The sequence below is a fragment of the Rhea pennata genome, chromosome 12 (genome assembly GCF_028389875.1).
Source record: "Rhea pennata isolate bPtePen1 chromosome 12, bPtePen1.pri, whole genome shotgun sequence".
Taxonomy (NCBI): domain Eukaryota; kingdom Metazoa; phylum Chordata; class Aves; order Rheiformes; family Rheidae; genus Rhea; species Rhea pennata.
Genome location: NC_084674.1, coordinates 3,849,636 through 3,993,814, shown reverse-complemented (window position 1 = coordinate 3,993,814; position 144,179 = coordinate 3,849,636). Strand labels below are relative to the sequence as shown.

At 42.4% G+C, this 144,179-nt stretch overlaps 1 protein-coding gene across 3 annotated transcripts; it reads left to right on the top strand.

The window, feature by feature from the left end:
- The first annotated feature begins 60,005 nt into the window (after nt 1-60,005).
- On the top strand, nt 60,006-119,586 carry CHL1 (cell adhesion molecule L1 like). Of its 3 annotated transcripts, XM_062585963.1 has the most exons (26): nt 60,006-60,096; nt 63,293-63,398; nt 65,289-65,479; nt 75,367-75,489; nt 76,521-76,691; nt 78,794-78,841; nt 80,843-80,963; nt 84,145-84,329; nt 89,865-89,996; nt 90,630-90,767; nt 91,572-91,683; nt 92,361-92,527; nt 94,193-94,358; nt 95,538-95,662; nt 97,870-97,971; nt 98,183-98,380; nt 99,358-99,428; nt 101,983-102,205; nt 105,074-105,189; nt 105,345-105,549; nt 105,923-106,045; nt 107,330-107,509; nt 115,024-115,185; nt 115,895-116,026; nt 116,692-116,764; nt 119,119-119,586. In XM_062585963.1, the coding sequence occupies exons 1-26, from the start codon at nt 60,006-60,008 to the stop codon at nt 119,333-119,335; spliced, it is 3,678 nt and encodes a 1,225-aa protein (XP_062441947.1). In that variant the 3' UTR covers nt 119,336-119,586. The 3 variants fall into 3 exon arrangements, with proteins under 3 accessions (XP_062441947.1, XP_062441948.1, XP_062441949.1); XM_062585964.1 differs by lacking the exon at nt 78,794-78,841; XM_062585965.1 differs by lacking the exon at nt 115,024-115,185.
- The last annotated feature ends 24,593 nt before the right edge of the window (nt 119,587-144,179 follow it).

The window sequence follows — 144,179 nt, the reverse complement described above, 5'->3', positions numbered from 1 at the left end:
GTTATTTAGTTGACCTGGGAAGGGGATCCTGCAGCTGGGAGGAAAAGGATGTGGAAGTGGAACAGTGCAACTCATGCACATCTGCAGGGGAGGGAGAGCAAGGCGGTAGCTGAGTGAAAGGGTAGCTCTGGATTGCTTATGGAAAACAAAACTAACCAAAGGATGGGTAAAGCCTGGACTTCACAAGGTGTGTGCTGTCAGCACTTGGATTTTCTTTCACTTCTCATTTACTTGTAGGAAAATTGAGATTTTTTTTCTTTTCCTGTAAGAAATGAGCCTTTTGGACAATACTGCCTTCCTCACTGCCAGCATGTCTAGGAGGGGAAGATAGAAGTCAGTTGAAGGATGGGATTCATTGTGGCTTCTCATTCATTAACTGTCTTTTTAGTTCTTGCCGCTGTTAAAGAAGTTAAGGTGCAGTATAAGCTGTGAATTTATAACACGGTTACTCCAGACTGCTTCTGTAGACAGGGATTGTCTCTTTGCGTTAGATGCTGTACGGGAAAGAGCCGAGCCAAGGGCCACAGCATGAGGGCAGCCCACCAAATGAAAGAGGTGTGTCTGTCTGGTGAACAAGGTGCAGTTGTCCCCAGATATGACAGTGGTGCAGGCGTATGTTATGTGTGCTGGCCTGACCAGGCATGCGGCCATTTGCTGTTGTGGAGCACCTGAAACATGAACATATGACAAGCCTTCTGGTCCTGCTATGGGTCTTTGATGGCATGGGGAGGTTTTTGAGGGCTGCTTTAGGGAGGTTTGTGTCCTGTCCTGGCACCACTGGTAGCATGATGCATGTTGTTTTCACATCAGTTGTTGTTTCAAAACGTTGACATCATATACTAAACAACACTTAAGTAGGTCTTTTTCCATTAAAAGATGAAATCCCACCACAACTGAAGTCAATGGGGCTTTTGTCATTGACTTCAATAGGCCTCAGACTCCACCTTGAGATTCCATAGGAAGAAGAATAAATTGCTGCTGAAAATGCAACTCGCTGACAATGCAGTGGGAAACATTAATTAGCAGTGAGTCATGGAGCTGCCATCCTGGTTGTCTGATGAATAATAGAACTGGGTTCTAAGTGATATGTCGCCTTCCAAGCAGGTAAGAAGATTTTGGCAGATTAACATTAGTGTAGGCTGCCAAGAAATACGGTTTGGAAAGCAAGTGTGAGATGAAATCTAGACAGGAGACGTCAATTTTTTTCAGTCTGCCTGGCCTCCAACATCTACTCTATAGTTTTACAAAACCACTAAAACAGGTGAGTGTTGGGGATCACAAACAAAGCCCTGGAACAGAAACCTTCGGTGGTGGTGTTGAATTGGGATTCATGCTCTTAGAAGAGCATGAGAGAGATTTAATTGAATACCATGTCTGCCTGTTTGTTTCTTACCAAAAATACCTTTGGAATAGGTTACTGCATGGCTTGGGCTCTGTTGTAAAGATGGTGTTGAAAATAAAAGGGTGATGGACCACATTTTATGAACTTGCTCAGTTTCTGTTCGTCGAGAGCGCGATCAGAGACAGCACTTGAGTTCCTACAGAGATGGGCCTGTTGGCTCCGTTGGCGGAGCTGGCCCATGAGTGAAGGGCAAAGGAAGGTGCTTCACCCATTGAGCTATATCTTTTGAATGAAATGAACAACAATTAAAGGAGAGGAAAGCAAGCCCAAACTAGTTTTAATCATTAGTTTGTTTGTAGTTGGTCTTAACATTGCGTGCCGTTTTGTTAGATTCTGAAAGAGCATAAAGACGGCACTGTAATAGCGTGGCTTTCAACCAGGCCCGTTGATGCGTTGTGATTGGCAAAGCTATTGACTTCATATTCTTTCATGTTCTTTATGTTCTCTTCTGTTTTGAAGTTATCATGCAGTCATCTTAGCTATGTATTAAACAAGAGACTACTTCAATATAAAATGATCAAAGCGGTAAAGGAACACAGGGTCATAAAGCATATACGGAGAGCATTGGGAGAGTGATAAGCTGAATTTAAAAGCTTTTCAGGCTGTTTAATTCATGCTTAGATTTCTGGTGCTGCCAATAGGCAACGATTCTTTTTTTTTTTTTTTTTTTTTTTTTTAAATCTTTTACCAAGCACTGACTGGTAGGTTCACTGTTCTAAGCAGAGTTTGGAGGGTAAGAGGCCACCCTGAAGGTCAAGCCCTAAGAGATTTCCTCTAAGAGCTCATTGATTCTACTCAATTTTGACTTGAAGAAAGACCAGTCTTTCCTAGATCGGCAGCTTGGATACAAGCGCCTTAGTATCTGCCAGCACAGAAGGCAGGAGCAAAAGTGTAAGTGCGGGAAAAAATAGAGAAAGATGCTGTGAAGCAGGCAGTGATTGCAGTCTCTCACTTGAATGTTTTAGAATGGTGACATTATTGACTACTGGTCCATGAAAAAAGAAAGTATTATTTTATCAGTTTCAGAAGTGGACTATATTAACAGTGAAATTGGGCAGAATAAAGATTTATGGTCATATCCTCAGCTTGAGTAAACAGGCAGAGGACCTTTGCTTTTAATGGAGATACAAGGGTTCACTGCAGCTGAAGATCTGAGCTGTAAATAGACCTGTTTTTTTCCCATATATAAATGAATGCATGATTGTTGTGCCTGCATGCATAGGCCAAGATTACAGGCTGTAACTATCATTATTCTGCACAAAAATTAAAGAGTGCATATTTTACCTCTCAAACCTTAGTATAAAATTGGCTCTGTAAGCTGTCAAATGCTATAGTACAGATTAGCAAAATGAATCTGAGAGCCTACCCAATAAACAAACTTGGTATTTGCACTATTCCCTACTCCTGTGATATTTCAAATTGATTCATTAGAAAAATTAGCATTTTTATAGACTAATTAAGGGGGAAAAATGTCAATTGTACCTTTTGTGAAACAGTGATTTTCACAGCTTAGTAAAACTTCAATTGAAGTGAAACATGAACTTTCCTAGAAAAAATAAAAAAAGCAAAAGAATTATTCAAATTAACTCAAAAGATTAGGAAGATAGAAAAGAAGTGGAATTAAGGTATGATTACTTCAGTATAACCTTGGCAGTTCATCCAGATTTGAATTCAAAATGCCAGACTTTGCTTTTAGTTATTTTGGTTCCTCAGACAGTAAATATATTTTAAAAGCTGTCACTAAGCCACTATATTCTTTTATGATAGTCATGAAATGAAAAATAATGATAATAGTAATGAATGCATTATTCAGTATGTATAAATACTGAGTAATTGATTTGTATCATAACTATATATTTCACTGTCAGTCCAAATATATTTTAATTTTTCTCTTCTCTTTAAAACCGGTTGAAGTCAGGTTTTATTAAACCATAGCTATTCATTCAAACATGTCTTACTTTTTATAATGTTATGCTAATGAACCACTTGCTTTTGAAGGTTAGTTCTAAATATGCACGTGCGTCCTTTCCCTCTCACCTTCTGCATTTGCCAGGAGGGTAAAAAAAATTAAAAAAAATAAAAAAAAGGTATCTGTGACTAAACATCTGAGGCCTTACTTTTGCAAGGGAAGTCATCTTCATGTTTTTCCCCCCCCCCTTAGATGATGGAATACCGTATTTTAATCAATGCAGGCGTCTCCTATTTTTATCGTTACATTTAGATAATGATCTTGATTTACAAAGACACAGAGCAGTGAACTCCCCAATCTGAGTTTCTGTAGAGAAGGCAAAGTCTCCATCTCACACAGAGGGTATGAGTTCAGTTAGGCATTTTGGTGTCATGGGAGGTTGATTGTGTTTTAATTGGCTCCAGCTGACTGGATGTTAGCTACTCTTCACCTGCAATTGGATGCTTCTCAAATATGTATGGAATTTTTTATTGCACTTGTAAATGTTGCACAAATGCAGAATAATTACTTTCAAATGATTCCTTACAAGTGAATGCCCCATGACAAATGCAAGTGAAAGAGAAACCATTTAAATTGTATTACAATTTATGTTGAAAAGGACCTTTGGAGGTCGGCTGGTCCACCCTCCTGCTGAAAGCGAGACCAACTTTGAAGTTAGATCAGGTTTCCCAGAACTTTGTCCACTTGAAAACAGTAATTAGCCTTCTTTTCTTAAGGCTGAACAAACAGTTTTCTCAGCCTCTCCTTATATGTTATGTGCTGCAGCCCCATAATCATCTTGATCCTCCCTGCTGACTTTTGCCAATATGTCAAGGTCTGTTTTGTAACAAGGAGACCAAAACTGGATGGTCTCACAATTCAGTCTCACGAGTGCCAAATAAAGGGGAATAATCACTTCCTTTGGCCTGCTGACTGTGCTCCTAGTTGGTTGGCTTTCATCCCTGCAGGGACACACTCCTGCCTCACGGTCAGTGTGTCCCCCAGCACCCAGGGTTCCTTTCTGCAGAGCCTCTTTCTATCAGGTGATGCTGTACTGCGGCGTGGGTACCAAGCGCAGGATTTTGCATTTGTTTTTGCTGAATGTCATGGGCGTTATGTCAGCTCACTTCTCCAGCCAGTGGCAATCCCTCTGCATGGTAGTCCTACCCTGCAGCATATCAGTGGCTCCCTCGTTTTCTGGTATTGTCTGGAAACTTGCTTCCCCCTCATTGTCCAAACTGTTAATGAAGACATTAAGTAGTTAAACAGATGGCCTCAGAATCAGCCTCTGAGGAACACCACTCGTAACTGCCTTTAAGTTGAACTCCAAACTGCTGGCCTTTAATCTTTGAGCCCAACAGTCCAGCCACTTTTCCACCCAACTTGTAGTTCACCCATTCAGTCCAAATCTTCCCAAGCTGTCTGCAAGGATATTGTGGGAGACTATATCCAAGCCTTCTGTAAAGTCAAGGTGAACAACAGCCACTGTTCTGCCTTATCTGTTTATCACAGAAGGTGATCAGGTTCAGCTGGCCCTTTTGCCTTTGAAAATCTGTGCTAGCTGTCCCCCTTCACAATGCAGTCCTTCATGTGCCTGGAAATTGCCTCCAGAAGGATTTGTTCTATAATCTTCCTTAGGACTGAGGTAAAGGTGACCAGGCTTTTGTTCCTTGTACGTTGTTCCTTGCTCTTCTTGAGGATTTGCCTTTTCCAATCATTAATAACATTCCCCAATTGCCACAGTCTTTCAAAGCTGGAAACAGCAGCCTCACAATGATGTCGGCCGGTTCCCTGCACCTTTGGACCATTCCGTGCAGATCCATAGACTTGTGTATGTCCAGTTTGATTAAGTGGTCACAAACTCAATCATCTTCTACTGTAGGTGATACTTTGCTGCACCAGATGGAGACATTACTAACATGAACCTGGGTGGACTGAAGTAAGGGCTTGCTAGTAAAGACCGAGGCCAAAAAGTCATTGAATACCTCATCCTTTTCTGTGTCCTTTGCCACTGATTCCCCTGCCCCATTCAGGAGTCATCCCACGTGTTCCTTGGTCTCGTTTTTGCTGCAGATGTACCTGTAAGTGAGCCTTTCTTGTCCATCACATCCCTTGCCAATTTCAATTCCACTTGGGCTTTCCTAATTCCACCCCTGCGAGCTTGGGCAGTGTTTCTACAATCCTCCTGCGTAGTCTATCCCCATTTCCACCTTCTTTTCGCTTTCTCTTTGTGTTTGAGCTCAGTCAGGAATGGCACGTTCAGCCAAATCAGCCTTCTGCCACGTCTCTGTGACTCCCCGCACATCGGGTGGATTGTTTTTGTGCTTTGAGGAGGTTGTCCTTGAAGATTAAGCAGCTCTCCTGTGTCCTTCTGCCCTCTAGGGCAGGCTTCCATGGCATCCTGCCTACTCCTTCCCTGAGCAAGCCAAAGTCAGCTCCCCTGTAGTCCAGGATCAATATTCTACTTTCCTGCTTCACTCTCTCCACAGTCTTGAACTCTACAGTCTTATGGTTGCTGTATGAAGGCTGCAGTCAGTGTTCACCTCCCCAGCTACTTGTTCTTTTTCTTGAGTATCAAGTGCTTCAGCAGAGCACCTCCTCTAGTTAGCCCATCAGCACCTGCATCAGAAAATTTCCTTGATGGACTCCTGAAATCTCCTAGATTGCCTGTGCACACCCCCCCCCCCCCCCCCCGTTGCCCTTTCAGCAGATACCAGGGTGCCCCAGGAAGATTAGGGCCTTTGACTGTGAAGGCTGTTTAAATAAGGTTTCATTCACTTCTTCACTACTACTTCTTGAGTGAGTAGTCTGTAGTAGACACCCACAGCAATGTCCTTCTTGCTGGCCTCTTCTCTCAATCTGATCCATGAGCACCAGCTCTCAAGCAACCTGTCGCCTGTTTCATGCAGAGCTCCATGGCTCCATGCATTACCAGCAGTGGAAAAAGTCTTAAAGTAAATCTAATTCATCAGTCTCTTCTGAGGAAAATTTTGTTTTCTGAGCATGAATTTTAACATCTTTTAAACCTATAGTTACTTTTCCAGTAGAAGCATAAAGTTATTTTCTGCCAGGAAAAATATTTAAACTGTATTGGACCCTAAATGTTTGTGGTACCATACTAACTTAAACATATGTTTAAATACTTTTCTGGATGGGAGGTTGTTGGTATAAGGTCTTTATGCATGTGGACAGAAGGAGTTAATGGCACGCTTCAATTCTTGAGTGCCCATGCAGAGCGCTGTTTGGACTGATCTCTTGGATTTTTTCCATTGTACTTTCTTCTTTGCACTTTCAGCAGTTCAAAAGTTACCATGCTGTGGTGGCCCATCTTGACCTCAGTCTTATGTTAATAAAATGCCCTATGCTATTACTTATTGGTTATGCCATTAGCCTGGGACTCGGAAGTGTTATTTCTGGCTCTGTAATTACCCTAGTGCTGCAATCTCCCTCTCTGCGTCCGGGCTGACAAGGCTTTCCTTCTTTGTAGAATGCTTTGAGACTTGTTGCTGAAAAGTGCTATATAAGGGTTCGAGGTTGTTATGTGAACAAATACCACTTTGTTTCCATGGCATAATGATCCTATAAGCAAGCAGAGAGCTGATGACCAAATCAAGATTATAGTTGGACAAATGAATTGTAATGAATAACTTAAATTATTGATTTTATTTTTCCTTCTATTTCTTTCGATTTATTTTTTCCTTCATTAATCTTCATAAGTCAGTCTCTAGAGAATAATTTTTCATTTGTAAATCAGTTGCCATTTGCATTTGGAAAGTTTGGTTATTTCATAGCTTTACTTACCATTTTAGAGGCAAAACAAACTATATGTAAACTTGTATCACCAATAGCAGCCTCAATGCAGAATCACATATTACAAGGTTAAGTTTCCAGTTACAACACTGCATCTGAAATGCATTTCCATGGAAAAAAAGTCTTGAAAATTACTGAAGAAGCTTTAAAATGAGGGGAAAGAAGCATTTCTTCATTAAAGCTCTACTCTAAACCTATTATGAACAGGTTACCAGCAAAATTGAATGTTATTAGAGAGTTTCAAAATCCTTTTCATATTGTTTGCAGGGAGATACACAGGTTAAGTGGAAGGGATGAAGATCTTTCTGTGCTAGTGTATCATTAAGGGCAGGTGTCTTATGATGGACTTCTGGAATCTAGAGTGAAAAAAAGCATCCTTGGTTAAATTCATGCCTAGCTTGCTTTAAAATTTTTAGTAACTACAAAGTACTAGGGAAATAATTCATCTACTGGTGTAAATAAAAATAGCTTCAATGGAACTGTGCTGTTTTATCCCAGGTGCTCTAGATTATCTGAGAATGTGTTTTTTGGGCACACAGGTGTGAATAATTGAAAGTTAGTTTGAATCCTGAAAATACTGAACTAAGACTTCTGCCTGTGTTCTCTTCTGCAACACGGGCACTGTCGCAGGGATGCCTAGACCATCTGAAAAATGGTGTGGTGTGGTGTTGTGTTTCAGTTTTGTTTTCCCTTGGCCGTCATGCAGATTCTTGTGGCGCTGCATCACCAAACCTCTTCTAATGACGGGAGGAGAACCTGAGAAGCTGTTCGGTTTGCGTGTACGCTGCACTTGGAGATGCAGGGCAAGGTTGTAACAGAGATGTGGTTACGAGTCAGAGCGTTATTAGAATCAAGTGCAAGCCTGCTCTGTACCTTGGGGGCTTTAAATGGAAAATCATTCTAACCAATAAACAGATACTAAGTGTGCCAGATTTTACCCCAAGGCGCGTGCAGGCTCCTGGGGTGGTGTCTGCTGAGCTCGCTGACTTTTATTGACTACCAGGACTTGCTGGACCAGGAGGTGAATATTGACAGAGGTGATTCAGACCAGTCACGATTTTCCTGAAGGGACAGTAACATCTGGTGTTTGCTGTAAATTTAAACTCGCCACATAGATCTATGCCGTTGGGTTTAACTGCTCAACACCTACCAACCTTGATCGTGTGATGGTGTTATAGATAGGTGCTGAATGCATTTGCACAGACCTTGACATTTTCTTTATGGAAAATATCTGTGATTTGCCCCTCTAGTGAGAAGTGTATGTGTATATGCATTAGCACTTGTATTTATGTTTGAACCAAGCTATTTTTTTTTCTGGTAACTGATATAACAGCTTTTAAAACTGTGCATGCATATTGCTAAGATCACTATAGAGCTGAATTATGTACTTGCAAATGACTATTTTATTTCTTATGCCTGAATAATCATGGACCAGAATCCGGCCCAGCGTGCTGGATTTAGAAAAACTTGTTCACGGCTGCTTTCTTTTATTGGTACAGTAAATCACAGAAATTGTTAGTGGAGATCATGTGATGCTCTCACACAGCTGTGATTAGTATTTCAAGGTTCGTTTTGTATTGCAGTAACCGTTCTTTGTAATAAACAAGCAGATATTTGAGGAAATTTGCAACATTGTGTTTGTAATAATTACTGTGAGCTACCGTGTTCTAGATGGGAAACTGACCTGAAACAAATACTTCATTCATTTTTTCCTGGTGGAAAATCTAAATATTGGCAAAATATGTTCAGTAAATTGGATACATTAATTCTATTCCTGTAAAGTTAATACTCTCCTCCTGTTGCTAAAAATAAAACAATCATCTTATTTAAGAAGTAGAGCAGCAGAGCGTTGTGCGGGCTGTTCTCAGGGGGGAGCTGCCGGGGCTCCAGTGCTGATGCCGGAGGTGCTCCCGGCCGCAGGGTTTGCTCCCAGCGCCTGATCCGCTCGCAGCAGCTGCGCTGCTCGAGCCTGCAGCAGGGCCCGGGCGGCCCCCAGCTAGGGCGGCGCGGGCGTCAGGGGTGTCCTGAAGGCATCTCCGTCCCGTTCCTTCTCCCCTTTCCCGCACCAAACGGAGCGCAGCTCAGAGTGTCACGTCCTGTGAGTGACCAGCTGAGGGAATGCCAACGTGCGCTGCGTTCCCTCGCTCGGAAATCTATCATCTCCCTCTAACCTCTTGGAAAATTGAAAGAACAGAGTGACTGTACTTACAAAATACAATAACAATAAAATGCTATGGCAAAACAGGGAGTAGAAGTAACACAGGCAATCCAGAGAAACATGCAGGCATTTTGCATGCATATACAGAGGGAAAAGGTTTTTATTTCGCATCTTTAAAAATCCCAACAGATTTACAAGACCAGTGCACGTAACCGCTTTTGATTCAGACCACGGTCTCTCAGACAATCATCGTAAATCCAGACTTAAAAGGCTGCATGTTTTCCCCCTGTCATACGCAAGGTTTGGAAAAACAAGCAGTAGGTGAAGTTCTAAACACAGAATATGAGAGAGTTGTTTCCATCAAGGTGTATGTTGTTTCAGTGATGCTTTCCTTTCCTTTTTAGCACTACATGCAATTCTTTGGACCTTTCTGCAGCTGCAAATTGCCTGCAGCGCAGGAATGGCCACACGTGCCCAGGGAGGTACAGGGGGAATAACTGTGCCCTGCTTTGGAAACCGTAAGCACGTAGCGCGGTGTCATGAAACATTTTCCATAGCCCTGTGTGAAATCGGCTTTCTGGCTAACTTTCAGACTGAAGTAGCTGTAGTCAGGCGGATCACCGTTCGTGTAAGCGAAGGAAATGAGCCGTCTGCACCCGTTGCACGGGCATCGCGCAGGGGAGGAGTGGCAGCGCGATCCTCCGGAGAGCGTCCTGCCAGACTGGAAGGGCCCCGATAGAGACCTCAGAGCCGTAATTCTTCCTTCACGTTGCCGAAGAGGCTTGAGCAAAATGATTGATTCCCTTCACCAGGCGATATATATTGCCAGGAACTTGGACCGCTTCCCCCAGGAAAGCGCAGTATCACTGCGTATCATGGAGCACTGGATTTGTGAGCAAGGTAGGCTCTGCAGATTTATGGTCAGCCCAGTCCCTTCAGTGGGTCAGTCCTGATGAAAGCCAAACCATGAACTCTGCTGAAGCTGCTCTGCTTTTAATGCTAAGCATTTTTTAGTATTTCTGGGAAGCTACGCGTTCTTACTGCAGGCTTGTACTATGCCTGGAACGATACGAACCACTCTCATTTAGGTGACTCTTATGAACATAATACAAAATATTCAGTGAGGCAGACCAGGTTCCATATACTGTATCTTAGTTTTTGCCAAGGTTTCCTATACTTTTCAGTGGAACCATTGGTGATATAAACCCTTTCCTTCATTCTGTGGGCTCTGTGCCTACAGTAGGGTGATAACTTCAGTGCTCCAGACTTTCTCCCCAGGGAATTCTATTAAGATTTTCTTGTAGTAAAAGTGAGTAGCCCTTCAAAACGCCTTTATCAGCTCTGCTCTCTCCTGCTGCAGTCTCTGTCCTTTTTTTTTTTTTTTTTTCATGGATAGCTGCAATTTAAAGCTTACGAGATCGATAAGTCCAAGTTACACAACATAAATGGGAGAAGAGGGCAAACAGCTGGTGAAGAGAGGTGGTTGATTAAAACGAATTCAGCTATAAAGCACTTGTGTCACTGTCCTTTCCTGTGATTTCTGAGTTAGAGTAAGGGGGGGGGGGGAAGGTTGTCGTAATTTCCTCCTCCTTCAGTATCCCTGCTTAAAATAATGGTGATTTTTTTCCTTTTCTGTGTGTCTAAATACAAAGAGTTTTTGTTTTTTTTTTGAGAGATGTTTAATCAATATGCTTTGGCTTAATGTAGAGATAGCTGGGGAGCATGTAACATCAGGAAGTCTGAACCTCATGTGATAGCAGCCACACTGGTCTCGAACTCTGCAGATGCAGTCACGTGAGAAACAGAAATCAGCCTTTGTTTTACTCTGTTTCTTGGCTGGCAGTTTGAGGGACATAGGGGTTTTCTGCTCTGCTTTTCCAAGGTACGAACTGGAGCCATGGTGATTGCCCGGGGGACTGGATTTGGGTTTGCCACAGCTTCTGGCTGAGGCAGGGCCCGCAGTCCTGGACGAGCTTTGCTGGATTACGCCCAGCTGGCCCGACCTGCGCGCCAGGCCGTTCACGTTTGGCGTTACAAGTTCCGGTTGCTTTGTGACGGTAAAGGCAGTGCAGCAGGCAGGGTCGGATTGCCAGCAGGAAAGCAAAGGATTCCAAGCTAAAGCTTCCACAGAAGCCAACAAGGATTACGGAGCACCTGAAAGTGGAATTCAGGTTCCTGAATATTGCAGAGCTGTAGAAAATGATTTTTGTGGACATCAGAAACCATACTTTATTGACAAAGCAGTTGAACTTTAAAATGTATGTCCTGGTGTATTGTGTCCCAGTGAAACTGGGCACTCCTTTTGAAAGGGAGGTTATGCAAATGTTCTGTATATTGCCCATAACCACAGAAACTAGATGAAAGACTGAAGAGATATATGTGACAATAAGCATAGATATGTTCATCCAAGTATGCTAATTTTGGCTACGTACACACCAGAATAGGTAAGACATACTAAAATATGAATTTGAAGTGTTGCACTGAGGAGGTGAATGCAAATGTGTGGGGGCTTTGGAAAAAGGGATTGGTTCTGTCTACGGGGAAATAAGTCCATCGGCAGCTGGTGAAATGAGACCAGATAAAGAGATTATCGAGTAGTGACAAGAAAGAAAATAGGTTAGCCGAATTTCTCTTTATCACTTCTTTTCCCTTAAGACATCTCACCAAATATCTTGTCATTCATGCGGGAGTCTTGAAAGTAAATCACTCTTAGAGGTGACCTGCACAGGAGGGAGGGAAGAAGAGAGGCTGCTTCTTTTGCTCATTTATCACATAGGAGTATGGCCTGGAATTTATACTGCGTATGTATATTCCCTTTTGGGTGAACAAGAGAAGGGGTCTTAAAAATCCAAAGTCTTCCTGTTCTTGCTTTGCTTGCTTGGGCGCGTCGCAGAGCGTCCTGTGAGCAGATTCAAACAGGGTGCGCGGGATGCCAGCCGGCGGGCAGAGCGAGGCGGCCTCCGCCGGCAGAGGTTTGCTACACCCACGCGTGCAAGAGGTGGATGGGACATGTAGCGACGTAGCTCTACGGCAAGGTGCTTGAAGTGGGGGGAACGTTACTGGAAAAAAAAAAAGTAAGGAATGTGTTTCTTTTTGAATGCACTTCTCTTTCACAGACTTTCTCAGTGTTTTAAGTGAGAGTTACTGTGAAAAATTTTGAAATCTTGCATGACGTTAGCAGACTATAGCAGTGCAAGACTGAGTGATGATCGATAAGGTGTATTATTTATGTTTGCCTGTTATCTAGTGATTCCAGTGAAAACTGAGTCTTATCTATTCAGTTCTACACAAACAGTTAATAGGCTTTAGAAGACTTGTTAAGTAGACAAGAAAGACAAAGAAAGGGGAAACAGAGGAGGAGAGAAGTAAAGTGACTCATTCCAAGGTCACAGACCAGGTCAGTGTCAGATTTAGAATTAGAGTCAGGTCTTCCCACTTCAGCTCATTTTTCTGATCTGTGGAGTACGTTGCTTCTGTTGTTCAACTACAGAAAAAGCCCTCCTTTTGCAGTTAAATGGAGGACACAGAGCATGAGATCAGAGCTAAACTCGGTGATATGGAGAGAAAAATGAAAACAAAGGAATTTTATTGATAAAAATGCTGTTTTTAAATCAATGCAACATCTGACATGCCCTTATTCAAATCACAAATTTGTGTTTCCCTCTAGATGCAGTGAAATGGGGAGAATGATTCAGATGTAAAACCACAGATTGACTATGAATTGATGAAGAAGCAGCTGTATGTACTGGTAGAAATGCTTTTTTAAATAAGTAGTTGTGTTTTGGATGTATATTTTATCAGTCTTTATTTCTGAATCATAATAGTTAGTCACTGTAATTATTTTAGACTTATTTCATACTTTTTTATGTCTGTTACGCATTCTATAAAAGCATAAACATATTTACATGTATGTGTGTATATACATGTAAATATTTGTATGTGTGGATGATGTTCCTGAATATACGATTTAAATCACTTGAAGTATTCAGTCGTATTTTCAAAGTCTGAAAGCTTGCTAATTTCACATACAACTTCTGTCTTTTCTTTCTTTTTCTTTTTCTTTTTTTTTTTTTTTTTAAGTTAAGCAGTCATTCATTATTTTACATGTAGCTGAGATTAAGCTAGGTTTTATCCTGTTGTAGTATCTAATTGGTGAAGAGCTTTTGGTTTTACATTAAAAAAAAATCAAATCTGTTTGGTTCTTCAGCCTGCTAAGGAAATGTGGTGTAATTATTCTCTTCTGCTTATTTCAATGGGAGTCTTCCATTCTACCTTCCTGTAGCTGGTAGTGGTTGCCACCTAGGCAAGTGAATGACATTTCCATTATTCCAAACATCTGAGGAGACAGATCTAAAGTGGTGGATCTTGCCTTTCTTTAAAGCACCCCTGGGGCATGTTGAAAAGAAGCAGAGAAAAGGCACGGCCTTAGCGGAGGCATTGCTAACGACTGTTGTTCAGTGAAAGGAGGTCTTGAAGCCATGGAGTTATTTATGTCTTGGGCTTTCCTAGGATCCATTGTCACTAGGGAATTTAAGTGCCTGTGGACCCGTCCTATAGCTACAGGTGCCCCTGTGCGAGCAGGGGACCTTTATTTTTAAATTATGTTCACTTTAAATTTGTAGTTTTGTGTTCTGTTTCTTGTTTGTGGCTGATGAAAAGGGGGCCTGTGCTGCCAACAGATGGATTATAGACATGCATTTCATATTATTTTTTGCTAATAGTAGCTCCAATGCTAAAAGCTGTGTAGATAATGGCGATTATTTACACCTTAACTTTCTTTTGAGATATCATTTATTGGGATTTTCTATATTCTGCTTACTGCTCTTTACTAATACAGAGAAACAGTGCTGAGAACATTGTTCTTATGTATGTGCCTTTGAATTTTGCATGTAATAGTGGTCTGTAAAATTCACAATGATAAGGTTGCTGATAAACTGTACTTTGTCTGAATCTTGCTTTATCTTTTCTTAGTAAAACATTTTTACTCTTTTACTATACCCACTAATAATTTTTTTCCTCACAGCTAGTGATTGTTTGATGTAGAAAGTAAAACACTGATTTTTGATAAATCTCTGTTAAGCAAACAGTGCAATTCAGATGCTATCTGAATCTAGATCTTCATAAAATCTGGTTGTATTTTGATCCCTCTCTCTTTAGGAGCAGGTCTGCACTGAGAAGCTCACTTTCCTTGTCAGGGTGTAAGTTGGCTTATAAACTTTCTCTCTTTCAAGTCTAGCCATCTGGAAAGGTCACCGCGTGCAGACTGGCTGTTTTTAGGTATGCATGAGCAAAGATAATAAAGATTGACTCTGCTTTTTGTGGGACAGTCTGTCTTCTTTCTTCTTACATACCTGAAAAAATGTTTAAATATGTGTTGTTCTGAAAACGTTCTCCAGTATTCTCCATGATGCTGCCCCACAGGCTGGTGGGCTATTCCATTTAGAGGCAACAATATATAATTTGGAGTGTGAACTTGAGTAGATTCTTATATTTGATTTTGTGTCATAGCAAAAAAGTGCCAAATCAATGGTGTCTCTGTAACCAGCTGTGCACTTGGCTCAGTGTGTGACAGAGATGTGTATGTTTGGAAAATACTCTATTTTCTTTCCTTTTGTTTCACAACTTTTCTAACATCTACCTTTCTATTTTATATGCAGTTTTCTCTACCACTGAGCTAGTTTTTCACTGCACAGATTAGCCTTGTGCCCTTTCTGCCCTGCATGACCGCAGGATGAACCAAAGTCATTCAGACAGAGGTTCAAGCTTAACTTAATATATGCTCCACTATCTGCCCCACAAATAAGTGAGGAAAACTTATATTTACATTTATTTCTCCCATTTACCAGATGGGGGAATTGTAATTACGATTTTAATGCATTATATCTCAGATAAAGTTTGATTATAAGCATTTCTATATTTAGAGTTTGAGAGTCAATTGCCTTTTAAAAGGTATTTGAATGGTAATTTAAAAGTTAGTACTCATTTGTTTTCATCTAAAATTCGGAGCATGATTAATGAAGCTGTTTTTATAAATAGGATACACTATCATGTCATGTGCTACTTGCTTAAGAAGCCACCCAAGGTTAAAAAAAAAAAAAAAAAAAAAAAAAAAAAACATTAAAAACATTAGCTGATATAGAACAAATTGAGCTTCAGTGCCCTGCATAAAGATTATAATAACTGTAATAATAAATGAATTAATAATGCATTAAATGAAAATTCCTCTAGATTGTCACACACTTATCTGAAAATTGACTTCAGTGAAATATGTCACATGAACTAATGACCTTAACTGATGGATTTGGGATTTTTCCACATTACAAAATGCTCTTAAATCCATATTTCTGCGCTTTTAACAGTTGGTCTTCTAGACAGAAATGCAGTAGGTAGAAATGTTTGATGTTGCCAGCCAGGAGGTCATTCTTTGCTGAAACACAGTGATCTTTCGGTTTAACCCCAGGTCATCAGAGCTGGTTAAAAACCCTGACTACTTGCAAGGGAAAATGAGATCAGTAATCCGTTGCCATCGTCTGCACAGCAGCACAGCGGGGACATACATCTTGGGCTGAGCAGAGGTCAGAAGCTTATGCAGCCTCTACCATAGAAAGAGCTTCCATGAAGTAAAGCTTTGGGAAAACTCACATGTACATATATATATAGTGGCCAAACCTCGGTATGAGATACAGTGAAGGCATTCCTGGTCGTGTGGGCAGGAACACAACCCGAAATGCAATCTGCTCAGGATCGCTCCTTAGCGGCATAGTTGGACTCTCTACCTGGAATGTGAGAGTAGACATCTGTCAGCTTCCCATTTCCTTTTAGGAGGGCTGAACTAGATGACGTGAACGTCATTAGCGAGCATCACATTTTATCTGAAAATCTTGGCAAATTACATTTTATAAAAATCTCGAGATTATCAGGATCTAGGAATAAGTGATCAAGTTCGCTACTGAAATACAGTTATCAAGAGGGCTGTAGTGGTGCAAGTGTAGATGCCTACACTATCTCTCTAGACATAGCAATGGAGACTTCTGGGGATTTCCACTTGTACCCTGGATAAGGGCTTAGTTTATAAAAGTGGTGAGGCACCTGGAGCTAAAATCTGGGCTATGCTGTGAAAAATTGCACTGAGGCAGTTTATTATACCGACTGGACATAAACCGATGTTGGTTGTCAGCTGCATCTTCAGGCACCCAGATGCCTTTAAAAGGAATCCATCAGTCACTTCTGAAAAGCAAAATGGCTTTCCCTAAACATAGGTACTGCTAAGGATGGATTTTACATGAGTCATGAGGTTGCTGATTTTTAGACTCTTAAAATAATTTCAGTTGCGAGGGGCCATTGGAGGTTATCTGGTTGCCAGATGTCAAAAAAGAAGTGCCATTCCTAAGTGTGTATTTAGGAGGAATCTCTGGTTCCAAATACAGATTATGGAGAAAAGTGTCTTTTTTATGTATGTCACAGTAAACAACACTTTTGCATCTCCCTATTTATACCGGTAAACAGATATTTGCAGGCATCTGGACAGCTGGTTTGTGTGTGCAGACACTGAGCAATGTCCATGGATAATAAGAATATAAAATTCATTTTGGGATGCTTTCCTGGAGAATTACTGAAAATTTGTTCTTTTTTTTCTTTTTAAGCGAAAAGCCTTATTCAGCATAAAAAGGCAAAGAAAAGAACAACTTCAGTGGCATTCTTATCAACGCTTTGCATCATGTAATACTATAGGACACAGTAAATTATGTGGGTGTTATATTGGAACAAAGGAAAATTATTGCAGGGCCTTTATTTTAGAAGACTTGGGGTTGTTTGTAAAGTCACACAGAATGTGATTTGATTTATTTGCTGGCTAATGTGATGGAGGTTATCTGAATAGTTGCTCCAGTTTACTCTAGGGTTCTTCTCTTTCCCAATGCTTTGCCTTAATTTAGTACATTAATTTATTTGATATGTGCCAGAATAATGGTATTTGATACATAAATTTATTTGATACATTTTAGATACCAAATAAAGGTAATGCATTAATCTACCAAATTGTGAAGACTTAGACAGACATCCACAATGTTGTGCATGCGTCGTGCGGAGGGGTCATGCAAGGAGCTGAAAGCCTGAGTCAGGGGTGTTTTTCCCCCCTCCAAGCAATAAAGGACACAGCAGCTCTGAGGCTGTTGTATTTTGCAACAGGACAAACAGCTACTTGCTAGTAAGCTACTAAAATACTGGTAGCCTGGGGCTGGCAGTGTGTAATAGAACTCTGCCTGCCAAATTGCTTCTGCTCCCCCATATGAATGCTGTACGGACTGCTGTCAGAGGCAGGAGGCAGGGCTAAAGGCTATTGTCAGTCTTAAATTTTTAGTAACGAGAATAAGTTATTAAGACTCTCATCAAATGGCTTTCAGTTACCATCAGTCTGACTTGTATTTGAATTGATGACCTTGAGATGAAAGGCTTTTTATTCTATTACCAATCTCCTGAGCCATCAAGTCCTTAATATGCCGTATAAAATCAGTTTTCAGAGGATATTTCTTTTATATAATATTGTCATTTATTATTAACAATGGTTTTGTGTGCTACTAGCTGTAATTGTACATAATGCTACTTTTGTTATTCCTATTATTTCAAATATATCTGCTATATTACTGTATGCATGTAGACAGAAAATAGATTGGTAATACGCTGTGACTCAGATTTATAGAAACGAGTTTATAAAATCATACAATATTTCAAAGGTAAAATAAATTCAACATCAGCAAAGCTTAGTGTATTACTTCAGTAATTTGAAATCTAAAATTTTGTTTTGATTCTGAAATAAGCCTGCTTAAAAAAAGTACCATATGGGATGACCAAATGCATAGTAAATTAAGAGAAATGAGTAAGAATATGCAAAACAAATCGTTAAAATGAAGGAAGCCCTTTTCCTGCTGAGGCTTTTCCCTAAAGACTGTACAGGGTAGACCACATCAGGAAACCAAAAGTATGTTACAAAAATAAATAAATAAATAAATAAAAGCCCCCTATGTATTTCTAGGGAGAAAATAGGTTATTGGATTAGCGTATTGGGGTTGTAGAGCTACAGAACTGTTTCTTGGAAGAGACTTCTGGAGGTCATTGAGTCCAGCTTCCCACTTGAAAGCAGGACTGCCGTCAAAAGTAGCCCTGGTCAGTCATGGCTTCGTTTCGCTGAGTCTTGGAAGTCTGCAGGGATGGAGATCTCGGGCCTCTCGAGGCGGCCCCTGCCAGTGCTGCGCCCCGTCCGGGGAACAGCCCCTGGCTGATGAGCCTCTGTGGCGCCTTCTGCTCATCGCATCATCTGGCTCTAGCAAGAAGAGTTTGACTCCATCATCTTTTTCCCTTCCCTTCAGGTAGTTGTCGGCTGCTGTTCGACCACCTTTCAGCCTCCTCTTTGCCAAAGTAAAGAAGCTCAAACTCCCTCAATCCCTCCTCGGCAGTGACGTGCTCCAGGCCCCTCCGTCTCGTAGTTGTCCTCGGCTGGGCCCTCTGCCCCTTCTCTGGCCTCGTGCTGGGGCCCGACGCTGGACGTGGTATCCCGGGTGCAGCCTCACCGTGACAGCCCCCTGCCCCAGCTCGCCACGGGAGCCCAGGGTGCAGTTTGCCTTAGGCACAACGCTTAAACTAAATCGGCGTCCAAGAGCTCGAAAAGCTTAGAGCACTGAAATGCTCACAGAAATGCAGCATGTCACAGCGTGGGAAGGGAAGGTGTTGAAATACTAAACGCTGCAGCATAAATACAGTATAGGAAGAGCAAACGCCAGATCGCTGCAGCCAAATCCAAGCGCCTGGTCAAAGCCCGCGGTTCCCTTACTGCTGCGTAGCTCTCGAGGCTCAAGCAAGGCTCCAGACTGAGCGGTGCAGCGCATCTCCCCATCCCACGGGTTTTGCGTACAGGGGCGCTAGACAGAAACGCTGCAAGGCAGGGTTTTTTTTCTCTTTTGGTTTTAAACATTTGAATGTGATTCTTGGGCAGATGTAAAACTAGCAGCCCGGGGAGGAGGAAGTCTCTTTGTGGACAGATTCTGTGCCTGCTCTCAAGCATGAGTAGCTAAAAACATGTATTTGATCTGACCTGCAAGCGTGCAGTATAAATTTTAAAAAGGTTATTTGAAGCTGGTGCTGTGCTGAGCAGTAGTAGTCAGTCGCGCCAAAGGAAATGATTCTTTTGCCCTGTATTTTGTTCCAGCGAGGTGGTGTTTCTGTAAGACGTCTCCGTCTTGGACACCATACGTGGTAAAATGCAAGCCGGCCAGGGCCGGGGTGTCCCGCTGTTCAACGCAGCACATTGCACCGTGTGGCCTGTCCCCGAGAGGGCCCTTTGGCTCGAGCTCTCTCTAGAGGCTTGATTTCCAACAGCCTCCTGAGAGATAATGTATTTAGGCGATTAACTATCTATAGAGTTCAGAAAGCTTTTCGTAATATCTATCCATAGTTTTCCTTTCTGTGAATGGAGCCTGTCACTTCTGATGCTCATGAAGTACGACTGATTGCGGTTTTCTTAATTAAAACCAGTTACATGTTGGAAGGTTGATGGTATTTCTCAAAGAATGAACAAATATCCTTCTTCCTAGGTCATGCTTTCCAAATCTCAAATGAATAGTTACCTCCCGTGTCCTGTGTATAACATCTGTTAATATGTCCCAGAACAGCACTTCTTTCTCTGGCAGCAGACGCATTGCTGACTCAAGTTTAGGTTTTACTCTTTCTAACTTCTATGTTCCCTGCTGTATTGTTGCCTGGCCGGTTAGGCGTGTCTCATATTTGGCATTTAATTGTTTCCAATAGAGATAGGACTTTGTATATCTTTTTATTAATCTATATTAATGATTTCAGATGGTTTTTCTACATGTCAAGATCATTTGAAACATTAATCCTGTCCTCCAGAGTGCTTGCAACCCCTCCAGACCTGTCATTCATGAAAATACTGGACCAAGTGCAGACACCTGTGGAGATGTATTAGTGTGCTCCCTTGGTTCAGAAGGGGACAACTGAAAACTATTCTTTGACCGTGTTTATTGCTAGTTAAAAGTTTTTTTAAAAAAAAAAAAAGAAAAAAAAAGAGAGAGAAGAAAAGAAAGAAAAAAAGAGAAAGTAAGTTGATGGATATACGTCACTGTGGTGGTGGGATACGTTGTTTTATTCAAAATGCATCACATCTAATCCCTTCCCATGACAGGGTAATTATCCTGATTAAGAAAAAAAATAGATTGAGTTGACATGATTAGTTCTTCACAAATACATTTTGATAGTTTCTTCTTGCTTTATAATCCTCGGGGGGCTTATAACTTAGTTGTTTAATGCTTGTTCCTGGGTCTTTCAGGCTACCAAATCTGGACTGCATAATCTTCCATTTTCCTCTTGTAAGAAATAGGTACTATGTTTGACTGCCGTACACCCCCTGGGGTCTCAGCCCTTCTATTTGAGTACTTTCATGTAATTTCTAATGATTTATAGAGATCTAGCTTGTACCTAAATTTTAAAATAAATTTAATCCTTAATGACTTAGCTGCTTTTTGCCCAAACAGTCCTTAACTCTCTGTTCAGGTTATGTTCCAAGCTCCTAGTTAAAATTAATTATATTAAGAGTGTGGTCATTGTAAAACATGATTTTGTGAAGATACAAGTCAAAAAGACATTGCATATTTCAGCCTTTTCTGTGTGGACCTTGATTTGCTATTCTTTCCCTATTAGGTATTGGACCAATATTTTCCTTTATCATTTAAATCTCATTGGCTGGAGCACCTGCCCTCTGAGGAGCGGCTGCGAGAGCTGGGCCTCTTCAGCCGGGGGAAGAGACGTCTGAGGGGGGATCTTATCAATGTGTACAAGTATCTGAAGGGAGGGTGTCAAGGGACGGGGACAAACTCGTTTCAGTTGTCCCATGCGACAGGACAAGAGCAATGGGCAGGAATTGAAGCACAGGAAGTTCTGCCTGAGCGTGAGGGGGAATTTCTTCCCTGTGAGAGTGACGGAGCACTGGACCAGGTTGCCCAGAGAGGTTGTGGAGTCTCCTTCTCTGGAGATCTTCAAGGCCCGCCTGGATGCAACCCTGTCTAACATGCTGTAGGTGACCCTGCTGAGCAGGGAGGTTGGGCTGGATGATCTCTAGAGGTCTCTTCCAACCTTACTGATTCTGTGATTCTATGATTAGTTGCAACTGTTTCTATGATTTAGCTATTTTGATTTCTGTCCTTGTTTGTGTATCACTGTATCTGCTTGAATGCAGATTTCACGAGGAAGAAGCGTATGTTCTGTGTCCTGCAGATCTTCTGATCGCATTTATTTTAAAGCGACGAAAACATAGCTTCTCACTAGGTGCCTCAGAGCAGCCAATTATAAGAATCTTTATGGAAATGAGTTGTTAGAAGATATTCGTGGTGGCTCTGAAAGGAGAATTTCAGTGGCTGCCCATAAGTCACCTCATCCTCCTGTTAGATAAAATACTCTGTATTCATTCAGGATGGGGAAGGCAGCAACTGTTTTTCCTACTTTCTGTAGACCATGCTCTAAGAAGTACAGGGCTTTGATATGAGAATTTTTTTTGTCTAATTAGTTGCAAATTGGAATTTGTGCTGTCTGCAGCTCTCTGCAGGTACAAACTCAGATGGCAGCGCATGAGGTTGTGTCATAGAGTACTGAAGTCCTCCATGACTAAAGGAAATACCTGAAATTTTGTCTTACTGTTTATGCTGGACTCTCTTAACGCCTCTTAATCTCTTGTAGAAATTTTGCTTTGACTGATCCAGTCTAAAGGCAGTTCAACACTGGTAGTAGGATGGAGTGCAGAACAGATCAGGGGTTTATGAGCAGAAGTCGTGAACTGTTTTATGCAAGAGTAATGGGTCTAAACCTATTTTTAGTAAGAAACCCGTACTAACTGTCCGTTACCTTTTAGATCCTGATACTTTTCTTCTTTTCTTCACGTGGAGATCCTTGATCGCCTCAGAAAAGGATGGGGGTAAAGCAGTTGTAGTCATTTAATTTGTGTGCAAGGCAGGAAGAGGGGATCTTACCATGAAAAGAAAGAGTTTAGTGTATGGCCATCTTTATTTTTTTTTAGATTAATTACAGTTAATCAACTAACCTAACAAGGTTAGAAAAGCTCATTAGGAGTTACATGAAGTATTTTTTTTATCACTTAATTAGTCCTCATTAGTTGAACCGGAAGATTTGTAGATTTGCATTTTCGTATTACTTATCAGATCAATTGCAGCATTAATTAAATTTTTACAAGTGCACCACAGTTGCAGTAGAACTAAGTTTTGAACTTTACTGCACTTCTGTCCCAGCTGTGTCTTCATCAGATTCCTGCCTTCCTGGTGTCTGATGCTTCTGCTGCGGCCAGTAGCACTGGCCAGGGCTGTCAGCTGGGGCCACCGTGCTGGGAGCTGCTGGTCGCACGGGAGGCCACGTCCAGAAGCTACTCGCAGGAGGGCTCTGAGGGCTGGCAGAAGCTGCTCTTTGGCCTGATGGAGCCTGGGTCTCTGACCCGCAGAGTTTTTTATTTATTTATTTATTTATTTTTAAGCTATGCAGCCTCTCCTCCGTTGGTGTGCACTAGATGGTCTTAGGAGGCTTATAGCTCGGTAACACTTGGGTGGTTTTTCATGAGAAATGGGAAAGGGCATGGCCTTGAGGCAGGTGGCATCCCATGCTGAATTTGGAAGTGAAGGGAGATGAGCATTTCAAGGAAAAGGGCCTAAGAATTTGTAATATGAGCAAAACAGTGTATTTTTCCTAATCTTCATGCTGGGAAGAGCCCTCTTGGTTGAAGTGAGCCCAAAGAAGGTGCCTTGGCAAACAAGGCTTTGAGAGACAGTTCGCTCTGAAAACAAGAAAATGGAGAATGTGATGGGGAGGAACAAGTCCTCAAATGCGTAAAAGGCTGAATTTGGACAGGCAAATTTCCAGTGTGGACTGGAAGGAAGTAGTAAGCCAAAACTGGCAAGAATGATTGAGGGTGGGCACCGGAGAGCACCTTCCTCGTGCCCAGGCTGCACGAGGGGGCTGCAACGCTGGCTGCTCGTGGCTATCGGCAGCAGCCACACCGCTGCCACCGGGTTTGCCAGCAGCCTACCTGACCTGCTCGTTTGATGAAACAAAATTAGATTTGGACTAACCTTTGAAATGGAAATTTGTTACCAAAATGATTTTTCCTACTATGCAGTTTGCTTTGTGAATTTGTTTTTTCCAGGTCTGGAGAAATCTGTGCAATTTTAAGACTTTACTGCAAAACTATATATAAATTTGGATACATTAATGCATTGGGTTGTAATATTAGTTATACATTTGGACTGAGTGTAGCATAATGCAGGCCTTTGAGGCTCTTTTCCACTATAATACAAGTATATAATAGTACAGACTATTTAAATAATAAATATATGATAAATATATTTAATATATTAATTATATCAAAAACTCTGACAAATGGTGCATTGTAAGAGAGTCTCTTGAAAAAGTACCACCTGTTTTTTTATTAAATCCTAATAATTTATTCTGTTTTTAAGCCCTGCTTGACTTGTTACTTGAATATAAACATTTTCCATTCTGCTAAGCAGAATACTCACCTTTTTTGTAAAGCAACTTTCCAGTTAGCTATTTCTGGGGTAGATTTGATTACAGGCCTACTACGGGTCTGTCTTTTGAAACTAAGGAAATTATTTGTGGAAAAGTAGTGCCCTCCATAAAATGAAAAGATAAATTAAATTTCTTGAAGTGGTTGAGCTAGTAAAATCCTTTTGTAAAGTCATTCTTTGACAGAATAATGTAAGTAAATGATAGAAAATAGAAAGCGATTGAAAATGTAAGAATTAATAGCAAAAAGTAGATAAGGAAATGTTTGGAAAAGTGATTCATTTATTTGTACAGATTTGCATCCTGTGGCATAAAAGGGATTAAAGAATTAGTTTGTCATTGGCGTTTAGTTTGGAAAAGTCCTAAGGCCAGTTCATGTGAATAACACTCTTATATGCTAAGACTCTAATGAAGTCAGTGGGGCAAAACCAGAAGAATTATTTTAAAGAAAAAAGAAACTGATGTCCAGTTTTTTCTCATTTTGTCCCCATTCCTAACTTTCTAGGTAAAATGCTAAGTTAATATAAGATATGAAGATGATCAGACTAGAAAACGGATTTACATAATTTTTTGTAAATGTTGTTTGTGATAAACAGAAATAAGATTTAGAAAGAAAGGTGATTTTATAAGCATAAACGATTTGTAGAACAAATTACTATTAATACTGCCAATATTTTGCCCCGAGGCAGCAGCAGCTCTTCCAGTCTTTAAATGATGAGAAATCGCTGTGTTTTCCGAGGCCCTGGCAGCCGATCCGTTCTTCGTTGGGCCTGCTGAGGTGACACCTCTCCAGAAGCGAAGCAGCCGAGCCCGCAGCGCCGAGCTGGCGATGAGTCGATGCGGGCAGCGTTCGCGAGTTCCCTCCCAGCCAGCTTGCGTCCTGGCTGCGTGCCGGTTCGGGTTAGCATCGGCCCTCCGTTTTTCCTCCTAAATCACGTGCTTTGCAGAGTGCTCCCATCTCCCACCTGTGGCGAACGCTCGGAGTAGCGAGGTTCAACGTTGGCAGAAATTACTTGGCTTAACGTCCATGTAACTGGACTGTTGCTATCTCTCTCCTCCGTCCCTTTGCCAGGCATTACTTTCACCTGGATTACTTTTTTTCGTGCTTTCTCTACAACGTATGCTTTCCCTGTAATATAAAAGTGTTACTATTAAAATACTGGGCAGGTTGCTGGGCAGCAAATAGAGCACATCTTTAAATAGCTCTGACCAATACACCTTAATGAAAAGTACCTAGAATCTAATATTATGTCTACACCAATTATAGATAATTATAGGCTACCTCTGTGAATCAATATTGGTGCAGTTCAACAGTAATACAGCTTTTAACCAGTGGCAAAACACACACATATACACGCACAGCTGAAGCTAAGCTAGTGCCCGTTTCCTTACTGAAAACGCCTAAGTTCTAATAAAAAGCCTTTAAAAGATATGATTCTTCCTAGCAATTTTGTTATGGAAAGAGCTGTCTTTATTGGTGAACAAACTACACTCATTTCATAATTGCCTTTACCACACGGAGTTCGTGTGGATGTCTCCTGCTGAAATCCACAGGGGTTTATTCCCGGGGGATTTACCTGCTTTAAGCCGCGCCGTGCCTTTGATAGTCGCGCGGGCTGGTAGGGACGAGCGGCGCCTCCGGGAGCAGGCGGGGGCTCCGCGGAGAGGGCTCCTGCTCCCCGACCAGGGCAGACTCTGCTGAAAATGTTGCTTTCTTACTCTTTGCTCTAAAAGAAATCCGTAGAAGAGGAGATACTGTATTTCCCTGGAAGTAACTTTACTTATATCAAAGTGGCTGTGTAATGTCTGCATAGAGGATACTATAAAACTATTTGTTGCGCTATTATAGTATCATGTTAAGTATTATGTGTATATTTTATATAACTGTCATAATAATCTTATAAAATGGATAAAGGGCTGCATTATGGTCTTGCCCTGTGGCTGCTCTCCCCTGCGTTTAGCCATGGCTGTTAGTCACCTAACCTATTCCGATATTTCCATGAATACCTATTCCAGTATTCCCGTGAATAGGAGTAGACTGGCAAAATTGTACCTTAGCTGAGCAAATCAACCATGTGTTAGAAACTTAAGCCTTGAAAGTGAGTGTAACTTCAATTCCTGGATGCTGATGTCTTGTATTAAAAGGATTTGCATGCCTAAATATGACTTGACATAAACATGACAAATTACTTAGGGATTTTCTTTAAATGCTGTTGTGCTTTTTCAGATATTTCCTTAAATCCTGTCCTGTCTTGCTAGAGCAAAAATTGTTGCAGTAAAAGCTATTCCTATGTATCTCTGAGATAGATAGTTGTTCATTTGTACTGACAACTGGTGTTCAGTAATCTAATTATTTTGCTGTACTATCATTCTTGGCTGTGTAGAAGTAGAATTACCAAATAGGCACAAGGAAAAAAAAAAAAAAAAAAAAAACTGCAGAGATACCTCAGCTTGCATATTTCTGCAGTACTACCTTAGAAAGAAGTTGTCTGTGAACGCTTTCCTGCCAAGCTAACGATACATATATCCTGCCAGAAAACTGTTAGTTGAGTCTGAATATGGCTAAAGAGAAAAAAAGGCTTAGTGCAAGCGGTCTAACACACCTTTTCCCCTTGTGTGTAGTTGCTGTTTTGTCCCCGTGTACAGCACTAAGAATAAAAAAATATTCTAGCTATTCAGTGGCTGAAATACTTTGGGTGGAATTTGTTATCGTTAGTGCACAGAAAGGGCAAACCCAACTGCCACGTGAATTCATTGCAGAGGAATTGCTTCCCGACGTACCGTGAGTTAGAGTCGGCCCTAAGTGATGTTAGCGCATTAAGTTGCAGAACCTGGGTACCGCTGTAGCTGCTCCGGGAACAGCGGGCGTGCTTTCTCGAGGGGGTTGCTTTTCTGCACTCCGCTGCGTCGCGGGCAGGCACCTGCCCGATGCTCAGTGTGTTTCTGCATCTGATGAGGGTTGTAGCGTTGATAAATATAGAAGGTCTGTTGGAAGGGCGTGAGCTGCGAGGGTGCATGAGTACTGCGATTTTTTTACGCACCAAGAGCTTAGAAAAGGCTGTTGTTAGCTGGTTAACGGACGGCTTGCGTCGGCTGGGGTCACCGCAGGTTTTCTGTCGTCACGCCCGAAATGCCGCGGCGAGAAGCACGCCCGCGGATCAGGGGCTCGGCGTTGTCCCCGTGGGCCGCGCGGGAACACAAAGGCGCACTGTCCCGCTCGGAGTGGTCATCCGCAAACGGCCGGCTCCAGGCCGGGTCACTCTGAAACCCCTCGTGTTAGGCAGGAATTACTTTCGCGCTGACTGCTTTGTGGTTCATGGTTTAGTTGCAAACTTGAGTAAGTCTTTGTTGCTGTGTAGTGGGTTTGGGCAAACAAGTTTGGGGGAGGGAAGGACCTTTTGAAGGATGTTTTATGTCTACAGTAGAAAAATGCTTATTCTTTTTCTGCTTAATTCTTTCAAAGGCTGTATCGTGAAATCATACAAATTAATCATACAAAAGGTCATTTTGATCGTCTGTTAAGCCACTCTGTCCCTACAAGGCTGTTCTTTCGGGAACCGACTTTGGTTTACATTTCTAAAGTCAAAGTTGGTAATACCTATATAGCACAAAATAACAGGGAAAATCTTCTCCAGAGCATTAAAAACTGAGCCTTTCTGACAGAACAAGATGTTCAGGACCTAGAAGCCTGGTTTGCTTTCCCAGGAGTTGCATTCCCAATGGCTTTGTGCTGGGCACTGCTCATGGACCTCATCTCTCCAAAGGGCAGATTACTGCGGGCTGGCCACAGTCTATGGGCCTTTTCCTCCATTTGGGCACTACTTTGAATTTCTGCCTTGCATTTTTTTCAGATATTGGTATTATTTCAAATAATGGTATTTGTGGCAGGTGAATGCTACTTGAAACTTCTTCCTTGTTCTCTAGCGTAATTGAGGTGTTTGGATAGACGGAGGAGATGGCACGAGTGCAGCAACCCTGTTTCCTCAGCAAGCTGGCTTAAACCCAGCATTTTTCCTTTGTCAAGAAAATAGAAAGTTCTAATCAAACCAGTCTTATTTCAATATTAAATCCTTGGTCCTCTCAAATAAAGGTAAGCAGAGTTCAGTCCTGCAGTCGCCCTTCAAGGAAAATTCAGTCTGGCAACTCTTCTGTTGGTGCTTAATACTGCATTTTATTAAGGAATCTCTTGTTTTTCCATGAGTCATAGCAGTAATCAATCAAATAGGTACTGGGTAAGATGAGCATGTAACGTGGATGCATTTGGATGTTGTTTTGTGGTAAAGCCTTAAGAGCCTGGCTTGTCTTCCTCTAAATAAATGGTAATTTTGTCTTGACTTTCTCAAGATGAAAATTAAGGCCTTTTTGCTTTTTAAAGCAGCATTTTGGGAAACAATGACTTTATTAAAGCTTTTATTACATTATTATTGTCAAGGCACTAGGAAAAGCACTGAAATAGTGATACCAAGAAAGCGCTTCCAAAACTTTTTGTTGCCTGCTATGCAACTAAGAAAAACTGAGGCCAGCTCTTGATGCCATTCATCATTAAGCGCTTTCTTTAGCAAATGGGCTTGAATACAAACATAGTCATTTGTCTCCCTCTAAACTGCTAATGCTTTTGACATATTTTTTGAAGTTTCCAACTAGAGCTGTGGACTTTGGACTCCCTGGAGTTTGCTGGCAGTGTCCAGACCTGAAACTATTTTTCCTTATTGTAGTAAGTATTAAAAATCAGCAAGAAAAGGTTGATTGGTATTAGGATTAACATAAGCTTCAGTTTCTCTTCACCCCATTTTCTGTTCCTGGTCATTCTCACACTTTTAGAACAAGTGAACTGTCATTTCAGAGCTCCCTGTTTGACAGAGAGAGGCAGCACTGAATCCCCCAGGAGTTGAGAGCCATAGTGCGGTTGCTGTTGGCTGCAGGATGGTCATGCCATGAGGGAGCAAATGAGTGTTACGCCATCACTTGGTGAGAAATATACCTAAAAAGGAACATGTCTCTGTGAAAAGAATAAGAATAATGTTTTAGATGAAATGTTAAAGGAACTGGATTTATTTGGTCTTGTTTTCTATGTGTATACAATCATAGACCTGCAAAGAGCAGTCATAAAATATTTAATTGATGCCAATGATACAGCTTCTTGATAGGGGTTAAAAGAATATCCTTTACATGTCATATATATATATATATATACATACATATATATGTTCGTGTGTGCACACACAAATATATATAAAATAATATGTGTATATATATATATATAAAAGAATAAATCGTATACCTAAGCTGTATTCTGTATTACTGCATAGCAAGCTCTGATGAGCACAGGCAGCTGCAGCAAACTGGGGACAGTGAGGATGAGGAAGAAAAGGTGATAACAGTGAGATTCCCTGTGAGAAGGGACATGCTGACATTTCCAGGCTGATTGAAAGTTGATCAAAATCGTGTTAAATCCCCATGGATGTCAACAGAATGTTTTACCAGTGGGATCACCAGAAGGGAGCATGTGTGAAATACGTTGTCTTGTCCGAACGTGCAGCTTACGGTGTGTGTGAGACGGGGCCTGGGAGCTGCACTGATAGAGCCCACTTCTGTGAAAGGAGTGCGACCGTAGACTGTAGTTAGTGTGTTGGATCAAGGCCCCTCTCTCCATCCATCTCCATTCAACCTCTTTGCCATTTTGGGTGGCACAGCTTTGTATACTGCACACCTTGGTCACGAGATCAGGATTTTTTTGATCAGATTACTGTTTCGGGATTTCTATGCTAGCCCAGCTGGGGATGGTTTTCCCTCTCTCAGTAACACCTGCTGTGCGTTGGCTCTAATGGGCCCCTCGCTGGTGAGCCGCAGCCTCCTCGTGCCGGGCTTTGCTTGGTAGCACGATGCGCAGCTGAGGCAGAATGGATGGGACAAGTGTTGGAGTAACTCAAAGCTGGGAGACCCATGTTTATTTTTATCTGTGCAACTAGTGCTTTTAGATTGTTAAAATATGCATAAAATCACCTGCATCACTGCATTATAGCCTCTTGCAGTTCCTTACGGAGGAAGGATCCAGCTCTGCTGAAGTCGAAGTTAATCTTTCTGCTAACTTTCATACTACCTTAGTGGTCGTTCTGCCTTTGAATCTGTTTTTCTATGTTGGATCAATAGATTAAATGGTGGGAAAGGATACACACTGGCTGTCTTTAGAAGGAATAGAAATATCGGTGGTGGTGAATTTTCTTAGTGCGGGGTTCATCGGAGTTGGCTGGCTAGCAGGTTGGAGACATGGGAGGCTGTTAAAGAAGGAAGGTTTAATTTTTATGTAGGGTCAGAGGTTTGACTGAGCTCTTAAGTTACACACCTGATTTTTTTTTTATTATTATTTTGACAGCTGCAATTTTTGTTGTTATATGATGTGAATGAACTTGGGTCTTCCTCCTTCATGAAAACAGTGTTAACGTGCTGTACTGAGGAGCCACTGGTCACGCGAGCTAAGGAGTGCATGTGCCTGCAACATGCTCAACAGCTGCCTTCATTTTCTGTCTACGACAACTATCACCTTTTTTTTCTGAATTTTCACTTTGGTGTACGGCATCTTTATGCAAAGTCATTCTTACTGGGTATTTAGCGTAATGTGGCTTTCTAGCCGACATAGGCACCGGGGTGATATTCTCAGCAGTATCGATCTGAAGTAGCTGTGCATCAACAGCAGAGCATGTGACCAGCGTGTAATTAGTTTGCATTTCTTTATGGTTCCTCTTTTAGGCAAGGGAATTGCATAACTTAATGTGAGTTACACGAATTATTTTGGATCTGTGATTGCACATCTGATGATGAATAATGCAGAGACTGCTGTGATGCTAAATGCAGTTGTAGGGGTTACTTTGCCTTTTGCCCTCATCACCCATCTTGAATTATTGTGACATTGGATGACATAGATAAACTTGAATTCTGTAATTAAGCCTAATTTTAATGATCCTGGAAAATACTCAATTTTGCATGTTCTTGTAGTATAAAAGTACTCTAATGAGACTTACAGCTTTCATATCCACTTAATACATTGCTGACATTTCTGTGTTCAAATAACAAGATGCGGTAGGATAGAACTGTCTTTAAAATGCTCTGCTCTAGCCTGTATAGATTTTCATATTAACAGACTGATTTTTGTGCCATTAGATCAGTGGATTCTTGCATTTATATGCAAAAGGCAAGGGTCAGGCCTATTGCTAAGCAAAGTGCCCAAAAGAGAAGGGAGGAATACTGTGACTATGAATTTGATTTTTCTAAATGAATTTTCTGTGAGCATTGGTGTGATCAGGATTTTTTGCACTGCTGCTTGCAGAAAGCTAATTTTCAGCCTCCTTGTATAGATTTTTTCGCTTGCAAAAAGTGTCTGTCTTGAGAACAGTGACTGATACAGCAGGCTTCTCGCCTCCTCACCATAAACTGTGCACAGAGTCAATTAAATATGTAGTTATACAGAAAAAGCTACACTGAGGTGGAGTCCTCTCAATTCTTTACACATTATGCAAGCACAGTTGCTGGCTGCCTTCCTGAAAAAAAAAGGCAGTTATACATATTGTATAAGGACATAAGGAATTTCTGGCATAAGGCTGACTTTCTGGGCTGGCACTTAAGTTACGACAGTTCTGTCTGTGACTAATGCAGACCAAATGTGGGGTGCCCCACATTTGCTTGTGTCACTAAGGAAAGCTTAGACTAGTTTTTAGAGTTGCTTGCTGTAAACCAGAGATACACTGATACAACTATCCCCCAGAAAAGAAGGGTTTGAAGGATGTGCCTGGACTCCAGACAGAGGGTTTTATTTAATCTTAGATTTCTAAATGAGTCTAAATATCAGGGTCCTTGGGAGTATGAATGATCTGTTTCCAGCCATGTTTTTCTTTCCTAGTTGTAGTTTTGAAAGGCTCTGAAAAGGACTAGGAAAAAATCTGGATGATGCTTGCTGTAGGAGAGTCCTTAGAGATCTACCAGCTTAATTTACAAAGTCAAGAGCCACTGAAGGGTACTCTAGATTGCAGTGCTGGCCAAGCTGCTATTTCCAGAGAATAAGTGAATGCAAGACATGTTTCCTCTATGTCTTGAATTCAGAGGTCCTTGAATGAAAAAAAAAGAAGTTTCTTCAGAAAACATGACTTCTAATATCAAGTGCCTCAATTTTCCCAGTAGGAACATTTATAAATGGAAGAGATTGTTTTAAAAAAAATGACTAATTTCTAGCCTAAGGCCAAATAGACCCAATCACATATAGGCATGTCAGATGTATTCTATGTATAGAATGGTAGAAAAATCTGTTATGAAGCATGAATTAACACTATCGCATGATGAGTTTTAGGTTTATAATTACAATCATGGTGCATTTAGTAAGTATGACTACTTACATTCCAGTGATTTGTTTTCAAATTGGACATGGGGCTTAATTTAGATTAAATTCAGGAACTTTGTGTTTGAAAATTGCTCTATGCTTCATGTCCTCAAGGAAAGAAAAACATGAGGAGACAGAGAGGAAGTAAACACCCCAACTGTGAAGCCAATGATACATTTATTTTTCTTCTCTAATTTACAGTGAAGATCCATATATAGTAGTAGAAACAGATCAGCTTGACATAAATCCTTTCCAAACCAGAGATGTGCTACATATATCAAAAAGAAAGATTAAGCATCCAAACTGGAGTCCTGTGGAACTTTTTTTGAAATTGAGTATTGTTAGCCTGAGCCTAAGGAATAAGCATAAGATATTTATTAGGCTACTGGTATATTTACTATTTGAAAGCAAAAAATAAAGATTTCTAGCATTAAGAAATTAAATTTAACCAGATTTAGAAGAAACATTTGTTAATATCTTGTGTAGTAGGCTAAAGGAAATATTGCCTCAATAGCAAGTTAATGCAAATAAATTATTAGGGATTAGTGACCAGTTTATGCAGTACAGAATCCAATGTAGAAAGCTTTAACTATTCTGCTAGTCTTCCTGGCTTCTTTTATCTTCAGCTCTAACAGCAGTTATGCCTATCTTCTGTGCTGAAGCACTGATATTCTCAAGGGACATCTTCGGCCAAATTAGTCCATAATCTTTTGTAATGTGCTCTCCAGAGGGTCTTATTACTAAATGCTCTTGATAAGTAATAGTATATGCAAAATAGATCTGCCCTCCTAGATTGTATCACACAATAAATGACTGTGAAGCATAGCAGACCAGAAGCAGACTGCAGTAAAACCTCTATTAACTGAACCCAAATTACAAGAATTTGGGCAGTCTGAAATTCGTATATGTCCTCCAAGGCTTGCTTATCCCCACAGTCCTGGTTATTTGGTGAGTAAGGTCATTCTGCATGGGCATATTGTTTCTGTAGCCTGGCTCCTGATGGATGAGAAGAGCATTAAGGACCAAGGTCTAAGAATCGGTGCAGATCTTCGCCTCCTTTGACAGGCAGCACTTGGTGAAGGCAGTGAGGAGGTGGATGGAAGTAATGAGGAGTTCTGCTTTCCAGGTCTCAAAATGGCTTTTCACAGGGCCAAGTGAGTAGAATTTAATAGGATGTGGCACTAAAATATTGGCAGTACAAATGCAGTTTTATCTGTCTGTCAGGAAGAACGAGCAGGGAGGTGGGAGGAAGGAATCACTGGAATCACTTCTCAGTTTTTCGTCCTTGTCAGCACTGATTCCTCCAGAAAGGAAAATCCAGGAGTTTTAATCTTGGTTGTTTCTGACTGCGTGTGGTTTGTAACTCCTGCCGACAACCATGGCAGTGCAGAACCAGCCCTGAGCTCTGGCTCTGCAAACTGCAGAGGTGGCCAGAGCTCCTTTGTACCCAGCGAGGCTTTCCGGTTTCCTGGCGTTTATAGCAGTAGTAAGTATCTGTAACCCAAATGGCAGTCACATATATCCAGGTTTCCTAATGTCATTTGATGTGCCCTTAAAAGCACTACATGTGGAAAGCTGCTGGCCCATAGAGCTATGCAAAAGCAGGTTTTTCAGTTCTTACAAAGGGTTGAATTCTAATAAATTCACCTTGCAAATTACTCTTAGTTCTGAATTGCTTCGGTACTGTGCACTGTAATTCGTCCTTTTTATAGATCACCAAAAGGAGCACAAGCATCGACAATTTTTTCTTTGAACTTCCTTGTAACATTTACTGTTACAGGGCTGATATATGCTCCCTGGATGTTCCAGCTACCATCCTTTCATCTGAAATTAAAGGCCCAGCTCTCCTGGCAAATTGGGAACAAAAGGCACCTCCAAATAAGGCCTAAACAGGACTTTCAGGGCCATTATTTTGATGTTATTAGAGTAGATCTCTGTGTCCCATTAGAATTCAGGGTAGCATGCTAGCACACACAGGCTGCATCCTAAGGAAATCATGATATGAATAGAGAAGGCCGTCAAAAAATGGGGAAAAAAAGGTGCATCATGCCTGCAAGAGCGACATCGGCTCCTTGGTTAAAAGCACTATGATGATTTGCAGTGACAAAGTTGCATTCAAAATTTGTAGTTTACATGATAATTTTCGGAGCTAGTGTTCTGCACTTGTAGGTGTTTAATCCAGAGTGCAGAAGAAATCAGGCACCTTAATTGTACGTGCAGCTCGTACAGCCATAACTGGATAATGACCCTCGAACGGCGCTCACAGCCGACCATGGCTGGCCACTTTTCCCTGCAGTTACCAAGAAGAACACTTGTTTCGAACAATTTTGCTAGCTTACCATGTATGTGATTAGGAATTACTACCCTAATTTCTTGTTTCATTATGGATGACAAAATAAAACATTAATAGGATTTTTAATATATATTGGAAGTTAAATATTCATTATTTCTTATGGCTTCAATGTCAGTAAGCTTTAAGTATGCTGTAATGTCTTCTCCATGCTCTCTACTTGTTCCATTTTAATTTACAAGCACAAGTGTTGTATGAGCGTTGCTTCTGGTCCGTTTAATTCCTGAACAGATCTCAGCTGTTCTGCATGTCACCCTGTAGCCCTGTGGCTCGATGCTCATGTGCAGCATGAACGCAGTCTGACCGCTGCGATGCACTTGCTTGGGACTGAAACTGGGCCGGTCCTTGAGAACTTCTGCTCAGCGTATTTCCAGGGGTTTATCCAACGTGTTGTGTAGAAGAGGGGTAATGTCAGCCAGGGGAAGGCAGTCGTATGATGGAAGGAGATCCAGCATTAAACTATAAATGCGCACGTGGTCTGTGTACCAGAGGGGGGTGAGAGGTGCTCCTCGGCGTTGTGATGAATGGGGAACATCAGCGTTCATCATACGACGATGATGGCCGAGGTGTGAGGGCCCAGCAGGCCCATGCTGCGGATCGAAGGCCGTGAGATGCTGCCGTCAGCTGATCTGGCCCAAGGGAAGCGCAGCCTGACTGTGAGGCCACAAGTGCATACGGTGAGTGTAAAGCAGGTTCGATAGGAAGGAGAAGGATAGAAAAGGAGTGAGCCAAGTCAGACTATATTCTTGGAGCAAGAGCACCATGTACTCTGTCCTCTCTTGCTTTCCTTGCTTCTTTAATGCTTTCTCTCTGAGGACGCAGTGGCTTCCTCTCAAGAAGGTGCTGCTTCTTTGCCCGAACCACATGTGTGATAGTATGATGTAGGAAAGACTTCCAGTCTTAGATAAATTAGGGTATTTTTCCCTGTGTTCATTTTGCAATTTCTTTCTTTGTTAAGCTGCTTGTGTTCTCTCTTTCATGTTTTGATGTTCACAGCTTGTCTGTGTGTGTGGATGATTTTCTTATTCCTTCATCCTTCAAAGCCAACTTTCGTGAAAGTTTCCATCCTACATTCTCCCCTTCAGATTGGATTCTGTTTTAATGTGATGTGTTCATAGTTGTTTCTAAGTGAGTGTGCAGAAAATAATTGACAGTCCATTGTACTTGCACAGCAAATCTTTTACATAAGAAGTTTGTTTGAATGCCATGTGCATTTTTGTGTCCTGTTTCCACAAAACAGGAACAGAATCCACAAATACGCATGTGAAGTTCTCATCTTAGCCTTACTGAGAACTCAGCCATAACCAAGCCCAGCTAATTCAGACTAAAATACCATGTTCATTATTTCTGCAAGTCATTGCATGTCCCTACAGATAGGATTTTAGTTCTGCTGATGCAGATAAGTGGCAATATGAAAATCTGTATAGAAAACAAAATCTTAAGATGGGTAAAAGATATAAAAGTTGATAATTTTTTTCTTATCAATAACAAGTAGTTATCAAAAGCAAAAAGGGGATTGAAAACTGGGCCTGTAGTTCAAGCCTCTTGTTGAACAAATTACTGTTCGGTGGATTTGGGGACTGAAGTTTCAGCTGCTAGAACATGAGGGCACCTTTGTTGTCCTCCTAAGAGTAAAACTGCCAGTGAGAGCTCAGAGCACGTTCTGCAGGCGGGTCCTGCTCTGCCTCCGGCACCAGCATAGCCCCAGGTGCTGAGCGAGCAGGGTACTGCCCTGGCGTTACTGTCCTCACCACCACGCCATTCCTCATCGCTCTTTTCGGTCCATCTCCTTTGCATTGCTGAGTGCAGTAACCAGAAGATTCTGGTAAAATGACCGTTTCATTTTAATAATCCAAATACAGTTCATTGCACTGAAGCTATAATGACAGAAATACTATGGTATTTTTCTTTAATGCTGTACTATATCTAGGTGTATTTAAATGTTAAGATCCTTGTGTCCAGGTTAAAGAGAATTCTCTATTAGATATATGATCTCTACAAAAAAACTGCACATCCTGTATGATTAAGTACTTTGCCACCAAAAAAGCAAACTAACTGTTACGATAGATTTGCAGCATGGCAGACAACTAGTGAGATTATTGCTTTTCTCTGATGGCCTGGATTTTGTCTCTGTACAGTAGTATACTGAGCAGTAAAATTAAGTTGTCACTATTGATATATCCTTAGAATGAAAGATATTTTCTTTTCCTACAAATAAACTTCCTCAGAAGTCTGTGTTTCTGATACAGACAAGACAGAAATGTTAATTTCTCACTACTAGATGAGAAATGTGTTTACTGCTGTGAGCCGGGCCGTTGATAACCGCAGCTTGGTAGAAAGAAGCTGGAATAGCTGTAGTCCAAGGTAGAAGCTCTAGCACTTGATGAAAAAATAATACAATCAATTAATAGATAATCAAGTATTAATAATTCAAATGGACTTGGGGATGAGTGTTTAATATTTAAACATTATTCTCATATATTAAAATTAATCACAGTATTACCTTTCTATCTGGAGGCGTACTAGTAGTAAATTGGAGTCTACCTCCAAATTTCATGGGTCTCTGTAGCCCACTTCAAGATCAGTCTGATTTTTTTGAGTCAAAAGATATGGAAAATATTCCCTATGTGGCATCTAAATTTTTAAGATCTTTTGGGAGGAAGAACTTCAATATCAGCAGTGAAGTATATCCAAAAGGAATGGATTTATTTTATTTTACTCTATTTTTTGAGAATTGAAGGCGATGGGTGTTGCTTTCTTTTGGAACCCCCTACCTGGCTGCTTATGCTGCTGCCCGTGACAGCCTCGCAGAGCATCGCGGCACTGCTAATGCCGGCAGATGATATCGGGGTCCCTGGCCAGCATCGGAGCCAGCTCTGCCAGTGCATTTTCAAGTGCCTCTAATGCAATTCTGACCTCCGGCACTGGCTGGGGGATTTTTGCAGCTGATACGCTGTTTGTGTCAGAGCTGCCCTGCTGGCTGTGATGTTTGAAGTCTTAAATGAAATAAAGATAAGTCTTCATGAAGGTGCTTCCTCATGTGTGTGAACTGAATACTTTCAGAAGAGGACCCCTGCCTAATGCATAAGGTGATGCATCTTGATTATTCCAGCATTGTTTCTCTAACGTTTCTTTGATGCACCTCCATCTTCAAACATTTTTTCATGTAATATTTCAGTCCTATAAATTTTACTTACTAGCATTGCAAAAAGCTGTAAGAGTACATTTTTTAATGAATTTTATTTCTGAATCTTGAGTGTGGTAACAGGATATTTGAATTCCTTACTTAATTATATTGTCTGTTAAGGACAATATGTGTTACAATACAGAAGCAGATTCATCCATTTGATCTTCCTTGAGCTTTCCTGTTTCAGTCCCATATCCTTTTTATATCATAGCTACAGCTGCAGGGTCTTTTTTTCAGGTACAGGTGAATCATCACAAATTATCTGTGGCATTAAAAGTCATAAGGGCTATTATCAGTTGGAGATGGCATTAGTGGGAGACTAGGAAACTCCAGCAAATAGCTAAATTAAAGGTACGCCTAAGCTGTGCATATTTCTTTGGAAAAATATACATAAGTGTGAAGTGAATGACAGTATTGTATCTGAACCTGTGCTGCTCTCCATTTACATGTCAGCTGTTTTACTGCCCATCAGCTCTTACCCAGCCTGAAACCTGCTCTGTGTTTGCATCTACAAAAAGTGACTTTAGAGGAAGGTAGGACAGTGACCGTTTGTATCTTCTTGAGCAGTCCTTGTTCGGTATCAGTGGGGGGGTTGTGTGGTGCCTGGAGGTGACTGCCCTGGCCCTTCTCCTCCAGCAGGGCCACCCCAGAGCTTGTCCCCTCTGAGACTGTCCCTCTGATATTCAGGCTGTCTTAACTGAGTCCCACCTGGGTACCTTGCCTGATCACTGCTCTTCTGCAGCCTCAGGCATTTATGCTTTTGGTCTTGCTGACCTGAGTGTAATGTTAACCAAAGTGGACTGCTGCCTAGGTAGAAAACACCCCTGAAGTAACCCTGGGTTGGCTAAATGCAATAATATATGAACATCTTTGGTGGATTTTGTAGGTGCTGAGTCACCAAGGAAGCAGGGCTCAAACTAGCCAAGATAATCTTGGGTTAATGAATAAATGAGAAGGAAGCATCTTCATCCTATAGTCTGGGCTTCTATACTTGTTCTAATTATACAGGTAATTTTAACCTCATAGATTTGTAGCAATTAATATATTTCTGTTTACAAAACATGGCAGTCTCCAAGCCTTTAGAAAGACTTCTGTCTGTTGTCCTCTAGCTCTCCTGTCCCATAGAGCCATTCAGCTCTGCATTTTACCTGAGACATTTTAGATTACAGTAGTTAGTCTTCTATTCAGTGATTTCTGAAAACAGAAGGGGTAAAAATTTGGACTCGTGAGAAGATCCAGAGACTCTCATAGTTTTTCCTGGATTCAAATTTTACTGCTTTTTGGTAACAGATTTTCAGGTTTTATATCCTCTGTTTTCACTGTAGTTTACTCCAGTAACTGGTATGCTGTTTGCTGCAGCGCACATCACAGTTGTATGGTGTTTGCAAAACACATTGTTTCCTTCAGTGGTCTGACATCTAAAGCTCTCATCTAGAATTGAGGTGTGGATCATTTCCAGGCAGGACACAGGGAAACGGAGGGAGGGAGGAATGGACTGAAGTTGCTCAGTGAGATCATGCTCGCCTGCACTCTCACTTGCTCTTTCTCTTTCTTGCTCTCTCTGTTTTATTTTTTTTAATTTTAATGAAGATCCTAGTTTAGTGTTAGAGGAAAGTTATTTTGAGGGGGAGGGAGGAAACCCTATGCATAACACGTTGCTTTAAAATGGAGAAATGAAACAACTTAGAAAGCCTACTTACAGTATGTGGGTGCGGTGATGCATTAGTTGAAGTGACTATCACTCAAGCTGATTTATTCTAAAATTGCAACACTTGTACATACATAAACATAAGACAAAGATAAGTGGTTTTTCATATCTTTAGTTTGTAATGGGCTTACATGCTAGAAATATTAGAATAGTATAGAATAAACTATCAAGACTTGCCTATGTAATACAGAGAATTAATTTTAAATAGTAATTAGATTAATACACTTTTTTAATTCTAATATCATTTACTTAATCTTGTACATTAGATTTTGAGGCATCTTAAAACAAGGAAGCTATTCTGGCAGACCATATTGAGATAATAATAAAAACACAAGACAGGTTTTTTCACAGTCAACATTACAAAAAGGAGAGAAACAAAGAATGTTTCCGTTGAGGTCGACATTCTGATCACTCCTGCTTCTAAGACACTTGGTTGGAGAGCAGTTTCAGGGCCCTAAAGGCAATTTTTGTGCATGCTGCAATATTTAAATGAAAAAATCTTTTTATCAGTAGAGTTTTGAAAATGAGTCAGTGAGATCTGTATTCTAATGCTCACTAGATTGAGCTGAGAGACACAGAGGGAGCCACAATTAGCCAGTGGCACTAGCAGAACATGGATGGAAAAAGCACTTTAATGTTTTTCCATCTTCAGAGCCCTCCATTACATATGGAGGATTTCTGTATTTCAAATCAACATGGAATTACTGTGAAGAAGATTCCCTGTTCATTTGCGTGTGTGTCGTTCGCTTTGTTTAAATAGCTTGTGATTTTTACTGAAAAGCATCTAATTCTTTCCAGATTTACCGTAATCCTGATATCCCACAGATCTGTTTAGATAAGAGGGGACCAGTTAAATATTACCTCATCAGGATAAAGTAGTCTGAAGTGTCTGTGTTCATGCTGCAGCGTGCATTGCTAATCACGTAAAGAACGAGAAGATATAGAAGACAAGCTCGGACAAACTGGAAACTCAGAAACCCTTCTGTGCATGTTACATGTGTAGAAGATCTTTCTTTAGAGAAGGATGCTGAAAGAAAAGGTGCTTTTTCTGTGAGAGCGGTGTTCTGATTTGAGCATGCTATGGCTTGTGAATCAGGAGGAGCTTAGGACAGCTCTCTCTGAGCCTTCGTATGTGGACTTTTATTGATTTAGATGTTGTCATCTTACTTTAGAAAAGTTGCTTATTACAAAAAAGTGCATACTAGGCAGTACAGCTGAAATCAGATATTTATCGTAATGAGAAGTGAAAGCAGAGGAGCTCATTGCTACCTGCCTCAGTGTCTTCTTCATGTTCATGCCTGCCTATATATATGTGCACATGGACATGGCTGGAGAACCTTAGTAGCTTGCAGATACGCCATCACATATGTAGAATGACTTCACGAATTATGCCTACCTAAAATCCTGGTACTCTAACAAGCTGTGTATTGGTGCGCAAGAACAGCTGTGCTGTCTCAGCTTCCCGTTTACCTAATAGGGGAAACAGCACTTCTGTCTCTCTTTTGGGCTTGCTTTTGAAGCCAATTACATGAGAGGTGTTCAGTAGTTTGGAGATAAGGAACATGGCCAAGTAGGGAATGCATATGAATTTCTAGAGTAAATATTTTATTAATTTGCTTCTAATTAAGGGCTTATGTTCTTAATTTTCTTTCCTGAAAACTTTTTAATTTTGTTTTTAGGAGGCAATTTGGAAGTAAAGGCAAGCATTTCATAGAGGATAAATTGCATAGTGACACTGTTTGACACAAGATAACTCAGAGATGGGAAGAAGATGGCTTAGCAAGTTTAATAAATGTCTTAATAAGTAGATCTACTTCCTCAGTGCATGGACAGAGTACATAAACAAAAAAACAAAAAAAAAAAAAAAAAAAAAAAAGTAAGATTTTCAATTTATCCCTAGAGATTGAGTACACAGATTGCTTATAATATTAAGATGAACAGAATATCCAAATCCCTTGAAATACTGGTATCCGTCATGCTAAATGCCTAGAGGACTAGGTATCCTGGGGAGAATTGTTCAGGGTGTGCTTCTGCTCCTACTGAAGCACACACAGAGTGGCTCTGGGGTTTTATGACAGCGATTTTAGGCTCTGGAGTCCTTTTTGCATAAACTGTGCTGAATAAAGGCCTTAAAACTGAGAGTTAAAATGAATTAAGGAATGTTTCATGGACTCTGCAGAAGAAAAAGCTGTATTAATGAAATGGTTTCAGCACACTGTGGACATAGGTTTATTCTAGAAGTCACCTTAGATGTTCAGTCTGTGTATTCTACTGTACTTCATCTGTCAATGTCCAGCCATTCTGTCTGCTGGACATCAGTGTCCTTCCTGGTCATATTTATGTTATTTGTCATGTTTGTATTATCAGCAATATAATATGAAACAGTGGGGGAGGTAGGTGCACACTGTTTCTCACAGATCATTCTTTCCTTTGAGGTAAAAATTTATTTTATGTTTTACTCTTTCATTTTTCGTCTTTTCAAGAACAGGTTCCTATTTGTTTTCTTTTTTATTTTCCTTGTTGTTGTTGTAATGGGCTGTTCTACAGCCATCAGAAGTCTTTGCTTGATGAGGCTGCTATGAAACATTTAAAGGTTTAAATTAGAAGCTCAGAGTGAAGAAATCAGTGATGCGTGATTAGTTGAAAGTTTTGGCTATGATACTCATAGTTTTCATATTCATTTACAGGAATGCTTCATGTCAACTGTAATATGACTTAATACATATTAATGGACTCTGTTATGACATAGGCTGTTCATACACCTTCTGGCAGATGTCTCTGGTATCAGAGTCTGCACACACTGCTGAAATTTTCTCTGCAGATAAATTTGTCATTTACTGAAAGAAAACCACAGATGAGTGATAAGGTCAGATTCTGTTGTGAGATGTAGTTCCAGTGCATTGTTCCTGTAACCAAAAGCATTAGAGTCAGGATCAAATTTGCCAAAAGGGGAAAAAAAAAAAAAAAAAAAAAAAAAAAAAAGGCAAGTAAAAGCCTATGTTAGGTCCTCTCTGTTGTTACATCTTGTCCACATCCCAGGCTGTGTCTTCATCTTGGGCTGGTCTTTTCTGAAGCCAGATGATGTAAAGCCAAGCCTGCGGCATAGTTCACACCTGGAGTTTGTTGTAAGAGGGTGAGGAACCTCTACCAGAGCCTCACAGCTCCCAGGTTGGGGAGTTCCTGCTGCCCTGCTTGGCCACCTGCGAGGCAGGCAATGGTCTTGGTTAGTGTTCCTGTTCAGTATGAATGAGACTGATCGCTGAACATTGTATCTTTTTTTTGTGCTGTCCACAAAACAGAGTTAACTAATGATTAATGTGTGAGTTCTTTAAGTGTGTTACACTTTTCTTGTGCTGGTTTGATGAATGATTCAGGTTTGGTAGGAAATTGCTTTAGCAAGCACTAAAGGGCAGTCACCTCTGAGTGCAAATGCAGCAGCTGCTTTTGCCGTTCGTTGCAGGGCTCGAATACCCAGTCAGAGAGATTGCGATCAGTCTGACTGGTAACCTCGGCATCAGCAACACGGTCCTTAAAGTGATAAAAAACCTGCATTTTCGTTATATGAAGTCTTTGGAAACATTCTAGTCCCTTGAGTTTTCAGCAGTTTAGGCAGTAGCTGCTGGATTACACTCTGTCAAAAAGATCGTCAGGGCGCGTAACGAGCTTTGCGCCAGGCCGATCGCTTCAGTAACACACGGCTCGGGAGGAGCCCTCGTCCCGCGGCTGGCCGGGCGGCATCGCCCTGCTTCGCTTGCAAATGCAACCTCCAGACGTCTCACGACTCCCATTTTGAGTTAGGGCTTATAGTCGCCATTGGGTTGAGCTAGTCCTTTTAAGCAATTGCTTGGTAGTGAAGAAGAAGGGGAAGTGATTTCTCATGCGGATCATAAGATATGAAAAAACTGCCTCTTTTTATTAGTTAGGATTGTGTTTGCTTTTAAGCAGAAACTCGTTTTCCCACTTGAAGAAGCTCTGAAGTTGGAACTCTGCAAACTGCCCAGTTTAAGAGAAAGCGTAAGAAAATTACTATTTAATTCTGTGAAAAGAAACATTAAGAGATAACATGATAACTCATATTAGTGCGTGATAACTGCTTGACAGATCTGCACCGTGCACTGGCAGGCGATGTTGTTACTGCAGGAGTTTGAGATGGATTCCTTCCTGGAGATGTAGCAATTACAGATCGAGTCATGCATAATCTACTGAGTTACTTTTTAATCTATGATGTTATGAAATCTCATGGGCTTGTGATTACAAATGTTCACTTGGCTTCACCACATAGCTCAGCGTTACACCGTGTAGAGGTTTGTATCTCATAAAATTGCGGCCTAGCTATAAAATGCAACTCTCAAGGAGCAAGCTGGTGGTGTTGACGGAGTGTGGATGAGACCAGTGGGGTTCCAGAAACGCCTTCTAAGGCTCTGAGCTGCACACACTCATGCTCGCTGCTGCCGACCGTCTTCCTTGCGGCAGCTGTTGCTTCCCCGCCTGCGGTTCGCTTTCCCGCGCGAGACGGCCACGCTGCACGCGCCGCGTCCCCGGGCTGCGCAGCGTCCTCCCCGCGAGGACCAGAGCGCCGCAGGCAGCGGGAGGCAGCCCGACCGACAGCTGTCTTTTGCCTTTTGCAGTTCAGGATTAGTAAAACCTTTCCTGGGAAACCTCTCCAAATGGATCACGTGCAGGCTGGTGGCCGTACGCCACGCCGTGACCCCCTCTGCTCGGTCACCGTGGCCGGTTTGTGTTGGAGCACGTTTGGCACTGCCGTTCCTAGGGTTTAGCCAGTCCGGCGGGGCTCAGGAACGATCAGCTGCGCTGCGTGCCAGGCTGGATACTTGCTGAAGATCTGGGTTGTCCCTCTGGAGAAGGAGAAGCCTTGCTGTAAAAAACAGCCAGCTCCTGACACGCTTCTTCCTGGCCTGGGCTCGGCGGGAGCAGCCACCAAGCAGGTTTTGCAGCCAGGGAGATCCACTCCCAAACACTTGGGATGCCCAAACTTGCCCCGGATTAGGGAGGATTAAAGCATTTGTTGAAAACACTGATTTTCCTGAATGTGTCACCGCTGTGAAAGCGGTATTCCTCGTACCTGACAGATTCACGTGAGCCTGCTTTAAGCATTAGACAAGCTGTGAATGAAAACAAGATTTACTCTAATAAAGAAAAATGTTGCAAAATTGGAAACACTGTTACAAAATAAGGAAAGAGAAACTTAAAATTTACTTGGGACAACTTTGCTAAGTTGTTTGCTGGGCATTAGCTGTGAGCGAGGCAGCTCAGCTGTGTTTATTCCAGTGCTTCCAGCTTGATGGTGTGCAGATTTGGGCAAAGGCAGCTAGAGATGGGAATCTATTCATAGATTTCTGTCTCTTCCTTATTTTTTTTCATTTTCTGGCTGCTACTGTATGTAAAAGGTGTTTCATGGCCCTCAAGCCCTCCCTGATTTCTGTACTGCTTTGGAGGACCTGTTGATTTGCCACTTAGCGTGTTTCCTTGGCATCTAAGAGCCTGCTAATGGGATACTTTTAGCTTTATTTGAGAGTCTCGTACGTTTATTTGAGATTGAATGTGCTTGAGGAAAGTAGAGGGATTCTGGATTCTACCCTGTCTTAGTGCTCTCTGGAAACACGGTGAAAACCACGTAAGTCATGCTAATAAATGAAACAAGAAGCTTTTTTTTAGAGGTGCGTAGTGGAGGGGGACTTCACCTCAAAGGAGACAGCTGGGGGTAGGTTAGAGCGAGTGAGGGAGGGCCGTGTCCTCTCGTGCGGGTGTGCTGTCGTAGCTGAGTAACGCAGCATGGTGCTGTCTGTCTCAGTGTTTCCCATTTTCTCTCTCTCTCACCCCGTGCTGGTGCGTGCAGCTCGCAGCGCTCCCCCGGCCCAGCTCCTGCTCTCCCGTTTCTGCAGGAATCGGCACCACAAGTGTCTGTGCCGGCCATCGAAACAACCATCTGAGATCAAAAAAGTGTTTTTTGTTTTTTGTTTTTTTCTTTTTTTTCCATCTACTTCTTTTGCCTCTGCTCAAACTGGGTCTCACGCCCTGCTCGTGCCCGTGTTTGAGTGGCAGCGACGTGCAGCTGACCCTGGCAGCGCCGAGAAGCACGCGGAGCCTCCCGGGGCTTTTCTGTGCTTGGCCCTACCAAGAAGCTGGCTTCTTGCTGCCTAAGAAAGAGCCAAGTGGGTCAGTTCAGGTTGGACAGAACCTACTTGAAATCTGTATTTCTCGAGAATTCATCTGCTCTTGTTCATTCATGTTGCGATATTCATCTCCATTTCTGCCCCGTATGCAAACCTAGCTAGTTTCTGTTGTGACTTAATGTTATTTCCCTTGTCTACTTCACGTTTTCTAGTTTTGGAGAAAGAGAGAAGAGGAGGAAAAAGCCTATGTTTTACTTTGTGAAGTGCTCTGTCAATTTACAAAGCCCTGAAAGAAATGCACAGTACTTATTACTCAAGTCTAATTATTTAAATGACATCATTTAATAATGATTATATCCCAGCAAGTTTTGTTTCTTTTCCTTATTTTTGGCAGATCTTTTTGCTAGCGCAATGTGTATCGTTATTAATTTCTGTGGAGACATTGCATCATTTTGGAGGCCTGGAATGCAAGAGCCCTTTAAGGCAAGGACAGAGAGTGCTTAACAGGCCTGTTATTTTTACAAGAACAAATTTTGTCCACAAGGATAGTAGGAAAGGAGAGAGAACTCACACAGCAGCAAATATTTAATTAAAAGAGCTTCTTGTTGTGGCAGCAGCTGCTTAAACACAGATCCGTCTTTTAAATAACTTCAGATAAATAAAAGGAGAAAAGCGGGAGTGGAGGGAAAAGCTCAAAGGGCATGTGCTGTAATTGTGAGATAGATTTCCATTTTTACATTGCAAGGTCTTTAGTGCAGCAATTAGCTCCTTCTTGGCCTGCTTGGGGCACCAGAGTTCTCTGGGGGTTTTATGCTGCTGCCAAAACGGAGAGACTAGCGTGTCAAGGAAGTCGATACGTCACCTGCCAGCTCCTGCTACCCTTGTTTTAGATGTACCAGGTCTAACGATGAAGGTTCCCATTGGCTTTTATGCAAAATGAAGTAAAATAGAATTTGATAAGGGCAAGATTTGTTCCTTTCCAGTATTCATTGACTGAACTGCAGACAATCCTCCTCCCCAGTGCAGAAGCTCTGCTTGGGGCCTAGAGCTGTTTTGGCTTCTTGTCCTCATGACAAGGACCTGTGGGCGGTTTTCCCTCATTTAATGCCAGTTGGTGCTCTCCCAGTTCTGTTTAGTTTCTTGACCTGATGCACTGTGACATGGAATTCTGAAGGAATCTTTTAATGTGCTATATTATTTATAATAATAGATATAATTTATAATTATTTATAATAATGGACACCCCTGTTGAACTGGACAGGTAAGAAGAGCCTGGGGTTTAGGTGCATTTGTGAGTGCTGGGGAAAGTTGTTTGGCATGCTCAGGTTTGTAAGATGTGAAGTTGTCCAGCTTAGCATTTCCTATGGTCTAGGCACCTTTGTTAGCTTAGAGCCTAGCTACAAGGAAGCATGAAAAAGGAGAAGTCAGAGATACTTGGGAGTAAAATGTATGAGAGGTCTTGCGCAGTTCTTATCTTTTTTAATAGCAGTGTCTCCTCTCTGTGGTATTTTTAGCCATTTACTGGTTAGTGTTTCAAAGATGCAGAATCAGAGATGTGAGTTACAGGTAAGGATCAGAGGGCAATTGGGTGCAAGTTGCTCTCTGTGATGCAATACAAATCAGATTAAAAGCAGTATGACCAATAGGATGTAGGATTTCTCCAGTTTTAAAGACAGGCAAATGTAGAACAGCATTCTTAAAGCTATAAAAGCTCTGTACAAAGTAAATAATACAATTTTCATGTCTGTGATATTTAGAAAGCTTTTCCTGATGTGTATGTAATCGATCAGTACAATATGTCTGAAGACAAGCTGGCAAGGAAAAGTCACATGTGCTCTGAAGAATGCCGTGTTATGGGCTATTCTGATTTACCCTTAGAGTTCTCCGTATAGTTTTTTTTGCAACTTTAACAGATTTTAATCATTCAATGGTACTTTTCCATTCCTAATGTCTGTTTGTTGATGTACTTTAAAATTAATTTAATTTCTAGCAAAATAGTTCAGTTGTTTCCAAAAACATGATATTGGGAAAATATGGTGTGTGTGTTTGGCATTTGTACCGCCATCTCATGGGGAAACAGTAGTAACTCCATGTTTTGGAACAAGGACTTGACATTTGGCACTGTAGTTGACAGATGCATGTGCTTCACTGTTCCCATGGAAAGCAAACCACCAAAAGTAAAGAAAAGGGAAAAGTAATGAAGAATCAATAGCTTTAAAGCATATCTGAAGGTTTTATATTCACTGAACGTGCTTCAGCTGAGGCAGTAGTAGCTGAGCAAACTCGCTTTCCGTTCCATAACTGCTGGGGGCGGGAATGGAAAGCCGAAGACTGTTGAATTTGTTGCCTGAGTGCTGCATATCTCAGGTAGCAATGCATCGTCCAGGCACCCCAGCATTGGCTTTGCCATGCACATGGAGAAAGATGCACAGTGTGTGCAAGGTAAGTGCTTCCCAGAAGCATTACATGCATTCTGCGTACGCTACGAGCGATTGGTCCAGGCACAGGATGCAACCATGAATTCCAAATATTGGGCAAATAACCAGGCTCTGTCCTTCTGGTCAGGCAAAATGTTGAGGTAGAACAAGAGACGGAGTCATGGGAAAGTCGGGGATGGACCTTCCTGGTGTCTCTGCACTCTGGATGGCATCTTCACGAGACAAGTAAAAGGTGTTGCAAGGAGGCAGGAGTGAAATGCTCACTGTTTTAGCTGAGGGAAGGATAAGGAGTGTTCGGCTTAAATAAAGGGAGATTTAAATAAAGCAGCTGAAAGCTGCTTTGTAACGTTAAGGATAGTGGAGTGCTGTAATAGTGTGCTTAGAAAAGTGGAATCTGCTTCAGGAGGAGCTTCAAGAGCAGTTTAGACAAATGTCTGTCCAGAATTGAGTGGGAGCGACGCAGATGTACTCTTGGCTGGCTCGACCTCCAGGTTGTTTCTGAGCTGTTCTTCTCTCCATGGTCTCAGGAGCAACTTCACTACATACCCACCAGCCAGCTGAGGGAATAGATCGAAGTCTTGCCCAATTTCCCTCAGTGCTCTTTTCTTCAGCTACTTTGTTAGTAAATAGATGTATTTCCAGGCTCCTAGATAGTCCAAATAGTATGTGCATGGTGTGTTTGCTTCCTCGTTATTCTCTGCTCAGGCACCTATTTGGAGTCAAATTGTATCCCTAAGGATCAGCCATGCCTTAGTGTGTAGTGTGTGTATGTGATTATCTCCAGTGAAATATTTTATGGGTGATCACCTGGAAATAATGCAGATTTTTTTCCATCTTTCCAGTAGTGAAAGGAATTATGAACATGGATTCAGTGCCAAGAGAAGCAAAATTACAGTCTTCCCCCCCCCCTTTTTTTTTTTTTTTTTTTTTTTTGGAACTGCTGTATGTATGTTCAATATATTTTCAGCTAACTGTCTTCAGTTTAATTGACTGATGTTTTGAATCAGTGCTCTGAAAAAGAAGACATTAAAGAGCAAAACAGCAGCAGCAGATGAAAGGCAGTTGCATCTAGAACACTGTAAATAGTAGCTTTTTCTTACAGTGGTAAAACTAGGTGAACAAACCTAGAAAAAGACTCTCCAAGTCACTAATGCATGTGCTCAGAGATATTTTTCACCTTATCAACAGCTCAGTTCCCTCAAAAGCTTTGATACAAAATGTTTCTGTTAACAGGAGCTGTTGAAACACAATGATGACCAGATACTTCGTAGTATTGTGCTGCTTAATAGAACATCTCAGACACTTCCATTAAGAGATTATGTACACTTTCCTCGTCCAAGTTGTTAGCCAAAAAGTTATTCTATCAATTTCTCATATCCCTCTGCTGGAATCATAATAGCTTCCAAAGAATATAAATGAAATAAATGGCTCGCATATGAAGGCTGAGTTTATGTGTGTGTGGGGGGGGTTCTTTAAGCTTATCATTCATTTTTTTAGCTGCCAAGTTGTTCGTGGAATAAGGAAACTAATGTAAATTCCAGGACTGTAGACTCCAGCACCTAAATCAGACACAAAAAAAGTAGAAAATGCAGAGCTAGGATGAATAATCCACTCCTCTCTCGTGCCACAGTATTTCCAATAGTGATCAGACTTACTAAGGAGTAAAGTGGCCAAATCCTGCATTTGTTACTCTAAGTAGATTTCTTTGGTACTTCTTGGGTCTTGGTAGATTGCAAATCCCATGGCAAAAACAGGCGATCCTCCTGTGTAGAGGAACCAAGCCATCCAGGGGACACGGGGCTCTGAGGAGAGGGTCTCCTTGTCCCCGCGGAGCTCCTGGGATTAGCCTAAGCGAGAAGCATATAAGGGGGTTAGGATTTATCTCACTGTGATGCGGCTGGTGTTTAACATGCATCCTTAAATGTTTTCACAATGTTTTGGTGTTTAAATCATTATATTCACTCAATTTTTTTAAAGTAATTCCTCATATCTCTGATAACATGAAAAATGTTGGAAGCATAGTAGACCTGATTTATGGGGCAATGCAAGCATTCTGAGACCCTCCATGGAGCTCGTCTCTTTTATTACACACAAGGAGGAAAAATCAGAGAAAGGCAGAAAGTCTGTGGGCTTGGTTGTGATGAACCTCGCCGTGGCGTGGCCGTGAGTCGGTGTCCGCAACTGCAGTGAGAAGCGCCCGGTGTCCCGAGGGCTCCCGCTCGCCTGCGGCCCTGTTGTACCGAGGCAGGAGAGTGACGTCGGGATGAAAGGGGATTTGCTTCAGTCTGGGCGTGAGGTTTTGCTTTACGATCTCACGTGCAGGTTTGCTCCCGTCCCGGCTCCCGTCTCGCAGCGCCTGCGGGTTCGGACCCTGTTGAGCGGCGATGTGCGCTGGGGCTGAGCTTTCCTTTCTGGGGTGCGGCAGAAACAGTCGATCCCTAATGGATCGAGTGGGAGCAAGAGCTGTTCTCTGGTGTTTGAGGGGTCATTCATTTGCAATTAAATACCTTTCCTCCCGTTTTCTCATTGTCATCGTGCCACTAACACAGGGACCTCTCGAGTAAACACACAACCCACGCTGTGAAAATCAGCGTGCAAAACGGAAACCTCATTGCTCTGCGGTGGTTTCTATCGTCCTCAAATGATTTTGCGGTGCCGGAATCGCCCCCATACCGCGAGGAGCCGTGCTCTTCAGTGGAGCGCGTCTGGCACGGGCTGCTGTAAATCCCCCCCCTCCTTCGCTACCTGCTAAAGCGCAGCCTTCCCCGGGCGGCAGAGCTGCCGCGCGCCCGGGGGCCGACGTGCCGGGTAGCGGAGCTTTCCGCCGCCCCCATTCCCAGTCGCTCAGCCCGGCTGCTGCTGTACTTGGTTTTATGCTTCGTGCTTGACCTATGAGCTGAAATGCTAACTGCTGGTGAAAATTTCAATTAATATAAAAAGTACTTTCTGCCAGAAATGTTTTAAGCTCATTTAGGAGATGCAGTATGTCAAGTAAAAAGGAAAAAAAAAAAGGAAAGAAAAAGGAAAAAAGAAAAAGCCTTACACAGTAGTTTAATTCTTACACACTGCTGTGCTTTCAGATATATCCATAAAGCTCAAATCTGTGCTGTTTTGTTACCAGCGGGGGGGTGGGGTTACTGTCACTGCATGCGTGTAGGTTTGTGATAAAGCCATTTGCACAAGAGTTCTCCTTTCCAATGCTGTCTGCTGGTGGCGGCATAATTTCTGTGATTTGTTTGCTAATGAAAAACAGATGTTTGACTCTACCTTTAAGAAAATGTGATACACAAGTACACACAGGGAAATTAGACTATTGCTATATCTGTAGATGTGCGTGTATATTTACACAAGCAATTCATGCTACAGGATGTAGTATATATTGCTAAATCACACTGGTTTATATCCAGATTTTCCCTGAAGGAGAGATTGCTGCCACAGTATGGCTGCAGGAAGGACAGAAGTTTGATTTGAAGGTACGGACTAGTTCCCGCACAAGGAAAGACCACGTCTGTGCCCGCAGACCCCAGCTCCTCTGCTGCGGGGAACCGGGCTCAGGCTGCGCAGATGGGCTGCATCCGCCCCGCGTGGACCTTCACCCGCTCTCCTCGCAGCCCCACGCGGCCTCCCCGTGGCCCTGAACTCACAGCTGTTAATTTTCTGTGTTTTCTCAGTTCTAAGTGCCTAAAATAACGAGGGCTGTTTTGTAGCTCACAAGAGGAGCATTTTTACAGCGTGCCGTAAAAGTACGTGTTGCGTGTCCTGCAGCGGTGGCTCCAAGGTACGCGAGGCCTGGCGCGCTCGGGGCTGCCTCCAGCGGCCCCGGGCCGGCCCGCAGCGCGCGGGCTGCCTGCGAGCCCCGAGCCCGGCCGCCCTGGCCTGGCGGCCAAGGAGCTTCCTCGCAGGAAGGGCGGCCGGAGGCGCGGGACCTGAGACCGAGCCGGGCGCTGCCTTGCCGGACCGTAGGCGCGTGCTGGCTTTGACGCGCTTCGGTTTGGTGAGGGGACTGCAAAGGGCGATGCGGAGAACTCTGCAATCGTATGGAGAGCGGTAAGAGCAGGCGAAGAGCCAAAGAGCCTACTGGGCAGCAAGACTAAGACAAACCTTCTTTATCTCGGGTGATGGAGGCCAAAATACATGTCATCAATTAAAAAAAATTTTTTTGCTTAAATTTATGGAAGATAGGTCTGTTGATAACTGCTATGGACAAAAGTTTAGATGCAACACGTCTCAGAAAGCTATTTGGAGCGGGGAGGGTGGAAAGCAGGAGCAGGCTCGTTGTGTGCTCTGCGTCTCGCCGCGCGGTCGCCTGCCGCCGCGGCCGGGCGGGCTGCGCCGGTGCAGCGCTCGCGGGGCCTGCTCTAGCCTTTGCGGTAAAGCACCCTTGTTTGGAGGCTTACAGTTATTCACATATCTGAAAACATAACTGTAGAATTTGGCTGCGGAGTGTTGTACGTTTATATGGTCTTAATAATTGAAATAACCGCCTCAACCGTGATGCTGGTTTACTTCAGCCGAGCTTAATGGCGTGTTTGCAGTAAAGACTGTGTTGTTCACATTTATTTCCTTGGGTGTGACAAAGCTAAACCAGGTAGTGATTTCCACGTATTTGTTATTTGTTTGAAAGGCACAGGTTATTGTTAATAGTGTTAAATGAGTATGTTTTCATGAATGGATTTTTTTTTAATATTGCAAGTGCTGCTTAGAGGGGGTTTTGTGCTTTACAGCTAAGCCCTGCTGATGGGAGTTGGCAAATTGGTGATGTTTCTGATCCATGTGTTTGTGGGTGCTGTTTTTTGAGTAGATTTCCATTATAAATACTGACAGTTGTAAATGTGAACAGTAGGTGTGTAATTTGTATTAAGTTGGTTGTGTTATCAAATGTTCCAGCTCTTAAGCTTGCTCACACACGTTGTCACAGAAAGCAAATACGGAAATTGGGATTTCCACTTACGTGTTTGACTTGACGTTTACAAATGATCCTCTGCAGGGTTAAGTCAAGTCCAGTCAGTGATAGACGGGTCGAGCAGATAGAGGAAATGAGCACTGACAGATTATTTATTAAGTTTTAATAGCATAGGTTGCCAGAGCCATTGCTCAGTACCGCAGGTTTTTTTTTAAAAAAACCAAACTCTTACTTTCTCAGAAGGAGCTAAACTTGGAGCAGGTTGGAAGGCATAAGGAAATAGAGAGGGGAAAAAAGAAAGTCTCAGATAACCTAGGATGTTTGAAGGGTATTGGTGAAGCTACCATAGGGGGTCCCATTTTATGAGGAAAACACGATGAGCCCTGGTGCTTTCCCAGCAAGTACCTCTGGCCACTGCAAAGGAGGCTCTGCGTTGTCAAATATCTCTAGGCTCCTACCGGCGAGGAGATTGTTTGTGCTGGTTAGAAGCCACGTTGCTTCAGTTTTCAATCTCCATGTGGGTAACAGGCGTGTAGGGCTGTAAGAAATACAGTCCTCATATTGTGTGATTTAGTCGTAAGTGTTAGTGTTTTGTAAGACATACAAAACAAATCAAATCTGTCGTGTGCTGTGCCGTTTTACAGGCAGAATGATGACCAAGAGAAATTATTAAGCATTTCTAGCTAGCTTTTGGATAGTTTGAGACCATAGTTTGCAATACACTGAGATTGCAGCAGGATTGGATTTTAGGATTTTGTTGGATGAAGAGATTAAAATACGCAGTGACATGTCAGCAATGTGCCTAAACATGGTCTACAGTTAAAATGCATTCTCGTTTTCCTTTCAGCCATGTGAGACATGGTGGAGCTTGGAAAGTTTCACGTACAGTCTGCTCAGTGCTGGTTCTCCTCAGGTGAGGAGTGAAATAAGGAACCAGCCAACAGATCTCTGAAGGTTACACTGGCTATACCAAACTATCTATGAATACTGGACTGACTTTTAATCCTGTCTTTAGTCCACTAATAACTGAGAAAAGCATTTGCACGAAGGGATAGCGCCCGCTGGACACGTTCTCCCCTGGTCACGCACTCTGAGGAGCAGGTTCTCAGAGTGCAATACCCTCTCCAGCTTCCACTGAACTCGTGGAGGACATAGCTGACTTTCCACGTGATCACCGCGAACGCTCAAGCTGAGACATCGGTCACAGCTGGGCAACAGCAGATCCCAGTCTTGGGGACAGGCTCAGGCCATCACCATTTTTCTCTGCCCCCCTGGTGAGCTCGCGTCTGGTGGAGGACGCCCTGCCCGGCCCGTGTCTGACTTTTCCTCTTCAGTGGTTGAAACCAGACCCTGATCAAGCAGGGATTTGGGAGCCCAACCTTTCCTTAAAACCTTGTCCAAGGGCAAATAATTGTATTACTTACCCTGGTTATTGCGTCAGATGTTTTACTGCTGTGTATGCTATAGTAAAACATTTCACAGCCTTACCTATCTCCTTATTCTTTATCTTCATTTAGTTAAATTTTAGAATTTTTTGTGTCTGAGAGAGTTAAAGACTGGTAGATTACAAAATTGGGAAGGCATAATAGTTGGAATGAAATCATATGGAATGGATAGATTTTGTAAAATAATGTTCAAAAGTTGTTTGTGTAACTGCTGAAAACCTTACCTTATGTGTGCTGTTCAATGATGTTTTTAAGGTGTTTGGTAATAAGTCATACACAGATTCCTCTCATTAAACCTCCCAAGAGTGAAGTTGCATTTAAAATAAAATCTTCCTATTTATATGCTACATTCTAGTAACTGCTTTGGAAATACTTCACCATGGAAGGAAGAACATCTTTCTGATTATAGATGATTATTTTAATCACCTCCAGCATTTACATCACGGACTGCTTTTCTGAGAAATAACAATATCCAAAAATAGGCAATTGGGATAGAGTCAAATGAAGGTTATCTTTTCCCTGATACTGACACTGGAATGTCAGAAAGCTTTTAGAGGAAAAGCTATATCTGCCATTGACACCTGGAATAAAATGATGAGTCCTTGCGACTATTCCCTCTTCTCTTTTCCAAACATAGGAATGACTACGCACATGCACTTGGAGGGGGGAGGAGGATATAGCTGCATAAGTACTGTAGCTGTAGCATTACATTTAAGACTTCGCTAGCCTAAATATCAATCTTTCTTAGCTGATTAGTGAAGTAGGGAGCTGGTCCTACTCCCGGCATGGAAAAGCACAGAGCCAATTACTGTAGCACGCGCTCCGAGACTGTTGTCGAAGGTCCCAGAAGACTGAAGCCTCTGCTATGGAAAGTGCGGTGGGATGTTTCATCCCACGTGGCACGTTGAACACTTTGCCTTGCCTCATACATTTTAGTTTTTGTTGCTTTGCTAGAAGGGTCTGCAGCAGAGGGGAGAAACAGGCCTGTTGGCTGCTTGCAGGAGAGATTCGCTTTCTGCAGGAAAGTCCCTGTCATCGTAGCTGCCATCTACATGTGTCCCCTGAGCCGGGGCACCAGCTCTAAGCAGCGAGCCTGGAAATAAGGAAAGCAAAGCTTGCCCATTGCCTTCAGCTGGGTCCCGGTTCTCCTCCGGCCACGGGCCCTGCCCAGGACGGAGGCGGCCGTGCTCGGAGGGTAACCGGTGTGTTTTGATGCGCAGCACAGGTCAGTGAGACAGCAGATCAAATGTCAGTGCGGAGTTCAGGGAGGCAAATTGCCGCGTGTGGATGGATGATGTGGAGCCCAGGGCCGCCTTAACAAAAAGAGCATTGGCTGCCGCGGGGAGCAGGGGGCAGGCGGGGAGGGGGCTTGGAAGGTGTGTTTGTGGAGAAGGAGAATGCAGAGGGATCGTTTAAGCTCTTACCAGGTATAATTCAAGCGCTGTATCTGCCAGGGCTGGCGGGGCTTCAGTGGTGCTTTGGATGATGGAGGGTGCTGCATCCAAAGCGATGGGGGATCACAGAGAAAATTCCTTGCAACGTACAGGATAATTAAATAACCAAATTTTCATTTCTCATACCAGGAAGCATTTTTCTTTCCAGAGTTTTGTTCTGTTATTCCAGAACTAGGGCCATCCCAAAGGCTGCAGTTTCTAATTACCACTAGCTTTTATTTAACAGTCTTGTAGCGTATACGTCACTGATGAACTAAATCTGAATGTAGCTAATGAAAAGGTCAACTCTGACCTTACCAATCCTAACCTCTGGCAGTGCAGTACTTTCATCCATATTTGGGCTGTAGAGACCTCAGGGCCTGAACCTCGCATATTTTAAGAGGAAACAGAAAAGCTGAGATGGATGCTGTATTCCATAGCTCAGTATAGTTCTGGGATTTGGGGCTGTCATCCTGCTACTATTTATGAGCAATTTTAATACAATAATTACATATAGTGAAAATTGCTCACCAGATTTATAAGATAAATGGAAATTTAATATTTTCTCTGGTTTTGTTGTCCAATTTCGATTACGTGCTTCTGGAAGCAGTAGTTTACAGCAGAAGAATCTGGAACTATTTTGCTTCCTAGTGATACTGAGATTTTGAAGGATTTGCTCACTGTAAGTAAGAGGCAGCTCATTAAACAAATGAGTTGTCCTTAGAGAGATCAGTATTGACTATTAACTGAACGGCACAGTAAGTAATGAATTGCAGGTAAGGAACTGCAGATAAGTATTTGCAGTAACTTCAAATTACCTGACGTAAGCCTGAAGCTCGGGAGAGGGAACATATGGATAGAATGGGGCGAGGATCTGGCGGCAGCGCGACCGCAACCTGCCCGCAGCCGCCAAGTTCTTGTGCAGCTGCATCATTCATTTTTCTAAATTATTTAGATAGTTAAAATGCCCTTTTACTAGGAGCTGGGAGTGAGAACCTCTGTTTGGAGAGAAATCGTTGGAAGAGAGAGACGCGTGAAGTTTGGCTGTGCGGCTGCGGCTCGGGGCGGGCTGGTGGGGTGCCTGCAGGACGTCTGTACGGCTCCTCGGGGAAGGGGCTGGGGCTCGCTCGGGTGCTTGACATGGGAAGGCTGCCGCCGATTGAGTCGGGGTGCTCGGGGCCGCCGCTGCGCCTGCAGCGGTGGGGACCCCTTGACCACGTCAGCGCTGTAGAAATCGCAGCCGGAGCATGCAGGGGGGAAGCTTATCTGGCCAGGTGGTTGTCACTGTGCAAGTACCGCCGCAAAGACACCGTTGCCTAGGTCGCTGCACCCTGCGGTTGTACCTCCCGAGAGCAGTGACAGGGGTCGCGAGCAGCGGCTGTAAGATTTTGAGTTTGCCTTCGGAAGTATCCGGCAGCTGTGCGGAAGTGCAGCGCCAGCAGTGCCGAAGCGCTCGCCGTGCCCGTGCTGCTGCCGCTGCTGCTGCTGCTGCTGCTGCTGCTGCTGCCGCTGCTGCCACTGCCGCTGCTGCTGAGCCCCACGTTAGTTTTGGTAACGGGGGAAAGCGCGAGAGCGCTCGGCGGGCCAGCTCAGGACAGCGGTCTGCGGAGACGAGCCGTGCCGTACCACGCGGTAAAGGATATCCTTTATCCAGTACGTCTCTTTTCTCCTTTACGCCCCTTTATTTTAAAAAAATATGAGCGTGTTAGTGAATTTCATAAAGGAATCAACCTCTTTTATTATTTTTCTTGAATTTAACCTGAAACTATATCATGTTTTGAAACGTTCACATAAAAAGAAGCTTCTTTGCCTGCCTGTTCAGGCAGCCATCTGCAAGCAGCAACACTGACTTTTATGAGCCTAAGTTGCAATCGTGGTTTGCTTTCAGAGCATCTGTGTTACCATAAATGGCACAGATAGGTCTGGAACTTACCTTCTGCAAGTACGAGGCTGGGAGATCAGGAGTAGCCAGTGGTGCGTTCCCAGCAGGCGGGCACCACCGGGTGCCTGCTGCCTGGGCGGGTACCTGTGCGGCTGTCGATCCTGTGTACGCTGCAAGCGGTGACACAGTGAGGAATTACGGATTTTACCGGACCGAGTTTTGGAAAGGTGTCTTACTCAGAAGTTAGGGCTGGGAGAAATTAAACAGTGAAAAGACCTACTGCCTCCAGGGCAGAAGTTATTAACGTGGCTGAGTACTGCCTCGTTCGTACGCCGTCTTTGCCTCGGTGAGTGCGAGCGAGCTGGCAGTGCCCGGCCGTCCTGAGCCCTGGCTGGCGTGTGGCACTGGCTTCCCTGGGCTGCCTAAGGGCGTAAGCAGATTAGACGACGTCTTCCACCGAAGAGCGCTCGGTGCCTAAGAGACTTACAAGACATCTGGTTTTTAGCCTCATTTCTAAATAAATGAGGCTTATGTGATTATACTGTCTATTGTCCCCTTGCTGGCCGGTTTCAATCTCGACCCAGGGATTTTGGTCTCAAAGATGTTAACCTCCAGTAAATTTTCATGAACTGGTGACCAGGTACCCAAAAGATACCCCAGTAAGGCCTTCAGGAGAAAGGGCCGCTGCTCCTGGTCTCACAGTGTTAACACAACGGGAACACGATGCATAAAAGGGAAATCTCTGCCTGGAACTTGCACTTTGCTGAGGTCCAGCAAATCCAGCTGTCAGGAGCAAAACCCTCACGGACTGGGCTGTGCCACTTGCATTACTCACGGCGTAAGTTGCTTCTGCAACAAGTTCCAACTGGCTGTGCTTAGCAAGGACGCACGTTTCCCACCGCGCCGCCCGCGTCCTGCGAGGCTTTGAGGCAGAACTGCCCCTCCTGCCTGCTCCCAGCAAACCAACCGCGCTCCCTTATCCAGGGATTGATTTTTCTGAGCTGTGGATTAACCGAGCGGTGTGTGCAAAGAGACAAGGTCTGCGCAGGCTGGGCTTAGCCTGGAAGTGTGTCACCAGGTTCGCGTAGCTCTGCCTTTGCACTTGGTGGCTTGAATCCGAGCTAGTCGGAGGAGATGCTGCCCTGTGGCAGCCAGCTGCAGAGCCCTGCAGCTCGTCTGCCGCGGAGCAGGGGACCTGCCCAGGGGCTTTGGACATACTTAACCTGAAATATTTGGCAACTAACTGCTGTTATTTCCACTGCTGGTGATGTTGGGTCTTTACCTGCAGCATGAGTAGCCTATCTTGAAAATTGCTCTTGCAAAATAATCTTGACAACTAAATTCTACTGAGAATACTGTCCTATAAATACTTCATGTTAGTAGATACTCAGGTACAAAAACGTATCCTATGCTAGTTAATATGTCAGAGAGATACTGCAAATGATGATGAGAACTCAAATCCTCTGTGTGCCCACATCTGTAGAATTCTCTCTCCTTTACTCCTCCGTGAGTTGCAGTTAAATGCTCATTAGAGCTGAGATTTTTCTCCTTTTGGCAGACTACTGACATTTTTGCCTTGTAATGGAGAACCTAAGGATGTATAATGGGTTGTGTAAAACCTGCATGCAGTAGTCCTGTGATTACAGAAGAAAAGCAAAGGTTTCATGTTCTTGTCCTTATTAATGAACTAAATTGGATTAAATGTCCTTTTTTAAACAGAAATGAAAGATAAAAGACATATGAGATTTATGATAGGGTCATTAGTGTACCAAATTTCTCTCATTAGATCTGTTGCGTCGCTTTCCAACTTGCATAGCTCTCATTAGGAAAATTTATGAACTGGAATGATTACAAACATACCATATTTTGAATCACCCCTGGGTTTAAATGCAAAGCAAAAAGTAATTATATTTCTGTGGTATAACTGATTTGTACTTTGTACCTATGTGTGCATGTATTTCTTTTGTTGCAGATTTAATACAGGACCTTCCAAAAGCCAGAGGGTGGGGGGAGAGAAGAGGAAATTGTACCACTTAGTGCAATTTGCAATTCAGCTGCAAATCCTGACGTGTGCCTTTAATTTATTTTAATCTTACCAGAGCCAAATTAATAATGCACACTAATATGGCTGTATCTTCTCCTTACTAGGCTTGCAAGTTCACATCCTTGCAACTGATTTGAACTGACAGTGAGAGGAGGAAGCATACGGTATCATTCATTCTGCTTGGGCTCCTTGTTTACGGAAGAGTGATGGAGATGCTATTAAGCACCAAAAGGATCACCATATGCCTGTTATTCTTTGTATTGAGTCTGGCAGCAGCTATTGAAATACCATTATCAGGTGAGTTGTAGCTGTTTACTGAACAATTTGCTCTGTTTTTTTTTCTGTTTGGTTGGAGGTTCTTTAACCTTTCCCTGAAGAAGAAAATATTAAATCCTAGTTTCAGTTGTTCCAGTTTGAATTTAATTCTGCCAGAACATGGCCTTTGGGAAATTCGAGTGTGATGAAAATGTAAGTTGCTTTCTTTGGACCCGTTTAAATGCAGCAGTAAACTTGTCTAATGGCATATATCTGATGTCTGAGATCTAACATGTTGCTTAGCTCAGAGGCTTCAGTTTGGTCCTTCCCATAAATACCTTTTTTTGTCTTTGAATCTCCCTGAAGCTTATTTGACATACACACACCCTTACTCACTTGCCTTCCAACCTGTGTTTCAGTTTGAAACAGGAGCAGGTGTGTGTCTTAGGGAGTACATTAGTCCCAAGAGAAGTATTTCCTGTGACTTATATACCACCCTGGGGAGCATCTACTTCATCCACTTCTGGCTATGATGCATTCAAACTGCCTATTTTACATGGTTGGTGTGTCTTCAGTACATGTGTAAATTATGGGATGAGCCTCCTACGGGACAATGCAATGAAAGTCAGTGGACCCCGTTGCCTGGAGTACAGCCCATGCCTCCCAAGCCTTGCATTTTTCAAACATAAATAGACCAGAAGGATTACAGTCCAGAGTTTGCCTTGGGGGGAAAAAGCAAAAACAAGCAAACAAATTAAAAACACTCAATAATATAGTTTTTTCAATGAATTATGCAGGCAAAAAAAAAAGGGGGGGGGGGGAAGGAAAGAAGAAATCTAGACTCTGCAGGAGTTTGGGTGCTGTAGCCACAAGCTGTGGCAGTCCTGTATGCAGGCCGGTTCTAATCTGAGTAGGTCAGTGGCCAGTTTCAGAGCATCGTGTGCATCTTGTCACGAACAGTTAGAGCTCTGGTGTCTGTCAGGCTTCCCGGCTGCGAAGGAGAAGAGTACCAGGTAGGCTTGTAGCATGTTCTTTTAAAGCTATCCAAATCTGTTTGCCAGCATTTGGAAGTGGAAGTTCTTCGGAGGTAGGTGCTGCAGTGGCTTCTTGTGCTTAAATAGAGCAAAAGTGGATCTCTAAACTGTGACGTGCAGGACAAACTGGGCAGATACTGTTTTTAAGCACCTACTCAGAGGAACCGTCTAGCCATTTATATCCTTTAATGAAGCATTTTATATTTTAATAAAAAGGAATTATGTCTGATCAGTGAAGCTGGTGGGCTTGGAAGTGTTTAACAGAGGTACAAGGGGTTTGAGACTGTATGGTATGGTGAGATACCACATTTTGCTCGAGCTTTGAGCTTCCTGGACTTAAAAGAGAAAGCAAAGAACATGTTAATTTTCTTCGTGGCTGTTTCTAACAATGCGATGATCCTATTATCTATCCCCACTTACACCGCAGGGTGCGTTCCCGATCGTGCCTCTCTATTGCATGGACTTTCTCAACACTTTAATTCCCTTAGAAAGAAAGTTAGAGAAACATCATTGCATAACTCTATGATTGGTAATGTTTTTTCTCATGCTGTACCCTGGAGTGTGTATTAAGTCATCTATGTAATCCACGGATTTACTGGTAATTTTTTTCTAGTATGGGAATAGCAGTTTGCTGCTGGGGGGGGGGGTGCTTGTGAACATGTCTGTTAAAAAGCCAGTTGTTACTAACTGCCTAATTTCAGCAGCCCACACAAACATGAGGCAGGTCAGTCCTGTGACAACTAAGATGTTCGTGCCTGTGTTGGATTATTTAAGTGGGATATTTTTGTGTGGAGCCCTACCTCATCATTTCTGGCTGCGATAAAAAGTTTTTGTAGTATTAAAGCCCCAGGCATTTGAGTTGCTGTGTTTATAAATAAATACCTGGCATGCTCCAGGAACTGCATCGCCAGGCATATAGCTGTTCATTGATATCCACATTTTGCATGTACTTAAGTCATCTGAAGAAGTTCCCCCTGCTTGTCTTATTTATAGAGAGGATAAAAGTGGTTATTTAGTATTTCAGTATTTAGACTAAAAGGTTAAAACAAATACAGTATCACAGTTGTCAAATTGCAGAACTGTTTTGTAGTTGAAATGCAGACTCCCATCTGCAGGGCTTTGTGGATGACTGTGGTGTCTTCTGAGGCTCTGTCAGCTGGGGAGAAGGATGTGGCAGGCCGCAGGAACACTAAGTTTGGGGCAACCTGTAAGATACTTCCTGCTGTCATGCTGCAGGAACATGCTACAGCGTCTTCCCGTGTGCCTGCATAGAGCAGAACAGATCTGAGGTGGCTCCGGCTCCCCAGGCTTGTGGGGGGGGACAGGTCTGTGCTCCAGGCCAAGCACAGTGTCCACATTGCTTGCAGGCAGAAGCTGAGCTGTGGGTGGGGGCTGAACTCAGGAGCGAACATGAACGTATGATGCTGCAGCATGGGGCCAAATGCTTCTCAGACCAGGACAGATGGGGCTTGGTGAGCAGTTAATGAAGCTTGGGTCACCTCTAGGTTAAAATAATCTGGGCTAGCACCTAGCAGATGAAAAGTGTGTTGAGCAGCAAAAGTTGCTGTGGGTTAGAGTATCTGCAGGCCTGCTCGTCAGCTTGCTGAGTGGACGAGACCCAAGTGCCTTTGCTGTGGGTTGGATCAAGTTTGGGTGAGCAGCAGTGAAAGGGAGGACGATGAGGAGGAATTTCTTCACCGTGAGAGTGACGGAGCACTGGACCAGGTTGCCCAGAGAGGTTCTGGAGTCTCCTTCTCTGGAGATCTTCAAGGCCCGCCTGGATGCAACCCTGTCTAACACGCTGTAGGTGACCTTGCTGAGCAGGCAGGTTGGACTAGATGATCTCCAGAGGTCCCTGCCAACCTTACTGATTCTATGATTCTATGAGGGGGGCGACTGGGTAACTGCATCCTGCCGAAGCCTTTCCTCTCTCTGCTGAAGTGATGCAGACTGGGCTATCAAGCCTTCCTCTTGGTGCTCAGGCAATGATAGTGTTCAATTTGGAGAGCAGTAAGTGTTGTCAATGCCACAAAGATGATGAGCAGCATCTTTTTTTTTCTTTTCTTTTTTCTTTTCTTTTTTAAGGCAAGCCTCTGTTTGCAGGAGTAAAGCAATCCTCACCTTGTCCATTCTGAAGGAAGACCCTGAGCCAAGCGCTGCTTTGTTTGAGCAGCACGTTAATCCAGTCTCCTCTTTCCCCTCAGTTGCCCAGCTTCCAACAATCATGGAGCAGTCTCACACCCAGATTGCCTACCCTTTCGACGAGGACTTCACAATTAAATGTGAAGCTAGAGGAAATCCACGGCCCACGTGAGTACTGCTTTCACCCGGAGAAGCAAGCAGAACGTTGTTATTCTTTGAGGAGGAAAGCGATAGCTGATGCCCAGTAACCTGCTCATAATCTTAAGGCTAGATTAAGCTGTGTGTTTCCAGTTAGACCATTCAGCTTTTCTTGTTTGATCTTTTCCTCTCACTCCATAAACAGATATCAACATGACTTTTTCTTGTTGGGAGATGTTTCATTTTTTTTTAGCATGTGCTAAGCTCATCCAATGATTTATACGAGCGTGTCTAGGCCATGCTGCAAAAGATATGAGGTGTGTAATGGTAATCAGAGTCCCAGCTGTTCTGCCTTTTTCCACAGCAACCCTAAAAATACCAAACACATTAAACCTGGTATTCAGAGATCACATTTGCATTTTATCAGCTACCTTGTCTATACCTAATATCATCATGGCAGTGGTGGTGTTACAAATAAAAACATAAGCAGTTATTCAAATAAATATAAGGCGTTCCAAAGATAAGCATAATGTATTTTACACCAGTACAAAAGGGGAAAAGATTTTTAATGAAAATGTGATTAACAAAAATGTTATAATAGAAGGTCTCCCTATGACTTGGTGACTGTGGGTATTGTATGGGCTAAATGAATAGCTAGTTTGCTTGCCATTTTTGCTGCTTAAAACTTCTTTTTTCTCTGCAATAGAAATTAAACTTGCTTTAAAATGCAAATGTTGTTTCAATATCAAGATGATTTGACCATTTTTAAGCTGGCTCTGAGTGCAGATTTGTAGCATGTTAGCAGATTTGCTTTGTTTCACTGTTTGTCAATGGATAAATGAGAAGTTTTCCAGCTGTAGGCAGTAGAATTTTTTTCTGCCAAGAGCTTTAATTTTAATCCCAAGTGAAAAGTGAGTAAAATAAAATGAAGCATTTTTTTTAAAAAAAAGAAAATGCAGAATAGCATTTTGTTATCAGAAAGCTTTGTTTCCATGTTGAAAATTAAAGACTGAAATATCAATTTAGAGTGCATAATAAAGGTTTTAAACCCTCCCACCACCACATCTATTTCATCAGAATAAAACTAGAGGCAAAGCTAAATATTAGCCTTGCCCATGGTGTGAGATATGTGGGTGTTTCTGTGCTGTGCGCTAGCATCCGTGCTGCGTGTCAGGGCTTGGCAGAGGCAGGGCTCTCCCTGCCGTGCTCCTCGCCGGGCCGCGGCAAGGCAGGTTCCCAGCGCTGGCGAAGCCTGCGTTCATGCCAGCCCGCTCTCCTAAAACATTGGAAAGTGTTGGTTTGTGTTCCACTACATGCATGTTTTTTTCAACCATCTCTGGTTTTGAATCATTTTAGCCCAATTTCAAGTCATCTGAGATTTTCATACAGGCAAATGCCAATACTTAGATAATTGTCAAAATCACACCCCGGTGGCATCACAACTGCAAGACCAGGAGAAATGCAGTAGGGTCATCTGAATTTCTCCTCAGTTCAGCTCTGGTATTTCCCATAGTTGGTGAAAATCGATCCTGTCCATCCCTGCCAGGCAGAAGTACTCGGAAGCAGCCGACGCGTCTGGCTGTGTCTCAGACCTCTCCGTTCCCTGGCTGTGCGGCTCCTGCTTTCAGACGGACGGCATCCTTCCTTCGCTGTCCTTGCCTTGAGCTTCGTGTTCTCGTTTCATGTCACAGTCAGTTAGCCAAAAGGAGAAGGTGCAGTAGGAGAGATGTGCCCAACAGCTAGCCCGGGTTATGGTAACACATTGCTCATTTTACCAGCCAACTCTGAACTTATGCTTTAATACGACTTTATGCTGATTTTATGCTTTTTTTTAGTTTTGCCTTTTGCTTTAATATTGGACCCGTATTTACCACTGTTTTCATACACGCTGTATTCTGCGTGTATTGTATTATTTTTCAGGTTCAACTGGACTAAGGATGGAAAACCGTTTGATTTATTGTCTGACCCTAGGATACTTACGTTTAACAATTCAGGAACATTTGTGATTCAAAACCATGGAATCATCACTAATTTCCAAGGGAAATACCGTTGCTATGCATCCAACACACTGGGAACAGCCATGTCAGAAGAAATTGAACTTATTGTTCCAAGTAAGGGCTTTTTATTTGTTCCTTTTTTTTTGGTTTATCTTTTTAAGATGGAAAAATATGTTTCCTCAGGTTGAATGGGAAAAGACTAGTTGCTAACATGGTATATAGCAAAATGTGTGGTGTTTGATATTCAGTGAATATTGGAAAGAAAAATTCCAAGGGCTCCCTGGAATGGTTTGATTTTCGTTTTCAAAACGGTATATGTTTTTCCCTAGTGTCCTCCATATTTGTGTGAACATCTCTAAAGAAATACTCAAAAGTTTTAAATTCAATATCCTTCATTTTATAAGCTTTTCAGACAAAGAGGGTTTGAGAAATCTTTTTTAGAGATAACTCTGCTGTTCTTCTGATTTGCTTTAGTGGGATTTTGCAATGCAAGCATTTTGAGGTTTCAATGTTGTATTGCCACAGCTGTCTAAGCCTGTCATGAACAACAGTATAGTAAAGCATCCTCACCTTGATGTAATGTCCTGATTTGATGAATTTTCCTAGATTTTAGTGGCTGTAGAATTGTGAGGGCCTCGCCCCGTAGAACTGTCATCTGGGAATTCAGACGTATAATTGGCAGTTTAGCTGCTTCTAAATTAATCTGCCAAGTAGTGCAAGGGTTGCTGTCTCCTTCCCAGCCTCACTGAGGATATCCCTAGACCACTGTGGTGGTGGGGATTAGACTTTGCTAGATGAAGGGTGGCAGTGTGGCCATAGCCTGGCCTCACTGCTTTCTCGCCTGGAGTTCCCAAGCTATTGCAGCAGTCCCAAGCTATTTCCATAAAAATTCCTCATTCCTACTTCTGAGGAGGAAAATCTTGGGGTTTTCTAGCAATGCTACTGATGTTCCCTGCCTACTTTAATTAATACAAAAGCAACGGGGTAAATTATGTATGTATTTCCCAGCTATATTAATTTTGAAAACATTTATTGTTTTCTTCTACTTGCTGTGTATCTTCTACCATGCTTTGCCTCTAGAGGGTAGGCCAGTGGGTAAATTAGTGTAAACTTTTTAATAGCCATCTCAGGAGAAGTGAATGTTCAATGACAGTGAAAATTATTTACTTTGACTTGACTGTTTAAATGTCTTTCTAAAGCGCTTGCTTTGCCTGTTTCATAAAACCCGTAAGAATTGTTTTCTGATTTGCATTTGCTTAAAGCATCTGTTTGCTTTCTTGATGCTACCATTTGTAATATTTGGCTCATTCGGTAAAGAAGAAAGTGTAAATATTGATGAGAGTTGCAGTCATGTAAGTTCTGCACTTGACCTAGCCAGGGAAAATTTGTTTGTGAGCTGATGTCAAGACACCAACAAAAGAAATTATGCTATTTGGAGAGGTGAAACACATATTTCAGGGATAACAGAAAAAATGGCATAGTCATTCTAACTGCAGTACATTTACTCCTTTCAATATTAACTGTTCAAGAAAGTTAGAAATAACGGCATAGATCGTGAAATGGTGTTGCACATTAAAAATGCAGCAGGCAATAAAAGAATAAGAAAAATTTGTCAGGAAAAGAAAAATTTATTTGAGTTAAATCACTTTGGAGAAGTGTTGTGAAAAGACATTTTGGGTAAATGTGTTAAATTTGAAGTGATCTCTAATACTATAGAAATGTGTTTGAAAAGGAATTAGGGATCATTTGATACTTGGACTTTCTAAATGTGCATTAGAAAAAAAAAATGCTGTTAAGAGTTGTAAGACTGTAGTGTTTCAGCTCGGCAACTGGGAATGGGTGTCCAGATATTGGGAGGCCAGTGTGGTCTGCACATCAGAGCAAGGAAAGCACTGCAACGTGAAACGCGCAGCTGGGGGAAGGAAGAGAGGAGGAGCAGCCTGTTACTCCACAACAGCAAACGATGCAAATGCCTGAAAGGCCAAGGAGAAGTGATCTGATAAACTACAGGATCATTGATCTGGTGTCACGAGCATTCGGTGTTTGGCATAAAAAGGGAAAATATTAAAGACATGGAAACGCATGGTAAATAACTTCAGAAATGTGGTAAGGAAGATTTCTGGTCATGTAAGTATGGCCTTCCATTATTAGCACAGGGGAAAGTAGAGGGGAATTGGGTGATTTTGAGGACCAGGGTTATAGAAGTGGGATGAAATTTACTGATAAAAAGCTCAAGGTCATGTAGCTAGGCATCTGTTAGAACAACATTGCTACAACCAGCTTTGTACCAATAAATAGAAGTACTTGTGGTCTGGATGTAACAGAGGAAGATAAGGCAAGAGCATATATCAGACAAGCAGCAGATGCATATGTGGGTGACCTAAAATATGAGCTGGAGAAACTTCACCTGGAACGCTGGTCACCGTGTCAGAAAAGTTATTTCAAATTGGGACAGAGGCAGACAGCTAGTATGATCTGACCATGGGAATGGATTGTAAATAAAGAAGAAACTAAGAGAATTTCAAAAACTAAACTTCACCAGTTACAGAAAGCTACTTTTAGCAACTCAGCGCAGAAGAAACAGGTTGGGAGAAGCATGCATAGCCATTTTTGCCATATGTTTGTCATAGGAAGTAAACCTGAGAAAAGTACTCCAGGCATAGCCATGGGTGGAAGGGTCTGTGGCACCATGGTCACCTTGGGCCTAAGGCACGTCACAGCTGGCAGTGTTCCTGGGAGAAGGCCGCAGGAAGATGCCATGTGAATATTTTTGTGAGCATTCCTCATGGAAGACAGGATTTATTTTTCTTCTGACCAGTTTTAGGGAATTTTTATTGGGAACTTTATTTCACATTGACTTGTGTCGCATAGTATTCTCTAAATGAAACATTTTGATATTGGATGAGGAATTACCAAGATTACATATATTGCTGTGTAGCTTAGTCTCCACCAACTTGCAGTTGCTTTAAGGGAATAGCATTCCTTAACAGAGGAGAACTGCACAAAACATTTGCTCCACAGGTAGGACACTGCAGCCACTACCCCACAGGGACTGGGGTTTGAAGCAGGATCAGAAGAGCAATGCAGTTACCCAGAGCTTTGGACAGGATGTGATTACTCACTTTGCAATCTGGCCAGGGCAGGCAGGGTTAATACGTCTCTTAAAAATAAAATAAAATAAAATAAAATCTCAGACTCATTAATTTTTGGAAGAGTTCAAGACCTCAGTGTTATGTTTCAGGGAAAGTGTGTCACCTCCAGCAGCAGAATGTTCTGATACCACAATGCTGCATTGTTACTGAACCAGGAAAGATGCTTAAAATTGGAAAGGAAGAACGAGCCAACGTCTGTATCTTGGATTATCAATTCTGAGCTCAAGGTAGATGATTTTGGCTTTCAGTGAAAGCCTGTCTATACACTGATAAGAGCTGGACAAAATTTCCTTCGCTACTGCTGGTCCCAGCTCCTGTAGGGAGTGCAGCCTGCTTTAGCTGTGGTACTGAACCAGATTGATCATAGACAACTGTATGGAGGTTTTTGAGCTCTGGGTCAGTTATTGGGGTGCTTCTGCTTTAGAGGTGTGAACATGTGGCGGATTTCAAACAGAACAACTTCCTTTAAGATGAGACTTAACTGCAGGCTGGCTTTCTTTTTAGCCAATGGAATTTAGCAGAGTAGTTTTTCATTTCTCCATTGATTAATTTCACATACCAGCGAATATATATGTTGAAATATGAATGAAAAATGTTGAGAATAAATTTCAGTCATTCCTTTTTGGCTATTATTTGCAACTTTTCCAGTTTCAACCTGTTGCATCCATCTTTACCATTGTTTCTTAGTCTGAGGTTAGCTGAAGATGGTACCTACCCTGAGTAGGTTAGTTAAACAGTACGGAGGGTAGTGCCCAATGAATTAATTGAGAGGTTAGAAAGAAGATGGCTCTAGAATGTGAGAGGAATTTCAGTACTAATAAATGTAAAATCCTAAATCAAGAAAATAAATAAATGGTGCAGATAGTTTATGAGAGGGATTTACCCAATTCCCACTGTTTTTAAGGCACATTTACTTTTTTTTTCATACTCTTCTACTACTTTATTTAACTGTGCACTGTATATGCTGCAAATTAAATCAGGATTCAGAGAGTAAGAAAAGAACACCTTTGATATTCTAAGGTGATGGATACTCTGCAACTCTCCTCAAGTGAAAGAGAGCTGCTGGTGCACAGAACCTCCGTAAATTAAGCAATCACTGACATAGAAAAGTTTGGGATAAATTGACTCTATTCACCAGTAACCCTGAAGCAGAGGCTGGTGCATGTGAGATCACTACATGCATTCATGATAATGATGCAGAGATTGCAGAGCTTTGCCAGTGGTATTCAAGTACAATGCAAGCTACTTGGCAAGTCACTATGCCAGTGAAGTAAAACAAAATGTTAAAAAAAAAAATCAAGTCAGACTAGGTTAGTTTTCTTCATAAATTACATTTGCACTGCAGAAGTAGAATACAGGGTTTGTAAGGAAAGTGAGGTTGCTGCTGACAAGGAGAACAAAAGGCTGTTTATGCTCAGTAGATAGTCCAGGAAAGCAATAGAAATGTCAGCAGAAATGATCACTAAATGTCACCTACATAATGAAAATACCACACCTCCCCCATATACGGTGACGTTAAGGAGAATGGAGAATGATGGGGTCTCAGGATCCATGTACGTTTTGTATCATTGACAAAGTTCAGATTGTTACAAGATACGCGCGGAATGAAAATGAATTACAGTGGAGAGAAAATAGACACCAGCTACCCTCCTCCTGCGGTTAGGGGAATCTATTACTTGAATTACAGAGTACCCCCAATGCCAGAAGGAGGAGAAAAAGCACAATTTAAACATCATTAATTAACTTAATGTGAAAGACTCTTCACAGCAGACTACCTTAAAGTTTATGCTGAGTATTTCTAAATCTTTGCTCTAGAAGACTGAAGATCAGAGGGTGGAAACATAGCCTAAACATAAGATTGTCCAGCAGCAACCAGTGCTGTGTCAATAGTGCCAGTTCTACACCGCCCAAAGAAAGCAAAATCTGTATTCAATGTTCAAAAACATTGGTGAATATTGTGAAGTAACTAAAATATATTGAGTAGCTATTAAAATAGATCTCAGTAGCATGCTTTGTGAAGGCACGCTTATTTGGCAGAAGAGAAGACAGAAGAGAATAACATGCTGAGAGTTTTCACACTGTAGGAATAAAACTTAAACCTCCTCCCTCCTAAACCAGTGTCCTATGTTTTGACAACTTTCCAGGCCAGCTAAATCATCGGGATCATTCTGACAGTTCCTAGTGCCCATAATTCTAGAAAGGGTGATAAAGGGAGATTTATACCCAGCGAGCGACCATCACTGGTTCCCTCACAAAAGCTTCTTTGAAAGAAGTGGACTGACTGCTGTGGTCTTGTTGACAGCCAGGCTTTCCTGGCTTTTTTGGTTGAACGCAGCAATTAAGAAATCTGTAAGTAAGCAGAATCATATCTCATAAGCAGTTCAAAGGCTGCGATGAAAATCACACATTTAACAACTGCATATGCTGCATGGACCTGAAGATAAACTGATGCACTGAGGTGAGGATGAGGAAGTGCGCAAGCTGTGTTCAGCCCAACTCGGGCTCGGTGACTGTAAGTCAGTTTTATGATGCTTCGATGTGTTGGGCTGTTCACTGGCAAGTTACAGGTTGTCCGGGCGGCTGGTGTGTGGAACAGCGGGGTCAGGTATTAATGAGGATGTCTAAGGAGCTGGGAGTTCCCAGCCTATAGAAGTCTCTTGACAGTGTCCACTTTTCCCTCATCCTTATATCCTTTAAGGATTTCTCTATGTAGAAGAAACTGAAGACTGTCCATTACAGGTCAGACTAAATATCCATTTAGTCCAGATCTAACAGAGTCCGAAAGCCCAGGGAAGTTTGTAAGAACAGATCTAGTGTATGGTGATATTTCCATGCAGTACTTTCCCAAGTATTTGTTAATTGCCAATTTACTGTAATGAGCTCACTCTCCATTTACACCAGATTCTGGTAGGAATCAGACACAGTGGTCCCAAGAATTTATAGAGTTTCCTGGAAAAATCGTTTTTCGTCTCTATTTCAACTTTTAACACTTTACATGTAAAATACCAAATCCAATGTACTTCCTTCTCATGTAAATTGGTGTAAATTCACATAGTCAGGGCAGCTATAGCTGTGTAAAATCACTAATTGTTAGCAGGAGGACAAAAACACAGCAGTGGGACAAAGTGTACTGATCATTACATGAATAAATCAAAATAATCCTGTTGAGGACCAAAGTATCATGACTCAGGCTGATACACTGTAGAATCTGTACTGCTAAACTCAAATTTAGATTTTATTTTGCGCTGTATTGGGCTCCCTCATGTTTGTTTTTCATTGAGAAATGACATTTCTGAACAGAAAAAAAGTAGGAGGGAGCGAGTCAGCCTCCTTTTTGGAATTTCTCTCAGTCAACTTAATTTCTCAGTGGTATTTCGGCCTAATCTCAAGCACAATTTGGTCATTAAACTTTGAGTCACACAAGGTATTAAACTGAGCCTGGTTCATTATACAAATGACTGGACACTGATAATCTTTCATTTTCTTGGTTTCCCCGCTGCCAGAGCAGTGTGGCTCTGTTCTTCGAGTGCCGTGCAGTCTTCAAGATGCAGCTTTGGCAGGAAGCGGTTTTGGGGCAGGGAGGCTTTTCCCAAGCTGATTCTGAGAGCTTCATGCGCCACAGGGAGCATTTGGAAGAAGCTTTTGCACACCAGAAGTCCCGTGTGCAGTTTTTCATCTCCCCTATGGCTGTGGTATACGTCACTTGATTGCTTGCGTGGCGAGAGCATCCTCCTGCTGGCATTAGAGCAAGCCTTTCGCAGAACCGTTAAATAACCTTGTTCTCCCCCATTTCGTGGGCATGTGAGATGCAGCACTTGGAGCTCTGCGCAGGTCTCTGGCCCTTCTCATTATAGCTGTGTGTGGGGAATTGCATGAAAGATTGACATGACAGTTTTAATGGTATCACTGCGGAGAGATCAATTGGTTGTAAATTTTACAGTGTCCATGTGCTGCGTTGATAACTCCATAAAGTATTAAACGCTTTCATCGTACAATTAATCTTGCATAATACTTTCTAGCTTAATTCAGCTGCAACTGTTTCTGTGATGATTCACAAATCAGTAGCGAATGATTCCAAAGTATCTACTAATTACTACGGAGGAGTACTGCAAAAGCATTGCCTACGTACATGTACTAAAGGCTAACATGCGAGAGCTGAAGTCTCTTCTCACTTCTGAGTCTCAATATATCTCCTCCTGCAGAATTCAGAAGCTGTTCTCTTTCTAGTCATTGAGACAGATTGAGTCTCAGCAAGTGAATCAGTGGGACACTGGCCTAAATTTCAGCTTAATATGATTGTCAGAAGAATTTGGCTCAGAAAATTATCACAAAAGCTGAATTTTCCTCTCTTGCAAAACTTCAAGTGTTCAAATCACTCCAAGTCCTGCCCTGAGGGAAAATCAAGGTTTTTCAATGGTTTTCATGAAGAATGAAGCAGAACAAAACAGCATGGAAGAACCCTGAAGAACCCAGAAAACCTGACCACCTTGTGGTGCAAGTATCTGGTAAAGGTGTTAAATGGTCAGGTTCAAGTTCCTGCTTTCCCGAGTTGGGATCAGAGGTGGAAGTCTGGGCCGTGTACTTTAAATGAACATCCATACTGTATTGTCTCCAGGACTGTAATTTTTCACTCTCTTGTGTTGGGAATTAGTATCCTTTTGCATAATTCTGTAATTATAGACTAAAGAAACTGACTGAAGAGACCAGTGCTTGTGGTACCCAGCAAGGATCTTGGAGATCCAGATTTAGTCGTTGTACCATTATCAGGCAGAAGAGGGGTTTGAACAAGTGTTCCCAATTTCATAGGTGAGCAATTTGGGTGTTAGTCTTTGCTGGTCTCCTTGTTTTGTTGTCTCCAATCAGAAATCCTCTACCTTTCACCTGATCCTGCTTTCTTAAAGTTTTGTTGAAAATGATGTACTATTGGGAAAAGTGAGTAAGTTTTAGATCAACAAATCTGTTTTTTTTTCCTGCTGGAATATGTTCCAGCTCTCTAGCAGTTAGCAGATGCACTTGAAGGGTACTGCTTATTGAAGGCATTGGATTTGATTGTGTTGTTCCCTCTGTTTTCTGGAATTTCACCTCTAGAGTGATGTTCATTAGTCTGTCCAAAGAATGCATAATGTATTAATAATCTAGTTCCTTTCTTGAGATGAAATTTATGCACAATCAGCATCCAAGCAATCAATGTTGTCATGATTGCTTGCTATTATTATATTATTTACTAATGTCGAGGAAAGCATAACGATGCGTAAGGTCTGCTTGGAGCCGCGGTGCTGTGTTTGTGCCCCTCCGTGCTGCTCTGGTGTGTGCTCGGTGCTCGTCCTCCGCGCCAGCCCCGATAGCATTAATATTTAGGGGGCAGAGAGGGAGATGCTGAATAGTTAGGCCTTCAAAACGATAGAACCCCTACATCTCCTGTTTCGGTTTCTTATTTATAGTTTTCTTACCAAAAGTAATTTACCGCTGTTCAGATGCGTTCCTGTAAGACAGGACACTGTCGCTGTCCTGTAGGGCTGCTGTCCTGCTAAAGTTTTATGTTTCTTATTCTTTACCAGGTTTCCCTTTCAAGTTTTGAACCCCAAGATGGCAGTTCTTGCCATGCTGATTTGGTTCAACGCAGCCAAGAGGTTTTTGTTCTTCTGCTGTTTAGTTAGTGTTAATTTTGCTGTTTAATGCAGTTGCCTGAACTGAAACTTTCACTCGTTTGAACTTGCCTAGGATGAAAGCAAAGACAGCATCCACCCTGAAACTCTCTCAGCTAAATTTGTTGAAGGAGTGGTTGCAGTTTGCAGGTTAATCTGTTCGCAGTAATCTCCGAAGGGCAGCTTTCTGGTGCGGAGCTTGGCGTGGGCTCGAGCGAGCTCTGCTCGCCTTCTGCACCGCCTGGGGCTGTGCGGGGTGGCTGGGTCGCCCGGTTTGGCTGCTCGGCTCCAGCCTTGCCTCACACCTCGCCTTAAGTGGAAGATGGTCGCTTCTTCTTAATACTTAGACACGGCCTGCTGACATCAGCGTTGACTCTCTTGGCTCTAAGTGTTTAATCGAGTCCTTGATCCGTTAATTACTTTAATCTGTATTTAAGCCTAAATAATGCAGCCTTGTGTAAGCATGAGTGTTCTTCCGTGTAAAGCCGGGCTCTGCAGCTTGCAGGACGAGCTTGCTGAGGAAGCCTGCAGGTCTGCACAGCAACGATATTACACATGAGAGGATGAGGAGGCAGTATTCCCTTTTGTATCACACTCTATCAATTCTGGCGAGAGATTAGAGAAGGGACAACTCAAGGCACCAGCCAGAATAGTTGCCTGCTGACTGTCCTCACGTGCATTGACTTGCCGTGGTGCCTTGGGAACCATTTTTACTCAAGGTTTTGCCTAACGCGCTATACTGCCAGCCTGTTTTCTGCTGTCCAGCGAGCAGCCAGGGGTCCGGCAGTATACCCTCATCTGTGCACCCCTTAGACTCAGGCTTGGGTTCTATAAGGCTTTGAATTTTCCCTTCCAAATAGTACAGGTAGATGGACTAGAGAAAACATTTGGAAATAAATACTTAAACATGAAGTCTAGCCAGAGCTCATGGATGTTACAGACAAAGGCTAAACACCACCGTTCAGTTGCCAGGCTTTCGATGCTACAACCTGTGCATTTTATGAATGAGGAATACTAGCAGAGTTCGCTTACTATTAATAAACTGTATTGTTACAGTAGGTCGTTAGATAAATAGTAGCAGCAACTGAAGGCAGAGGATGCAAACATAAGGAAAATATTTTATTAAGATGTATATTAAGAGGGGTGCAAAGGCAAAATTTTAAAGGGTAACAATAAAAGAGGAACTTTTTTTTCTTCCATATAGGTGTGCCAAAATTCCCAAAAGAAAAAATTGAGCCCCTTGATGTGGAGCATGGTGATTCTGTGATTTTGCATTGTAACCCCCCCAAAGGCATCCCACCACTGCATATCTATTGGATGAATATTGGTAAGTAATCAATTTGCACACAGCTCACATGCAGAAAGTCAAAACATTTGTCTTCTGGAGCAGTTTCATTCAATATGCATAAGTGATGGGAATAATAATTGTGTAAGTGCTTAGGAAGAAGATCTGGAAATAGAAAAAAAATTAAAAATGGTGGGTGGAGATATGTTTCTACATAACACACAGTTAAATTGTAGAATGCTTTTACATAACATGCTATTATATTTATGAGTTCATGTGGATTAAAAATCAGTTGAAGAATCTACCAGTAATGAGGACCACTACATTTCCAGTAGCAAGGGCTTAATATATCAAAATACATATTTCTTTCATTATTATTTTCCTCTTTGCATAAACTAGTGGTTAATTTATGACAAGAAGAAAAAAATCTGTCAGGTATGCATAATTAGTTCTTTGAGGATTTCTCCTGCATTCTTCTTTAGCATTTGTATTCTGTAGGAATCTCTCACTTGTGAGAAGCAGAAGTAACTCAGATTGCCTTCACGACACTTGGGGTTTGTTTCTAATGCTGACCAAGTAATTTCAGCGACAAGATGCCAGATTAAGCCTCTGATCTTATAAGCCAGACTCTCTACTCCTGACATACATCTTTCAAACAGACCTGCATTTGGCTAGGTCACCAACGAGATGATACAATAACCTTAGTGTGTGCTTCCTTGCTGTAATCTGTAATGCAGATTATCTATAATTTGGAATCTATAATGCAGAAGAACAAGTGTTTGGAACTAGCTATAGGAGAACTCTATAAATTGTGACCTCCATATCATCATTAAAGCCCTTTGTATCATCAAAAGGTGCTGGAATTTTCCTTTGACCTGGCCAGGAGCTTGGTACTCAGTATTGTTTGTTGAATATGGGTAAATAACTAATTGATTATGCTGGGCCTTCTGCCTTTCTTGCATCAAAGTTATATTCTCTATCTGGAAGCCAACATATGACAGGAAAGCATTAGTAGTCATATTGGTGAAAGAGCTCAGTATCATTACCATATCATAATTATTTTTTCTTGCTAGATTTGCAGCACATTCCACAAGATGAAAGGGTCTCCATGAGCCTTAAGGGAGATCTCTACTTTGCAAATGTGGAAGAAAATGACAGTCGAAGTGATTATTGTTGCTTTGCAGCATTTCCAAGACTGAGGACGATTGTACAGAAAATGCCAATGACACTGAAGGTTTCCCGTTGTAAGTGTGTAGATGAGTTGTTTCTTGCTTTCTGTTGTTTTTCTTTTTTAACTCCCCAGGCATCCCCAGCAAAGGCATGTGTGCTGTGTGTCTCTGATACGATTCTCTCTGAAGATAATACACGTTACTATGCTTATTCCTGCATTATTAACCTTACTCTCAGGGCTAAGTGCAACTGATAAAAGCTTTTTGCAGCTATTGGGCCCCAAAATGCCCCTGTCTTCCTCCTGTTCTCCCCAAAAGGTAATGATGATGAATCTGGGAAATTTGTATCTAGTGTAGTTCAGTGGGTCACCAGTTGGATCTTGAAGCATCTTATGTGATCTCTTTCTCCTTGAGCTTTAGTCTGTGCTTAGCAATGAGACTGGAGACCAGCTCAGGTGTCCTATCAGGGGGAGTTTGTCACTCACTGATGTGATGTTAGAGGGCTTGAAAGGAGCTTTCTTGAGTCTGTAGTTCAGTGTTTGTCCCTGACCATCTACTCTGTGACAGAGTGCTCTTTGCCTTCCCTTTTACTCCTATGTCAAGGAAAGGTAAATATCACCAGGAGGCGCAAATGTCCTTGCCCTCACTGTCCTTGCCTTTTCTGGAGCTCCCTTGACAGTGGCTTCTGTGATGTTCGAAGCTAGTCCTTTCCTGCTCAGAAGCAAAAAAAAAAAAAAAAAAATCTCATTTGCAGGCTGCCTCTGTTAAAAATTACAAAATGAAAAGTACTGAGGGACTGAATAGCAATAGTGACACATGAGGCATTTCTGTTTCCTTAATGAAATATAGGGTATGGAATATTAAACTGTTTTCCAGTTCTTGGGTTTTTTAATGTCTCTACGTTTCTGTAGGCTACAAGGATCCTGGTCAGTTTGAATGTAGGCAGATTGCAGACTTACCTAAAAGATGATTTCAGGGACTGTCCCTGCACCTGCGATGCCCTGGGAGCATCGTGGGGTTTGCAATCCTGTCTGCATACACATGTGCCTTGTGCATGTGTGTATGGGTATGCTGCTGTACCAAGCTGCTAATTCAAGCTGGGCAAGGAGCAAACCAGCTGAATACATGGAATGGCCTTAGAAACTAAGGATGAGAATACAAATATTCAGAAGGAAAAAAGTGTTTTAGGCCACAATCTCAGCTGTATTAAATCAGCAAAGCCTACAGAAGCCAGTGGATCTAAGGCAGCTTATGCTGGCTGCAGATCCATCCCTTTTTGCTTGGATTTCTGTCAGTTGTAGTAGTTCCTAGTATTGTTTTTATCACTAGTTTAGGCTTCCTATGCCCTTAATATCAACCCTCTGCTTCACTAATACTTCTGACCTTTGGGCTTATGTAGCCCAGAAAGCCAAGGATATTTTTCTTCCCAAATGAAAGCCTTAATATTTAATATATGATTTTGAGAGTATTCTTGTTGGGATAAAAAGATGAAGAATTAATACTGGGTTTGTAAATCTTAATACTTGCTTAAACCATATCTTAGGATAATAATTGTGAGAAAAATATCAAAATGAAATACTGTTCTCTGTAGCTTTTATAATGCATCCAGTTTCCACACACATGGACACACAGATTAGAGAAAATTGAGACAGGTTTTGATTCTGGGGCCTCTGATAACTCTGGCACTAGTCCAGGAAAACACTTAATTGCATCATCTTGCCACTGAAGCAGGTGTAGCAGACTAGGTGCAGGTGTAAAAGTGAGGCATATTCTTGGAGGGTTTTGTAAACTCAGCATGAAACTGCCCGTTCCTCTCTGTGCCAAGTCACTGTTGAAGGGACTATGTATAAAAAGGTAAACAATAAGAGAAAAGGGACTGGGCAGATTTTTTAAAATTTCTTTTTAGAAAGAAGCTACTAGGTAGGTTGGGTAAAATGATGATTAAATCACCCATGAAGTATATTTCAGAATATTGCATATCATTAACATATTTTCTTTAATTTTCAGAAATTCACTGTTCATTCATTGATTTATATTAAATTCTTTTTGTTTATTTATTTTACAGCAGAATTTTTGGGGAGGGCATTGCTTGTTTTGTTTTGGTTGATTTATTGTTTCCTTTAATCCTATATCAACTATGCATGTTTGTATTTGGTTGTCACTTTTATTTATTTCAGTTAAACATGCTAATGACTCAGGCTCACCTAATGCTGCGGTTACTAAGGGTGAGTTAAATGCATCTGTTATTTAGCCTTTAAATTGGGATCTACCAGCAAAGATGAAATATGAGCTGCTGCTCAGGGGGAAGAAAAATCACAAAAGCCTTCTTATTATAATAAACTGGATTTAAGTGGCCCATGGAGTGCAATTTGCTCATCTTTTACTTTTTGACAGAAATCAGAAGAGTTTTAACAAGAAGGTAGTTTTACTTATGAAAAGATATTCACATTTCCTAATGTAATGTTAAGTCAGGAGGCTGATGCCCTTGGTTTCTTCTGTTACAAATGGAGGGAGCATTCAGAGCAGGAGCCAAGGCCAGATGCTCTGAATCTTCCTTTGGTGGTTAGGAAGACACTGTGCTAGGTTCCCACAGACAAACTCACGTCAGAAGGAAGATATTATACCTGTCTACATTACTCCAGGGTAAGCTTAAGGTATGGATTTACAGAGCTTTAATTGCTCTGTAGAAAACATTCACATCTCCAGCTATCCGTCATTGTAAATGTGGGAGAGTTCCCTCTGGCCGTAGATTACGCTGTTTGATGTTCATCGCAGGTAAGTGCTGCAACGGAGCAGTTCTCATCCTGTAGATTCACATCTTCCCTTACTTTGTGCAGCAATATCCTCAAAATACACTACTGACCTTTATCCAGACAGCACAGGTCAAATTACAGCTAGCGGTGTTCTCGTAATTCTCCACTCAGTTAATTTTGTTTTAAATATTTAAAAATGAGGGTCGTGGTTTTCAAATGTAGCTCTTGATTCTGATATATTTGGCTAAATTGGTTCAGAGAGCCTCTGGTTTTGACATGCCAGATTTGAAATGCCTGAAAGACTTTGTTTTGCTGATGAAGCTCAGAAGTTTTTGGAAAGTGAGTTCTCTTGGAGTGTTTCAGGATGGATAACTCAGCACTGGTCAGTCCTCAAAGACCTGGCCCATGGAGGTGACCCGTTGGGCATGGAACAAGCAGAGCTTGGGCAGAGTGACAGACATTCAGTAAACGATTTACCCTTGGAAAAATGTCTGGACTCTGTTGTTGCGGCTTGGGAAGTGGATTGCCTGCCTTTGGCAACATGAGGTGGAGGGCAGATGGAAAATGTGCGAGGAGAGGAAGCGTGTCCAGGGCCTGGAAGAAGAATACCTCTGGCACCGTGTGCCCTGCTGCAGCTCTGAACGCTTGTGACACACACGTTTGAGGAGATGCAAAGCAAGGGGAGGTGGGGAGGAAGAAAAATGGTTCAGAAAAACAGTTCAGAAAAATACATACAGTCTTTTAACAAATCATCTGTAAATGACTATTTCTGAAGAACTAGTATCATTTGGGGACTTACTCATTACTGTGCTAATTGTTATTATAGTGATAACTGAATAGCCGTTTAACTCTAGGCATATTTCATCATGAAACTATTGTTTGGCAGGCTAGAATAAATGATCCGTTGAAAGGAAGTGCGGGTCAATCTTGTTTTATTGTTTACAGATTCTTCCTTACCAATTGTATCTCTATTACTGTAGATTTAACTGTAGCAAGAAGGACAATTTGGTTGGGGTATTCACAACAAAAAAGATGAGTTTTCATCTGAGATTTAAAAGATGATGCAGAGGAAAGGTATTAAGAAAGATGGTGCAGGTAGGAAAAGGAGTAATTGAAAAGACTAGTGGGCCAAAATTGGCTAAGGTGTATGATAGAAGTGGGCTGGTACTTGGAAAGGACACGAAAGGACATGAAACCACAGAACACCAGGCTTCACAAGTACTGCTACCTGTTTGTATTACTGTAGCAATTTTCTGTCTGTAGGTAGGAGAGTAAGAATCTTGAATTGGACTTAAACAATATAAACCTAACAAAAAATTTATAGGTGTGTGTCACAAATCTTCTGACAGGAGTAGTGTATTTGTAGCGTTATTGAAGGATAGCAAAGACTCCAAGATTTCACATGTAAGTTCTTTCCCTGTTCTTTATGTGCCTTTTCTTTTTTTTTTTTTTTTTTTTTTTTTTTTTTTAAAGCAAATTTTATCAAGGAGAGAAAACCCAAACTGCTGATCCCCCCTGAATCTTCCAGCAGTAGCTCATCAGTCACCGTCATCAAGGGAGGTGTCCTACTACTTGAATGTATTGCTGAAGGGCTGTGAGTAATGCACACACTTAATCATCTTTTGAAATAGAATTGATTAAAGAAGAAGCAATATTAAAAGTTGTCCAACTATATATATATATATATATATATACACATATATATATATACACATACATGCATATACAGTTTAAAACTGAACCTCTATGCAGTTTCTCTGAAGTATGTATACTTCTTGTAAAGCAGCACAGAGCTAACACCCAACCTTCTCTTACTTGTTATTGGTGTAGTTTTCAAGTAATTGAAATCATACCATGGTAAGTGTTGATTTTTTTCTCTTGTGCTAGAACAACTACTATGGTAACCTCTCGCAGTGATATTACTTCTGAGATGTTGAGAAATCGAGTAACATCAAAATTTAGCTTCTGTCATTTGGCTCAACTGGTAATGTTTCTCATTTGACCAATTAAGTTTTGTTTCAATACGTGGAAATTATTGAGCATTTTTCCTATGATCTCAGGTTCTCAAAAGGACAGTTCTTGGGTCACCTGATACAAGAAGTCTATTAAGAACATCAGAAATGCCCTGCTGAGTGAGACCACTGGTCCCTCTAGCCCAGTCTTCTCCTCCGACTGCAGGAGAAGATGGTATTCAGGGAGTGCATGAGTTCCTGGGCACTTTCTGTGGTTTATTCCCCAGCGCTCAGAATTTCTGTGTGAAGAATGTCTCTTCCAAGGTCTTCTTACAGAATACAGTATATCAGTCCATGACTGTGTAAGAATATAGGGAACTAGAATCAGGCCTGTTGGTTTGACTCTGTTAATAGTAATGGGTTCTCTGCAAACTAAGTACCATTTCTATGTTTTCTGTTTGGGCCCATTCCTACACGTGCCTTGGGAAAGATTGTTTCTGTGCCTTGTTTTGGCATCTCAAGCTTGTTACCACTAATAACATTTATATTACAACACTACTCAAAAGACTTTAGTCATGGATCTGGCTGTACTAAGCATGGCAGAGTATTCCAGTGGGAGGATGGTCACTGTAATAGTATAGTAAAGGGTTGAACAAGATGGTATGTGATGAGAAAGAGCAGATAGACCAGGACAATTTTGTTCTTTTTTATAAATAACACAGGATAGAATAAGGCAAGTAAGGAAAGGAAATGGCTGAATAAATGTTGATTTAAGTGCGGTCCTCATGATGAAGCTGTGAATACTTCTCTCAGATCTTGTTCTTGCTGGAGTGACTCAGAAATAAGCTGCACTATGCCCTCAGTCCAGTTTTCTGTTTTTATTGTGCACCTGTAGATGTAATAGTCTGCCTCAAAAGGATTGCCTTTGGAGAAATAGGTAAAGTTAAAATCTCTGCAACCACTACATGCACAATGAAAGCACAGTTGCTTCTGGTTTATTTGTGATAGGCCTTTTTTGAAAGGAGACTTAAATCATCATGTTCTCATCCTGCATTTTTGGGCTGTGGGTCTGTAATGCAGACTGTGCTTAGCAGATAGATAATTCATACTAAAGGGTGTGCAGTTATCCCCTCTATAAAATTCTAAAATCAGGATATTTATCTGCCTGGACAAACATATTTAGAGCATCTTGTTTCTCCATGGGGACTTTAAAGGGCATCACTCACTCATGGCGCCAGCGAGATTAAACCTCTGCGGTTGATTGCCATTTTGTGAGAGAAGGCAGATGACTTGTCTCTCCTGGATTCGCTCCAAGCGTCTGCAGTGGGTTATAGTTCCCTTTGCATGCTTGCATGTGTCACTCACTGCCACCCCGGCCCCTGAACCTCCACCTGTCCGTGGACATGAGCTTATACCTTTGTCAGGGTTCTTAAAACACAAATCACTTTGGAGATGCAGAGATAGGAATTTTCATGTAGAACTGATATCATGTGTTACAAGCAGAGAAAGCTAGAAAAATTATGCTCTTTTCTTGGAAAAGAAGTCAAAAGAAAGGAGCACTGTTGTTACCTTCAAAAATTTCCAGGAATCTTTTTGGTCTTTTATTTTTTTTAATTTCTTTTTCTTTTTAGGTAGTCGCCCTTGGAAGAAAACAAAATACTTTCTATTTTTTATTTCTCTCCTATCAGGAAGAGCTTTTGAGTGAGGAGGGATTATGAGATTATAGTATTTCTCATATCACCAAACAAATATTTTTCACAGAAACCCTTCAAAAATGCAATGTTTAGACCCCCAAGAAAGATACTTTTATTTGTTCAAAATTCTCATTTTCAGCAGAAGAATGATCAATTTTACCTATATCTCTGCCAGTCCACTCCAATGAAAGTCCACAAACCACAGAAGTGGATAGACTGAGCCAAATTGCAAGTAGCTAAGATCAGGGACAGCCAACTGCAAAATAAGGAAATAAGAACATTTCCAATTTGTCATTTCTGCATCATGACAGGTTGGAGAGGGCAGTGCCTGAATACAACACCAGGGCAGCACAGTGCCTCGCTTTGGTACACTGTCAAGAAAAGAACTCTTGCAGGAAATATGACATTTGTACTGTTATGCTTACTGCTCATAGAAAGCCATAATTTCTTGGTACCTGGGGCTTTTCAGTAGCTCGTGCCCGGGCATTTTGCCACAGTACCAGATGGACACAAGAGTAAGCAGATCTGACACTGTGTATATGCATCGTGCGTGGTGGCAGGGTCAGGGAGCCCAGCTGGGAATGTTCAGACAGCAGCCTGCCCCGAATTTCTGTGTCGCTGCCATTAGCTTTCTAAAAATGTAGCATTTTCAGCCATCTCCAACAGTTGGAAACCTTTCCAGGCAGGATACTGGGTGAAGTCACTCTAATGAAGTCTTTACCTCCTTGTCTGTCCTCAAGTGCCCTTATGTAGTAGGACAAAGTGAGCTCCATTCCCTCTGATACAGCTCACGCCAATATGTTTAAAAGGAAGACCTTGTGTCATGGCCTGTTGTTGGCTGTGAAGTACGTATTCATAGAGGTCCTTCAAATCAAGGAGCAGTATGGCCAGTGAATAGTCTGCAGCATAGCCTATGGTGTAGCCACAGTATAGCCTCTGTGTTTTAAAAAGGGAGGTCACTGAAAAGAATCTGAAAGTTTCACTTAGTAAACCATCCACATGAACTCCAGAAGTTCTGCAACCACAACACGTGACAGCATCATGATATTTAAACCAAAAGCTGTTTCTTTTTTTTTTCTTTTTCTTTTTCTTTCCTTTTTTTTTTTTTTTTTTTTTTTTTTCCTGCTAGCCCAACTCCTCATCTGAACTGGGTCAAGGTTACTGGAAGCTTGCCCAAGGACAAACCAGTAACAGAAAATTATGGGAAGATACTGAAGATAGAACAAGTGTCTGCAGCCGATGAAGGAACCTACCAGTGCACAGCAAGCAATTCTGTGGGCAGAGCGAAACACGAGTTCCACGTCCATGTGGAAGGTGCCGAGTATATTTTACTAAGCTTTTGATTTGGAGCAAAGAGAGGTGCTCAATGAATAAGAACTTCTGCTATTATCAGTTAATATAATGCATAAACCAAACTATATCAATTTATACTAGCCATAGACCTTCCTTACAGTTTGGGGAAGCTTGCAGAAAGGCACAATAATGTTTAAAGAGAAATAATGCGTTTTTTTCCTGAACCATGAGGACTTTGTAAAGTGGTGAGCAAAAGTACGAATATATGAGTAGACCATAGATACAACCCATTAAGATGTGAGTTAGTGAAACAGAAGTTTTGAATCTTATATTAATGTGAAAGGCAGTCCAGAACATCCAAATCTTTTGCTTGCTTTCAAAGAATGTGAAAATGGCTGATCTGGGTGAGATCAGAGGTAGTTTAGCTCAATTTCTAATCATATTTGCCACCGCGAGTGCCGCTGCTTGTGCCGGTCTAGCAGCGGGGAGAACCTGCTGCGTTCGGGCCTCCGTCCGGCCACCCGCTGCTCACGGTGCTGCCGGGACGAGGGAGCCCGCCACGACCGCGTCCGCACAGCCTGCCGGAGGGGCAGGGAGCGGCCGGCCGCTGCCCCCGCCCTCGCCCGCCGCCGCGGGCGCCCCGTGCGAGGCCGGGGCCGCTGCTTCCGCTCTTGCCTTTCCTCTGGCAGAAGCGAACCGGGGCTGAAATGAGGCTTAACAGAGCCAAGCGAACGCCGAGCAAGCGCCACTGCTGCTGCAGCTCCCTCGGCGGTGTCACCCGTAACAGCTACGAAATGAGAGTCCCGAAGCACAGCTGAAAAGCTTGCTGGAAATATTTTCCCCTTACTGATGAAAAATGTTCCAGCCTCTGCCCTGCAGAGGGAAAAAAAAAAACCACACACACGTGGTATTAAACTGTCGGTGTCTGACAACCGCTTCATTTTAATCTGTGCTTCCCTCACCCCTTGGTCACAGGGAATCCTGATAGGGAGAAACCAGCTGTCGGTTACCTGCTCTGAATTCGCTCGGTAGCGGAGGAAGAGCCTGTTCTCCCCTTACGTGAGGAATCGTTCCCCTTGACTGGAAACAACCTCGTTCCTTATAAAATTCTTCCTTTCCCTTCCTGCTAGTAAGGAAGAGGGGGATGGCAGGTTTTCAGCTGCGACGGAGGGGAAGTGCTGACTCCTCGAAATCACTCCAGATGGTTTGGAACATCTCTGCTCTAGCTGAATATTTTAACAATCTGGCCATGATTTTCTCAGCTGTAAAAACTGAATCCTTCAAAGGAATTGCAGGAGCTGCAAAAAGTAAAATACCAGGGAAATAACATTAATTAAGCGGTTCAGAATATTGACCCCCTCCTCTCTCCCAGTCTCTAGAGGGACTAAAGCTTTCTGCAAATTGTTATTCCTGCTCATTAGCAAACAAGTGTTTAAAAAAAAAGAAGGAAAGAACCCACTATAGCTCTTGCAATGTAAAGAATGCTTTTCCAATAGCTGTTAAATCCATTTCCCATGTGTATAACTAATGCTGGCTGCTGTCTCTAACAGGAACCCCTCCTGTTAGGGGTCACCTCGTATGCAGCCTGTTGAGGTAAAATGGAGCCCAAATGCCGTCTTTCTCTAGAATTTCGAACCAGGAAATGTCACTAGCATTAATCAGAGATGGACATGTTCATCATTCTTACAGCAATGCTTGTGTGCGCACTCGAGGGCAGGACTCGGGTTGATGGAAGTGAGCATTAATTTCGATTGGTTTCCAGGAGGTTGTGCTGACGTAGAGCATCCAAGTGTCTGATGGACTCTTCTCAAACAGTGCATATGGGATGAGAAAATTAAACGTGGAAGAAAAATTATCTCTGTTATTAACTGCTGGTCTTGCGTGTTCTCATGCTGGTGCATAAATCAGAACCTTACTATCATTTCTAAACTATGTCACACTTGCTATTCTTCTTCCTGATATCTGAGCGTCTCTAACCAAAACCCAGCCTTCTTTAGAGCATTCTTAAAGGATGATATTTGCATGCAGTCCACTTACTAATCCTACAGTACTTTGAGGGCAAAGATTCAGGCAATTATTACCAAGCATATGAAAATGTTCAGCCAGCAAATTGCTTGACTGCTTTAACATTTTAATCTCTCTCCACAAGAAGGGATGTAGCCTGGAACATTGGAAGAGGCACAAAAAAGCCCATTGTTGTTATTAAAGCAGAGGGAGTGTTTTATATACATACATACATACATACATACATATATATATATAAAATGCCCCCAAATTGTCTTGACTTCAAGTGTATATATAACCTCAAAGTACGATCTAATGGTACCTTTATCTTGATTTAGGCTGCCTAAGTAGTGTTTAATATAAATAATTATTACAATATAATGATTAATTATAGTATTTCTATAATAGCTAAGGGCTTTGGTGCTATGTCTTGTAATATTTTCATTATTAAGCTAGATAAAAAAAAATAGATTAAACTAATGTGAGGTAGGTGCATGTCTGACCATTTTTTACCAGACGAAATCGGTAGTTCTCTGCATTTCGCTGGAAGGCTGTTTGAACTGGGATGTAGACCCAAAGGTGATAACTGCATCTGAAGCTGCAGCTGATACCCCGAAGTGGGATGGATTGCCAGCCCTTGGGAAAGCAAGGAGAATTTGAAATGAACTTGACCAATTGGGAAAATGGTCTGGAATAAAAAGGATGGGCTTCAGTAAGCACAAGGGCAAAGTAATTCTCATCAGACAGAACTAATTGGCTTCCAAAGTGCAGGATGGAAAATACCTGGTCAGACTGATCTGGAGGTTATACTGGATCCCAAGCAGAGCATGACTCAGAAATGTCATACGTACAAAAAAAGCAAAAATTATCCTGGAAAGGATAAAGAAAAGCGTCACATGTAAGAGAGACTCTACTGAGAACTGAATAAGGCCTCACATAGCATAATGTATCCAGTTTAATATCCCGCATTTCAGCAAGGTTTGATTTAATTCAAGAGAGTTCAGAAGAAAGTTGCAAGAGCAGTCACAGATCTGAAAAACATGAATTTTAAGAAAAAAATGATAGATAAGTTTAATTTAAGGAAGAAAGAATCTGAGGGACCCATAACAGTTTTCAAATGCACCAAAATTTCTTCTCAGTAAATAGTAACAAGCTCCATCTCTGTTCACTAGGAATAAGGCAAGATACAATAAATTCGAACTGCAGCAAGGCAGTAGTTGGTTAGACATCAGAAATTTGTTTTAGTTGTGTAGAGAAGCATGTTACTGCAGTAAAAAGAGTGGGAGGCTGGGGGATCTGTGTAGATGTTTGGATCCATCGGAAATGTCCTGAATTTCGGTGGTCCTGTTTTGTTGCAGAGGAATAGACTAGATGACCATTTTAGATCCCTTCTATTTTTGGCCCTCTTACTATATTCCCATAAAGACCTAAGTCTCTGCATTGAATATATTTGCCTTACCATTTTGCTCATGCAGAGGTCCAAGCACTGGTCTTTGCAAATGCGTGTATATATTTTGTTGATCTTATACTTGATATACTAATAAGTAGTACAGTGTATCTGCCACGCAGAAAAGGGGTTCTTGGGCCTTTCTATGAAATTTTATTTCCTACTTGAGAAGATCCATTGACTGTGGCTGCACAGTCACCTCACTTTTCTAGAAGCAGCAACAGCAATTCCTGTGCTGGGAAAAGGAAAGAAGTGATATGATATATCTACAGCTCACTTCCAAAGTATGTTTATAGATGAGAAGAGGAGAGGGTCTGTACTGTGGATTGTATCCAGTCTGTAGTTGGTATTTCACCTTCTCTGAAACAATGAAATATTCTAAAATGCAGTCTTTGTGGCAGACTTAATGGAAGAAAAATTCCTCACAGACCTTTTTGCCTCCATGCCTTTGACCTGTCTTTGCTAATGAAAGTGTAACATAAATGAGAGAAGACAAAATCTGCAAACCCAAAACATCGTACTGCATGCACACCCTTTTTTGGAGCCAAATGCAAGGAGGCAAAAACATGTACGATCTCATCGCACAGCGCGCTCCTGGAAGCCGATTCTGCACTGCAGCTAGGAAGGCAGTGTAAAAAATCTATACAACGTGAATGAAATGTGAAAACGTTACAATTTTAGATGAGCTTCAGTGTTGTGAGTTTTACTTCAGTGTTCAGCTGATTCTTAACTGCTTCTGTTCATAGGTGCTCTGTAGAAACAGTGAAATTGTGTAAGAGCTCTTGTATATCACATATCCCTGTTGGTTATTTTTAATATATCTGTGTGAATATGAGCCATGACTCTTTGTTTTAGCGTATCACACTGATAACATCTGGAGATGTATTACCAGGCAACAGCTCTGTTAATCTTCAAAGCGTTTTATGAGCATTAACTAATGAATACTCATATTTTCTCTACATTAGCTCATCGTTCTCATATAAGGAAAGAAGGGTAGAGAGATTGAGTGACCTGCCCAGGGCTGAAAGAAGAAGTAGTGTCAGGTCTGGAATTAAAATTTTCAGGGAAAGGTAGTGACAAATTTGAGGCTGTGTTTCAGATGGAGGTTGCCTGCTAGAGCAGCAGTCTCAGGGACCCGCATTCAGTCCTAGAGAACAGAAGGCTTTCATCAGATTAAGTGCTTTTTTTCCCCTTTGTTCCCTTTCTTTTCTTATGGGTATGTTTTTCTAAGGTGGTTTTGGTACATAGGTCATAGGGGGGGGCTCTTCAAAAGGCCCAGTTTCCCTAGAGCTACCCTGCCAGTTCAACTGGGCAGTTCTGGTGAAAGAGCAGGGAGAAGGCAAATACAGTAACCCAGTGCTGCACGTCTACCACCACCCTGTGGGCAGTTTTCATCGACACTCCGGAGGACGATGCTGCTTCTATCCCCAATGGTCAGACAATGTCTCACCACTCCTGAACGTGTTATGGACCAGCAGACTATGTGATATCCAGGATATCCAAAAGTGCAATACATTTTCCCAGCACGTATAGATAAGCAAATGGAGGTGCTGCATCCTCTTCCTGAGCTGCTGCATTGCTCTGGTATCATTGCACTCTGCCCCGGTAGCTCTGTCTGCAGCTCCTGCTGAAGGCAGTGGAAGCTGCTTACTCATATCTAGTGAGGAGGGATTGAACTGAATGGATATTTGCATTTTGCCTGACTTGCTGGAATAGTTACACTTCATTTCAGAGATAACGATCTTATGTTTGAGGGTCCTTGTGAAAATACCAACCTGTTCAGATTTATCTTCTTCCCCAGCCTCTGATCTCCAATCAGCCAGCTTTGCGTTCGTTTTCCATGTGGGTAAACACTATCCATTTGCTGCAGCCTCTCCTTGACACTTAAATTTCACAAAGTCTGAAGGATAGAAATTGTGCTAACGCTAATTTTACCTCTTGATAAAACTGATTCACAGCAAACGTAATATAGCCGAACAATAGCCTTGTTGAACCGGCTGTGCAATTGTTAGCAGCGTTTGCCATCTCCTGGTAGACGTTAGCATTAGCAGTGTTAGAGTTGTCTGGTTGTGACATTTACTCTCTGCAATGTTCCCTCTTTACAGAGCCTCCGCAGTGGATAAAGGAGCCAGAAGGTGGTGTTTACAGCGTCGGAACTAATCTTGTGTTGTTGTGTGAAGCTTTTGGCAACCCAGAGCCAACTATAGAGTGGAAACTTAACGGGATGCCAATCGATAGTAAGTACAACATCCTAGTTTAGGCAGTGGCTGGGTGGGATGTGCCTATTCTGCCCCCAGTGAGTGGGAACACGTGGATCTTAATGCGTTGGGAGATGTCTCGTTTGACATCTATTTAGACATAAAGTCATATTTATTTATTAAGTAAAGGTAGTATTTAAATGTGTTTTGGAAGAGAGTAGGGGTGAAAGCGGCACTAGTGTGGAATAGCGGTACCCACTGGTTATTGCCCGTAGCTTGCCCAGTGTTACTCTCATCCTTGAGGATATGAGTTAACCTTGGTGGCAACACTCCTGCTCCTTGAGGACTCCTGGCCGTCCTTTACGATAAGCAGAGATGGCATTGAGACTGAGGAGCAAAGGCCCTGCTCCCTAGTACAGCCACACTGCTGCTGCCATTTGGAAATTTTTGTGCAGAGATTTTACTGGAAACGTGCTCCAAAGCACGATTTTTGGCTGGGTGACTGTGGGGGCATACGGTGCTTTGCACTGTGCTCTCCAGCAGGTGAGCAAGTTCCTGGCCTAATGCTGAGGATGTGCTCTGCTCTTGTCATTTTAACTGTGTGGAGAGACTGTGAGCTCCTAGCAGTCTTCAGTCTTCCCGCATGTGCTGACATGGTCTGATTCTTTTCAGGTAGGACCTTTAGAGGGAGAATCTCTGACGGGGAGATCAGCCTTACCAACCTGCAACTTCAGGACAGCGCTGTGTACCAGTGTGAGGCTAGCAACAAGCACGGCACCATCCTGGCTAGTGCTAATGTGAATGTTTTAAGTAAGTAACCTCCCTGTATTTCTTGATTTATGACAAAAGATCTTGCTAGAGTGTCCCATTTTGCTAACTCTTAAGTCTTCAGAATAGCTTTGGGATTGTAACCATGTCATTGCTCTTCTGTACTGGCCCTGTATTTTGAGAAATATGTTGTCCAAACTAAGGCAACAAGCCTTATCATGGGCAACTTTATATGCTTAGCACAAGTGTTCATGAGCTTTGAAACAGTCTTTATTTTAACAATATGTTCTCAAAATGTTTTGACTTCAAATGTAGTGGAATCACAGGGGGCTGGATTGTGACCCCAACTGTGTTTCTGAATTACTAAATGCATTATTAATATTTAATTTCAGCTGTGATGCTCACCTTTTCCTTGAAGAAAGAGAGCGAGGGAAATTTGCTCAATAGAAGAGATCTCTAGAGGTAGCAGAACAGGGTCCATTTTCTCTTCTAGAGTGTGTTGTGGTTTCATGGTCTGACATGCCCAGCAGCCAACCACTGTTACCTTTGTAATTGAGGCATAGGAGAGCTCCATTCCTTGGTGCAGAGCACTTTCCAAAAGCCAGTGAAATCTCATTAAGTGGCCAGGCCTTTGACCTGTCTATGCCTGCAAAAGGGGATGAGGTAGTGTGAAACCTGGAACTATGCAGCTGTATAACATGTTCTGGTGTGTATAGGTGGCAGCCAGCCACTGTGATATTAATCTATGTACCAACCTGAATGCAAATGGAAACAGAATCTTGGGGACAGTTTTTTAATTTTTAGTTCTGAACTATAGTGCAGCTCATTTTGCATTCTCTTTTGCAGATATTGCTCCCTTAATACTAACCTCAGATGGTGAAAACTATGCCACAGTTGTTGGTTACAGCGCTTTCTTGCACTGCGAAATTTTTGCTTCGCCTGTAGCAGATATTAGATGGTAAGCCACTGAAACCCTTTCTTATGTGAAGCAAGTTTGTCTGGGCTCCCCTAACATTGTAATATATGCTAGTTACTATGTCCACGCAGTTGAATTTAGCAATTTGTAAGGAAATTATATACTATATAAGCATCCTATGTTACAATTCATCTTCATTCAAGGACCCTGAAGCATTTGTTTGTAAAAATACTTAATGAAAGTTCTCAGAACCTGCTTGATACGGTTGCTGGAATATTCATGAAACATCGGCATACTGTACATAACAGCCAAATCTTGCAACAGCTTCATCAGACTTGACGTTAGCAACTTCTTAAGTTGCTAACATTTTACTGAGATGGAGATGCAATGACTTACAGAGCACATGGTTCCATACAGTTAGAAATCAAGGGATTGCCAAATCACTTGACAAGTGCAATTAAATTTCCAATGACAGCGATAGAGACTCAGCCAGACTGGTTACTAGAGACTGTCAGCATGTTTCTAGTTTGCTGGAAGCTTATGTTCCTTGATAGTTTGCCTGCATGTGCATAAAGTGACTTGTTAGTATCAACTCAGTCACTCAGTGGCAGATCTCAGATCAGATCTCTGAATACCAGTGTCCATGCAGTAACTGCTAACCATGAGATAACAGTTCCTACAACCCTAAAAATATCCCGTAACTATTATCATCCTTTTAGGACTAAGGATGATAGCATAGAGCCACTTTCAGAATTACGCTATGAATTAAACAAAAATGGAACCCTGGAGATCAAAGACACGAGAAAAGAAGACTCAGGATCATATGCTTGTTGGGCTGCAAACTCTGTTGGAAAAAGAGCAATCACTGCTAATCTGGATATAAGAGGTAGTGTCTCGTTTATGAATGGACTTTTGACATATGTTAAATTTTTTTTTAGTTACATGTTTTTCATAAATAAATAGCAAATAGTCCAAGATTCTAATATAACCTGTGAGGCTCTAAACTCTCTGGAGGCTGAGACCTCTCATTGCCCAGGCCTCGTGTGCACGTAGCAGTTGCTGTTGTCTCTAGTTTTTCTCCTCATTCATATGTGACATTTACTGTTTTCTTGATACTTCCAGAAGCTGCATAATCCCACCCAAACTTGCAACTTGCTTCCCAGATCTGTTAATTTTATCTTGAAAGGACTTCCCTTCCTTCTTGTCGTCAGCCTTGCTACTGGCCAAAGCAGGCTCTTGGGTGGCTCGTGGGGACCTCCTGCCCTTGTTTGTGGGCTTGGCGTTCAGGGTTCGATCCTCACTGAACCATGCAGGATCCCCAGTTCCATTTCCCATGGCTGAGGGCTTCCTTGATCCCTAACACTAATTTCAGTTTATTGATCCGAAACTATATAATAAATAATAATAAACGTGTGCAGTGAACACCAAGCAAATTGCAGCAATATGAGTTGGGGGACACTGCTAATTCGAGGACCTTGCTGTGAGCCTCTGACTCATTGTCAGCTTGATGTCAGGAAGGAATTAATCTCAGCTTGCAGAATAATTTTGGGCAGTCTAGGTTTTTTGTGCCACTTCAAGGTGTAGGGGGGCTTTGTTGCCATCCTCTTAGTAGCCTAGAGTAGGTTAGAGCTCTGATATTTTAGAGAGGGATAGCAAAAAACTTAGTGAAATGGTTTTACTTTCAAATTTCAAATACATATCTTGTGCTTTAATTCTGTTTTAAGTGATTTATTTGATTGGTTGAGCAGGCAGGTTTTTTTTTCCTGGGGGGGAGATGGAAGTTGATCGTTTCTTTTGAGAACATAGGTTAAAGTTAGTGAGTGGTACACAAAGTTACATAGGAATTAGGGCTAGCCAACTGGAAAACTTTATTGCAACTTTATTGCAACTTTATTGCAAGTTAGGCTAAACCTCAAAAAGAGTCTCAGATGCAGGTTTGCCATGGCAAACTCAAGAAAAAAAAATTCTTTTTTGTGTTCTTTTGCCATTCATTACCTTTGCTTTGGAAATTATACCATGGTAATAAACCTGAAAATGTACAATGAAATTCTCACTGAGCAACATTTCACTGCAAAAATAAATGTAAATAAAATTTTCTTATTCACATGTTTTTACATTCAAATTGAATCAATTGAAAGAACAAACTTGATTGCAATAATTTTTTTTCTCACTTGACTTCTATAAGCTTATATTGTTTCTTGGATCATCACCAAAGTCTATTTCAAATGGCATTTGAACATAAAGCTCATACTCAAGCTCCTCCATCATCCATTTCTTAACAGTCTCCTAACTAGGTTTTTCACCTGTGACTTTTTTTTCATGAGGTTCTGCCATATTATTCTGGAGCTCCTTGTTTTGATTTTTGAGATAGAACGTTAAATCCTGGCAAATTTCCATTTCTGAAACATCCCTCCTTCACTTGAACTGTTTGGGCGAGGGGGGAAGACATCATCATTGCTCTTAAGGCTGATTTTCATATATGAAGTGCTTGGTGAAAATTTGATGTAATAGTCTCTCTTGATAATCAAATTGTTCTTCTGTGATCAACCAGATGCTACAAAACTTGTTGTTACTCCGAAGAACCCCCAAGTGCTAAAATCACATTCAATTTTATTGAAATGTCAGTCTGAATATGATTCACACTTGAAACACAGTTTTAAATTATCTTGGAGAAAAGATGGAGATGAGCTGCCAGTCAACAGCACAGGAGATGGCAGGTAAGCAGGAAAGAAACAAGACTTTTCTTGATCTCAACTGAAATAATGTATAGTACTGGAACAGAAGTTTCATTAAACGTGAAACTTAATAGCTTGAAATGCAAATTTATGCCTGCAAAAATTCTTCATGCAATATGTGAATAGATCTGCATTTTATATACATATATATGCATCTGTATGATTTTTGAGCTATGACTGTCAAGTGGGTTTATTTTTATTTATTCTGTCTCTCTCAGCATCATTGTGGAATATTGTATAAATATTGATATAACAAAAATACAACCCTAGCCCCAGTGTGGTCTACTGGGGTTTTGTTTCTTACTTCAGTGAAACTAGAGCTTTCCTGTGTTTACTCCTGCTTGACCAAAGCCTATCCTGGTAATGTTAAAGTGAATGGAATTCAGATTTTACCTAAAATTGTGCATATTAAAAGCAATGAGTTTTTCTATATATGGATTTAGGAACATGCAAGCTCAAGTTGAGTTTCACTCTGCCCTTGTTTTCCCGTTGACTCTCACAGGACTGAGCTGGGCCTTTATTCCCTATAAAGGGCTCCAGGGGGACAATATGGGCCATCCAGGTGGCTTCATTAGTTAGTCACAGTAGAGGTACGGTTTCCTAATACTGCAGCGCTAGCGAGGAGGGCCCATCCTGCCAAGCCCACTCCGGCGGGGAGCTGCCTCGTCGGTGTGCACCGCAGCAGATCCAGTGGGACTGCCAGTGAGGGGATTAATTAATGCCGACTACCCTGGTGCATTGGTTATTGCGCAAGTGGATTGGAAATGTTCAGTTTTACTCAAACCCTCTTAAAAATTTGTATATGAAGCCTATGTATTTGCCTCATTAACGATGTGCCAAAATACTGTGTTCGAGACACTCAGCTGATGCGTATCAATGTAGGTCCTTTCAAATCAACAGAGACATGCCAACTTCCAGCCAGGCTCTCTAAATTGCTATGAAATACAAATAATAGCGTACAGCATAGGGTATAATATAACTACAATTATATTTTAAAATAATGGGCCTAACATGCAATTATGTTATTCGAAATATTCTATTACCAAGGCTTTTTTTATGAACGGGATTTCAGAGAAAAACTGACAGAGTCTGTTTATCATATCTTATCTTCCATTTTTTCTCATGCTTGTTTGTACATAATGTTTCTTTTTCCTCTTGTAGGATTATTATGGACAGGGATACCTTGTTCATATCAAGTGTGACACTGGAGGATCAAGGTGTTTACACGTGCGTGGCCAGCACTTCTCTAGACAGCGTCACAGCTGAGTCACGGATAGTTGTTCTTGGTAAGAGGCTTTTTCCTGCTCTGCAAAGAGCTCGTTGCAGTGCGGAAAGCAACCGCAGCACCTTTGCTCATGTGCTGTTCAGTTACTACCTCCATTACCCGGTTTTGCCGAGATGCAGCGCACCTTTCACTCTTGTTAACCACAATTATGGTTCTGTTATCTTTGTAGCTCCTGAAACAGGGAAGCTAGAACAAACATTTGATTTATATTTAATCGTATCTTTGTTATATCTGAAGTTAGGCAGCCGTTTTTCTCAGTTTATGAGTCAGGCCCGTTAGCCATAGGAGCCTGTCTGGGCTGGAAGATGTAATGCTGTATTAAAAATGGCTTTACTTCCACTTTGAAGTCCTGTGCCAGTTCCTCACCCCACTTAAACAGCCTATCGTTTGGGCTGTGTTTTGAAGAAAAAAAGATTTAAGGCTGGTATTTAGATGTTTCATTGCCATTAAGAACAGTGAAAGTTAAGCATCTAAAATGATTAATCATCTCTGCGAGTCCGAGCAGAAAGTCTTGTCCAATGTCAAACACGAAGTTCGTAGTGGAGAATAGGCCTGACCCATCGAGGGGGAAGCGTCACCCAGCATGAGGAACGTTTTGACCTCCCTTCCCTCCTGGAGCACTATGGGAAAATAAGGGAGGAACTTCTATAGTGGGATGGCATCCTTTGCAAAATCAGCCTCTAGCACTTGCCTGAAAGCATCACCAAAAGCTGAAATGCTATTTTGCACACAGTTTTTCAACATTTTAATTTCGTTTAATTTTACATCCTTTTTTCCTGGCAGTGATTGCAAGAGGAGGCAAGACAACCTGACCTTTAAGACAGTTTCACACTTTAAATAAATGCTACTTTTCAATAAACAGTAAATTAAGAACATGCTGTGCACATTATTTATGGTGCTGTGTTCTTTAGTGCTGTATAATTCAGAATGTTTGTAGGCTTTTTGTTACGTTACTTATGAAAATTTCATGGGACACTTTATTCCTGTTTAAAAGGTGATTGCAGGAAAGGAAAAATAGTCCTGTGCTCCTTTTTCCTTTTTTATGGTATATAAGAAAGGTCTTGGTGGATTAGCAATATCTACTATTTTCCAAATGAAAAAAATCAGGCTTCTTTTGCAACGAAAGACTTGTTATATTGGCTAAAGAGCTAGATGTACAAATGGAGACATCAAAATACAAGCAATTGAGAACAAAATGAATATATTGTTAGAATACTGCTAAGAATTTGCCATTTATGATTAATAAACAGACTGAAGACCCCTGCACTGAGAAATTATTCTTTTACATCAGGCCCTATACATTTCAGTTACCCACCAAATCCAATATAACCAGATTGCAAATTGTCTAAGCAAGCCACAGGGAAGATAAATATCTGTCAGTCTGAATCCACTAAAATTAAAAGCATTCATTCAAATACAGGCATTTTGGCAAATATACACTGACCCCGGTCCCAGGTTGTCCCTTCTGGCTCCTAGGCTGGGGAGAAACAAGGTGGCGTTGCAGCAGCGGGCGCCCGCTGCCCGTCTGCCAGGGCCGGGCGGCGGGACAGCCCGTGCGTGGCCGGGCTGGCGCGCGGCGCTGCCTGGGCCTTGCCCAGCGCGGTGGTTGTGCGCAGGAGGTGCGGTTCGGTTGCGTCCACCACCGTGTGTACGTAACTTTGATGTGTTCTCTGCACAGCGCTGGTTGAGCTGGCAGGTAGTGAATTTTCTTGCCTCCTTTTTCTGCAGAGGGCCACCGCTGGGGTAGTGACCGGTGGCCTTGCCCTCACGCGCCAAAGGGCTGTTCAGCAGCTTGTAAGAGTTGCCTCACCTTCTGCCACTGTGGTTTGCACTAAAGTAAATCCAAGTGATGCAAACACAGATTTTTACTAAGAGCTATGTCAGTATTTATTAATGATTAATCAGATCTTAGTGTTGATTTGAAAAGAGAAATGGGTTGTTCCAAGCATTGTAATGAGAGTAGATGGAAATGTACTCAAAGAGGGATATTGTATTTATAAGGGACCAGAAGATTCAGCTTGTATTTCTAAATTAAAGTAGGATTTTTTAAAGCAATTCTGTTTTTTAAATTTTTTCCACTTTAAAATCAAAAGATATTTCACCACTGTCTTCACTGGAGCTTGCTATTGCATTGCTGAGCTTTCGGAAAATGCCAGGATAAATAGAAATAACTTGCCATGCTTCTGACAGTTCTTCATTATGTTTCAGATGTCCCTGATCCACCAGAAGATCTTCAACTCTCAGAAAATCAAAACCGAAGTGTTCGATTATCCTGGAAAACTGGAGCCAGTCATAATAGCCCTATTAATGGTATGAAGGATTTGTTGGCATCATTTTGTGTTGTTTAGTGTTGTGTTATGTCATGGCTGTTAGAATAAAAACACAGTGCTCGTTGCCATACTTAATCGGTTTTACTATGTCAGTTAATTTTTTGTAAGTTCATTTCTAGCCTTGCTATTTATATGAGGCTTATATTGGCTCTGCCTTTTTCCCTTTTTTTTATTTATTTTTTTATCACCAGAGTCTATAATAGAATTTGAAGAGAGCCGATGGGAGCCAGAGAAGTGGCAGGAGCTAACCAGAATCGCAGGGAATGAAACCACAGCCATTTTGTCACTCGCCCCATATATGAATTACCAGTTTCGTGTCACATCTGTGAATGCTGTCGGAAGAAGCAAGGCTAGTAAACCATCACTGCGCTATGCAACACCTCCGGCTGGTAAACACTGCCATCTAGTTTTCTGAATATTAATTTTTTTATTTGCTTAGAATATCATTGCCTTATTCTGTTCCTAAAGGGGTTTAAATAAGTCGGAGTTGCTTGTGCTGCCTTTTCTACTCAGTTTATGTGGTGAGAGACTAGATTCTTACTGCCCTAGAGACACTAATCCACACTGGGCTCCACAGATGTTTTCCATCAAAGTCCAAACATGTTGCATGCAGCAGCAGCTTCAGGCAGTTGTTTCTGCAACGAGAAGGTTCCCACCTTCATCCTCCTCTGGCCGCTCCGAGTGAGCAGTGTATGTTGCCGTGGTCAGCAATATGTTTCCTAAAAGAGGACTGATAGCATGAAGCTTTCCAAAACTCTGCTGATTTTGCACCTTTGAGGCCCGCTGCAGCCACTTATGGACAAGCAATTGCTGGAGAGGATCTTCAGGATTTATGAGGAGCCTTTCAGCAGAACTGAGCTTGTCAAAAATCTCCATTCACTGTGCATTTCTCTTTGTAGCATCGTGTTTTGTCCCTGGAAGTCATTTTAGAGGCCAACTGTTCAGGAGTGCATTTGCATTCCCCAGCATTTTTCTTTCTTTCTTTTTCGCCTTTGTTTCAATTTCAGGGCCTTCTTCAGCTTTGCAGCTGTATGCATCCCACTAATGAAACACCTTCTGTTTACTATCCCCAAAGGGAGAAACATCTCTTCATAATAATCCCCCTACATCTGGTCCTTTGAATCCAGAAGTCACAGTGTCATGTTAACTGGTGCCTCCAAACAGCAAGGGTGCTTAGGAATCAAAACTGCATAAATGATGTGTTTTGTTCGCACCAGCTTTGTTGATCCAAGTAATTAATTTCATGAACACTTTTTGTTTAGGTGTCTTTCAGTAATGCCAAAATAAGAAAAGCTTTTGCATTTAAATAATACATGCGATTTAAAGCAGAGTATATAAACTAACTTTGTTACCTATATGGTTCCAGCTCCAGACAAGAACCCAGAAAACATCCGAGTTGAAGCTTCTGAACCAAATGAAATGGTGATGAAATGGGAGGTAATTCCAAAGTTTCTGCCAATGATACTATATGGAAAATAGGTTCTATCTTCAAACAGCAGTTCCTAAAGCATCATGGAATTTATCAAGATGTTGTTTTAAGATAATTAATTATTAAAGAAATAATGCATACTTTGACTTTATCTTTCCCCCACCCTGGTTTTTAGGAAACATTAGCAAATTCTGTAGGTAGAGTCCTTGATTCCACTGAAGTCAAGGTAAAGTTGTCACTGGCTTCTGGATTTGCTCCCCTAGTTTGATTTTTGTTTCAAAAGTCAATTTTTTATATCTAGTCTTTGCAAATTATAAAGAAATATGAAAGAGCTGTAAAGCACAATGAGAATTCTCTTTTGCTCTGCAACGTGTATGTAAGAAAGGGCTTAAAATAATTGTGGTCTCACTCTGCTCTGCAGGAGAAGTCAGGCACAGGGACAGACTAGTTTATGTGTAGGTTCTGCCCTTCAAGAGTGCAGGTTTGAAAATGGCTCAGATCACTTGGCCAAGTGAACTTGAGCTTGAATTTTAACACTATTAACTAAAGGAGTTTAGATATGATAGCACCAAGCATGACTGTCAAAGGAATTGTGTAAAAGTGTTGGGGATGGTTTCCAGCCTTCAAATTGCTGGCTTTCAAATTCACAGCTTATGTGCCAACACTTCAGAGAGATGCATATTCCTTCATTCAACACAAGTTTCAGCAACTATGGAAGGAAACATATTTTTTGTGTCTGGAATTGAACTGAATTTACTTCAGCTTTACTTCTCAATCTGGTGCTACCAGGGAAGGACAATCAACATTTCCGCAATGTGAATTCACATTTTAGGCTACAATTGTACCAAAAGGAGCTGGACCTCTAGCTCTGTTGGGAGTTTAACGTGAAATTCCATTGCATAGTTCAGGGCCAGGGAAAACAATTCTGCATCTACAAGGAAGTGTAGAGTGGTAATGACCAACCTGAGTGGGAAATGTTGCTACAACAGCGGTGGTCTGAATGCAGAGACCTCCAACAGAGAGCAAGCAGTCGTCTCTGCTGGGAAGCTCATCATCTACAGTCAGACACAGCAGAAGTAGAAGTGAAGACTGAGACTAAAGAGGAAGAATAGGATGGACAGGCTTTGTTACGTCTTGATAAAACATTTAAGTGTTATAAACAGGATATTCATTTATGTTGTTCCGTGTATGCTTTACAGAAGACATGCTAGGTGCTGAACATACTAAACCCCCCATTTCTGGCAGACAAAGGCTGCAAAATGATGTTAATCTGCCTACTTTGGATTAAGAGACCAGATGAGCATTAGTGACTAGCTTTTCAGCCAAGGATTTGCAGCATTAAGGGAGATCAAAATGAGTCAAGCAGTGCTGAAATTTAACTCTAAACAGGAAGATATTTTCCAACAGAAATTTTATTTTCTTCTTTGACTTGTGTTGAAAATCCTATTTATTGGGAGCTTTGCCGTACAAGTGGTTCTTCTAGCAGGGCCTGTTAGAAAGCTGCTGGGACTCCCAGCTCCTGCCCACAGTCTTCCCAAATGTCCTGAAGAGAAGGATAAGGAAGAGGCCATGAGCACATCTGAGAAACGTGCTCAGTTTTTGGCCTGCCTTGTTGAGTGCTGTTGTTTTTCTCTTGATGCTCTTTCTGCATTGCTTTCAGTGATGCAGTACACAAGGAGCAGGCAGGTTGATAGGACACTGTGTTTTGCACTTGCACAACCAATGCTGTTCCTCAAACAAGTCACGTTGATATGGACTCTGTACAGGGCTTGGGTACATATCAAGTATTATGTATTTCATATGTATAATATAATGTATCGTTTAAATGGTATTGAAAATAGAATATGGGGCTTGAAAAACCCACAGCTGTTTCAGGCTACTGAAAAGAATCCATCATTTTTGGTAGCGCAGGTGACCAGTTAATGATATTAAAGAAGTACATTTTCAGAGGAATAGACTCAATTGGAGCATGTCTCATGATAAGCCATAGCTATATGTCTTCTAATATTTTATAAATAAATGTTAATTATTTAATTAGATGGTGGCAACCACATTGTGATGAATTTTTCAGCTGATCTATAAAAAAATAGTGGCACAGCAGTTGCATATTAAATGTCCAGGCCTAGTTTCAAGCATTTGGTGCATATTTAGAACACTACAGGGTAACGTAAATTTTAATGACCCAACTTGCTGCGCTACATAAAATTCTAAGTTAATATGCATTTTAGTTGTACTAAAAGGCGTGCAGCCTTATGTCACAATAAAACAAAAGAAACCTGTGGCAGAACAAGGATCAGTGTTTCTAATATGTAGAAATAGGTATGTTAGTAGTTAACCTGTTTTTACTCCAACTGTTGCTCTTGCACCTACCTTTTTAAGTGATGCGGTATTTCTTCCAACAATCTTAAAGTTAACATGGTACTGAAAAGTTGATGCTTTCTTTTTTCCCTGTTTCTCCCTGAATGTTATAACACAGTCTCCAAAATTATTCACCCCCTAAGCTGCTGTTTCATGATTACTGCAACAAAGGCAGCTCAGAGTCTCTTTTAACTTCTCCCGTAGCCGTTGAAACCTGTGGAGCGGAACGGGCCGGGGCTGGAGTACAAAGTCAGCTGGCGGCAGCAGGGGGTCGAGGCTGATTGGAACGAGGAGATGGTGAAAAAGCATTCGCTGATCCTGCGGAACACTCCCACCTTTGTGCCTTACGAGATCAAAGTCCAAGCAGTGAATAATTTAGGATCTGGTCCTGAACCAAATGTTACCACTGGATATTCAGGAGAGGACAGTAAGTAATGGCAACCTTCATGTCAAAATACACCGTGTAAGTGATTCCTGCAATGCAAAATAATCAGGTATCAAGTGCTTGATTAGACAGCCCGCAGCCAAAACTCCTGAAATGTCACTGTTCAGCATGTCGGAATCCAAAGAGAAGCAGAAGCTTCTGATACCGGGTGCTACAAATTTCATGTAGCTGGGGTTTGATTTTTTTGGAAAAGCTACTTGTGATGCTATTAATCTCAGTTCCTGGCCTCGTCTGGATACTCATTTGAAGGCCACAGTCCATAAAAAGTCTATATTTACTGTGAGGTATCGTAATAGTTGTGCTGAACTCAGTGGGAAAAAGTATTTTGCCTGTCTGAAGCCTAATTCAACGTTTTAATATTGTAGGAATTTAAATACTCCAGGAGTTAAATAAAATACTCAAATGCTGGTCTTTGTAAGTGAAACCTGCATGTATAACATGTACAGATGCAGCATTTGCATATATGTTGGGTCCAAAGCCAGCAAGTGTCTCGCTGCAGGAATAAAGCCCGTTATCCTCCGTCCCAGCATGCCAGAAGCATAACAGCCTGCAGCCTCCTCCTCCTCTGGCTTTCCATGGGGGGCAGAGTTTTCCCACTAGGAAGGAGCAGATAGTCTTTGGATCCGGTGACCAGGCACACGACTGCTGCTGTCTGGTCCAGCCCTGCAGATCCCAGCCCAGTGCCAGCTCTGCGGCGCGCTCCCTGTTCGAGGCTGTGAAGATGGTTTTCTCCGTGAGGCAGACGAGTGCTTTCTGCGTTGTGCAGCTCTTTTGTGTCATCAGCTTTGCAATCATGCCTGTCAAGCTGGCTCTATTTGTGGTCTCTACAGCTGCTCCTGAAAAGTACAGTGTGCAGCAGTAACAATTTTCCACAATTAATACTACTGCTTTATAAATTTACTCTTACAATTACCAAACACTCCCATCTCTCTCTTTTATAGAGAAGAAAACAACAAAAAGCTGTTCAAAGTCAGGCTTCTGGTTTTGCAAGTGTGACTTTGAACTTGCAATTACCTGAGGATGCAGTTTTGTTTCTACCTTAGCAGGAGACCGCCTCTGAAAAATGAGGTTGTCCACTGGTTCTTCCTAAACAAGAGCCGTGGTTCCTGCCCTAAGCACAAGTACCACAGGGCCCTTGTCAGGGAACAGTGGACCTGATGCCCAGGCCAGAGGGACTTGCTTGTATTCATTTGCCCTAGGCTGCTCCAAAATCAGAGCAGCTGTTTGTCATCCCTACCCTCTGCATGCATCTCCAGCATCGCGGCCTGCTTTAATAATCTTGGCCCTTTAGGAGAGGTTAACATGCAGGTGGAAGTTGTTAACGGAGTTAACGCTGGCATCACGGGGGGATGCGAGAGCCCTGCTGTGGTCCCTGGAATAGCGGACAAAGGCACTGCTGAGTCGATCCCAAGACGTCTGAGCAGCTTCTTGTCCCCTTTGGTGTCTGGAGGATTAGAAACGTATCCAGCTGCAGTAATGAAATGCCAAGCCTCGCATTAGTACGCAACTCAGTTAACAATAATACCACCGAAAGTATTGAGTATTTTTTAGAATTTAAGGATTTAAATCGGAGAGGGAGTAAACAGCATAGTGGCCAGCCAGTGTGGGGTGCCAGCTTTCCATGATCCAAAATACAACTGCTTGTTGCATTTGAAAATGCTTAGCAGCAGGGGATGGGGACTGCCGGCCAGGAAGGGTCGGAGGCACCAGCAAACGGTCCGTGTTTCAGATCTGCAGTTTAATCTTATTAAAGTCAGGCGGTTTTCATCCCTTGCAGAATCTGAAATCTTCAAGTTGTTTTCCTAAGAACAAAATAAAATGACGGCTGGAACGGCCTTTGAGAAGCCGTCAGCAGAACAGCCGGCTGCGACAGGGGCTGTAAGATGAGCCGGCAGCCCTGACCTTCGCTGAGCCTGCCGCGTCTCCCGCGGCGGGCGCGTGTGAGTAGCGTCGCACGTGCCGCCGCAGCCCCCCGCTCGCTGCCGCTTCTCCCAGCGCGCCCGAAGCCCTGGCGGGTGACACCCAGCAGTCGTCGCAGTTATTACAATAACCGCAGAAGTCGCAGATCTTACTGCCTTTACGGAAGGAAGCGGATCCCGAGAAGGGCTCTCCGGAGCGTTGCTGCCCGCGGCGGCCTCGGAAAGGTGCAGCGTGCCGGCGGCAGCGAGCCGAGCGGCTCGCGCGAGTCCCCGAGCGCCTGCCCTGGGCAGGCTGCGTGGTGCCGCCGCGGCCGGGGCAGCACCGGCGTGCGCGCGCCGCGCTGCCGCGGCCTCCTTCGCCCGCGGGCCGTCTGGCAGGGGAGGTGCCGGGCGCCGGGAGCGCGCAGGGCGAGGAGCCCCGGGGGCTGCTCTGCGCCGCCTCTCCCCGTGGACCCCGTCTTGCACCTGCCTCCGTCAGCGGGAAGCTTCCCTTGGAGTTCAGCGGCGGATCGAGGCCCCTTTTTCTCAGGCACGATAATAGCTCTCTGTGTTGTGTAGTGATTAAAATCCCACTGTTTAATGAGTTTAGTTGTAAAAGGAAATTGATTATAAGAAACCTTTATTTTACTACCTCCTTGAGTGATGCGTTAATCATTTTTTTATTCTCGCTGCTGTAAGCGTTGCTTGAAACAGGAAATCATAAATGCTAGTGTTGAAATTTGTATGTCCCAGTGCACCTGTATTCCAGCCCTCACCAGGATGTGCCGATGTGGCAAGCTATTTTATTGGCCCATTTCAGGCAGGTGTAATGGCTTTTAGCCTGGCTGCCGCAAGCCTGCCTGAGCTGGAAAGCCAAGCCTTGGAGCATGTTAGAAGTGTGAAATTGAGCTCTTTTAAGTATCTTTAATATGCAGCACTTATATTTTTACAGTTCCAGATGCTGCTCCCTCCAGTGTGTCGGTGGATACCGTGAATAGCACGCTGGTTAAAGTGTTCTGGTTTGGAATTCCGAGGGACAGAGTTCGCGGACACTTAAGAGGCTATAAGGTTGTGAATTTCTCTTTAAATAGTTGTATACACTTTTACAAACTATTAAATGAGTGCTGTCTGAATGATAGATCGCAGTCTCTCATTTCTGGGAAGATGAGAGAAATCAATATTCAAAACATAACTTGTTACAGAAATACCAATCTTATTAACAGGTCAGTTGGTGGAAAACAAGAAGTATGCTGGATGGAAAAAGACATCACCCAGAGAAACACTTCCTAACCTTTGTTGGAGACAGAAACTATGGAATGATTCCTGGTCTAGAGCCCTTTAGTGAATTCCGCTTAACCGTGTTGGCTTACAATGCAAAAGGAGATGGACCAGAAAGCTCTCCAGTTGTGTTTGAAACTCCAGAAGGAGGTAGGAAAGAACAGACATGTGGGATGGAGGCAATTAAATAGAAATCTTCCGTGTAACTAGGCAAGTTAATTTTGTAAAGTTAAAGTGATGGTAAAATCTTCTATATTCATAAAACTCTTCACTGGAAAAGACCCCAAAACTCTGATGTGCTGAAGAACTCTGTTAATTGCAGAAGGAATAGGGATAATTAGGCTGCATCTTTTTGGGAAATGTTTGGCATGTTGCTGAACGGGAACACAAACCACTAGCGGCATGATAAATAAAAATGCAGAACGCTAGGTACTGAGCTAGCCTGTATCTTAGTTTAGCCATTACCTGTAGAGATAGACCTCTGCAATACTCCCTTCTGTAAATTACTCCCTGTGTTTTCCAGTCCCTGAGCAACCACGATTTCTAAGGATATTAAACTTTGATAAGGACTCCGTCACTCTGTCGTGGGGACTTCCCAAGAAGGCAAATGGCCACCTTACTGGCTACCTTTTGCAATACCAGATAAGTATGTTCCTGTACTGCTTTGGTTTTGGGATTCAAAAAATTTATTAGTTAAAACTAACTATTTTAATTCATATGCGAAAGGTTACTTACAACAGGTGCTAATGGGAAAGGCTGTGTTTCAGAAATTCCTATAATAACCGGAGCATGAGAACGTGTTTCGGAAGTGTGATGTTAGCAGAGCCTGCTAGGGGGCAGGCCAAATTCATTTTCCAGAGCAAAGACCTTTTCGGTGTACTTTCCCAGCCTGGGTAAACTCACGATGCTGCCATGCTCTATTCTACATTTGATAGACTAATTAAATTATTTCAAATTTGCAAACGGTACCTAATGTAGTAGTTTAAACACACATAAACTGTAGGAGATTTTTACTGAAGTGAAACCCATTCAACGCAGAGTGATTTGTAATGAGAATAGTTTTGCCACATTTATTCAGATTTTCACATTATTTCATGACAGCAAGCACCTCCTTCCTGTTAAGTTCCTCAGAAGAAGTGAACTATCAGTGAGTCACGTTACTCAGTAATCACACTGAAAAACGCCCAAGCTGCAGGTACAGAGGTCCAGGGGTGTTTCCTTCGTGCCGTGAGGAGCTAGAGTAAAGATTCTGAGCGGGGAAACTGAGTCAGAGTGCAGTATTGATTCTAGTTTACCACAACAGCAAATGTGGAGTCTGATGGCAGTTCAGGATATTTTATATGTTCTCAGAGGGTGGAAGTGGCATACAGCGTGCGCTGTTTACAGCAAGGAATTCTTAGGCACTTTTGGCTCACCTCTGGTGTTAACAGAAGAGCAGAATACCTTTGCAGTCAGGGCCTAGAGGCTGGAGTAGAGGCCTTTGGCCTGTTTTAGGTGCTGGGGTGCAGAGAGTGGATCCATCTGCTGGGCAGTCTGGGATGGCAGCACATCCTTCTGCAGCCAGCGGCACCAGAACGGCCTGCCATCAGCTTGCTTGTGAAAGTCTGCAGATGTTTGGAAGCAGAGTAAAAATCATCTCATACATATTTAATATTCTAAGTGACCATATTTTTTTTTAGCTCCCACTCAATATGTACGTATCTGGGATTGGAGAGCTTTAGGTACAATAAAAGCTCAGCAAGTAGTTGGGTGATTGACGTAGACAAGACAAATCCCATCTAAGTACTCCACAGGCCAGTAAATACGCTTATTCAGACTTCCGCCCTTCCTGCTTACCGCCAAACGCCTCCCTTGCACCAGCGCTCCTGACGTTTCTGATGTCGGCAGCATTCAGCTGCTGGATGTGACTCAACTCTCTTTTATCTTTCAGTAAATGAAACGCATGAGATCGGCCCTCTGCACGACGTCAGCGTAGCAAACCACTCCACGCTCAGCTGGCGGCTCTCCAACCTCAGCTCCAGCACCAAGTACAAGTTCTATGTCAGGGCTTGTACAGCGAAAGGCTGTGGAAAGCCGGTCACAGAAGAAGGACTCACGATGGCTCAAGGGAGTAAGTTAATAGGCTATATGTTTTTATGCGGAGAAGCCTGAACAATAACGGAAAAATCTATTGAGAATATTCCAGGCTTCACATTTCCTCTGTAATTAGAGGAAATAAATCTGTTTTTCTCTGCATGAGAACAATCAATGAACTTTTAATGTAGCCATGCAGCACTTCAGAGAAGAAGAGCTTATCTGACTGTTTCATTTTGCTGTACAGTGCTGTGTTTCTATTCCCACTGATCAACTCTTTAAGCTGTACTAAGATCAGCGATTTGCATTTAGTTGTGAGCAGAAAATTGAATATCTAAATAGTCGGTCTTCAGTGATATTTTGAAACTAAATTCTGCCCTGGCATGAACATGGGAGACTCGCAACAACATTAGCAGCAGTTATTTGACATGGAAAATCCATATTAATGTAAAGTTGATCATAATGCATTTGATCCATTATTTTATTGTTATTTTATCAAAGACTGGAAGAGATCATTTGCAGACCACTTATACCATATTCTGAAACATGGATATTCAGTGATTTAAAGAAAAAGTACAAGCAAGATATTATTGCTCTTCTTTCTCATTCAGCTGAAATGAAATAAAATATATTGTGTTCAGCTAGTCTGGAAATTCGACAGTATGAAAGAACAAGTCCTTAGCTGTTAATCAGAAACCATTGCTATGGACTTACTCTGGGGGAGGAGAAAAAAACATGATTAGCAAGAGAGTCCTGGCTGATGAATCATTTTTAGCAATAACAGTCTGTAACAATGTTGATATAAAGTAGAAAAATGGTCCTTGTTGCATAATATGCTGTCAGACTTCCAAACTGCAGAATCTCTTCAGTTACGGAACACATAGGAAAGAAACAAATACTAATTTTTTTAAAAAAATAACACATCCCATGTGTAAAAATATCACATCCCAGTGCAGGATCCAGGCATTTATTTTCTCAACAAAAGCTGTTCTAGGTTTTTAGGGTTTTGTTTTTTTCCCCATCACTTTCTTGCAAAATTTTAGGCTATCTCAAGTGCTCCTCTGATCCATACCTGGTTATAAAAGGTAGCATCTTTCAGCATCTTTTTAAATGCATGCACAGCCTGAAAGAGGAATTTCCAGACTGGCCTCCATCTGTCCGACCTGGGAATGCCCAGAAGGGGAGTCACCAGCTTATCTCCCGTCCCTCCCGCTGCACTCTGCCGGCTTGTCGGTCTCACAAGCACAGGCTCATCTCCTCCTCAGTCTGCAGTGATTCCCCACTTCCATTTGCAGCCTGATAGACATTGTTTCCCGGAAATTACCCTGCCCAGGCTGCAGCAGTGTCTGCGAACCTGGGTTAGGGTTTCTGTCCGTGTTTCCACCCCAGTTGTGTGGCAAATCATTCCAGGGAAGCTCACGAGCTCACGAGTTCCCATGGCCCCACACGCAGTGTTATATTTTCTTCGTAGTTCTTACGGGCTCTCAACTCACCTTCCAAACTGCTGTACTGGCCAGCCCTTCCCCTTGCCCTTGTTGTTTGCCTGCAAGGTTTTCTACTAGCCCCCCTTTTCTCAAACCAGTTCTGCTTAGGCGTTTTGTTTTGGCCACATCATTCCCTTAGGGAGCATGTTGTATCATTAGACCATTTGGTGCCTCTTCGCTGACGCAAGTCAGTGCCTTCCCAAATGTCCTGTAGGCTGCAGGCAAAAGATCTTTCTCTTTTTTCAATCTAAAATCTGCAATTTCACTTGTATTAGTTACCTTCTCTGGTCCTCGTTGGGCAGCCAGAATAATATATTTTGGCCACTTGAAAGTCTATAGTGTAGTTGAATAAACTTAGCAGGTTTTAAGATACACATCCCTGCATGATACAATTAAAAGGATGATAAAGAGAGTGTTGACATTTTGCCCTTCTTTTCTGTCGAAAGACTTTGTTTCACAAATGGCGACGAGCGAAGGAAGCGCTGCAGAGCGCGTGTCGGCTGGAGTCGTACAGTCAGTCCGCACCGCGGGGCCTGTTCCGTGGCTGCTGCGCGCCCCTCGCGTGGGTCTCCTGGGTCTCCGGCCACCCTAAGTTAGGACCCTGCATCTGCCGCTGAGATGCCTTTAGAGTTTTGTGCCATTATTTGTTGGCTAAATTGTTCAGACATTTTTCAACTACATGTGCTAGGCAGAAAAAAAAATCACACTTTGCAGTGACCTTTTGGGGGGTTTTAAGCTGTGGCTTGGGAAGCAGGGCAATTGCTCGGAATTAAAACAATTTCTTTCCTTGAAAAAATGGAGTGATTTCAAAAGTCAAGGTTTGTCGTTTAAAATGACCCATCTAAATGACAGATTTAAAATGTGGTGCCCTCTGAAATGAAACTCCGTAACAGAGCACTCCGAGTTCCTTTGGGTTTTGATTCAGTGATTCTATATCCAGTATATTCCATTTTTAGTAATAAAAACATAGAGCTCTCTCTGTTCCGTTTAGGACTTTGAATAGCTTCTATTGCTGTAAAGTAGCTTTGCAGACTGTGCCATGGGTATTTCAGAATTTCAAAATACCTTTCCCGGAAAAGTGGAGATGTCTAGGCAGAAGCTATAGATTCATTCACATTTCATCAGTGATAGATTTGAACTGAATCACTTTCATTACTTTCATTTATTTGCAATTATCCCTGTTGGCACAGTCTGGAATTGGAGAGTAAAGTCAAATCTTTCTTTTATACATGATGTATGTATCACTGCTAAAAAAAAAAAAAAAAGTCTGAGTGGGAAAAACTGTTGTACCCTAAGTGCTCATTTTACAAGCCTGTAATTTCTGTGCAACCCGTTTGCTCGCAGAGAGTTTGCAGGGGTGTGACTGGCTGAGTTTAGCAAGCAAAGTTTCTCTCAATTAAATACATGTAACTCCCATACACATAAATGGGTAAATCTGACTCTCTCCCTCCTTTCTGCATGACTGCAGTATCTTCCTCAGCGAATGAACCATTCGGATTCACTTTTTTGTGAGGGGTAACACTTCCGTTTGGTTTACCAGCACTTTACCAAAAGGTCAATGAGTGGATATTGATAGGGAAAGAAAATCTCCTCCTCTCACTCCCCGGTGGGCGAGAGCAGCACTCGGCCGGCCGGGCCCGTCCTGCAGAGCCGGTGGCAGAGCTCACTGCACCTGATACCGCCTCCGTCGGCTGGTACTGTTTCTGCATGATCGCGTCCCAGAGGAAAACTACACTTGCACGTTTATCTCTAGGATTAAACCCACACCTGCTGGAATTAGAGAGATAGAAACAGGCCGTGCAAATGTAACAGCTTTTGTTACAGCATTCTTGTACGAGCTAAACCCCCAGCACTGCTAACTAACACAGAGTCACTGGAATAAAAGACTCATTTTCCATGCATCATCCTAAGTGTAACCGTAATAATTCAGATATGAAATACTGCCGTACAACCAGAGATCTTCCTGTGTTGTTGATAAAATGATGTGGACAGTCATTAACACCTGTGCCTCCTGAGCTATCTTATTTGTGGAAAAAAGCTTGTTTTTGTTTTTGCACAAAAGCAGAGAATAAGGCCCCTCATGGCTGGAAGGGTGACTCATGGTCACATGTACAATGAATCCTTTTGCTTGTACGTTATCATGGTACTTCTACAGTCACTGCAGCAAGTTACTGTTTAGTTATTTACCATAGAGTCCGAGTTAATCCTTTGGCTTTTTACCTGGACCATTATTTGCTTAGTGACATTGATTTAATGATACGAAGGGAAGTTGCTTAGTACTGCAAAATAAAGAATTTTTAAATTTTGAATATAAAGAAAATCCCTTACATTCTAAATTACAATATGAATGACTGAATCAAGGTTTCAAGACCAGCATTTTTATCTACAGTGAAGTGTTGCATATGAACCCTGCTGAAGAATTTATAAATTTGCTAATATTTGAATTTAACCATTCATTGTTGTCATTGTTAGATCTTGATAAGTAAATGTTGTGAATTTACCTTGATTTCATGCTGCAGAAGTAGGTATACTGTCTTTAGACAATGAGCCTTGTCTCTGACTTTTTGTTTTCAGGCATTATTTCTTGAACAACCTGTAGACTAATTAGTTTTCCCCTTGAAAATGTCTATTTCCCAATGATCACTAGCCCTCAGAAGTATAACGCAAAATAATGTTCTTACCTAAGTGAAAATAATCATTTAATGTAGTTCTTTTTAACTCAAAACTTCGTTTCATCTAGAGCTACCAGTGTATTTAGAGGATTACTAAATGTGCATTACACGTTGAGGAAGATTACTCTGTGTCCAGAAATTCAGACCTTAATGAAAAATTCATCTGGAGGAAGCCGTACGACAGCAGCTCTACTTTCCAAAGCAGCTGAAGAACAAATGTTCACCAGTTTCGTTGTGTTTCAGTGGCAGCTGCCACCTAACTCCTCTGGCCACCGGAAAACCTTAACCTGAGCGAGGTTCTCGTGAGACGAGGAGAGTAGCCATTTACAGCACAACGTACTGTTTTAGTTTTCTTTTGCCACAAGCGCAGTGAAAGAGGAAAAACACGGCGCGCGCGGCCGTGGTGACTGCCACGGGGTCTGCAGCAAGGCCCCGGCTCCTAGGAGGGAGGACAGCTCGGGTGGCCCTGGTCAGGAGAACCTGATGAGAAATAGTTGACTACTAACTCAATAGCCTCACCTATAAATTCCCCTTAAAAGATCTGACACGCGGCAGGCTTCATTATCTCCATAGCTTAAAATCTTCACAATTTAGCGTGAATTACCTCCCGCACTGTAAAAGCTCAGAAGATGAAGAAAAGTTATGGTGCATATTTATACCCTTTTAATAGCCAGTCAGTAGAGGAAAACTAATGAAAGTTCAACTTTCCGTTTATTGCAAGCAGATGTGTTTAGACAGGCATGGTTATAAATTAAGAGATTGCCCACAATTAGAATTTAGTTGTTAGACTACCAGCTTTTTTACATAAGGATATTTCCTAACAGATGTGCTGACTTTTGGAAGACCAGCACTCTTGCAATTCTTTGGGGGAATTTCATATATTTTTTTGCCTTTACACCATAAGCTTCTATAAAAAATAGGTGTTCTGTTTGTTCTCATAAATCTTGAAGCCCAGCAGGAATATTGTAAAATTGCAGTTCAGTGTTTAATGCTCATGCTAGTCCCATGATATGGCTGATAAATAGAGGGGGAAGATGAGAAGTGCTGGTGATATGCTTTTATTACTAATGCCTCTGCTCCACTATTGTAGATTAAAAACCTAACCCAACTGCTTTCAATTTTCTGAAGCTAATTTCTGCAGCTCACTGACCTTTCAGTATATTGAGCTTCTCCTTATCTGTATATCTTTGCTTTTATTTTTCAGGACTCTACATTGCTTTTTCTCTCCAACCACCAAAGTTTCCCCCAGTTAGCACTGCTTTTTCTTCTCTAGGTGCTGTGCTTGATTGCATGACACAGATCAGAAAGAAATCGCGTGGAAGGAAACCTCCTAATCACTTGTCTCTGGACACCCATACTGAGTTTTAAAGTCACCAAAAAAAAAAATCTGTTTAGTGTTCTGTGACAGCAAGTGTTTAACATCCCGGAGAGCCACTGGCAAATCATGAGTCCCAGGCAGATCAGATTAGCTTGTCGAGGCAAAACTCCCGTGGAAGTTCCTCCCTGATCCAGCCAGGCCCTTAAGCGTGATCAGTACCGTGGAGGGTCCCCTGGCAGGAAAGGGGTTATTTCTCAGCTGTGCCAGTTCCCCGTGTCTGCTTGTGCAAGGAGCTGAGCATTCAAAAACAAGCAACTGGCACAAGCTGGAAATAAATAGGTGAGACGTACAGGCTGGATAAGTTGGTTTAACCAAACGCACAGCAGACAGCGGCTGTGGGCCTGCCGTTGAGCTCAGGGTTAAGCGTTTTGCTTGCGAAGGATTCGGTGAACCGAGTAAGGCCTTTGTTGTGTGCAAATTGGAGTATATGATTATCGAGTCTGCTTGGCATGCGTAAGTGTTATATGGTACTTAATGCATAATGAGACTGAAGTTCACATTAAGTCTTGTTACTTTATGGATAGTGTTTCAATTAAATGCATTTTTCTGATGTCTTGATTTTAGAAAGTGTAATTAAAATATACCTGTGGTATCCTGTTGCTTGATTTGCAGTTTGATTAAAAATTATAGCTCAGTTTCACATACTTCATTTAGCAAAACCTACCAATAGATGGATTAATTTATGCTAATACACTGTGCTTCAGTATCAGCAGTATTTCAGCTGTATGTGTTCTCTCTGGTTCCCAGTGGTCTACTAATTTAAATGCTTATTGTAATATATGTATAGTTGCCTTGGAAAACGTATCATGTATTGCTTCTTTGATTGTGCCTGCATTGGTCTTAATCTTTTTTTTTTCTTTCCTTCAGCTGTCAACTAAGCCTTAATCTCTCAAAGCTTCTTGCCTTGCTTGTTCCTAGTTCCACTATTAATGAGCGTTGCTTTGCTGGGAGTGCTAGTTGGTCGAGCAGTTTTCAAATTATATGGTGTGCTTTAGCTTAGGAGACTTCATGAAGATGGCCAGATAAATCAGGCAAATTAGGCAACTGAACACAATTAAAGGGTCATATTTATTAATGCTATCTTCCACGAGTTGTTTCCTAACGTGGAAGGTAAGCGCACTCTTGCGCCATACCTATTGGTTAACCAAAGAAATTCCCATATGAACAAGCAGTTCTGAATTTGGTTATATGCACAGACTTCTCACGTTGTTCTTGGAGTGATTGCTGACATACGTAGATGTCCTTTTACTGTTATCCACAAATGCTATTTTTAAAAAGCATAATACTTGTATTTAATATTTAATTATTTAATGCAGACAGAAATTACAGCAGGAGTGCAAGTAAAAAGGCTCTAAAATTAGACATACTGGAATTTCCCTTCTACCTCCTAATCGAATATTAAACTCATCAGAAATATTTAAATATCTAAATATCCATTTAAGAGAAAACTTCAGCTGTATCTAAAACAGTGTTTTACGCGGGCATTGTGGAACTTAAAAGGACATGGAAACATCACTGTCAGCAGAGAAATGGGTATAAGTCCCAAAGTTAATTTTTTCCATGAGGCATACAAGAATTCGTTTCTAGATAACAAGCTGTCTGTTCTTCCCTGCTGAGTTCAGTTCAATGGGAGAAGCATCAAACCCCAGGTTATCTATACGAAGCAAACCCATTTTCAAGTTGTAATTTTTTTAAGCATGCATTAGTTAGAGCAGATCCATAATCCCCCATCGTTGTTAACTCTCGTTCTGGGAAATGTACAACAGCCTTCATAAATATCAGGGTTATTTCAGTCTGCTATGTATTTTACCTGATAGAATATTAAAAATCAAATAGAGGGAATGTTTTTTATTTTACTACCTGCTTTTAAAAATCAGATTATCTGATGACAAATGTTAAACAGATCATTGTGTGTCATATTTGTGTGTTATTTGGATTATTTTTAACTGTGCATGACACAGGCCTTTGTTCAATGAATAATATTAATCAATATGATTTGAATATGTACGTTTTGTAGGTAAAGGGATCGGCAAGATTTCAGAAGCAGTAAATCCCACCCAAAAGTTCCACCCCATTGAGGCACTTGAGCCTGGAACTGAATATACAGTTCGTCTAGTGACTAAGAATTGGGTTGATAACAATAGCATTTTTGAAGATGTAATTGAGACAAGGGGGAGAGGTGAGAAATGAAACCCTTCAAGGTGATAAAGATTTATTTTCAATGTAAATAAATGTTGAGGTTATATATTTTGATATGCACTGAAAGTGTAAACTTAAATATCAAAATCATAAAATACGAATTTGCTCTGTGATTTTTAAGTTGGCTCTTGCAACTGAATGCCATCGAGCATAAATGCATCCATGGTTCTCAGTTAGATCTTACACTTTACTTGATACACAGTAACCTGGAACAATTACAGACCTTTACAATACATAGTTTTACCTCCTATGTGATTTTGAAAGGGTAGATTTGTGATATAATCTGTGTTAAATGTGCTAGTCGAGTGGTTTGCATGTATCCGGTGTACTTTTAACTCTATTTCTTTTGAAAAACTGCTTTTGCATGAGAAGCTTAACAATTCTCTGTTCAGCTTTCCTAGTTGGCATTAATCCTTTGAGTCAAATACTCTTTCACCATTTCTCTTCCAAAACATCCGTATTTTGCCTTGTAGACAGTGCGTTCACCTTAGGTCTAAAAATGTCACCCTTGAATGTATTTCTGTCTTATATTTCTCTAAGTTGAGCACAATAAGTAGTGACAGCCTGATTCAATTAAAATTCAGAGAAGAAGATGTTAAGTACTCATTTTATGGAAAGGTGATGCCATTTTCATCTGGTTAATTTTCCTCTTTTTAATTCTCCCCCCCCCCTTTTTTTTTTTTGCAAAGCTTATGCTGGCATTTATGACGGAATTTCTACCCAGGGCTGGTTTATCGGACTGATGTGTGCCATCGCTTTGCTCACCTTGCTGCTGCTAACTGTTTGCTTTGTCAGAAGAAATAAAGGAGGGAAATATTCAGGTAAATGAATTTATTGTCATTTTGCTATGTTCACAAGTTAATAACAGGCATTCTTCACACTTTTATCTCTGGAGGCTGCAGAGCTGCAGGCAGAAACACGCAATTAGGATGTGTAGCTTTTGATAAATACCCACAGAGTGGTTTCTGATGAACACAGGCAAATCTCTGCTCCCTGGGTGAGGGAGTGCTGTGGGCTGGTAAGAGGTCTAGCTCAGGTCTTCGATACTACTTGCTCACTTTTGGCATTTAATCCACCATAGAGCCAAGGTCCTTAGCAGATGCACCGCTGAGCTTGTATGACGGGCCACTTGCATGCTCCCATTCCAAAAAATAATTGCCACGTGATGTAATAACTGACATATGCTTCCAACTATAGCAAAACTACATAACAGTAAGGTATTTTGCTAAAAGCATTTCTGTAATTTTCAAAGCAATGACTAAGGATTTAAATGTAAAACACTTGCTGGGTCTCTTAAAAATTAGGTATTGACAACAAGCTATCAATAAAAACATGCTATTTGAGTGCAGTAAAACATTTAATGAAAGCTGTTGTCTTCCAGGGCAAGTTGTAGGTAGTAAGAGGCAGCTTTCCCATTGCGCTTGCAGAAAGAAAAGTCCATGACGGAACATGGCATACAGATCTGTGCTTTATTTTATTTGTACAGTGAAAGAAAAAGAAGATTTGCATCCAGATCCTGAAGCTCAATCAATAAAAGATGAAATCTTTGGGGAATATAGGTAAATAGGACTTGCTTTAACAAGCGTTTTTGTTTGTTGGGTTTTTTTTTTTTTTTCATTTCTAGATATCATCACCGGTTTTCATTTAGGACATTTTATAGCATGCGAATAATGCTATCTTTTCATTTTCAAAGCAAACCTCACAGGAGTGGATGATAGTAGGAATATACCGGTATATCCAGTATGCTTAAATCCACCTAGGTGGGAATATAAGTAAATGTTGATGTATTAGTGGTTATTTTTCACATGCTTTTTATTTAGCATTGTATGAATAATGTAAATATATTTGATAATTTGGGGTCCTGTTCTAATGTCCACTGACGCCTTTTGTATGCCTTCAGTGGGTTTCTCAAACCCAGTCAGGCCCTCATCTTGAAATATGGGCGTTGTTCATTCTGGGGAAGAAAACAAGAGAAAGTTTAAAAAACAGAAAGAGATGGCAAAAAAAAAAAAAAAACTCACTGCAGAAGTTTCTGTGTGAGAGCTGAAATAATCACTTTGGCTTCTTTCAGATAAACAAAGTTTATAATATTTTGCAACTGTGGTGTGAAGTAAAATGCATCATTATATGAACCATACTGGAAAACTGATGTGGTCGGCCTTAAAGGCATAAAGTTTCTGGAGAAATCCCACTTACATACTACCTTATTTGTACTGGCATGGGTTTTTTTTCTGCATAATTTCATCTTTATTTAATTTTTAATGCTTTCTAATGGGACAAATATTTAGAAAGGTAAGAAAGTCCTGAGGTTAAATTTCACCCCACCACCCCAAATCCAAACTTGTCTTTTATATAAATAGAAAAGGCATGTGCTGAAAAGTAGTAAAAGTTCTTAATGCATTGATTACATGTTAGTGATTAGATATTGAAGAGGTAAACTTCAGGCATGTTTTTCCCTTTTTCCTCAGATAACATCATTGCCAAAGCTTTGCTACAGGACTGGTATTAACAAGGACTGTAATCAAATAATTACATGCCTAGTTTAGAAGCTTTATTTGGGGGTTATTTGAAGATTTTTAGTTGGCTTTCCCATTTCCTTTTGTGTGTTTTTTTTCCTTGATAGTTGGAAACATGTTTACAAAACACTGATATATCCTGATGCTTTCTCTTACCTTCAACTCCTTAAAGCCACAGAGAGGCTTTAAAAGTTTCATACGAGCAGGCTACAGAGCAGTACGTGATGCTGCAGCAGTGTGATCAGCTGTGAGCTGCTGACCACGGGCAGCTCTCATGTTGCATGAAATGGTGAAACGTCAGAGAGACGTCCAAGAGAGACCTATGACCATACCTAATAGATGGCCCTAAAGTAATCTAAAACATCCATGCGTAGCTCAGATAGGCTTCACAGGCATTTTTTATGGAGCAAGCTGATGCTCTGCAAAGCCTGGATCTGCAGGAGGCTGCAAATGGCCATGGGGTGCAACTGTTTTGCTTGCTTCTCTAGAATTAAGTAAAGGTCACCCGACTTCCATGTTCAGGCGTAAGCTCGGCTTCTTTGAGTCTTCTGCATTGACCCTAGGAGGAAGAGCTACTGAGTATACTTCATTTTGGTTACTGGTTGTCCGTTTCCTTTAAATTGCCAATGAACACATACTGCATATTGGCAGATACGGATACTCTGAAGTTTTACGATACCAATTCAGCCTTCTACTCCCCCCTCCCTTTTTTCCCCTTTATCAGAGAGAAACTCCATTAGTTACAGTAAGATCAGACACCAGGAGAACAGATGAAAAATGGAAAAAAAAAAACACACTTTGTTATTTCCCTAAAATCAAATAAATCCTCTCAAAGCAGAGAGGTATATAACCTACAGCTTATGCCTCATTCCACAACTGTACTTCAGTTCACCTACCCACTGCAAAAGGAAAATGCAATAAATGGGCCCTGAAAATTGCCCACTGCCTCGTGAAATGAAAATGCCTCTTTCTGTAAGGTACAAAAGACTTGACTGGAATGGATCCCTAAAATCCTTTTTAGCATTTACATCTTGCTTTTCTTCCCCCTTCGCTTTCTCTCTGTTCTACTTCACTCCATCTTTCCAAGGGCAAAAAGAGGAAAGAGACTAAACCAAAACACGGGAGTGTTTTCAGTAGGGTTTCCCTTTTTAACCAGTTTTGTTAAGCACAGACTGATGTACCTGTAAAATTCAGACAGCACATAGGTCAGCATAGATGAGCTGCGTGAGCTGCCCTGGGCCAAGCAGGACGCAAATGGTCAGGTCTGAATGTCCAACCCACGTAGAAAATGTCTCATTCGCTCTTCCCTGATCCTGGGTTCTCTTGTTTTAAAAGAGCCTTTTCTCTGCTTGCAATAAAAAAATGGATTTTTGGAAAGACATTTCTTTGTTTTGTAGTGACAGCGATGAAAAGCCGCTGAAAGGCAGCGTCCAGTCAATAAATGGGAACATTAAAGCCACCGAAAGTGCTGATAGTCTGGTAGATTATGGAGAAGGGGAACACGGGATGTTCAATGAAGATGGTTCATTTATTGGAGCTTATTCTGGATCTAAGGAAAAAGGATCGGTTGAAAGCACTGGGAGTTCTACAGCAACTTTTCCTCTCCATGCATAAAATCTTAGCAAGAATGTTTCACTTTTAATTGTGATATTTGCCCTGACTAGTACTCGACAGTTACCGTATGTGATTGGAAATAGGTTGCAGTTGAGTCAGCCAGGAACCCAACATCCAGGTGATACAAAAATAAGTCACTGCCACTAAAAGATGATTTTTGAGACTAATTGTCCTAATTGTTTAGGTGTTTTCTTCTAATGAAAACCAATCGAATCATTCCTTATTATATAAAATATGTCACTCAGTCTTACCAAAACACAATTTCTCAGTGTTACATATGTATAGTTACTTGCTACTCTGTGTGTTTTTTAGTTTTGGAATATGTTTCTCTGTAAAATATTTTCTTTTCTTGCGTGGCTGTTGTTGCTTTGTACATACTTTTATGCCCAGTATTTCCTCCATATATCAGGACCTCATCTTTGGAGAGGTCAGAACACAGTAAGAAAAACAAACGAAAACACAGGTTACTCTACAAAGTGACACAATGAATCCTTCTGAGGAAAACCATAATTTTAAATACTGAAGAAATATATTCTATGTATTATTTAATTTTTCGTAAAGAAAAAAATTCCTTTGCTTAAGATACTCTGAAATTGTTTTAGTGGTTACAGCTGACTGCAATTACTGTTACCTAGAGATGCAATTTTATATGTGGAAAATTTGCTCTCAAAAGATAAAGTTCAGATGATGTGGATGAATCTTCTGTCCAGTAGCTGGCACTATTTCCTTAAGTAAAGTAAGCTGCAGTAACTTTCCTGTGGCAAGGCAAAACAGGGTTCCCATCCAACCATCGTTAAAAAGAATTTTAATTTGATTTTCTGAATCTTTGCAAGCTGCATTTCTAAGCAAAAGGCTTTTTGCCTGTCTCATGTCTGTATATTTGTGTGCTAGCATACATTTCATGGAGATGTTGTACATATGCTATTAATATTGACACAATTTAAAATCAACCTTGTTTTATTTTGAAACGAGACATGATGCTAGAATGAGTCTGTATAGCTGTGTAGTAATAGAATTGCTTCTCAATATGAGCTTGAACCAGCAAAACTAGTTTTCAGAAGGAGGAGTTGTGTGTAAGCCAATCATACGAATCTCTTTTCTTTCTAATGTCACATGAAATAGATCTACCTGACTGTCAAGAGATCATTTGTTTTCAGCTATTCATTGTTAAATAAAAACAAAAGCAAAGAGGAAATATTATAAAATAGTTTCTTTTATATTTCTTTCACTGAATGCTGGTTTAAAGCCTCTCTGCTGCAGTTCTTTTCTTTGCCAGGTGTTCCCACCATGAACTCAGCAAAGCTGAGCACTCTAACCAGCACATTTTTTTGGTCTTTTAATATTTGGATCTCCCAAGTATCTGTAAAATCACTTGTATTTTGATATATATATGTTTGATCAGAGTATTAGTACTGCTTCATTTCTTCCACTTCAATTGTAATTTTTTTTTTACATTGTTGTGAGAAAACTAGTTACTGTAGGAAGAATAGATCCTAAGAGCCATTTATATCTGGGTAGTAATTAAGCAAACATCCTTCATGGTCTCCATTACTTCAGTGCAAGAAAGAGTGGAAGTAACAATTACTCGCGTGATTAAGAGCTTACAGATAACGCCTAGAATTAAGAGTGTGTTAGTTGCACATATAAATGCACTTTGTTACAAATAGGAAGGCCATGACTTGTAAGCATGTTTGTGCTTCTCACTAGAGTGGCTGAATTCTCAAAAGTGCTCGGTGATTTCTGAAAATAAGAAGTCCTTGGTGCTGGATGCTTCTGAATAGCTGTTCCTCTTCTGTATTTTCACTTGTACTGACCTTTTCTGTAGCTTCTATTTGGAAAAAGCAAATCCCCAACAAGCAAACCGCCAAGCCCCAGTGATGCTGTGTAGATGAGTACAAATCTGCCCTGAGTCAAAAATAGTCCCAGTCCATGTCAGTAACCCCTGTGATGTGAAGGATTTGACAGTCATTCGTTCTTTACTATATATAAAGTTTTATTTTCTGCGTTTCACTGAAGTTGAATGCCAAAAAAATCCAAAGTCATCTTCGTTTAAAAAAAAAGAAGCAAAGGAGTAAATTGGAGGGATGTGAAAATTGGCATCTTGTCACCAAAGAGAGGTTTTCCACCAGGATCGTTATCTGCTGACTCTTGCCTGCTGTAACCCGAAAGAGACAAAGACTAAGAACTGATCAGGCTTGTGCCAACCTGTGTTGCAAGCTTCAGCCTATTTTTAATGTCTTTCCTTTAGGAATCGTCTACCCCAGCGCATGCTACTGCAGCGTTGATTGCAGGCAAGTTTTATTTGTTTCCTCAGTTGTTTTCATTGAAATATTTTCTGTTTTAAATGGGATGTTTCTGCTGCCTGACACTTCTTAAATGTTAAAGCTAATTCCTTAATCTTACATCTCCGCCACACTGAGGACCTGTAATGATGAAAGGAGGGCAACTTTGGCTTTCTCTGGTAGTTGGAGAAATAAATCCTGAAACACCAGTTTCCCCAGACCAAAGTTGCAGCCCTCTCCCGCTTTTCGAGGGGTGATGGGTTTCGGGCTGCTTTTCTCCGTTCTTAGCGTGGCCCCAGCCGCTGCGGTGTTGCGCCCGGGGGGCAGCGAGAGCCAAGGAGCAAACTCCGGGCGGGCTGCCCCGAGGCGGCCGCAGCGCGGGCCTTCCGCTTCGGGCTCCTTCTCCCCGAAAACATCTGTGTTAAACAGGCGCAAATTTCAAATCGTGTTAGTGAGTGCCAAGATACGACGTAACGAATAAATCCCCCGTGCTGCCGCTTGCTCTGTTGCTGCTGAGAGATGTTTACGGCGCTCCCGTGATGTGCTACTCATCTGTGCCGGTATGAGCGCTTTTTCTATTAAAATTTTAATCCAGACCCTTAAATCTTGATGTTAGTGTTTCGTTATGCCTCAGGGCCTAAAAATCATACGGTGACAGAAAGATGTGCAGTGGAATTTTTACAGTGTGCACTGACTTTGAGGAATATGCCCAGTGAATATCAAACTAATGGCTAAAACTCCTCGGGACTCTTAACTCGCATGAGCCTTCTACTCTTTCTCACTCATTTCTTCTCCTTTTTTTGCATTGGGGTTGTATTTTAATTTGAAGGGTACCACTCATACAGCGTATCTTGGAAAGTGCAGGCCACTAACGCTTTTTAAGAGATTTGCTTTCAAAAGTAAGCTAACACCTTAAGCTTGCAGTTCCCAAAGCAGTTCGCTGTCGCTGGCAGGACATGGTCTGCATTTTGTTTCTAGGGCAGTGCGTTGCAGATGAGAGGCAATGTGGACATGTGGATTGAATTAAAATTATCAATACTAACTATACTGCAGCTTTGAAGTGGTCCCTTAATCAAATAACTATTTTTATGCTGTCTGGGAGCATTTATTAAATCTAGTTGATGGAAATCTGTAGTGATTTCGCTAATTAGTACCTGCTGTGGAGTTTCAGGCTGCATGGCTGGAGGAGGAAGGGCCCTATATAAACAGCAGCCGCGTGAGGGTGTGTGCTCTGCCCTACAAGATGTTTTAATGAACTAGTCTTAGTGCTTTCTGCTGCCAGTTTGATATCGCCAAGGGCGAGGCAATTGGAGCACTAATTCAAGTTGGTTATTTTTTTGCTTACTTTTGGCTGCAACACATTGCTACGTTTTGCTGCCAGCATGAGTGTGAGAGGAGAAATGACATTTTTGGAGCTGGTGTCTCCATGGCCCTGGGGGATGTGTGGACGAGCAGCTCCCAGGCACTGGTGAGCTCAGGCAGCCTCTCGCAGTGCAGGAGAGGTGCAGGTGTTGCTCGTACAGAAAGCTGTGAGCCTTTGGCTGTGCATAACAGGCAAATAAAATCATCTCTTTATTATAGGGGGAAAAAATCAGCATTATCATTAATTGATTCAGGTATGGATTGTAACCTCAGACCTAAGCGTTTAATTTCTATGTTAATTTATATATATATATATATATATATATATATATATATATAAAATATTGCACAGTAGAGGATTTGTAGGAATGGCCTCAGCTTCATCCTCGGGCAAAATCAGTGAACCCAGGCTTCAGAAATCGGCATTTTGGGGCCTCCAACGCTTGACGGGGCCCTCCAGGAGCTGGATGCCCCCATAGGGCTCCGTCTTCACAGCGGGCACAGCGAGAAACCAGATCAGAAAATGATTTTCCCCTCTGGACAAATACGTGCGTTTGTGTGTGCGTACACATGGGTAGGTATGTATAATAAATAACTTCTCTGTAACTCTGTTTTAAATGTATCTAACTATTGTATCATTTAACGATTCACGATACTGTTTTGTTGTGGTCTCACTGCACAAGTTTTAATGACGGCCGCTTCCATTGAACGGGTCCAATCCAGTGCGTGAGAGGTTTTAAGGCAAATATTCAGGCCAATATTCTTTGTGAGACAAAAACAAATACTAGCACAATCTTTCTGTACAATAAGTTTTTTTTTTTACAGTTATTGCTCACGTAGTTTTGTAAACTAATGTTAGAATGACATTCACTAATCCTTGTGCACTTCTGAAAGGAAATCTTGCCGTGATCTGTTTCCTAGCCATCATTTTGCAGATGAGTGCTTACTCTAGATTATTTTAAATACCTGTAAGAGTGGATGTACAAAAAAGGAAATTGTTCTTTGTGACAAGAAACTTTTGACTCATTTGACAAAGTATCAAGCCCTCAGCTGCATCTCTTAAAATGTTCAGTGTTTCAAAATAAAGCATATGAACCATGTTGGAGCATCAGTTCATGTTTACATTTCGGCTCTGTATTTCATGTAGACGTTTCAGTTATACTATCAAATGAGTGAGTTTTGTAATCTGCAGTAGCTTGTTGAGTTTTCCTGCAGGAAACGATATGTGGGTTTGAGCCAAAGCGTACTGTCTGTTTCAGTTATTGTTACTTTAAACGAGATACTTCGTAATTTCATGAGAAACGATCAAAGCAAACGTGTCACTGTTAAACTGTTACTTTTTGAGCTGAATGTTAGCGTGCGTTTATTAAAGTTTAGAGAAATGTGTTTGTACTGTAGTTGCTGTTTGTGTCATGCATATGTGCATGTACGGTTTTAAAAGATATTTTCATTTTACATGAAATTCAACTTTGCTAATAAAAGTTTGACTTGATGTAATCTTCAAAAGCCTTAGGTGTAATCAGCAAGTTTGGTGTTCTCTGATGCCGTGACTCCGTCGGGAGCTTGTTTTGCTTGCGGGTTTCCAGCCGCCTGGCATCGCGCCCGGCTCCAAGGCTGCCATCAGATGCCTTATTTCATAATATGCCTGGATCGAACTGCCATCGTCTATGTTAGCATGTGCAAACGCTACCTTAGCTTGTTACTCCTGGCTGTATGGGTTAACATGACAAGAGTGCTCAGGCACGTAGGACTCGCAGCAGCATGTGAGATGCCAGCAAAGCAGCGTTACCCAGGATTAAAATACCCTTAGCCTTGAGGTGGAGCCCAGCAGCGGGATGTGCCAGGCCTGGGCGAAGATGAAAACACCTGATCCAGGCACAAGTGCTAGGATACAGCTGTAAAGATTGCCAGGACTGAGTTCTACTTGTTTGCATTAAGGATCACCAGAGTAATAGTAATACTGAATTTAATATTCAGGCACCTAGAAACCTGGTAATACTTGCCCTTTTCTTCCTTTCCTTGAGGCAGGAAAACCCTACCCGTGTGAATTGCCTGGCATCTAACTATATAGATTTGTTATGTAGAAATCCAAGAAACGGTCTTTGTTTACCGAGAAAAACAGTAAAAGACTCAAAATATCTCTGTATTTCTCTTGCTATTGTCACTTTTTTTTTTTTTTTTTTTTTTTTTTTTTTTTTTTTTTTTTTGGTCCTAATACTTGGTGTTACTTGACTTCTTCAGCTGTTCTCTGCCTGCCTGCGGAGAAGGGGTAACCAGCCAGGCAAGCGGGAATCGCGCAGCGCGGATAGTTAAGCCCGTCCAACACCTTAAATAGCGAAGCTGCTGCTGCCGAGGACTCGTTAAAAGTCAGCAGAGAAATCCACGCCACGCAACACTGCTGCAAAATCGAGGCCGCGGGACAGGGGCCCGAGGCGGGGGGCAGCCCCCGAAGCCGTCGGCGCTGTCGGGAATTACCGACACGGTTTTTATCCCGGGCTCTGAGGGAAGAGGGTTTTTCCCTTTGATAAAAAGGGAAAAATGCTTCATTTCATTTCCTCTAACCTTTTTTTTTTTTTTTTTTTTTTTTTTTTTTTTTTTCCCCTGGAGGGTTTTCATTTTTCTCCAACACTTTTCTTGGAAAATTGTTACTTCGGACATCTTGGTGCGTGGCTCGCGTTTCTGGCCAGCTCGTTCTTGCCGCTGTCGCGGGTGGTGTCACGGCACCTCTGCCCAGCTGGTTTCCCTGGGTTTTCCAGGGCGTTTCTGCCCGCGGTCGGTGCCGACCCCCTCGGGGCAGGGCTCCTCGGCACAGCCGCCCCCCGGCCGGGGGCTCAGAGGGCGACGGGTCTCCAGCCCACCGCCCCTTCAGCCTTCAAAGCCCGGAGCTGAAACGTCTGAACGAGAAGCCCCCGTTCGACTGATTTTGTCAAACCTCGTGAAAACCAGGTGTTTCTCGGCCCTGTTATTTGCGAGTTTAAATTTGGCTCCATCTCTCCTTGCAGGCTCTTCTGAACGTTAAAACCTTCCCGCATCTGTAATTTAACTTGTTCGTTAAGAAACTTCAAACTCAGCTGCTTCATTTCCTCGGCCTGTTACCAGCTCCCAGTGTGTTTCGAGTTTCTGACAACACGTATCTGAATCTGTTTCTTCTTGTAATCAAGATAACTACCAAAAATTGATAGGCCTTGCTGGGGTTGAAATCACAGACTAGTTCTTGCCATAATTATCGGCAAGCGCGAGCTGTTACCGTCTCTGCTGTCGAACGTCAGCTGCTGACCTCCTACTCCAGGGACTGGGGACCGTCTTGGGTTGTGGGTTCAGTTAGCCTGAAAGCGTTACATCTTTAGTTTTCTTAAGGGATTTTTAGTTATCCAGGCAGTCAAAGGTGATACTAAAAGTCACCAAATACCTGCTACCTTTATCACTTTCTTGTATGGTATGGTACCCCCCAGGTGTCGTTTTAACCCGGGTGCAGCTGCAGGTACGCTGACGAGGTTTTCCCATTTCCTTTTTCCATTTGCGCCAGTTCCTGAGGGTGAGGGAATGGTGCTGCATCTGCCTGCCTGCGCGGTGTCCTTGCAAAAATTACCTGCCAGAAAGACAGAAACCAGCTTTTCAGCCATGGAACCACTTAAGAAAATGCATTTCTCTCCAGGTATATATATTTTTAGTGATGGTTGCTTTCCTTCCAGGTGAGGTCCCGCGTATTCCTCCGTCTGAGGCTTTCTAATGTGAGGGAGGCAGAGAGAAGGGCAAAAATGAGTGAAATAGCAGCCCCGCTTTCAGCTTTCTGCCCCAAAATGAGCTCAGGAGAGCAAGGCAAAATCCTTCCCTGTGTATAGCAGCTACCCGGGACACTCTTTTTTTGATTATTGTTGTTATTGTTTCTTTGCAACTATATTAAATCCAGCTCTACTTGACTTTAATGACAGTTGCGAAGAGTCTTTGCGGCGCGTCTTAGCGCCCGGGTCGGCCGCGCTCCGGCCGGGCGGCCGCTCTTGGCTCCCCGGCGCGCGCCGGCGTCATCGGGTGACTTTTCTTTTTCGCAATATTGAACGCTTGGCAAACGCTTGGCAAGCGAGCGCTTTCGCTGCAGGGGGGTTTAGGGCAGAAGAGGCCGGAAGCCCCGTGCGGCGGGGCGCGTTGAGCGGTCCGCTGCCCCGTCCCGTCCCGCCGCGGCCCTCCCGGGCCGGCGAAGCCCAGCGCTCCCGCGGCTGCTCCGGGGGTCCAGGAGGGCCGGCCGCGTCCCGGGGCGCCGAGCGTGCCCGTGCCCGTAGGCGCGAGCTCGTGCCGGTGAGCACGCGCGTGTGTTCGTCTCACGCGAGCGGTGGTGGGGGGTCTCTGCGGCTGGGGAACTCAGGGTCTCTCCCCCCGCAACGTCGCCCTTGGATCAGCGTTGCCGGATAGGAGTTTTGAGGGCTTGCTTATTTATTTATTTTTCTCCATACACAAAACGACAAGCTCAGCTGCTTCTCTGAGACTGCTCGTTTTCACCACATCAGGAACCTACTAATTCTTGATGAGAATTCAAGCATTAATCAATCCTCGACCGAACTGTCCCCCGAGGGAAAGCGGAGAACCCGGGCCAGATCCGCCTCGGATGCGGCCCCCGGACCGGCTCCACTCGGCTCCGGCTCCGCGCGCGTCCCGGGGACGGGAGCGGCGGTGGGAGGCAGCGGAGCGGCCGGGGGCAGCACGGGAGCACGGAGCTTCCTGCCCGCGGGATTTGGACGCCGGGGTTTTGCGCGTCAGGAACCAGCCGCTGAATCACTTGCTGTTGCAAAGTTTTTTACGCTGAAGCTTTTTTGCTCCCAGAGCCCTAGGGCCCTTCCCGCACATACACTGCGTGCGTGCAGGACGAGCCAAGGCCGGTGTTGAAACTGAGACTTCCTTGCGCTTTCGTTAAGTCTGGGAATACAGACAAATTTACATTTAGATTTATACAGCTGACCCACTTCCCTGCAACTGTATTTTGTAGAAAAAGGAAGTTTCCCAATGCAACTTGAGAGCTGTTTGGATGAATTTTACTTGACAGGTTCATGGCATTTATTTTATGACTCTCTTGCAATGAATAGAAATAATTTACTGTTGTGCTAAAGATTTGCCCTATTTTCATAGGGAGCCAAACTTCCTTAATTTTCATTTCTTTCTTTTTATGTATTTCTCACGAAAAGTAAAATGCAATGACTTCAATTTCAAGGTGAATTAGACATGGTATAAAATCTAAAGGGATGCATATGATGTATTTAATTCAAACTGCACTTTCACTGTCCGCTTGTACATCTCAGCTCACGAGGGTGCTTTTTTTTCCCCCTTTTTCCCCAGTAAGTTTACTATTGCTTCTTCTTCAGAAAAGCTTTTTTCTTTTGCGTGGAAGAGAGTCCAGGCAAACCGCCTGCACAGTGGCTGCGTTTCCAAGTCACAGCGTTTGCGCTTCGCTTTCGCAGCGTTTGCGCGCGGCAGCGTCGCGTGACGCACCGGGCTGGATTTGCCCGTGCAAGGCGAGCGCGATGGGCTCCGGCTAAAGGCTGCAGTCGAAGGTTGGTGCTCGGAGCGCGAGGGCGAGGTGGGTGAACGGGGACGAGGGCTTGCAGGGAACGCAGAGGGTGCAGCGTAGGAGTTGGGGGGGATCTTTCGGCTCTTTTGGAAGCGCCAGGCAGGCGGAAGGCAGCGGGAAATGTCCCTGCATCCCGCTGCGCTTCCCGGGAGCCAGGGATCGATCACGGAAGGAAAAGTTAGTGCTTGCTTGGGGCAAGGAAGGAGCTTCTTGATCGGTCTCTAACGATCCCTTCGGGGTCGCTACGGCACGAGAGGTCGTGGCTGGAAGTCAACCCGGAAAACTCGGGCTCGAGACGGCGCGTTGGGGGGCAAAACCGTCCCTGAACGACTCCACGAGCACGGTGGCGAGCGGGAGTGCGGCCAGCGCGGCCAGCGTGGAGCCCGTCGCCAGCACCTCTCCCGGAGGTCAGAAACGCTCCCATGCCCACGGACCTCGTGCGACGTGAAATGTAACTTACAGAAACGTTCCACGTTTTCCACATTTAATGTTTTTAAGTTATCCTCAGAAATGAATCATCTCCCTGCTCTTAAAACACCTGCTAAAAGCCCGCACCGTCCGCTGCCTTGTTATAATATTTTGTTTACCTTATGACTTTGTGAAAGACAGGAAATAAAGGTAGCAGCCGTAAGCACCAGAGCCAGCTGGAAGCCTGGAAGAGAGAGTTTTAGTCCTATTTTAAACATCGTGTCTGTGCTCTTTGCTTATATTTTCAGAGAGTTGTTTGTGATGATAAAGTATGCACAAAAGAGAGGTTTTAATATTCCTCTCTGGACAGTTTAGACTCATCAGATTACTCTTATTTCCTTCCAGAAAGATATAGATCTTCTCGTGTGTATTTTTTTGTGTATATACGTGCGGTGAAAGCTGCAAAAACCTGGTATTTCAAATTGCAAAACTAAATAAGACCCATTCAGGAAAATGATTTCCCAAGGGAGCAGAAACACCGCAGCTGAAGACGGGGCAAAGGAAAGGCCGCCGGGAGCGGCCGCCTCTCGCCACGGGGCAAGGTGGAGCTAGCCAAAAAAAGAAAAAGGGATCCTTTCCCGAGGACGAGGACGGGCCGGCAGGGTGGCCCCAACCCGCCGCGCTCGCTCTGTGCCTTTACTTCCTTTTAATCGCCTTTAATCGCTCCATTTCATTCCCTTCTGGCTATCGACCTGCTTTTGTCCTACTAACAAGTCCGTGTTACTGTCCGTAACCTCCTTCCAGACAGCACCTGCCCTGCTAGGAAATAGCATCAGTCTGAGGCAAAGACACAAACAGCTCCTGGTTTTCCGATCTTTGATTTCTTTGCTATACCCTTTCACCTCCAAATTAGCAGATTAAATGTTTTTCCCCTTTAGTTCCTTGCCGGATCCTCTACTGTATGAAAATACTATTGCGGTTCTGGGAACAACGTGGATTATGCATTACCAGTACTATTTGTGCGTTTGGGTGGTTTTCCTACATTACATTTGTTAAAAAGCCAACTCACAATACTTTTCAGAAAAAAATATGGAAATCATCCTAGAGGAAGTTAGTTTGGAAAGGCTTCCGGAGGTCTCCGAGCAGTTATTCGCTCCATACATCCCCACACGTGTTACTGTCCTCATTCCTCACTAGGAAGTAAGGAGGTGTGGAAATAAAGACGTATTGTGGCTCTAATGATGCTTTTGACACATTTTCCTGTTCAGAATAATATATTTTTTTTCCTTTTTAAAGTGAAAAGTTTTATGTGGAGGGTTTAAAGGTCACTTTGGTTTGGAATTTATATCAATACCCTATATTCTTGAAAAATTAAGACTGAAATCTTCCGAGCCTTTTACTGGGCAAACTTACAGGTCTTGATTTTTGCTGCAAATTCCCCCCGCTCCTCTTTACCACTCCTCCCATGTTGAATTTTCTACCTTTCATTTACTTTCGGGGCAGGTAAAATTGCATATTGGTAGTTCCACAAAGCAGGCACGCCGAAGTTGCCCGCTCGGCAGCAGCAAACCCTCGTGCGGGTCGAGGCGGCCCCGGGCCGCAGGAGCCCCCGCGGGTTCGGCCCCGTCCCGCTCCCCGCCGGAATACGTCGGCTTCCGGAAACCCGCTTTCGTGGACTTTCCTTTGACTGTCGCTTTTCCTTTCCCCCAAACTCCAGGTCTCCCCGCTTCGGTTAGGGCGCTAAGGCCTGCGGAGCGCCTGCGGGATGGCTGCAGTATTTGCTGGAGACCTTGGTGCAAGGGCACGGAATTGCACTGACTGGGGGGCGCAGCCGTGGCAGGTCTGCAGGTGACTTTTAATCAAGCAGAATCAAACTCAGTGGGATAAAACCCGCAGGATAATATTGCTTTCAGCACGAAGCATTTAATAAATTACTTTTTTGTTTCTAAAACGTTTTGAAGAATTTTGATTAAATGTGGGTTGTTTTTTCATTTTTATTGCTTTACTGTAATTTCACTACTGTATCTCTTTAGTATTAACAATAAGAAAGTAAGTATTACTTGAAGTCTCTACCAGTTACAGTGCATAGGACAGACTTCTTTTTTTATGGATGCCTCTGTGCTTTTCCACCAAAGAAACCATCAACAAAATGTAGTGTCTTTGCAAATGCTGTTGTTTAATGGCTTCAGCAAAGTTCAGATTATTATTTATTGATAGAATTCTGTCAAATAGTAGTTCAGTTTGAGTTACGGACAAGAATTTATTACCTGGTCAGCTGACATTTACATTGTCTTCTGCCTTTGAGTCCTAAAATTGATAAAATATGTTGTGTGACTATTTCAAGTTTGCACATGTGCTTTCCATAATTGAGAAAAACCAGAATCAATGAGCAGCTATCCTACAGTTTTTGTGAAACATATGGAAGACACTTTTTATAGGCTTTCTAATGAGGTCTTCATTATCATAATATGGTTTTTTGAGTGTTGTCAGGCTGTCTTTCATTGGTGTTAGTGCTAATATACATTAATTGGCAGGTGATGGTGAATTACATGGAGCCATAATTTCATTTAGGAGTTCTAGTTCCTACATGAAACACTTGGGAGCAAATTATTGGAAATATTTAATACGAAATTTTAATCACATAACCTGATTTGCTCCTTTTTTAACATCATGCATACATATTTTATTCTCTATTAGTTATTATTTTTTATCATTCCTATTTTTCCCTCCATGGCAGTTAGTTGTTCTGCACTCACGCTTCCATCAGTGTCAGCTGAAGTGATGCCCTATCACTTTGAAAGCTGCAGGAAATATCCAGTTTGGACACCACTGCCATACAACACCTCTGCGATGAGTGGTATCGTGTGTGGACACATGTTAGTTTATGGGCACCTCCTTTTCAGAATAACAACTCTTTTCTTTTTTCCTTTCTTCGTGATCCGAAGGTCCGTGCTCAGCCGGTTAGGTCCCCTGCTCCAAGGCTCAGCAAAACTCTCAGTCTGGGTTCAGTTCCCCCCAGGTTGGGACAAGGACAGAAAGTAGCAGTCTCCTGTTTCCAGTCTCTTGTCCAAGTCTTTAGCCTGAAGTATGCTACCAGGAATATTATTGATTAGCTTTCAACATAAAAAATTAGGTATGCTTGCACAGATACGTTCAGCATCATTGTATATTGACTAAATGTATTAATGATAGATAAGATACAAGTGTGATAGGCATATCTCCTTGTCTGATGCAATGGCATCGTTAGCTTTGCTATTAAAGTGAGCATATTAGCATTCAAGCCCTAAAGCCCTTCTGCATACCTGAGTGATTAGGATTTGAATCTTACATTTTACTGATATCTCATGTAAGTTTTCTGACAGTCCCATCTTCAGCGTGGCACCTTTAGCGCTGGCCGAGAGGCAGCTGCTTCAGGGAAACCCAGAGCAGAGCAAGAAGTGAAACTACCAGCTGCAGCAATTTAGACTAGGTACAAGGGAAAGATGTTTCACTCGCATTAATAACCTATTTCTAAGTTTATTTTCATCATTGGGTTTAAAAGTGTGAAAATCACTTCATTTCCTAGATAATTGGACACATCTGCTATTTGCAGATCCTCTAGATGTGGCTTGAAATCCAGATCAGCCCCGAGGGGGCTTGGGGAAGACGGCGAGGTTGAGCAGCCCAGCACGGGCATCGCAGGGCTGGTCCCTGAAGTGGATGTGGGCGCCTGTCGCATCTGAGCCCCGTATCCAAGTCTTGACACCAGCAGTCTTCGCTGAAACAGGACTCTGAGGGCTTGGGGCTTTGCTTGAAGGTTACTGTACACCTCAACTCTTCACACTTAAAAAAAAATGCATATTTAACCATAGGCAAAGTTATCACTGGCAGAAAATGAAGTTTGCTCACCTTATGGCTGCATCTGAGGCTACCTGGGCCCGCGCCGCATATTCCAGAATTCGTGTGCGGTGAAATTTGGCTAGTTATCGTGATGAATTAACAAGCCAGAAAGATAAAGTGCTTTAATCATTATTGCACATTCGTGAACCAAATTTCAAGGCATGGATTTAGTATCTCTATGTGCAAATGATAATAATAATGACAAAAGTTATATTGCAAAGAGTAATTTCAGTTTCTAAAAATCATTGCAGAAAGGCAACCCCACTCAACCAAGTAATTTGTGGAGCTGCATAAATATTCCCTGTTCTTTAAAGCATTTCTCTTTCTCTTGAAGTCTGCAAATTACACTTTTATGAGATGCTGTACAAACTAACTACTGTATCTATTCAGAGTATGATAATATCTCCTTGCCTTTGAATGAAATATTTAGCCCTTGAGAACCTGGCAGTATCTTTCCTCATAAAATACCTGAAAATTGAATAAGATCTTAAGCTTTATTATGTACATATAATACTGGTACGTATGGGATTAAATGTGCAGAAACCTTATTTACATAACCTTAAGATATGTTTGTAGCATATATTTTAGGCTAGGGCATCTCTGCAATAACATGTTTATAATCTCTTCTTCTTACGTGGCATGATCTCCAGAAACTCCCAGAGGTTTTATCTCCAATGCAGGACCCAGGTCTCTAGGACAATCTGAGCATCATTTTAAATTCCAGCATTTCAGACTGGCTGGCAAAAAATAGAAATCTGGTGCAATACAATAGGTCAGTCTCTTGGGCTATATTGTTTCTAAGTCCTTTTTGCTGAAAACACCTGGAAATTGTAAGGAAATATAACTTTTCTTATAAGGGAAAAAAGCATCACGGATGCTGCAGCCGTAGAGATTCCTCTGTGATGGGACCGGGAGCGTGTCCACAGCAGTCGTGTTAATCAGCACGACCCTCTGATTAAAGATGGCTCGCTCAACAGAAATGCCGTGTATTTCAGCTCCCAAAACCTTCCCCTAGGCATGCTGTCGGTGGCATACGCTGTGTGGGCAATACTGAAATCTCAGGGGTTTTTTTGCAAAGCATGCGTTTTTAATGTTCAGTATCCGAGTATAAAATTTAGTCCCACAGATCCTCTGGCTTTGAAGGCCCATGGATTGCAGGGATCGGAGGACTGCATCGAGGACCTGGTATCAATGAAAAGCGTTTCCTCTCTTCCAAAACTTCGCTCTCCCTGCTCCGGAAAGAGGAGTTTCTCGGTGGCTCGGCCCTGCCTGGAGCCACAGGCCCGGCGGCCACGAGGCAGCTGCGTCGGAGGCCGATTTGGAAGCGCTTTATAGAAACTTCTTGAAGTCGAAATACAGGACAAAGCAGCTCTTTATCGTAGCTGAGGAGGGACAGAGGTTTCCAAACATTTGATTTTTTGCCCCGCTCCTCTTCACAGTTCCTTTCAGAGATGAGGAATTCTATCACGGATCCGTGTGAAACGCGCACACATGAGCACTTTGGTGATTTTTAGCTGCTCTATTTTTTCTGTTAAGCTGTTCTTTAAAGGCCTTTTAAGGAGCTGGAACTGAATCCATGTCCAGTCAAACTGATCAGCATTTTGGGGCATGACTTTTCCATCACAGCATGATGTACAGTGATTTAATGTAACTTTACACAACAGAGCTGTTTGGATTATTCTCTAAAGATTATCTTCAGCATCTTAAAGAGCCTTTAGGATAGCTCAGAAATCTCAGCACTATATATATTTTTCATTACATTCCTGCTGCTTTTGTAATGTTTCCAAAGTCTCCGCGCTGGGTGCAGTAACGAAAGAGGGCTGCGATTCACCTCGCTATGCGATAGCAATGCTGCTAAGGTGAAATTAAAATGGGCTCCGCTTACTTGTGGAATTAGTTCTTCAAATGTGTTCAACGATCACTCGTGTTAATCCTCTATGTTTACAGGCTCATTTCCCTCATGCAAATGCCACCAAAACAATTTTCAGTGGTACCAAATAGCTTTGCGTTGCTGAAAGCAGTCCCTTGCTGAGTCTTATTTGAAATCTTGCCTTCGTTAATTATCCAGCAGAGGATATTTGTGGGGGACAAGACATCAGGGCTGGGGAGAAAGGGGTGGTACATCGACTGCCCAGGCAGCTAGTCTCTACCCTTCATGTTATTTGTATTTATGACCATATATTATATATTGTGCCCCTTTCCATCTCTCCTTTAGGCTTAGCAGCCCCGCTCAGGAGCTACTGGTGACACAAGCCTTGCCCATTTTCAGATCTAAAGCTTTGTATCGATATCAGATCCTGCAGATGTGGGTAAAACTCAAAGACTTCAATTTCTGAACTGCCAGTTTTCGTTTTGTTGATGCCAGCAGTGGCCTAGACTCAATGCGCACGTTGGGCCCACGTTGTTCTTAGACCAGGGGCTTTCTCATGGTCTGCTTCTATGTGCACGAGGGAAAACTGGAGCTTCAGGATAGGAAGTCTCATTTAAGGATCATTGAAATGAATGAACGTGTCAATGGTCCTTGGAAGTTGCACTTCACCCAGTAGCCTCATTTAAAAGTGTGTATTTGCTTGTGAGCACATATTTTAAAACCGAAGAATTTGGGAGTGGAAAGTAAGCAGGACATTTAGAAGGCTCTCCGCTGTGCAGAAACAAGTTTAAAGGTCAGAGGATTTTTGTTTTGTTTTTTTTAACAGAAATGATCTTTGAAATCTTTTCCATCAGTTCTCTCCACACTCCAATTTCAGTTTTATAACAACCCTCACTGTGCAAATCTTGGCAGGAAACTTGCCCATCTTGCAGAGCCTTGCATGAATAATTCATTTAAATGTCACACTGATTCTCAAAAGGTTGGAATATTTCTTTGGAGGAAGTGTTTAATAAGATTCCTCCAAACAATACAAAATATAGCTTTGTGTGAATTTTATGAGCTAGGATCTTTTAAAAGGTTTTGCACGATCAAGGATTTAATGAACTGAAAACCAAAACATATGGTAGCCTCTTCTACCTATTTCGTTCCTAGGTTGAAGCATGGAGATGAAGCTGCTCCACTGGGGTCAGAAACTTGAATCTGTCAGATTTGAAAGCATAGGTAGAAGTTCAGGAAATCGGATCAAATTCCTGTTTGGCTCCTTCTACTCATATCTTCATTTGGGTGATCCTACATGACAAGGACAGAGAATGGAGCAGCACTTCCACCTGCTTCCCCAGCCAACAGCAAATATCAGGCGGCTTCTGCAAAATACTGTCGCTCTCGGTCTCCCCGCTGTGCAGCGTCCCGGACGTGTTCGACACGGCGTTCGTAAGCCCGTCGGAGAGGTGCAGAGGGGCGTTCGCGTCCCTCTAAAGGCAGAGTGAGCTCCAGGACAGACTATGGATGTGTTGAAGCTGATGAAGGCTATTAGGATGGAGAGTGGTTTTCTTTTTCTTTTTTTTTTTTTTTTTTTTTAAGACCTATTTTAAAGTGATTTTGGGGATCACTGGGATTGTCTGAGATCGTGATTCCTCTTTCTCACACAGGGGAAGCGTTCCTCGGTATATATTTGGTTCTTGTTATAAAGTGACTTGGCTAGACAGCCGTTCTGTTGTCACTTCAAGCTCTTTTGTTAGAAGAGTTTGGCCTCAAACCTGACTTAGGCCAGCAGGCCCTCACCGGCGCTGAAGCGGTCGCACATCGGTCGGGCCTGAGCGCGCGGGTTGCGGCCCTTGCCTTGCCCCTCGCAAGCAAAGGCGCGGAGCCAGCCGGGGCGCTTGGCGGCGTGTTGATTTTCGCGCTGTGATTTTGCCCCACGCGTGTGCCCTGTTCGTGACCAGAACGACTAACAGCGCTGCTCTCAGCTCTCTGCTTTGACACGGGGTAGCGACTCCTTTCTCGCGGGCTTCCCCCGGCAGCGCTGGCGTGGGCTGCCCAGGGAGCTGCAGAGCCTCCGTCCTTGGAGGCTTTGGGCACTTGGCTAGAAGAGGTCGCAGCTGACTTGACCCAGCATGAACAGCTCCACTTTTAGTGGGAAAATGAGGATAACTTACGGTTTCTTCCAATCGAGATTTCTATGAATCTAGGAATTCCTCAAGGTGCGCGCTACACGCGCAGGACTTGAATGATGCTTTGAAAACGCCTCGTGGCATGAGCCGGACCACGGCTCCCGCCGTGGGGAGGTAAAGTACCGCTCCTCGAGTGCAGTGCCAAGCAGTCACCAACGCCAGCCGAATAAACGGGCCGTGCGTGTGAACGTGCGCTCCCGCGTCCCCCGGCTCGGGGCTCTGGCTTATTTCACGGCCAAGCTTGCAGCTTGACAGGCTTGAAGGCTTGCACGTTCATTACTGCGGAGATGTCTTCCTGCACGGATACTGCTCTTCCTAGTGCCTTCCAGGGAGCTCGTTTAAAGATTGTATGGGTGGCTGGTGGTTTTCGGGGTGTGTGAAGTAGTTTTCATAATCAGAATTTGAGAGAATTGAACTCCTTAAACTAGTTGATGCTTTTTTTTCCTAGTTGTCATTTATTTGAAATTAATATTGTAATTGCTTTCTCTAGAGATGATGTAACTTCATGCACTCTCATTTATGGAGAGAAATACGGATGATGAGTGACTAATGCTGCCTAGTTAGGCATTTTTTAAAAATAAATACAGTATCTGTCAATCCGCTCTCTGTCAGACGGAGAAGCAGATCTCGTTTTCGCACCGTCTCTTCCTTCAGGGGATTCTCTCTAGGGAAGCACTGTAATGGGGAGAAGTATGGGTTTTGACTTCTTTGGCAGTTTTCACCCTTTCCTTTGCAAATAGCCTTCAGTTTTCTGATACCATTTACAGGGGCTGAGAAGTGCATTGCCTCTCTAGGAACAAATCAGAGCAAACTTCTTGGAATTATACTGACCACAGTATATTAAGTCCATATACTCTAGCTTTATAACTAAGGATAATAAAATTTAAAAAAAGAAAACAGTATCTTTATTCTGAGCAACTCAGCTTGGCAGCATTATAATCAATACAGCTGTGTGGATTTTAAATTAGCTAAGGGTCTGTCCTTAACCGTTTAGTGAAATTAGACTGATAAGTCCAAGTCTTATCTATACCTTTTGAAAGTTGCTTCCTACAAGTCATTTCTTTCCCTACCTACAGTTTGGGTATTGATTCAATTCAATTTGCAATTCAGATTGCAAAGTTTCAACAAGACAGATTCTCATTTTACTTTTACAAATGTACTAGCTTTTCTTCTTTCTATGCAAGCTTCTCCCTAGTCAAACATTATTTCCTACATTTTCTCCTTGTGTGAACTGTCTTCTTTCCTGCTTTTTAAAAGGAAAAAGAAATAGCCTACTTTTCCACGTCTTTTTTCCTCTGTTTGAAAAATTAGTTATGGGCCAGAAGGTGAAGTGGAACAGAGGGTGCAATATGGCAGCACAGGCAATCAGCCTGGCTCCAGGCAGAAAAATTCATGTCCTAAATGAAGTATCTCCCTCCAGATGCCAGCATACAGAATAAATGTTTCATAAACCTTGGTTTCCAGGTCAGTTCAGAACTGTGACTTTTATTTTCATGGTTAACCCTCGCTGTTTATCAAAAGCAGCACAATTAGATTGGGCAGCGAGCAGCGACATGTTCCTGGAAGTCCTTCCTCTTAGGGCTGTTCGCATCACTCGTAACTCAGGAAGAAAATACGCAAGCTGGATACCCCGGCTTTGCAGATGAGGAATAATAATGAGTTTCCCTTGTAGAAAAATCTGGAAGAACAGTCAGGAAATCATCCCCAAACCCAACGGGAACCCACCCTGACGCGTTCGGCATGAGGTCGCCGCGTGGGGGAAGCCGGCAGCGAAGCTGTTGACTCGGAGCTGCCGATTTTGTGGAATCCCGGTGACACCTCCACGAGGCTCAGCCACCTCCCTCGGTACAACGAAGCTCGAATTTTCACAGCAGCGCCGTGGCGCTTGAGCGCTAGCTCCCGCCGGCACCGCCCTTGGGGAAGGAAACGGTGTTTGGAAGATGCAGCCCGGCGCGCGCTGCCGCGCTGGCCCCGCCGGCAAACGGCGTTTTGGGGAGGCAGCGTTGAGTTTGCTGAGGCTGCGGCGAGACGCTGCAGGTGGGACGGGGCCCTGCGACCAGGGATACGGCCACGCACGGAGGTGAGGTCCTCCTCTTAGCATCCTTTCCACGGGTTTCCACTCAACGGGTCACCAATAGGTGATGAAGGTGCCAGCTCTCCACTCCCGCCCCTCAGCGTATCTGCCAGCGCCGTTTCTGGGCTCGCTTCCCGGGCAGCAGCGGCGCTCCTGTAGCCGGTGACGAGCCCAGCGGCGGCGAGCTGCGGAGCGGCGGGACTCGTGAGCAGCGCGCACGCCGGCCCTCTCCCTGTCTTCTAGCTAGATTTGGGGATTAAGCGTCTCCGGGGATGGCCAGGGTTGTTCGCCCGCCAGTACGAGAAGGACTTTGCTTTGAACGCTGTAATACGTTGCTCGCATCAGGGAAAAACGTATTATGTAGCTTCATGCTACAGGGCTTTGTGACACTGTAAAATGAAATGATCTATTGTAGGGAAAGAAAGAAACGCCAGGCTGAGGCGCACAACCAGCATCCACGTTTACCAGCTGTTGGAGGAGAAGAAAATCACACGCGCGCGCGCGCTCGAGCATGGGATGTGTCATTGCACAACCTCTATGAAAATATTTTTATGTGCAAATTTCCATAGAAAATATAGATAGTGATCACTAGAACTGGGTTTATATCTCACAAGAAGTGAGAATTAAACATAAACAGTACCAATAGACATCAAGAAGTCTTTTAAAAAATTGCTCCATATTTATATATATATATGTATATATTTCATGGAACAGTCTCTTCTTTCCTACAGGCAATATTTAAATATAGGCTGTTGTCAAGTTTCCCAGCTCACTATGTTTTTGTAGCTGTTCTTTTTTTCTTGCCTCTACCTTTCAAATCTGTAAGCAGAGTCCTCACACCTTTGCAAGGCTCTATGTGTTTGCAGCATCGCTCCAGTGCAGAATAAGGTCTTCTCCCCACAGGCATCGCAAAACACGATAACATTTCTAGCTAAAGCAAAACTTCCTTTCCACCTGTACGGGCTGGGTGCAATGACAGTTGGCAAACAGCTCTGTCTTTGTCCCATCTTAGCACTTCACTTATTAGCTAAACAAGGATATGAAGCTGCTAACACCTGTGTAACAAGTTGTAGATGTAAAAGATGAAGCTCTGCATTTCGAATCTCTTCTACACTTTGCTTCATGCAGAAGGAGCAGAGCTGCAAGCCCCCGGGTCTGCCTGTGCCAGTTCTCCTCACCTGGAGCATTTCTGTGCTCTTTGAGTAGCCAGCAGCTCTTTGGACTGTTTGCAAAGTGGGATATTTCTCTTAATGACCTTAAGCTGCAGAATGATGTTCTTGATTGCTTTTTTTTCCCTAATACATTAAAAATGCATCGTTTACCTTTGCATGATGAGAAGAAACAAAGACTAGCAGCGAGCAAGCAAGCAGAGGTGGTTTTGTTTCGACTAGTCTAAGCTTTTAAGCATAACAGAATTTATGGTATCTAGAGATGCTTTTATTTTTGGGTAATTGGGCCATTAGAGGTCATTGTTGCTAAATTTCCCTGTTGTTTGTAGCTCCATTTAGAAAGACAATTTTTAGGGTTAAATACACGCAAGGTTTCTTCCTTTAAATGTAAAGCTGCGTATTTTGACTGCGTCTGGGCTTGGTTGCGAGCTGCCTGGTGCAGGCAGGGAGAAGGAAGATCATCCGGTTTTATCTGAGAAACGATCAGTAGAGGGCACTGATCTAACAGGAGTCGGCATAAACTCAATTGTCATTTTACTTCAGCGCAATCTAAAAGGACCCAAGATTAATCTGTTAATATCTTCTCATTCTTTTCCCCTCCTATATCAATGTTAATTGCCAAACAAGTGACAACTTTTTCCAGTATGTTATACTGGCACATTATACACTACTGCTGTAGATATGGTTATTTGCAAATTCGCTACAGACTCCTCTACAAAGTCGAGAGGTTTTTATGCTGCTTCTGCACATGTGTATGAATGCAAATAAATGGAGGCTGCTACTTAAGCTATATCAAATTTAATCTACATGCTATTTAAAGCAACCTAAATATTAAAAACAAGTTTATTGGAATATTCTGCAAGAGCCATTTTATTTATTGTAGTTTACTTTCAAGTAAACTTGTCTACTTCCTTTGGTTCTATTTTCCTGCAAAAGCTGCATTCTCCTCAGATTACTGCGTGTTTTTATAGCTACACATTCACAACCATATTTGAGAAATGTTTTATGCACGTTGTCAGCTAGGCTGATAAATGAAATTATGATTTGAGTCTTGGCAGAAATAGCAGTCGCAAGCCTGGCCGCATAGAGCACCGGGGCAAGCTGAGTGAAACGGGAGGCAAACGGCCAGCAGGACCCGGTCGGGGTGAAGGAGGCGGCACTCGCGGGGCGCTACGCCTGGTGTTTCGCCGGCTCCGGGGGGGCACCAACCTCTTGAACTGCGGCCAGGGGTAACCGCAGCTGTGGAGAGAGTTGCTGGCAATCCAGTGTCAGGAAAACTGATGGAGGCTGGCGTGTCTGGAAATTGCCTTGACAGCCAGGGCCCTATAAAATTTTAATTTGAGAAATGAACCTGCTCTAAACTTTGGGAGTCAAGCCTTGCAGCTTTTACTCAGGCAAGATTTTTGCTAAGATAAATGAAAATAGACTTAAGGACTCTGACAACAGCCACTGGGCAAGCCCCTGTCATGGGACTGGAAAATAACCCTTTGTATCCCTGACCCGTGGCACAAGCCTGGGGTCAGCAAATAAATACCAGGTCCGTGATAGCATGTCTCAATATTGCACCTTTATCAAAAGCCCTTCAGGTTGAGCAAAGGATGGTTTTGTAGAGTTAGTCCTGAAAGTGTTGGCTCTTACAAATGCTATTTCTGTTCATAGAATCAGTTGCTTTGAAATACTGCTTTTTAGATGCTAGCATCTCTAAGAGCATTATGATAGACCTAACGATACCCTGCAGCATTTTCTGAGATCTGGCTAATTCGTTGGTTTTGGAAGAGTTTTGCATGACAGAAACCCCTTGCTGAAGGAGGGATCCAAGTGTTTGCTGAACACCATGACCCAAAACAGAACAGGAATCTCAGCCTCGGGTCTTTGGCATTGCTGACCCAAACAAAAACATTTCATGGGACCACTAAAGACAGGTCTTCCTTCTGCTTCCTAACCCCAGAAATAAAGCAATTAAAATGGGCAAATCCCTTGAATGACTGGCATGGGGTTATCCCCCAACATATGCTGCAAGCAGCATGTTTAGTGTTTGCTTTGAATAATTCCTGTCTTAATACAGTTAATGCTGTTAGCAGTCAGCAAATAATGGTTAATTAAGCACTTATCTCCCTAACTTAATAGTGAGCTTCAATAGAACAATTCCAAATTGATACCATCTCACCTGAAAACAGATACCCACTTAATATCTTGCAATCCCTCAGTCTAGCAGATGTGCTTTTCAAATATGGATATAGTTATTTTCCTCACCAATGGGTAATGCATTTTTGTTTGGGCAGCCCACTTTTTAAAGTGCAATATTCACGTCACATAGTCGCTCTTCCGATAATCTATTTAATGTAAACAGGATTAAATTTGGTTTTGGGTCCAGTTCTGCTGGCCTTTCTCCCACTGAGTAGTGCTTTTATCCTGACACAACAGGTCAGATATTTAATCTGTGGGTGCTTTCTGTTTTGTTTGTTTCATTTGGTCTTATTTAGCAACTATCTAAAGAATTTCTCAAACTGAACTAGGTCAGCTCGAGTGAGACTGAAGTAGTCTGCCCAGCTGAATTCTTGGTTCAAACTGTGCTTATTCGCAGCAGAGGGAATACAGCCCAAGCTTTCTGCTGTGTATAACTTAAATGGGGCACTGGCTCCAAATCCATGAATCTGCACAGTTTAGGTCCTATTGCAGGTCCCAATGTGTGCTAAATTTGGCAAAAGTGTATGCAAGTCATCCCCTAATTTATCTTTTAGTATTGTATTAATGTGAAAGAAGCAGTAAGTCTACCTTTTTAATGCCTGAGCAGAAAAAACAAACATGGACATAGTTTCAAGCACAAACGACCCTGCACAAAAGGGATGTTGTACGTGCTTAGCAGTTCATACCAACTACTGTGGGAAACTGTGTGAACGAAACAGTTCTGGGCCCCTGAGTCCGGTAGCTGCAGCAGCTGAGACATGTAACTGAAACCAGAACTGTAAGTACAACCCATGCTGCAAGGAGAACAGACTAGCCAGGTGCTTCAGGTAGGAGAGATCGTGAAAGGACTGGATGAGAGAGAGCGCGAGTCCAAGCAAGCACTGCTTCCCTATGGTCATCATATCTGAAAAGAAACCTTCTTTAACAAAACTAACAAAAAGTTAAGCTATCACACCTTTGTAAGTCTTTTTTCTATAGAGCCCTATCTACAGCCACTTCGCTGATGGCATAAAGTTAGGAAATTAGGGACCGATTCTTCAGCAAACAGGTCTTTGCGCCAGGGAGCGAGGCCGGATCCTCTGTGCGAAGCACGGTGGCGTGGTTGAAACGCCGTGCGGGAACCATCCGTGGCATCCGGAAATACCCCGGACGGGTGAGGCCTGCGGTGTATCCCAGCACAGGCGAGCGGGTCTGAGCAGGGCCGGAGGTGTGGGATCCTGCCAGGGCTCGGGGGAGGTTCAGGCGTTGGCCTTACCTGGGTGACTACCAGCACGGCGCGGACACGGAGCGAGCGCCCAGCAGCAGGGTAGGACGCTCACGCATACCAAGACTTCTAGGACCCTACGTGTGGACATCTGTTAGACTTAAACGTACTTAAGTAAGCTCAAGGGCAGGACTATGGGATGAATCATTCCTAGTGGCAGATACAGAAAATCTACCAGTCTTCAAGTTGGGTCAGAAAATCTTGATAGTCTCATTCTTACTACACTTGATTTCTCTAGAAAATAAATCAGCTTTCCTCACTAGCCTTACTTCCATGCAGTAGAAACCAAAGATGCAGCAGGAATAATTGCTTTGGCCTTTAGTTTGGAATAGAGGTTTTTCTTTCCCTCTGCCAAGCAAATAGAAAAAGTGCTTGCACTAGTTTTACATATGCTATTATCCATGAACAAGAAAAATTCAGTAGAGATAAAGATAACTATTTCTATCACGAAAGAAAAATATATATTTGATCCAATCTATGCTAAACTTTTCTTTGCAGTTCTTGAGAAATATGGAAAAAAAATCTATATATCATACTCTTAGCTAGTACCTGATGACATTAACCTTCAGATTTTTCCTCCTCTGTTGTCTTACTAACAATAACAAAAAAGGTACAGGCTGT

Excerpts from the sequence above, each read along its gene's own strand:
- CHL1 (XM_062585963.1), top strand. The coding sequence starts at position 60,006 with ATGGAGATGCTATTAAGCACCAAAAGGATCACCATATGCCTGTTATTC. Across the intron at positions 80,964-84,144 it reads GAATGTATTGCTGAAGGGCT|CCCAACTCCTCATCTGAACT; the intron begins GTGAGTAATGCA and ends TTTTCCTGCTAG. Across the intron at positions 92,528-94,192 it reads TGCTAATCTGGATATAAGAG|ATGCTACAAAACTTGTTGTT; the intron begins GTAGTGTCTCGT and ends GTGATCAACCAG.